Here is a 144,179-nt window from a genome sequence, read left to right as displayed (position 1 = left end):
CTATAACATGTACGGGAAACCTAGAGAATGGACACACTGTGAATACGAAATGATTCTAAAACTCAACTAATAGTCCCTGTCCTGGTGCTCCGGTTTGACTTTCCAACTGCTTTACTATCAATCTCCCAAATTGGAGAGACAGCCCCTTTTACATCCTGGTTCGCAGAAGTTGCCAATTTGGCAGAAGATGAAAGGGAAAAGGGAGAACAAGTGAGAGAGTAGCTGTTAGGCATTTGGACGGGCACATGTCTCTTTAACTTCCCGTCAGGAAGAAGAATTAACCAAAATCTCAGCAACCCGCCAGGAACCAGTATAGGTCCTGAACCAAAATTTTTGACTTGCGGTCAGCTCACAAAAAACAAGTTGAAAAATGGAGCTCAGGGGCACAACAATTCACAAACTGGCAGAGTAATAAAGGACAACTATCGACAAAAAATCTGTTGAGGGAAGGCAACGAGGCAGACTTGAAAGCAAGCCAGAATAGCAGGAAACAGATTTCAAGACATACATTGGAATCACCTTTAAAGCACAGGAAGAGGGGCACAACTTCGACAATGATGCACTTGGCCAAAAAGTGCATATGCGTTTTCTCCTGAATATATTCAGGAGAAAAAGCATAGGCACATTTGGCCAAGCAACCAAGCGGGCACTGCAAATCTGCACTACAAAGAAGCATCATTTCCCACAGGTGAACAGAGACATCCACAAAATGTGTAAAAACCAGAATGGCAAGACAGGCCCTGGAGAACAGGGAGCCTAGTTATGCTGATGGGCGGGATGTAAACAACCAACTGCCTCTCTGGAGGAGTGCATTGTGTTCCCTAATACAAGTAAAAAGCAGAGCTACAGAGCCAAGGGCAATTCCTTTCTAGGAAATATACCTTGGGAAAACTGAAAATCAATAAGACAGAGCCACCCCAATATTTAGGGCTGCACTGCTTACAAGAACCTCAACTTGGGTACACCTTAAATATGACAGGAAAGACAAAATTAGTTGAAGAAATTGTGGTAGTTACATACAGTGGAATATCGCTCAGCCATGATATCAATGTCATAAGGCCAGTCGCAGCAAAATAAGTGGATTCAGGTAAGATGATTCTACGTGAAATAAGTCACACTGAAAAAGGAACTTATCATAAGATATCACTTATGAAGGTCCTGTAAACATGGCTACATATCAACTGAGTTAGGAAAGAGAACAGAGTCTCACATTTAGAAAACACTCTTATGCCTGCTTAAGGGGGAAGGAGAGGTGGGGTGATGCATAAAACCAGAGTTTGACATTATTACAGGTACCGTTCCAAAAACCAAATACGGAATAGAAAAGACCTACACTTTCCTCAGTGAAAGGGACTGAAATCCCCATATTTCCCACAGAGGAATATATCTGACTAGTAAGAATCTTAAAACCTATGTATTGATATGTCTACATAAGGCAATAAAGTGTGTCTAGACTGTCATAAACATGGCAGTGGGAATCAGCTGAAAACCGCCATAAAAATGAATTTCAAAAATAAAACAAAAAAACAGGAAATTCTTTACATTTCCTTCAGGGACTCCCATAAAACCTGGAATGACCATATCTACAACGACAGGTCGATGTGTCATAAGGCTTGACACTTGGGATTGAGATGTTTGGTGTGCTTGGGTGTGCAAATGCAGACCCTTTAAACCAATAATGCGTGGCACACATTCCATGGGTCCCAACTCTCCAGGTTGAAGGGAATATTACTACAGATATAACATGTACGGGAAACCTAGAGAATGTACACACTGTGAATACAAAAGGTTTCTAAAACTCAATTAACAGTCCCTCTCCTGGTGCTCCAGTTCTACTTTCCAACTGCTTTGCTATTAATCTTACAAATTGGAGAGACAGACCCTTTAACCTCCTGGTTCGCACAGGTTGCCAATTTGGCAGAGGATGAAAGGGAAGAGGGAGAACCTATGACAGAGCAGCTGTTCAGCATTTGGACGGGCACATGTCACTCTAATTTCCCGGTCGGAAGAAGAATTAATCAAAGTCTCAGCCACCCGCCGGGAACCAGTATAGGTGCTGAACCAAAATTGTGGATTTCCGGTCAGCTCAAAAAAAACGAGTTGAAAAATGGAGCACAGCAACACAGCAATTCACAAACTGGCAGATTAATAAAGGACAACTGTCGTCCAAAAATCTGTTGAGGGAAGGCAACGAGGCGGACTTGAAAGCGAGGCAGAATAGCAGGAAACAGATTTCAAGATGTACATTGCAATAGCCTATAAAGCACAGGAAGAGGGCCACAACTTCGACAATGATGCATTTGGCAAAAAGTGCATATGCGTATTCTCCTGAATATATTCAGGAGAAAACGCATATGCCCATTTGGCCAAGCAACCAAGCAGGCAATGCAAATCTGCACTACAAAAAGCATCATTTCCCAGAGGTGAACAGGGACATCCACAAAATGTGTAAAAACCAGAAAGGCAAGACAGGCCTTGGAGAACAGGGAGCCTAGTTATGCTGATGGGCGGGATGTAAATTGCCAACTGCCTCTCTGGCGGAGTGCATTGTGTTCCCTAAAAGAAGTAAACAACAGAGCTACAGAGCCAAGGGCACTTCATTTCTAGGAAATATACCTTGGGAAAACTGAAAATCAATAAGACAGGACCACCCCAAAATTTAGGGCTGCACTGCTTACAAGAATCTCAACTTGGGTACACCTAAAATATCCAAGGAAAGACAAAAATCGTTGAAGAAATTCTGGTAATTACGTACGATGGAATATCCCTCAGCCATGAAATCAATGTCATAAGGCCAGTAGCAGCAAAATGAGTGGATTCAGGTACGATGATTTTAAGTGAAATAAGTCATAGTGAAAAAGAAACTTATCATAAGATATCACTTATGACGATCCTGTATACATGGCTACACGTCAACTGAGTTAGGAAAGAGAACAGAGTCTAACATTTAAAAAACATTCTTATGCCTGCTTAGGGGGAAGGAGAGGTTGGGTGATGCATAAAACCAGAGTTTGATATTAGTACAGCTACCGTTCCAAAAACCAAATATGGAATAGACAAGACCTACACCTTCCTCAGTCAAAGGGACTCAAAACCCCATATTTCCCGTAGAGGAATATATCTGACTAGTAAGAGTCTTAAAACCTATGTATTGATATGTCTCCATAAAGGAATCAAGTGGGTCTAGACTGGCATAAACATGGCAGTGAGTATCAGCTCAAACCCACTATAAAAAGGAATTTCAAAAACAAAACAAAAAAACACGGAAATTCTTTACAATTACTAAAGGGGCTCTGATGAAACCTGGAATGGCCCTGTGTACAAGGACAGCTGGATGTGGCATAAGCCTGGACACTTGGGACTGAGCGGTTTGGTGAGATTCAGTGAGCAAATGCAGACCAATTAAAGCAATAATGAGTGCCACATATTCCAAGGGTCCCAACTCTCCAGGTTCAAGGGAATATTACTACAGCTATAACATGTACGGGAAACATATAGAATGGACACACTGTGAATACGAAAGGTTTCTAAAACTCAACTAATACTAACTCTCCTGGTGCTCCGGTTTGAATTTCCAACTGCTTTACTATCAATCTCCCAACTTGCAGAGACAGCCCCTTTAACCTCCTGGTTCGCAGAAGTTGCCAATTTGGCAGAGGATGAAAGTGAAGAGGGAGAACCAATGAGAGAGTAGCTGTTAGGCATTTGGACTGGCATTTGTCACTCTAAATTCAGTTAAGGAAGAAAAATTAACCAAAGTCTCAGCCACCCGCCAGGAACCAGTATATGTCCTGAACCAGTATTGTGGATTTGAGGTCTGCTCACAAAAAACGAGCTGAATAATGGAGCTCCGGGGCACAGCATTTCAAAAACTGGCAGAGTAATAAAGGACAACTCTCGTCCAAAAATCTGTTGAGGGAAGACAATGAGGCGGGCTTGAAAATAAGGCAGAATAGCAGGAAACAGATTTCAAGAGGTACATTGGAATCGCCTTTAAAGCACAGGAAGAGGGGCACAACTTCGACAATGATGCACTTGTCCAAGAAGTGCATATGTGTTTTCTCCTGAATATATTCAGGAGAAAACGCATAGGCCCATTTGGCCAAGCAACAAAGCGGGCAATGCAAATCTGCACTTCTAAGAAGTTTCATTTCCCACAGGTGAACAGGGACATCCACAAAATGTGTAAAAACAGAAAGGCAAGACAGGCCCTGTAGAACAGGGAGCCTAGTTATGATGATTGGCGGGATGTAAATTGCCAACTGGCTCTCTGGAGGAGTGCACTGTGTTCCCTAAAACAAGGAAACACCAGAGCTACAGAGCCAAGGGCACTTCCAGTCTAGGGAATATACCTTGGGAAAACTGAAAATCAATAAGACAGAGCCACCCCAAAATATAGGGCTGCACTGCTTACAAGAACCTCAACTTGGTTACATTTTGATGACAAGTGCATTTCGCATTGTGATAACATGGGTCATGGAGCAATGTGCTGACAAGCACATCGAGCACTCTTATGACAAGGGTTAGGGAGCATTGTGCTGAGGAAGGCATAGAATATGGTGATGACCAGTGTCAGAGAGCATTGTGATGAAAAGTTCATGGAGCATTGCGGTGACAAAGTCACAGAGACTTGTGATGACGTGGGTATGGACCATTGTGATGACAAAGATCACAAATCATTGTTATGACGAGTCACGGAGCATCGTGATGACAGGTTCATGGAGCATTGTGATGACAGGGTCATGGAGCATTGTGATGACAAGGGCATGGAGCATTGTGATGAAAGTGTTATAGAGCATTGCTCTGACACGATTTATGGACTATTGTGATGAGAGTGGGCATGGCGCATTGTGATGACAAGGGCATGGAGCATTGTGATGACAAGGTCATAGATTATTGTGAAGAGAGGTGTCAGGGAGAATTGTGATGGCATATGTCAAGGCCCATTGTGGTGACAATGGCATGGGGAATTGTGATGCCAGGTGTCATGGAGTATTGTGATGACAAAGGTAATTGAGCATTGTGTTGACAACGGCTTGGAGCACTGTGATATCAAGGGTCATGGAGCATTGTGATGACAAGGGCATGGAGCATTGTGAGGACAATGGAAATTGAGCATTTTGATGACAATATCGTGAAGAATTTTGATGACAGTGGCATGGAGCTTGCTATGAAAGGGGTCATATGGCATTGAGATGACAATTTCATGGAAAATTTTGATGACAAGTGCATGTAACATTGTGATGAGAAGTGTCATGGAGCACTTTGATGACAATGACGTGGAGAATTCTGATGACAAGGGACATGGAGCATTGTTATTACCAGGGAATGGAGCATTGTGATTACCGGGGAATGGAGCATTGTGATAGCAAGACCGTGGAGCACTGTGATGAGAAGGCCATGAATAACTGTGATGACGAGTCTCATGGAGGATTGTAATGACAAGGGGCATGGAGCATTCTGATGACAGTTGTCATGGAGAATTGTGATGACAGGGGTCATGGAACATTGTGATGACAGGGGTCATGGAGCATTGTGATGACAAGGGTCACGGAGCATTCTGATGATAAGCTTGTGGAGTATTGTGATGACAATGGCATGGAGCATTGTGATGAAAAGGGCATGGAGCATTGTGATGAAAAAGGCATGGAGCGTTGTCATGAGAGGGTTCAAGGAGCATACTGATGACAAGTGTCAGGGAGCATTGTGATGACCAGTGAATTGAGCATTGTGATGACAATGGTCATGGAGCATTGTGAAGAGAAGACCATGGAAAATTGTGATGACGAGAGTCATGGACCTTTGTGATGACAAAGGTCATGGAGCATTTTGATGACAATGGCGTTGTGCATTGTGATGAGAAGGGCAGGGAACATTGTGATGACAGGGTCATGGAACAATTTGATGAAAAGGGTCATGGATCATTTTGATGACAGGGGATATGGAACATTGTGATGTCATGGGTCATGGAGCTTTGTGATGAATAGGGTGATGAAGCATTTTGATGTCAGGGGTTATGGAACATGGTGATATCAGGCGTCATGGATCATTGTGATGAAAAGGGCATGGAGCATTGTTCTGAAAATTTCATGGATTATTGTGATGAGAGTGGGCATGGGGCATTGTGATGACAAGGGCAGGGAACACTGTGATACATGGGTCATGGAGGATTGTAATGACAAGGGCATGGAGCATTGTGATGAGAAGGGCATCGAGCATTGTGATGACAAATGTCATGGAGCTTTGTGATGACAAGAGCATGGAACAATGAGATCAGAGGGTTCATGGAGCATCGTGATGACAATGGCATGGAGCATTGTGATGCCAAGGTTCATGGAGATATGTGACGACAAATGTCATGGAGCATTTTGATGACAAGGGCGTGGTGCATTGTGTTGTGAAGGGAAGGGAGCACTGTGATGACAGAGTCGAGGAGCAATTTGATGAAAAGGGTCATGGAAGATTTTGATGATATGGGTTATGGAACATTGTGATGTCAGGGGTCATGGAACATTGTGATGACAGGGGTGAGGAAGTATTGTGATGACTAGTGATGGAACATAGTGATATTAGTTGTGAGAGAACATTTTGTTGAGAAGTGCATGGAGCATTGTGATGACAAGGGTTTATGGAGCATTGTGATGGCAAGGTTGTGGAGCACTGTGATGACAAGCGCATGGCACATTGTGATAACATGGGTCATGGAGCAATGTGCTGACAAGCACATGGAGCATTGTGATGAAAAGGGGGATGGAGCACTGTGCAGAGAAAGGCATAGAGCATTTTGATGACAAGGTTCAGAGAGCATTGTTATGAAAAGTTCATGGAGCATTGTGGTGACAAAGTCACAGAGACTTGTGATGATGAAAGCATGGACCATTGTGATGACAAAGTTCATAAAGCACTGTGATGACTGGAGTCACGGAGCATTGTGATGACACGGGAATGGAGCATTGTGATGACATGAGCATAGAGCATTGCTCTGACAAGTTTTATGGATTATTGTGATGACAGTGGGCATGGCACATTGTGATTACAAGGGCATGGAGCATTGTGATGACAAGGTCATACAGTATTGTGAAGACAGGTGTCAGGGAGTATTGGGATGATATATGTCATGGTCCATTGTGATGAGAATGGCATGGGGCATTGGAATGCCAAGTGTCATGGAGGATTGTGATGACAAAGGTAATGGAGCATTGTGATGACAAGGGCTTGGAGCTTCGTGATGACAAGGTCATGAAGCATTGTGATGACAACATCATGGAGCATTGTGATGACAAGGGATTTTGAGAATTTTGATGACAAGGTCGTGAAGCATTGTGATGACAAGCGTATGGAGCTTGCTATGAGAGGGGTCATGGAGCATTGCGATGAAAAGTGCATGGAGAATTGTATTGACAAGAGCATGTAACATTTTGATGAGAAGTGTCATGGAGCATTGTGATGAAAAGGACATGTAGAATTGTTATGTCCAGGTCATGGAGCATTGGGATGCCAAGACCGTGGAGCATTGTCATGAGAAGACCACGGATAATTGTGATGAGGATCGTCATGGAGCACTGTAATGACAAGGGGCATGGAGCATTGTGATGACAGGTGTCATGGATCATTGTGATGACAAGTGTCATGGACCATTCTTATGACAAGCTTGTGGAGTAATGTGATGAAAATGGCATGGAGCATTTTGATGAAAAGGGCATGGAACATTGTGATGAAAAAGGCATGGAGCCTTTTCATGACAGTGTTCAAGGAGCATTCTGATGACAAGTCTCAGGGAGCATTGTGATGACAAGTGTATTGAGCATTGTGATGACAAATTTCATTGAGCATTGTGATGACAGGCATCATGATGCGTTATGATGACAAGTGTTATGAACACTGTGATCACAAGGCTTTGGAGCATTGTGATGAGAGAAGTCATGTATCATTTTCATTTCAAGGAGCATGGATCATTGTGATGACAAGGGCATGAAGCAATGTGAACCCAAGGTTCATGGAGGATTTTGATGCAATGGGAATGGAGTATTGTGATGACAATCGCATGGAGCATTGTGATGACAAGGTCATGTAGCATTTTGCTGACAAATGCATGGAGCATTTCGATGACAAGTGTCATGGAGCATTGTGATGACAAGCGTCATGGAGCATTGTGATTACAGGGGTCATGGAGCATTGGGATGGCAAGGGCATGGATCATTGTGATGAAAAGTGTCATGGAGCATTTCCATGACAAGATTCCCAGATCATTGTGTTTTCTGGGGTCATGGAGCGTTGTGATGACAGTGGTCATGGAGCATTGTGATGACAGGGTTCATGGAGCATTGTGATGAGAATTTCATGGAGCACTGAGCTGACAATATTCCTTGAGTATTGTGATGGCAGGGGTCATGGATCATTGTGATGACAAGGGAATGGAGCATTCGGATGACAGTGTCCTGGAGCATTGTGATGAGAAGACCATGGAGCATTGTGATGACAAGTCTCATGGAGCATTCTTATGAAAAGGGGCATGGAGCACTGTGATTACAGGGGTCTTGGAGAATTGTTATGACAAGTGTCATGGAGCCTTGTGATGACAACACCGTGGAACATTGTGATGGCAGGGGTCATGGAGCATTGTTATGACAGGGGTAATGGAGCATTGTGATGACAAGGGCATGGAATATTTGTTTGAAAAGTTTCATGGATTATTATGATGAGAGTGGGCATGGAGCATTGTGATGACAAGGGCACAGAACGATGGTGATTCATGGGTCATGGAGGATTGTAATGACAAGGGCATGGATCACTGTGATGAGAAAGGCATCGAGCATTGTGATGACAAGCATCATGGAGCTTTGTGATGACAAGAGCAAGGAACAATGTGATGATAGGTTTCATGGAGCATTGTGATGACAATGGCATGGAGCATTGTGATGCCAAGGGTTATGGAGTTTGTGATGACAAAGGTCATGGAGCATTTTGATGACAAGAGCGTTGTGCATTGTGATGAGAAGGGCAGGGAGCATTGTGATGACAGGGTCATGGAGCAATTTGATGAAAATCGTCAGGGAACATTTTCATAACAGGGTTATGGAACATTGAGATGTCAGTGGTCATGGAGCATTATGATGATAAGGGCATGTAGCATTTTGATGATAGGGGTCATGGAACATTGTGATGAAAGGGGTGAGGGAGTATTGAGATGAGTAGTAATGGAATATTGTTATATCAGTGGTGAGAGAGCATTTAGATGAGAAGTGCAAGGAGCATTGTGATGACAAGGTTTATGGAGCGTTGTGAAGATAAGGTTGTGGAGCATGGTGCTGACAAGCGCATGGATCATTGTGATGACAAGGGTCATGGAGCATTATGCTGACAACGGCATGGAACATTGTGATGAAACGTGTTACAGAGAACTGTGATGATGAGGGAATGGACCATTGTGATGACAAAGGTCATAAAGCATTGTGATGACTGGATTCACGGAGAATTATGATGTGTGGGGTCATGAAGAATTGTGATGACAAGGGCATGGAGCATTGTGATAAGAAGGGCATGGAGCATTGGTCTGACAAGTTTCATGGATTATTGTGATGACATTCGGCATGGCGGATTGTGGTGACAAGGGTATGGAGTATTGTGATGAAAAGGTCATGGAGTATTGTGAAGACAGGTGTCAGGGAGCATTGTGATGACATATGTCATGTTCCATTGCGATGACAATGGCGTGGGGCATTGTGATGCCAAGTGTCATGGAGGAATGTGATGACAAAGATAATGGGACATTGTGATGTTTAGGGCTTGGAACATTATGATCACAAGGGCCATTTAGAATCTTGATGAGAAGGTCGTGAAGCATTGTGATGACAAAGTCCTGGATCATTGTGTTGAGAAGACCATGGAGCCTTGTGATGACAAGTCTCATGGACCATACTGATGAAAAGAGGCATGGAGCATTGTGTTTACAGGGGTCTTGGAACATTCTGATGACAAGGGCATGGAGCATTGTGAATACAGGGGACTTGGAGCATTGTGATGACAAGGGCATGGAACATTGTGATGAGAAGGCCATGGAGCATTCTGATGACATGCGTCAAGGAGCTTTGTGATGACAACTGCATGGAGCATTGTAATTACAGGGGTCTTGGAGTATTGTGATGACAAGAGCCATGGAGCCTTGTGATTAAAACGCCGTGGATCATTGTGATAGCAGGGGTCATGGAGCATTCTTATGACAGGTGTAATGGAGCACTGTGATGACTAGGGCATGGAGCATTGGTCTGAAAAGTTTCATGGATTATTGTGATGAGACTGGGCATGGAGCATTCTGATGACAAGGGCAAGGAACACTGTGATACATGGGTCATGGAGGATTATAATGACAAGGACATGGAGCATTGTGATGAGAAGGGCATCGAGCATTGTGATGGCAAGCGTCATGGAGCCTTGTAATGACAAGGTCATGGAAAAATGTGATGAGAGCGTTCATGGAGCCTTGTGATCACAATGACATGGAGCATTGTGATGCCAATTGTCATGGAGATGTGTGACGACAAATGTGATGGAGCATTTTGATGACAAGTTCGTGGTGCATTGTGTTGTGAAGGGAAGGGAGCATTGTGATGACAGGGTCATGGAGCAATTTGATGAAACATGTCATGGAAGTTTTTGATGACAGGGGTTATGGAACATTGAGATGTCAGGGGTCATCGAACATTGTGATGATATGTGCATGTAGCAATGTGATGACAGGGGTCACGGAACATTGTGATGACAGGGGTCACGGAACATTGTGATGACAGGGGTGAGGGAGTATTGTGATGACTTGTGATGGAACACAGTGATATCAGTTGTGAGAGAGCATTTTGTTGAGAAGTGCCTGGAGCATATTGATGACAAGTTTTATGGAGCATTGTGATGACAATATTGTGGAGCACAGTGATGACACCCGCATGGCACATTTTGATAACATGGGTCATGGAGCAATGTGCTGAGAAGCACATGGAGCATTGTGATGACAAGGGTCATGGAGCATTGTGCTGAGAAAGGCATAGAGCATTGTGATGACAATGGTCAGAGAGCATTGTGATGAAAAGTTCATGGAGCATTGAGGTGACAAAGGTCACAGAAAATTGTGATGATGAGGGCATGGACCATTGTGATGACAAAGTTCATGAAGCACTGTGATGACTGGAGTCACGGAGCATTGTGATGACAGGGGTCATGGAGAATTGTGATGACAAGGGTCATGCAACATAATGGTGACAAGCTTGTGGAGTATTGTGATGACAATGGCATGGATCATTGTGATGAACAGGGCATGGAGCATTGTGATGAAAAATGCATGGTGCCTTTTCATGACAGGGTTCAAGGAGCATTCTGACAACAAGTGTCAGGGAGCACTGTGATGACAAGTGTATTGAACATTGTGATGACAAAGCTCATGGAGCATTGTGGTGACACGGGGATGGAGTATTGTGATGACAGGCATCATGGAGCGTTGTGATGACAAGTGTTGTGGAACAATGTGATCACAAGGTTTTGGAGCATTGTGATGACAGAGGTCATGGATTATTTTGATTTCAAGGAGCATGGAGCATTGTGATGAAAGGGGTCATGGAGCATTGTGATGACGGGTCATGGAGCATTGTGAAGACAAGTGCATGGAGCATTGTGAAGACAGGGGCATGGGACATTGGTCTTACAAGTTTCATGGATTACTGCAATGACAGTGGGAATGGTGCATTGTGATGACAAGGGCATGGAGCATGGTGATGACAAGGTAATGCATTATTGTGAAGACAGGTGTCTGGGAGCATTGTGAAGACATAAGTCGTGGCCCATTGTGATGACAATGCCATGGAGTATTGTGATGCCAATTGTCACAGAGGTTTGTGATGACAAAGGTAATGGAGCATTGTGATGACAAGGGTCACGGAGCACTATGCTGACAGGGGCATGGAGCATTGCGATGAAACCTGTCATGGAGCATTGTGCTGACAAAGGCATGGAGCATTGTGATGAAAATGTAATGTAGTATTTTGCTGACAAATGCATGGAGCATTTTGATGACAAGTGTCATGGAGCACTGTGATGACATGCGTCATGGAGCATTGTGATTACTGGGGGTCATGAAGCATTGGGATGGCAAGGGCATGGATCATTCTGATGAAAAGTGTCATGGAGCGTTTTGATTACAAGGGTCCCGGATCATTGTGTTGTCTGGTGTCATGGAGCGTTGTGATGACTGTGGTCATGGAACATTGTGATGACAGGGGTCATGGAGCATTGTGATCAGAATTTCATGGAGCATTGGGCTGAAAATATTCATTGAGTATTATGATGGCAGGGGTCATGGAGCATTGTGGTGACAGTGGAAAGGAGAATTGTGATGACAAGGTCCTGGAGCATTGTGAGGAGAAGACCATGTAGCCTTGTGATGACAAGTATCATGGAACATTCTGATGAAAAGGGGCATGGAGCATTGTGATTACATGGGTCTTGGAGCATTGTGATGAATAGGGCATGGATGATTGTGATGGAAAAGCATGGAGCCTTGTCATGAGAGGGTTCAAGGAGCATACTGACCATAAGTGTCAGGGAGCACTGTAATGACAAGTGTATTGAGCATTGTGATGACGATGGTCATGGAGCATTGTGATGAAAATGGCATGGAGTATTGTGATGACAGGCATCATGGATCATTGTGATGTCAAGGGTTATGGAACATTGTGATTACAAGGTTTTGGAGCATTGTGATGACAGGTCATGGATCATTTTGATTTCAAGGAGCATGGAGCATTGTGATGACAAGGGCATGAGGCAATGTGATCCAAAGTTTCATGGAGGATTTTGATGACAAGCGCATGGGGCATTGTGATGACAATGTCATGTAGCATTTTGCTGACAAAGGCATGGAGCATCGTGATGACAAGTTTCATGGAGCACTGTGAAGACAAGCATCACGGAGCATTGTGATTACAGCGGGCATGGAGAATTGGGATGGGAAGGGCACGGATCATTGTGATGACAAGGGTCAGTGAGCATTTTGATGATAAAAGTCCCGGATTATTGTGTTGTAAGGGGTCATGGAGCATTGTGATGAAAGTGGTCATGGAGCATTGTGATGACAAGGGTCATGGAGATTTGTGATGAGAAGTTCATGGAGCATTGGGCTGAAAATGTTCATGGAGTATTGTGATGACACGGGTCATGGAGCATTGTGATGACAAGGGAATGGAGCATCGTGATGACAAGATCCTGGAGCACTGTGATGAGAAGACTATGGAGCTTTGTGATGACAAGTCTCATGGAGCATTCTGATGAAATGGGGCATGGAGCATTGTGATTAAAAGAGCCTTGGAGCATTGTGATGACAAGGGCATGGAGCATTGTGATGAGAAGGCCATGGAGCATTCTGATGACATGCGTCATGAAGCACTGTGATGACCAGGGCATGGAGCATTGTGATTACAGGGGTCTTGGAGCATTGTGATGAAAACGGCATGGATCATTGTGATGAAAAAGCATGTAGCCTTGTCATGACAGGGTTCAAGGAGTATACTGATGACAAGTGTCAGGGAGCATTGTGATGACCAGTGTATTGAGCATTGTGATGACAAAGGTCATGGAGTATTGTGATGAGAAGACCGTGGATAATTGTGATGACGAGAATCATGGGGCATTGTGAAGACAAGTGTTATGAACATTGTGATCACAACGGTTTGGAGCATTGTGATGACAGATGTCATGGAGCATTTTGATTTCATTGCGATCACAATAGCATGAAGCATTATGATGATGGGCATGGTGCATTGTGATGACAGGGTTCATGGAAAATTGAGATGAAAAGGGGCATGGAGAACTGTGATTACAGGGGTCTTGGAGCATTGTGATGACAAGGGCATGGAGCATTGTGATGAGAAGGCCATGGAGCATTCTGATGACACGCATCATGGAGCTTTGTGATGACAAGGGCATGGAACATTGTGATTACAGGGTCTTGGAGCATTGTGATGACAAGTGTCATGGAGCATTGTGATGACAAGGCTGGGAAACACTGTGATGGCAGGGGTCATGGAGCATTGTTGTGACAGGGGTAATGGAGCATTGTGATTACAAGCGTATGGAGCATTGGTCTGAAAAGTTTCATGTATTATTGTGATGAGAGTGGGCATGGCGCATTGTGATGACAAGGTCACACAACACTGTGTTACATGGGTCATGGAGGATTGTAATGTCAAGGGCATGGAGCATTGTGATGAGAAGGGCATCGAGCATTTTGATGACAAGCATCGTGGAGCTTTGTGATGACAAGGACATGGAAGCAATGTGATGAGAGGCTTCAGGAAGCACTGTGATGACAATGGCATGGAGCATTGTGATGCCAAGGATCATGAAGCTTAGTGATGACAAAGGTCATGGAGCATTTTGTTGACAAGTGCGTGGTGCATTATGTTGAGAAGGGCAGGGTGCATTGTGATGACAGGGTCATGGAGCAATTTGATGAAAAGTGTCATCGAACATTTTGATAAGAGGGGTTATGGAACATTGTGATGTCAGGGGTCATGGAGCATTGTGATGAAAAGCGTCATGGAGCATTTAGATGACAGGGATTATGGAACGTTGTGATATCAGGGGTCATCGAACAATGTGGTGATAAAGGCATGTAGCATTGTGATTACAGGGGTCATGGAACATTGTGATGACAGGGCTGAGGGAGTATTGTGATGACTAGTGATGGAACACTGTGATATCAGTGGTGACAGAGCATTTTGATGAGAAGAGTATGGAGCATTGTGATGACAAAGTTTATGGAGCGTTGTGATGACAAGGTTGTGGAGCATTGTAATGACAAGCGCGTGGTGCATTGTTATGACATGTGTTATGAAGCACTGTGCTGACTAGCGCATGGAGCATTGTGATGAAATGGGTCATGGAGCATTGTGCTGAGAAAGGCATGGAGCATTGTGATGACAAGGGTCACGGAGCATTGTGATCAAAAGTTCATGGAGCATTGTGGTGACAAAGGTCACAGAGACTTGTGATGACGAGGGCATGGAGCGTTCTGATGACAAAGGTCATGAATCATTGTTATGACTGGAGTCACGGAGCATTGTGATGACAGGGGTCATGGAGCATTGTGATGACAGGTGTCATGGATCATTGTGTTGACAAAGGTCATGGACCATTCTGATGACAAGCTTGTGGAGTAATGTAATGACAATGGCATGGATCATTGTGATGAAAAGGGCATGGAACATTGTGATGAAAAAGGCATGGAGCCTTTTCATGACAGTGTTCAAGGAGCATTCTGACGACAAGTGTCAGGGAACATTGTGATGACAAGTGTATTGAGCATTGTGATGACAAAGGTCATGGAGCATTGTGATGACAGGCATCATGCAGCATTGTGATGACAATTGTTATGGAACATTGTGATGACAGAAGTCATGTATCATTTTCATTTCAAGGAGCATGGAGCATTGTGATGACAAGGGCATGAACCAATGTGAACCCAAGGTTAATGGAGGATTTTGATGACAATGGGAACGGAGTATTGTGATGACAAGCGCATGGAGCATTGTGATGACAAGGTTATGTAGCATTTTGCTGACAAATGCATGGAGCATTTTGATGACAATGGTCATGGAGCATTGTTTTTACAGGGGTCATGGAGCATTGGGATGGCAAAGACATGGATCATTGTGATGACAAGGGTCATGGAGCATTTTGATGACAAGAGTCCCGCATCTTTGTGTTGTCTGGTGTCATGGAGCGTTGTGATGACAGTGATCATGGAACATTGTGATGCCAGGGGTCATGGAGCATTGTGATGAGAAGTTCATGGAGTATTGGGTTGAAAATATTCATTGAGTATTGTGGTGGCAGGGGTCTTGGAGCATTGTGATGACAAGGGAATATAGCATTGTGATGACAATTCTCATGGAACATTCTGATGAAAAAGGGCATGGAGCATTTTGATTACAGGATTCTTGGAGCATTGGGATGACAAGGGCATGGAGCATGGTGATGACAATTCCAGGAGCATTCTGATGACATGTGTCATGGAGCTTTGTGATGAAAAATGCACGGAGCATTGTGATTACAGGAGTCTTGGTGCATTGTGATGAAAAGTCCATGGATCATTGTGAGGAAAAGGCATGGAGTCTTGTCATGACAGGCTTCAAGGAGAATACTGATGACAAGTGTCAGGGAGCACTGTGATGACGAAGGTCATGGAGCATTGTGATGAGAAGACCATGGATAATTGTGATGACCAGCGTCATGGGGCATTGTGATGACAAGTGTTATGGAACATTGTGATCACAAGGGATTGGACCATTGTGATGACAGAGGTCATGGAGCATTTTGATTTCATTGTGATGACAATAGCATGAAGCTTTATGATGATGGGCATGGTGCATTATGATGACAGTGTTCACGGAGAATTGAGATGAAAAGGGACATGGAGCCTTGGGATTACAGGGGTCTTGGAGCATTGTTATGACAAGGGTCATGGAGCCTTGTCATGACAACACCGTGGTACATTGTGATGGCACGGCTCATGGAGCATTGTTATGACAGGGGTAATGGAGCATTGTGATGACAAGGACATGGAGCATTGGTTTGAAAAGTTTCATGGATTATTGTGACGAGAGTGGTCATGGAGCATTGTGATGACAAGGGCACAGAACACGGTGATACACGGGTTATGGAGGATTGAAATGACAAGGGCATGGATCATTGTGATGAGAATGGCACCGAGCATTGTGATGACAAGGGCCCAGAACACGGTGATACATGGGTTATGGAGTATTGTAATGACAAGGGGATGGATCATTGTGATGAGAAAGGCATCGAGCATTGTGATGACAAGCGTCATGGAGCTTTGTGATGACAAGGGCAAGGAGCAATGTGATGATAGGGTTCATGGAACAATTTGATGACAATGGCATGGAGCATTGTGATGCCAAGGGTCATGGAGATTTGTGAGGACAAAAGTCAATGAGCATTTTTATGACAAGAGCATTGTGCATTGTGATGAGAAGGGCAGGGAGCATTGTGATGACAGGTTCATGGAGCAATTTGATGAAAAGGGTCAGGGAACATTTTGATGACAGGGGTTATGGAACAGTGTGACGTCAATGGTCATGGAGCATTGTGATGATAAGCACATGTAGTATTTTGATGACACGGGTCATGGAACATTGTGATGAAAGGGGTGAGGGAGAATTATGATCACTAGTGATGGAACATTGTGATATCAGTGGTGAGAGAGCATTTAGATGAGAAGTGCATGGAGAATTGTGATGACAAGGTTTATGGAGCATTTTGATGATAAGGTTGTGGAGCATTTAGATGACAAGTGCATGGCATATTGTGATGACTTGTGTCTTGGAGCATTGTGCTGACAAGCGCATGGAGCCTTGTGATGACAATGACCATGGAGCATTGTGCTGACAAAGGCATGGAGCATTGTGATGACACGTGTTACAGAGCATTGTGATGATGAGGGAATTAACCATTGAGATGACAAAGATCATAAATCATTGTGATGAGTGGATTCATGGAGCATTATGATGTGAGGGGTCATGGAGCATAGTGATTACAAGGGCATGGAGCACTGGAATGACAGGGGCATGGAGCATTGGTCTGACAAGTTTCATGGATTATTGCTATGACAGTGGGCGTGTCGCATTGTGATGACAAGGGAATGGAGCATTGTTATGACAAGGTCATGTAATATTGTGAAGACAGATGTCAGGGAACATTGTGATGACATATGTCATGGTGCATTGTGAAGACAATGGCATGAAGCATTGTGATGCCAAGTGTCATGGAGGGTTGTGATGACAAATGTAATGGAGCATTGTGATGAGAAGACCATAAAGCCTTGTGATGACAAGTCTCATGGAGCATTCTGATAAAAAGGGGCATGGAGCATTGTGATTACAGGGGTCTTGGAGCATTGTGATGACAAGGGCATGGAGCATTGTTATGAGAAGGCCATGGAGCATTCCGATGACATTCATCATGGAGTTTTGTGAAGACAAGGGCATGGAGCATTGTGAATACGGGTGACTTGGAGCTTTGTGATGAAAAGGGCATGGATCATTGTGATGAAAAAGGCATGGAGCCTTGTCATGACAGGGTTCAAGGAGCATACTGACGACAAGGGTCAGGGACCATTATGATGGCATGAGTATTGAGAATTGTGATGACAAAAGTCATGGAGCATTGTGATGAGAAGACCATGGATAATTGTGATGACGAGCATCATGGGGCATTGTGATGACAAGTGTTATGGAATATCGTGATCACAAGTGTTTGGAGCACTGTGATGACACAGGTCATGGAGCATTTTGGTTTCACTGTGTTGAAAATAGCATGAAGCATTATGATGATGGGCATGGTGCATTGTGATGACAAGGGTCATGGATCCTTGTGATGACAAGGTCATGGAGTATTGTGAAGACAGGTGTCAGGGAGCATTGTGATGACATATGTCATTGTCCATTGTGATGACAATGGCATGGAGCATTGTGATGACAAAGTCATGCAGTATTTGAAGACAGGTGTCTCGGAGCATTTTGAAGACATAAGTCATGGCCCATTGTGATGACAATGCCATGGAGCGTTGTGATGCTAAGTGTCATGGAGGATTGTGATGACAACGGTAATGGAGCATTTTGATGACAAGGGCTTGGAACATTGTGATGACAAGGGTCATGGAGAATTGTGATGACAAGGGCATGGAGCATTGTGATGAAAATGGCATGGAGCATTGTGGTGATAATGGTCACAGAGCCTTGTGTGACGAGGACATGGACCATTGTGAGGACAAATGTCATGAAGCATTTTGATGACTGGAGACACGGAGCATTGTGATGACAGGGGTCATGGAGCATTGAGCTGACAAAGGCATGGAGCTTTGTGATGACAAGGGTCACATAGCATTGTGATGAAAATTTCATGGAGCATTGTGGTGACAAGGATCACAGAGCCTTGTGTGACGAGGGCATGGACCATTGTGATGACAAAGGTCATGAAGCGTTGTGATGACTGGAGTCATGGAGCATCGTGATGACAGGGCTCATGGAGCATTGTGATGGCAAGGGCATGGATCATTGTGATTACAAGTGTCATGCAGCGTTGTGATGACAGGGGTCATGGAGCATTGCGATGACAGGGGTCATGGAGCATTGTGATCAGAAGTTCATGGAGCATTGGACTGACAGTATTCATTGAGTATTGTGATGGCATGGGTCATGGAGCATTGTGATGACAATGGAATGGAGCACTGTGATGACAAGGTCCTGGAGCATTGTGAGGAGAAGACCATGGAGCCTTGTGATGACAAGTATCATGGAGCATTCTGATGAAAAGGGGCATGGCGCATTGTGATTACATGGGTCTTGGAGCATTGTGAAGAATAGGGCATGGATGATTGTGATGAAAGATCATGGAGCCTTGTCATGAGAGGGTTCAAGGAGCATACTAACGACAAGTGTCAGGGAGCCTTGTGATGACAAGTGTATTGAGCATTGTGATGACAAAGGTCATGGAGCATTGTGATGAGAGGACCATGGATAATTGTGATGATGAGCGTCATGGGGAGTTGTGATGACAAGTGTTATGGAACATTGTGAACACAATGGTTTGGAGCATTGTGATGACAGAGGTTATGGTGCATTTTGATTTCATTGTGATGACAATAGCATGAAGCATTATGATGATGGGCATGGTTCATTTTGATGACAGAGTTCATGGAGCATTGTGATGAAAAGTGCATGGAGCATTGTGATGAGAAGGCCATGGAGCTGTCTGATGACATGCGTCATAGTGCTTTGTGATAACAAGAGCATGGAGCAGTGTGATTACAGGGGTCTTGGAGCATTCTGATGACAAGGGTCATGGAGCCTTGTGATGACAAGGCCGTGGAACATTGTCATGACAGGGGTATGGGAGTATTGTAATGACTAGTGACGGAACATTTTGATATCTGTGGTGAAAGAGCATTTTAATGAGAAGTGCAGGGAGCTTTGTGATGACAAGGTTTATGGAGCATTGGGATGACAAAGATGTGGAACACTGTGATGACAAGCGTATGGCATATTGTGATGACATGGGTCATGGAGCATTGTGCTGACAAGCGCATGGAGCATTGTGATGACAAGGGACATGGAGCACTCTGCTTACAAAGGCATGGAACATTGTGATGACAAGGGTCACAGAGCATTGTGATGATAAGTTCATGGAGCATTATGGTGACAAAGTTCACAGAGCCCTGTGATTACGAGGGCATGGACCATTGTGATGACAAAGGTCAAGAAGGAGTGTGATGACTGGAGTCACGGAGCATTGTGATGACAAGGGCATGGAGAATTGTGATGACAGGGGCATGGAGCATTGGTCTGAGAAGTCTCATGGATTATTGTGAGGAAAGTGTGCATGTCGCATTGTGATGACAAGGGCATGGAGCATTTTTATGACCAGGTCATGGATTATTGTGAAGACAGGTATAAGGGAGTATTGTGATGACATATGTCCTGGTGCATTGTGATGACAAATGTAATGGAGCATTGTGATGACAAGGACTTGGAGCATTTTGGTGACAATTGCCAATGAGAATTCTGATGACAAGGTCGTGAAGCATAGTTATGACAAGCGCATGGAGCTTGCTATGACATGGGTCATGGAGCATTGCGATGACAAGTGCATGGAGCATGGTGATTAGAGGGGTCTTGGAGCATTGTGATGACAAGGGCAAGGAGCATGGTGATGACCATGCCATGGAGCATTCTGAAGACATGCGTCCTCGAGATTTGTGATGACAAGCACATGGAGCATTGTGATTACAGGGGTCTTGGAGCATTGTGATGAAAAGTGCATGGATCATTGTGAGGAAAAGGCAAAGAGCCTTGTCATGACAGGTTTCAAGTAGCATACTGAAGACAAGTGTCAGGGAGCATTGTGATGACAAGTGTATTGAGCATTGTGTTGACAAAGGTCATGGAGCATTTTGATGAGGAGACCATGGATAACTGTGATGACGAGCGTCATGGCGCATTGTGATGACAAGTGTTATGGAACATTGTGATCAGAAGGATTTGGAACATTGTGATGACAGATGTCTTGGAGCATTTTGATTTCTTTGTGATGACAATAGCATGAAGAATTATGATGAAGGGCATGCTGCATTTTGATGACAGTGTTCATGGGGAATTGAGATGAAAAGGGGCATGGAGCATTGTGATTACAGGTGTCTTGGAGAATTGTGATGACAATGTTCATGGAGCCTTGTGATGACAACGCCGTGGAACATTGTGATGGCAGGGGTAATGGAGCATTGTTATGACAGGGGTAATGGAGCATTGTGATGACAAGGGCATGGAGCATTGGTTTGAAAATTTTCATGTATTATTGTGATGAGTGTGGTCATGGAGCTTTGTGATGACAAGGGCAGGGAACACAGTGATACATGGGTCATGGAGGATTGTAATGACAAGGCATGGATCATTGTGATGAGAAAGGCATCGAGCATTGTGATGACAAGCGTCATGGAGATTTGGGAGGACAAGTGCATGGAGTAATGTGTGAGATGTTTCACGGAGCATTGTGATGACAATGGAATGGAGCATTGTGATGCCAAGGGTCATGGAGCTTTGTGATGACAAATGTAATGGAGCATTTTGATGACAAGGGCGTGGTGCATTGTGATGAGTAGGGCAGGGAGCATTCTGATGACAGGTTCATGGAACAATTTGATGGAAAGGGTCAGGGAATATTTTGATGACAGGGGTTATGGAACATTGTGATGTCAGTGGTCATGGAGCATTGTGATGATAAGGGCATGTAGCATTTTGATGACAGGAGTCATGGAACATTGTGATGACAGTGTTGAGGGAGTATTGTGATAACTGGTGATGGAACATTGTGATATCAGTGGTGAGAGAGCATTTAGATGAGAAGTGCATGGAACATTGTGATGACAAGGTTGTGGAGCATTGTGATGACAAGTGCATGGCACATTTTGATGACATGTGTCTTGGAACATTGTGCTGACAAGCGAATGGAGCATTGAGATGACAAGGGCATGGAGCATTGTGATGAGAAGGGCATGGATCATTCTGATGGCATGCGTCATGGAGCTTTGTGATGACAAGGGCATGGAGAATTGTGATTACAGGGGTCATGAAATATTTTGATGACAGGGGTGAGGGAGTATTGTGATGTCTAGTGATGGAACATTGTGATATCAGGTGTGAGACGGCATTTTGAGGAGAAGTGCATGGAGCATTGTGATGACAAGGTTTATGGAGCATTTTGATGACAAGGATGTGGAGCATTGTGATGACAAGTGCATGGTGCATTGTGATGACATGTGTTAAGGAGCATTGTGCTGACACGCACATCGAGCATTGTGATGACAAGTGTCACAGAGCATTGTAATAAAAATTTCATGGAGCATTGTGGTGACAAAGGTCACAGAGCTTTGTATGACGAGGTCATGGCACATTGTGATGACAAATGTCATGAAGCATCATGATGACTGGAGTCACGGGGCTCTGTGATAACAGGGGTCTTGGAGCATTGTGATGAAAAGGGAATGGATCATTGTGATGAAAAAGGCATGGAGCCTTGTCATGACAGTGTTCAAGGAGCATACTGATGACAAGTGTCAGGCAGCATTGTGATGCCAAGTGTATTGAGCATTGTGGTGACAAAGGTCATGGAGCATTGTGATGAGAAGACCTAGCATAATTGTGATGACGAGCGTCATGAGGCATGTGATGACAAGTGTTATGGAACATTGTGATCAGAAGGGTTTGGAGCATTGTGATGACAGAGGTCAAAGAGCATTTTAACTTCATTGTGATGACAATAGCATGAATCATTATGGTGATAGGCATGGTGCATTGTGATGACAGTGTTTATGGAGCATTGAGATGAAAAGGGGCATGGAAAATTTTGATTACAGAGGTCTTGGTGCATTCTGATGACAAGGGTCATGGAGCCATGTGATGACAAGGCCGTGGAACATTGTGATGGCAGGGGTCATGGAGCATTGTTATTACAGGTGTAATGGAGCATTGTGATGACAAGGGCATGGAGCAATGTGATGAGAGATTTCATTGAGCATTGTGATGACAATGGCATGGAGCATTGTGATGCAAAGTGTCATGGAGCTTTGCGATGACAAAGATCCTGGGGCATTTTGACGACAAGGGCATGGTGCATTGAGATGAGAAGGACAGGGAGCATTGTGATGACAGGGTCATGGAGCAATTTGATGAAAAGGGTGATGGAATATTTTGATGACAGTGTTTTTGGAACATTGTGATGTCAGGGGTCAAGAAGCATTGTGATGAAATGGGTCATGGAGCATTTTGTGACAGGGGCTATGGTACACTGTGATGACAGGGGTGAGGGAGTATTGTGATGACTAGTGATGTAACATTGTGATATATGTGGTGAGAGAGCATTTTGATGAGAAGTGCATGGAGCATTGTGATGACAAGTGTTATGGAGCATAGCAATGATAAGGATGTGGAGTATTGTGATGACAAGCGCATGGCGCATTGTGATGACATGGGTCAAGGAGCATTGTGCTGACAAAGGCATGGAGAATTTTGATGACAAGGGACACAGAGCATTGTGATGAAATATTCATGGAGCATTGTGGTGAAAAAGATCACAGAGCCTTGTGTGACGAGTGCATGGCCCATAGTGATGAGATAGGTCATGAAGCATTGTGATGACTGGAGTCACGGAGCATTGTGATGAAAGTGGTCATGGAGCATTGTGATGACAAGGGCATGGAGCAATGTGATGACAGGGGCATGGAACATTGGTCTGACAAGTTTCATGGATTATTGTGATGACGGTGGGCATGGAGCATTTTGATGACAAGGGAATGGAGCATTTTGGTGAAAAAGAAATGGAGCATTTTGATGACAAGGGACACAGAGCATTGTGATGAAACCTTCATGGAGCATTATGGTGTAAAAGATCACAGAGCCTTGTTTGAAGAGGACATGGACCACTGTGATGACAAAGGTCATGAAACATTGTGATGACTGGAGTCACGGAGCTTTGTGATTACAGGGGTCATGGAGCATTGCTCTGACAAGTTTATGGATTATTGTGATGACAGTGGGCATGGCGCATTGTGATGATAAGGGCATGGAACATTGTGATGACAAGGTCATGCAGTATTGTGAAGACAGGTGTCAGGGAGCATTGTGATGACATATGTCATTGTCCATTGTGATGACAATGGCATGGAGCATTGTGATACCAAGTGTCATGGAGGAGTGTGATGACAAAGGTAATGGAGCATTTTGATGACAAGGGCTTGGAACATTGTGAGGAAAAGTGTCATCGAGCATTGTGATGACAAGGGCATGGAGCATTGTGATGACAAGAGCCACTGAGAATTTTGATGACAACGTCGTGAAGCATTGTGATGACAAGTGCATGGAGCTTGCTATGACAGGGGTCATAGAGCATTGCGATGACAAGTGCATGGAGAATTGTGATGACAAGATCATGTAACATTGTGATGAGAAGTGTCACGAAGCATTGTGATGACAAGGACTTGGAGAATTGTAATGACTTAGGACATGGAGCAATGTGATGAACAGGGCATGGAGAATTGTGATAGCAAGACCGTGGAGCATTGTGATGAGAAGACCATGGATAATTATGATGAAGAGCTTCATGGATCACTGTAATGACAAGGGGCATGGAGCATTGTGATGACAGGTGTCATGGAGCATTGTGATTAGAGGGGTCATGGAGCATTGTGATGACAAGGGTAATGGAGCATTGTGATGAGACCGTCATGGAGCATTGGCCTGAAAATGTTCATGGAGTAGTGTCATTACAGTGGTCAAGGAGCATTGTGATGACAAGAAAATGGAGCATTGTGATGACAAGGTCCTGGAGCAGTGTGATGATAAGACCATGGAGCCTTGTGATGACAAGTCTAATGGAGCATTCTGATGAATAGGGGCATGGAGCATTGTGATTACAGGGGTCTTGGAGCATTGTGATGACAAGGCCATGGAGCATAGTGATGAGAAGGCCATGCAGCATTCTGATGACATGTGTCATGGATCTTTGTGATGACAGGGGCATGGAGCATTGTGATTACAGGGGTCTTGGCGCATTGTGATGACAAGGGTCAAGGAGCGTTGGATGCCAAGGCGGTGGAACATTGTGATGTCAGGGGTCATGGAGCATTGTTATGACAGGGGTAATGGAGCATTGTGATGACACGGGCATGGAACATTGGTCTGAAAATTTCATAGATTATTGTGATGAGATTCGGCATGGATCATTGTGATGACTAGGGCACGTAACACTGTGATACATGTGTCATGGAGGATTGTAATGACAAGGGCATGGAGCATTGTGATGAGAAGAGTATCAAGCATTGTGATGACAAGTGTTATGGAGCATTGTGGTGACAAGGGCATGGAGCAATATGATGAGAGGTTTCATGTAGCATTGTGATGAAATGTCATGGAGCATTGTGAAGCCAATGGTCATGGAGCTTTGTGATGACAAAGGTCATGGAGCATTTTGATGACAAGTTCGTGGTGCATTGCGATGAGAAGGTCAGGGAGCATTGTGATGACAGGGTCATGGAGCAAATTGTTCAAAAGTGTCATGGAACATTTTGATGATAGGGGTTATGGAACATTGCGATGTCAGGGATCATGGAGCATTTTGATGAAAATGGTCATGGAGCATTCTGATGAAAAGGTGCATGGAGCATTTAGATTACAGGGGTTTTGAAGGAATGTGATTACAAGGGCATGGAGCATTGTGATGAGAAGGCAATGGAGCATTCTAATGACATGCGTATTGGAGCTTTGTGATGACAAGGACATGGAGCATTGTGATTACAGGGGTCTTGGAGCATTGTGATGAAAAGGGAATGGATCATTGTGATGAAAAATGCATGGAGCCTTGTCATGACTGGGTTCAAGGAGCATACTGATGACAACTGTCAGGGAGCATTGTGATGATAAGTGTATTGAGCATTGTGATGACAAAGATCATGGAGCCTTGTGATGAGAAGACCATGGATAATTGTGAATGACCAGCATCACGGGGCATTGTGATGTCAAGTGTTATGGAACATTGTGATCAGAAGGGTTTGGTGCATTGTGATGACAGAAGTCATTGAGCATTTTGATTTCATTGTGATGACAATAGCATGAAATATTATGGTGATGGGCACGGTGCATTGTGATGACACGGTTCATGGAGCATTGAGATGAAAAGGGGCATGGAGCACTGTGATTACAGCGGTGTTCGAGCATTGTGATGACAAAGGAATGGAGCACTGTGATGAGAAGGCCATGGAGCATTCTGATGACATGCATCATGGAGCTTTGTGATGACAAGGGCATGGAGAATTGTGACTACAGGGGTCATGGAATATTGTGATGACAGGGATGAGGGAGTATTGTGATGACTAGTGATTGAACATTGTAATATCAGTGGTGGGAAGGCATTTTGAGGAGAAGTGCACGGAGCGTTGTGATGACAAGGTTTATGGAGCATTTTGATGGCAAGGATGTGGAGCATTGTGATGACAAGTGCATGGTGCATTGTGATGACATGGGTTATGGAACATTGTGCTGACACGCGCATCGAGCATTGTGATGACAAGGGTAATGGAGCATTGTGCTGACAAAGGCATGGAGCTTTGTGATGACAAGGGTCACAGAGCATTGTGATAAAATTTCATGGAGCATTGTGGTGACAAATGTCATAGAGCTTTGTGTGATGAAGTCATGGACCATTGTGATGACAAATGTCATGGACCATTGTGATGACATATGTCATGAAGCATTGTGATGACTGGAGTCACGGAGCATTGTGATAACAGGGGTCTTGGAGCATTGTGATGAAAAGGGAATGGATCATTGTGATGAAAAATGCATGGAGCCTTGTCATGACAGTGTTCAAGGAGCATACTGATGACAAGTGTCAGCGAGCATTGTGATGCCAAGTGTATTGAGCACTGTGGTGACAAAGGTCATGGAGCATTGTGATGAGAAGACCTTGCATAATTGTGATGACGAGTGTCATGGGGCAAGTAATGACAAGTGTTATGGAACATTGTGATCAGAAGGGTTTGGAGCATTGTGATGACAGAGGACATGGAGCATTTTGATTTCATTGTGATGACAATAGCATGAATCATTATGATGATGGGCATGGTGCATTGTGATGAGAGTGTTCATGGAGCATTGAGATGAAAAGTGGCATGGAGAATTGTGATTACAGAGGTCTTGGAGCATTGTGATGACAAGGGTCATGGAGCCTTGTGATGACAAGGCCGTGGAACATTGTGATGGCAGGGGTCATGGAGCATTGTTATGACAGGTGTAATGGAGCATTGTGATGACAAGGGCATGGAGCAATGTGATTAGAGATTTCATTGAGCATTGTGATGACAATGGCATGGAGCATTGTGATGCCAAGGGTCATGGAGCTTTGTGATGACAAATGTCATGGGGCATTTTGATCACAAGGGCGTGGTGCATTGTGATGAGAAGGGCAGGGAGCATTGTGATGACAGGATCATGGAGCAATTTGAATAAAAGTGTCATGGAATATTTTGATGACAGGGGTTATGGAACATTGTGATGTCATGGGTCATCAAGCATTGTGATGAAATGAGTCATGGAGCATTTTGTGACAGGGGTTATGGAACATTGTGATGTCAGGGTTCATGGAGCATTGTGATGATAAGGGCATGGAACACTGTGATGACAGTGGTCATGGAACATTGTGATGACAGGGGTCAGTGAGTATTGTGATGACTAGTGATGGAACATTGTGATATATGTGGTGAGAGAGCATTTTGATGAGAAGTGCATGGAGCAATGTGATGACAAGTTTTATGGAGCATAGCGATGCAAAGGATGTGGAGCATTGTGATGAAAAGAGCATGGCACATTGTTATGACTTGTGTCATGGAGCATTGTGCTGACAAGCGCATGGAGCATTTTGATGACAAGTGTCATGGAGCATTGTGCTGACAAAGGTATGGAGCATTGTGCTGACAAGGGACACAGAGAATTGTGATTAAAATTTCATGGAGCATTGTTGTGACAAAGATCACAGAGCCTTGTGTTACGAGGGCATGGACCATTGTGATGAAAAATATCATGAATCATTTTGAGGACTTGAATCACGGAGCATTGTGATGACAGGGGCCATGGAGCATTGTTATGACAGTGGCAATGGAACATTGTGATGACAAGTGCATGCAACATTGGTCTGAAAATTTCATGGATTATTGTGATGAGATTCGGTATGGAGCATTGTGATGACTAGGGCATGGAACACTTGATAAATGTGTTATGGAGGATTGTAATGACAAGTGCATGGAGCATTGTGATGAAAAGAGTATCGAGCATTGTGTTGACAAGCGTCATGGAGCATTGTGCTGACAAAGGCATGGAGCATGGTGAAGACATGGGTAAAAGAGCATTGTGATGAAAATTTCATGGAGCATTGTGGTGACAAATTTCAGAGAGCCTTTTGATGAAGTGGGCATGGACCAATGTGATAACAAGGTACTGGGGCATTGTGATGAGAGGACCATGGAGCCTTGTGGTGACAATTCTCATGTAGCATTCTGATGAAAATGGGCATTGAGCATTGTGATTAAAGGTGTATTGGATCCTTGTGATGACAAGGCCGTAGAATATTGTGATGGCTGGGTTCATGGAGCATGGTTATGACATGGACAATGGAGCATTGTGATGACAAGGGCATCGAGCATTGGTCTGAAAAGTTTCATGGATTATTGTGATGAGAGTGGGCATAGAGCATTGTGATGACAAGGGCACGGAACACTGTGATACATGGATCATGGAGGACTGTAATGACAATGGCGTGGAGCAATGTGATGAGAGGCTTTATGGATCACTGTGATGACAAGGGTCATGGAGCATTTTGATGACAAGATTCCCATATCATCGTGTTGTCAGGGGTCATGGAGCTCTGTGATGACAGTGGTCATGGAGCATTGTGATGACAGGGTCATGGAGCATTGTGATAAGAAGGTCATGGAGCACTGGGCTGAAAATATTCATGGAGTATTGTGATGACAGGGGTAATGGGGCATTGTGATGAGAAGGGAATGGAGCATTGTGATGACAAGGTCCTGGGGCATTGTAATGAGAAAACCATGGAGCCTTCTGATGACAAGTCTCATGGAGCATTCTGATGAAAAGGTGCATGGAGCATTGTGATTACAGGGGTCATGAAGCATTGTGATGAAAATGGCATGGAGCATTGTGATGCCAAGAGTCCTGGAGCTTTGTGATGACAAAGTTCATGGAGCATTTTGATGACAAGGTCGTGGTGCATTGTGATGAGAAGGGCAGGGAACATTTTAATGACAAGGTCATGGAGCAATTTGATGAAAAGTATCATGGAATATTTTGATGACAGTGGTTATGGAACACTGTTATTTCAGCGGTCATGGAGCATTGTGATGAAAAGGGTCATGGAGCATTTTGATGACAGGGGTTATGGAACATTGTGATGTCAGGGTTCATGGAGCATTGTGATGATAAGGTCATGCAGCATTGTCATGACAGGGATCATGGAACATTGTGATGACAGGGGGGAGAGAGTATTTTGATGAGAAGTGCATGGAGCATTGTGATGACAAGGTTTTTGGAGCACTGTAATGACAAGGTTGTGGGGCATTGTGATGACAATCTCATGGCGCAATGTGATGACATGTGTTATGGAGCATTGTGCTCACAAGCGCATGGAGCATTGTGATGACAAGGGTCATGGAGCATTGTGCTGACAAAGGCATGGAGCATGGTGATGACAAGGATCAGAGAGCATTGTGATGAAAAGTTCATGGAGCATTGTGGTGAGAAAGGTCACAGAGACTTGTGTGAAGAGGACATGGACCATTGTGATGACAAATGTCATGAAGCCTTGTGATGACTGGAGTAACAGCATTGAGATGACAGGGGTCTTGGAGCACTGTGATGACAAGGACATGGAGCATTGTGATGAGAAGGCCATGGAGTATTCTGATGACATGTGTCATGGAGCTTTGTGACGACAATGACATGGAGCATTGTGATTACAGGGGTCTTGGAGCATTGTGATGAAAATGGTATGGATCATTGTGATGAAATTGGAATGGAGCCTTGTTATGACAGGGTTCAAGGAGCATACTGATGACAAGTGTCAGGGAGCATTGTGATGACAAGTGTATTGAGAATTGTGATGACAAAGGTCATGGAGCACTGTGATGAGAAGACCATGGATCATTGTGATGATGAACGTCATGGTGCATTGTGATGATAATGGTTATGGAACATTGTGATCACAAGGGTTTGGAGCATTTTGATGACAGAGGTCATGGAGCATATTGATTTCACTGTGATGACAATAGCATGAAGCATTATGATGATGGAAATGGTGCATTGTGATGACAGGGTCATGGAGCAATTTGATGAAAAGAGTCCTGGAATATTTTGATGACAGTGGTTATGGAACACTGTGATGTCAGGGGTCTTGGAGCATTGTGATGAAAAGGGTGATGGAGCATTCTGATGACAGTGGATATGGAACATTTTGATGTCAGGGTTCATGGAGCATTGTGATGATATGGCATGTGGCATTGTGATGACAGAGGTCATGGAAAATTGTGATGACAGTGGTGAGGGAGTATTGTGATGACTACTGATGGAACATTGTGATATCAGTGGTGAGAAAGCATTTTGATGAGAAGTGAATGGAGCATTGTGATGACAAAGTTTATGGAGCATTGTGATGACAAGGTTTATGGAGCATTGAGATGACAAGGCTGTGGAGCATTGTGATGACAATTGAATGGCGCATTTTGATGACATGGGTCATGGAGCATTGTGCTGAGAAGCGCATGGAGCATTGTGATGACAAAGGCATGAAACATTGTGACGACAACGGTCACAGAGCATTGTGATGAAAGTTCATGGAGCATTGTGGTGACAATGGTAACAGAGTCTTGTGATGACGAGGTCAAGGACCATTGTGATGACAAAGGTCATGAAGCATTGTGATGACTGGAGTCACGGAACATTGTGATGACAAGGGTATGGAGCATTCTGATGACAGGGGCATGGTGCATTGGTCTGAGAAGTTTCATGGTTTATTGTGATGACAGTGGGCAAGGCGCATTCTGATGAGAAGAGCATGGAGCATTATGATGAGAAGGTCATGGAGTACTGTGAAGACAGGGGTCTGGGGTCATTGTGATGACATATGTCATGGTCCATTTTGATGACAATGGCATGGAGTAATGTGATGCCAAGTGTCATGGAGGAATGTGATGACAAAGTTAATAGAGCATTGTGATGACAGGGGTTTGGAGCATTGTAATGAAAAGGGTCATGGAGCATTTTGATGACAAGGGCATGGAGGATTGTGATGACAAGAGCCATTGAGAATTTTCATGACAAGTTCCTGAAGCATTGTGATGAAAAGCACATGGAGCTAGCTATGACAGGGGTCATGGAGCATTGTGATGACAAGTGCATGGAGAACTGTGATGACAAGAGAATGTAACATTGTGATGAGAAGTGTCATGGAGCATTGTGATGGCAAGACCGTGGAGCATTGTGATGAGAAGGCCATGGATAATTTTAATAACGAGAGTCATGGAGCACTGTAATGACCAGGGGCATGGACCATTGTGATGACAGGTGTCATGGAGCATTATGATGACAAGGGTCATGGAGCATTATGATGACAAGCTTGTGGAGTATTGTGATGACAATGGCATGGAACATTGTGATGAAAAAGGCATGGAGCATTGTGATGAAAATGGCATGGAGCCTTTCCATGACAGGTTTCTAGGAGCATTCTGACGAAAAGTGTCAGGGAGCATTGTGATGACAAGTGTATTGAGCATTGTGATGACAAAGTTCATGGAGCATTGTGATGACAAGGGCATGGAGTATTGTCATGACAGGCATCATGGAGCGTTGTGATGACCACTGTTATGGAACATTGTGATCACAAGAGTTTGGAGCATTGTGATGACACAGGTCATGGAACATTTTGATTTCAAGAATCACGGAGCATTGTGATGACAAGGGCATGAAACAATGTGATCCCAAGGTTCACGGAGGATTGTGATGACACTGGTAATGGAGGATTGTGATGACAATTCCATGGAACATTCTGATGACAAGGTCATGTAGCATTTTGCTAACAAAGGCATGGAGAATTGTGATGACAAGTGTCATGGAGCTCTGTGACGACAAGTGTCAAGGAGCATTGTGATTACAGGGGTCATGGAGCATTGGGATGACAAGCACATGGAACATTCTGATGACAAGTGGCATGGATCATTTCGATGACTGTGGTCATGTAGCATTGTGATGACATGGGTCATGGAGCTTTGTGATGAGAAGGTCATGGAGCATTGGGCTGAAAATATTCATGGAGTACTGTGATGTCAGGGGTCATGGAGCAATGTGATGAGAAGGGAATGCAGCAATGTGATGAGAAGGTCCTGGAGCATTGTGATGAGAGGGCCATGGAGCCTTGTGATGACAAGGGTCATGGAGCATACTGATGAAAAGGTGCAAGGAGCATTGAGATTACAGGGGTTTTGAATCATTGTGATAACAAGGGCATGGAGTATTGTGATGAGAAAGCAATGGAGCATTCTGATGACATGCTTCATGGAGCTTTGTGATGACAAGGACATGGAGCATTGTGATTACAGGGGTGTTGGAGCAATGTGATGAAAAGGGAATGGATCATTGTGATGAAAAATGCATGGAGCCTTGTCATGACAGGGTTCAAGGAGTATACTGATGACAACTGTCAGGGAGCATTGTGATGATAAGTGTATTGAGCATTGTGATGACAAAGATCATGGAGCATTGTGATGAGAAGTCCATGGATAATTGTGATGACCAGCATCATGGGGCATTGTGATGACAAGTGTTATGGAACATTGTGACCAGAAGGGTTTGGTGCATTGTGATGACAGAGGTCATTGAGGGTTTTGATTTCATTGTGATGACAATAGCATGAAATATTATGGTGATGGACATGGTGCATGATGATGAAAGGGTTCATGGAGCATTGAGATGAAAAGGGGTATGGAGCATTGTGATTACAGGGCTGTTGTAGCATTGTGATGACTAAGGCATGGAGCATTGTGATGAGAAGGCCATGGAGCATTCAGATGACATGCGTCATGGAGCTTTGTGATGACAAGGGCATGGAGCATTGTGATTACAGGGGTCTTGGAGCATTGTGTTGACAAGGGTCATGGAGGATTGTGATGACAAGGCCGTGGAGGCTTGTGATGACAAGGCCGTGGAACCTTGTGATGGCAGGGGTCATGGATCATTCTTATGACAGAGGTAATGGAGCTTTGTGATGACAAATGTCATGCGGCATTTTGATGACATGGGCGTGGTGCATTGTGATGAGAGAGGTCATGGAGCATTTTGATGACAAGGTCTGTGTGCATTGTGATGAGAAGGGCAGGGAGCATTGTGATGAAAGGGTCTTGGAGCAAATTGATGAAAAGTGTCAGGGAACATTTTGATAACAGGGGTTATGGAACATTGTGTTGACAAGGGAATGGAGTATTGTGATGTGGAGGCAATGGAGCATTCTGATGACATGTGTCATGGAGCTTTGTGATGAAAAGGACATGGAGCATTGTGATTACAGGGGTCATAGAGCATTGCGATGACAAGTGCATGGAGAATTGTGATAAAAATATCATGTAACATTGTGATAAGAAGTATCATGGAGCATTGTGATGAAAAGGACTTGGAGAATTGTGATGACATGGGACATGGAGCATTGTGATGGCAAGACCGTGGAGCATTGTGATGAGAAGATCACGGATAATTGTGATGACGAGCGTCATGGTGCACTTTAATGACAAGGGGCATGGAGCATTGTTATTACAGTGGTCTTGGAGCATTGTGATGACAACGAATGGAGCATTGTGATGAGAAGGCCTCGGAGCATTCTGATGACATGCGTCATGAATCTTTGTTACGATAAGGGCATGGAAAACTGTGATTACAGGTGTTTTGGAGAACTGTGATGACAAGGGTCATGGAGACTTGTATGACAAGGCCGTGGAACATTGTGATGGCAGGGGTCATTGTTAAGACAGGGGTAATGGAGCATTGTGATGACAAGGGCAGGGAATATCCGTCGGAAAATTTCATGGATTATTGTGATGAGATTCGGCATGGAGCATTGTGATGACTAGGGCACGGAACACTGTGACACATGTGTCATGGGGGATTGTAATGACAAGGGCATGGAGCATTGTGATGAGAAGAGTATCGAGCATTATGATGACAAGCGTCATGGAGCATTGTGCTGACAAGGGCATGGAACAATGTGATGAGAGGTTTCATGTAGCATTGTGATGAAATGGCATGGAGCATTGTGATGACTAAGGTCATGTAGCATTTTGATGACAAGGTCGTGGTGCATTGTGATGAGAAGGGCAGGGAGCATTGTGATGACAGGGTCATGGAGCAAATTGATGAAAAGTGTCATGGAACATTTTGATTACAGGGGTTATGGAACATTGTGATGTCAGGTTTCATGTAGCATTTTGATGAAAAGTGTCATGGAGCATTCTGATGAAAAGGTGTACGGAGCATTGTGATTACAGGGGTTTTGAAGCATTGTGATGACAAGGGCAAGGAGCATTGTGATGAGAAGGCAATGGAGCATTCTGATGACATGCGTCATGGAGCTTTGTGATGACAAGGACATGGAGCATTGTGGTGACAAAGGTCACAGAGCCTTGTGTGACGAGAGAATGGACCATTGTGAGGACAAAGGTCATGAAGCATTGTGATGACTGAAGTCACGGAGAATTTTGATAACAGGGGTCATTGAGCATTGTGATGACAAGGGCATGGTGCATTGTGATGACTGGGGCATGGAACATTGGTCTGACAAGTTTCCTGGATTATTGTTATGACAGTGGGCATGGTGCATTGTGATGACAAGGGCATGGAACATTGTGATGACAAGGTCATGGAGTATTGTGAAGACAGGTGTCAGGGAGCATTTTGATGACATATATCATTGTCCATTGTGATGACAATGGCATGGAGCATTGTGATACCAAGTGTCATGGAGGATTGTGATGACAAAGGTAATGGAGCATTTTGATGACAAGGGCTTGGGACATTGTGATGAGAAGCGTCATGGAGCATTGTGATGACAAGGGCATGGAGCATTGTGATGACAAGGGCCATTAAGCATTTTGATGACAACGTCGTGAAGCATTGTGATGACAAGCGCATGGAGCTTGCTATGACAGGTGTCATAGAGCATTGTGATGACAAGAGCATGGAGAAATGTGATGACAAATAATGTAATATTGTGATAAGAAGTGTCAAGGAGCATTGTGATGAGAAAGACGTGGAGAATTGTGATGATATGGGACATGGAGCATTGTGATGACCAATGCATGGAGCATTGTGATGGCAAGAACGTGGAGCATTGTGATGAGAATATCACGGATAATTGTGATGACGAGCGTCATGGAGCACTGTAATGACAAGGGGCATGGAGTTTTGTGATTACAGGGGTCTTGGAGGATTGTGATGACAAGGGCATGGAGCCTTGTGATTACAGGGGTCTTGGAGGATTGTGATAACAAGGGCATGGAGCATTGTGATTACAGGGGTCTTGGAGCACTGTGATGACAAGGGTCATGGAGCCTTGGATGACAAGGCCGTGGAACATTGTGATGGCAGGGGTCATGGAGCATTTTTATGACAGAGGTAATGGAGCATTGTGATGACAAGGGCATGGAACATTAGTCTGAAAATTTCATGGATTATTGTGATGAGATTCGGCATGGAGCATTGTGATGACTAGGGCACGGAACACTGTGATACATGTGTCATGGGGGATTGTAATGAAAAGGGCATGGATCATTGTGATGAGAAGAGTATCGAGCATTGTGATGACAAGCATCATGGAGCATTGTGCTGACAAGTGCATGGAGCATTGTGATGACAAGGACCATTGAGAATTTTGATGACAATGTCGTGAAGCATTGTGATGACAAGCGCATGGAGCTTATTATGACAGTGGTCATAGAGCATTGCGATGACAAGTGTATGGAGAATTGTGATGACAAGATCATGTAACATTGTGATAAGAAGTGTCATGGAGCATTGTGATGACAAGGACGTGGAGAATTGTGATGACATGGGACATGGAGCACTGTGTTGACCAGGGCATGGAACATTGTGATGGCAAGACCGTGGAATATTGTGATGAGAAGATCACGGATAATTGTGATGACGAGCGTCATGGAGCTCTGTAATGACAAGGGGCAAGGAGCATTGTGATTACAGAGATTTTGGAGCATTGTGATGACAAGGGAATGGAGCATTTTGATGAGAAGCCCATGGAGCATTCTAATGACATGCAACATGAATCATTTTGACGACAAGGGCATGGATCATTGTAATTACAGATGTCTTGGAGCACTATGATGACAAGGGTCATGGAGCCTTGGATGACAAGCCCGTGGAACATTGTGATGGCAGGGGTCATGGAGCATTGTTATGACAGGGGTAATGGAGCATTGTGATGACAAGGGCATGGAACATTAGTCTGAAAATTTCATGGATTATTGTGATGAGATAAGGCATGGAGCATTGTGATGACTAGGGCACGGAACACTGTGATACATGTGTCATGGAGGACTGTAATGACAAGGGCATGGAGCATTGTGATGAGAAGAGTATCGAGCATTGTGATGACAAGCGTCATGGAGCATTATGCTGACAAGGGCATGGAGCAATGTGATGAGAGGTTTCATGTAGCATTGTGATAAAATGGCATGGAGTATTGTGATGCGAAGGTTCATGGAGCTTTGTGATGTCAAAGGTCATGGAGCATTTTGATGACAAGGTCGTGGTGCATTGTGATGAGAAAGGCAGGGAGCATTGTGATGACAGGGTTATGGAGCGAACTGATGAAAAGTGTCATGGAACATTATGATAACAGGGGTTATGGAACATTGTGATGTCTGGGGTCATGGAGCATTTTGATGAAAAGGGTCATGGAGCATTCTGATGAAAAGGTGCATGGAGCATTGTGATTACAGGGGTTTTGAAGCACTGTGATGACAAGGGCATGGAGTATTGTGATGAAAAGGCAATGGAGCATTCTGATGACATGCGTCATGGAGCTTTGTGATGACAAGTACATGGAGCATTGTGACTGCAGGGGTCTTGTAGCATTGTGATGAAAAGGGAAAGGATCATTGTGATGAAAAATGAATGGAGCATTGTCATGACAGGGGTCAAGGAGCATACTGATGACAACTGTCAGGATGCATTGTGATGATAAGTGTATTGAGCATTGTGATGACAAACATATTGGAGCATTGTGATGAGAAGTACATGGATAATTGTGATGACCAGCCTCATGTGGCATTGTGATGACAAGTGTTATGGAACATTGTAATCAGAAGGGTTTGGTGCATTGCGATTACAGAGATCATTGAGCAGTTTGATTTCATTGTGATGACAATAGCATGAAATATTATGGTGATGGACACGGTGCATTGTGATGAAAAGGTTCATGGAGCATTGAGATAAAAAGGGGCATGGAGCATTGTGATTACAGGGCTGTTGGAGCAGTGTGATGACAAGGGCATGGAACATTAGTCTGAAAATTTCTTGGATTATTGTGATGAGATTCGGCATGGAGCATTGTGATGACTAGGGCATGGAACACTGTGATACATGTGTCATGGGGGATTGTAATGACAAGGGCATGGAGCATTGTGATGAGAAGAGTATCGAGCATTGTGATGACAAGCGTCATGGAGCATTGTGCTGACAAGGGCATGGAGCAATGTGATGAGAGGTTTCATGTAGCATTGTGATGAAATGTCATGGAGCATTGTGATGCCAAGGGTCATGGAGCTTTGTGATGACAAACGTCATGGAGCATTTTGATGACAAGGTCGTGGTGCATTGTGATGAGAAGGGCAGGGAGCATTGTGATGACAGGGTCATGGAGCAAATTGATGAAAAGTGTCATGGAACATTTTGATGACAGGGGTTATGGAACATTGTGATGTCAGGGGTCATGGAGCATTTTGATGAAAAGTGTCATGGAGCATTCTGATGAAAAGTTGCATGGAGCATTGTGATTACAGGGGTTTTGAAGCATTGTGATGACAAGGGCAAGGAGCATTGTGATGAGAAGGCAATGGAGCATTCCGATGACATGCGTCATGGAGCTTTGTGATGACAAACACATGGAGCATTGTGATTACAGGGGTCTTGGAGCATTGTGATGAAAAGGGCATGGATCATTGTGATGACCACCGTCATAGGGCATTGTGATGAGAAGTGTTATGGAACATTTTGATCAGAAGGGTTTGGTGTATTGTGATGACAGAGGTCATTGAGCATTTTGATTTCATTGTGATGACAATAGCATGAAATATTAAGGTGATGGGCACGGTGCATTGTGATGACAGGGTTCATGGAGCATTGAGATGAAAAGGGGCATGGAGAATTGTGATTACAGAGGTCTTGGTGCATTGTGATGACAAGGGTCATGGAGCCTTGTGATGACAAGGCCGTGGAACATTGTGATGGCAGGGGTCATGGAGCATTGTTATGACAGGTGTAATGGAGCATTGTGATGACAAGGGCATGGAGCAATGTGATGAGATATTTTATTGAGAATTGTGATGACAGTGGCATGGAGCATTGTGATGCCAATGGTCATGGAGCTTTGTGATGACAAATGTCATGGGGCATTTTGATGACAAGGTCATGGTGCATTGTGATGAGAAGGGCAGGGAGCATTTTGGTGACAGGGTCATGGAGCAAATTGATGAAAAGTGTCGTGGAAAATTTTGATTACAGGAGTTATGGAACATTTTGATGTCAGGGGTCATGGAGCATTTTGATGAAAAGGGTCATTGAGCATTCTGATGAAAAGGTGCATGGAGCATTGTGATTACATTGATTTTAAAGCATTGTGATGACAAGGGCAAGGAGCATTGAGATGAGAAGGCAATTGAGCATTCTGATGACATGCGTCATGGAGCTTTGTGATGACCAGGACATGGAGCATTGTGGTGACAAAGGTCACATAGCTTTGTGTGACGAGGGCATGGACCATTGTGATGATAAAGGTAATGAAGCATTTTGATGACTGGAGTCACGGAGCATTGTGATGACAGGGGTCATGGAGCATTGTGCTGAAAAGTGCATGAAGCATTTTGATGACAAGTGTCATGGAGCATTGTGCTGACAAATGCATGGAGCATTGTGATGACAAGGGACACAGAGCATTGTGATGAAAATTTCATGGAGCATTGTGTTGACAAATGTCACAGAGACTTGTGTGAGGAGGGCATGGACAATTGTGATGACAAAGGTCATGAAGCATTGTGATGACTGGAGTAACGGACCATTGTGATGACAGGGGTGATGGAGCATTGTGATTACAAGGGCATGGAACATTGTGATGACAGTGGCATGGAATATTTGTCTGACAAGTTTCCTGGATTATTGTGATGACAGTGGGCATGGCGCATTGTGATGACAAGGGCTAGGAACATTGTGATGACAAGGTCATGGAATATTGTGAAGAAAGGTGTCAGGGAGCATTGTGATGACATATGTCATTGTCCATTGTGATGACAATGGCATGGAGCATTGTGATACCAAGTGTCATGGAGGATTGTGATGACAAAGGTAATGGAACATTTTGATGACAGGGGTTATGGAACATTGTGATGTCAGGGGTCATGGAGCATTTTGATGAAAAGTGTCATGGAGCATTCTGATGAAAAGGTGCATGGAGCATTGTGATTACAGGGGTTTTGAAGCATTGTGATGACAAGGGCAAGGAGCATTGTCATGAGAACCCAATGGAGCATTCTGATGACGTCCGTCATTGATGTTTGTGATGACAAAGACATCGAGCATTGTGATTACAGGGGTCTTGGAGCATTGTGATGAAAAGGGCATGGATCATTGGGATGATCAGCGTCATGAGGCATTGTGATGACAAGTGTTATGGAACATTGTGATCAGAAGGGTTTGGTGCATTGTGATGACAGAGGTCATTGAGCATCTTGATTTCATTGTGATGACAATAGTATGAAATACTATGGTGATGGGCACGGTTCATTGTGATGACAGGGTTCATGGAGCATTGAGATGATAAGGGGCATGGAGCATTGTGATTACAGGGGTGTTGGAGCATTGTGATGACAAGGTCATGGAGCATTGTGATGAGAAGTCCATGGAGTATTCTGATGACATGCGTCATGGAGCTTTGTTATGACAAGGGCATGGAGCATTGTGATTACAGGTGTCTTGGAGCATTTTGGTGACAAGGTTCATCGAGGCTTGTGCTGACAAGGCCGTGGAACCTTGAGATTGCAGGGTTCATGGAGCATTGTTATCACAGGGGTAATGGAGCATTGTGATGACAAGGGCATGGGGCATTTGTCTGAAAATTTTCATGGATTATTGTGATGAGAGTGGGCATGGAGCATTGTGATGACAAGGGCACGGAACACTGTGATACATAGATCATGCAGGATTGTAATGACAAAGGCATGGAGCATTGTGATGAGAAGGGCATCGAGCATTTTGATTACAAGTGTCATGGATATTTGGGATGAAAATTGCATGGAACAATATGATGAGAGGGTTCATGCAGCATTGTGATGACAATGGAATGGAGCATTGTGATAATAAGTGTCATGGACCTTTGTGATGACAAATGTCATGGAGCATTTTGATGACAAGGGCGTGGTGCATTGTGATGAGAAGGGCAGGGAGCATTGTGATGACAGGGTCATAGAGCCATTTGATGAAAAGTGTCATGGAATATTTTGATGACATGTGTTATAGAATATTGTGATACCAGGGGTCATGGAGCTTTGTGATGAAAAGGGTCATGGAGCATTTTTATTACAGGGGTTATGGGACATTGTTATGTCAGGTGTAATGGAGCATTGTGATGATAAGGGCATGTAGCATTGTGATGACAGGGGTCATGGAACATTGTGGTGACAGGGGTGAGGGTGTATTGTGATGACTAGTGATGGAACATTGTGATATCAGTGGTGAGAGAGCATTTTGAGGAGAAATGTATGGAGCATTGTGATGACAAGGTTTATGGAGCATTTTGATGACAAGGATGTGGAGCATTGTGATGAAAAGTGCATGGTGCTTAGTGATGACATGGGTTATGGAGCATTGTGCTGACATGCGCATCGAGCATTGTGATGACAAGGGTCAAGGAGCATTGTGCTGACAAAGGCATGGAGCTTTCTGATGACAAGGGTCACAGAGCATTGTGATAAAAATTTCATGCAGCATTGTGGTGACATGGGTTATGGAGCATTGTGCTGACACGCGCATCGAGCATTGTGATGACAATGGTCATGGAGCACTGTGCTGACAAAGACATGGAGCTTTGTGATGACTAGGATCGCAGAGCATTGTGATTAAAAGTTCATGGCGCATTTGGGTGACAAAGGTCACAGAGCTTTGTGTGACGAGGTCATGGACCATTGTGATGACAAATGTCATGAAGCATTGTGATGACAGAAGTCAGTGAGCACTGTGATATAAGTGATCTTGGAGCATTGTGATGAAAAGGGAATGGATCATTGTGATAAAATAGGCATGGATCCTTGTCATGACAGTGTTCAAGGAGCATACTGATTACAAATGTCAGGGAGCATTGTGATGACAAGTGTATTGAGCATTTTGGTAACAAAGGTCATGGAGCATTGTGATGAGAAGACCTTGCATAACTGTGATGACGAGCGTCATGGGGTATTGTGATGACAAGTGTTATGGAACATTGTGATCAGAAGGGTTTGGAGCATTGTGATGACAGAGGTCATGGAGCATTTTAATTCCATTGTGATGACAATAGCATGAATCATTATGGTGATGGGCATGGTGCATTGTGATGACAGGTTTCATGGAGCATTGAAATGAAAAGGGGCATGGAGAATTGTGATTACAGAGGTCTTGGTGCATTGTGATGACAAGGGCCATGGAGCCTTTTGGTGACAAGGCCGTGGAACATTGTGATGGCAGGGTTCATGGAGCATTGTTAGGACAGGTGTAATGTAGCATTGTGATGACAAGGGCATGGAGCAATGTGATGAGAGATTTCATTGAGCATTGTGATGACAATGGCATGGAGAATTGTGATGTCAAGTGTCATAGAGCTTTGTGATGACAAAGGCCATGGGGCATTTTGATGACAAGGGCATGGTGCATTGAGATGAGAAGGACAGGGAGCATTGTGATGACAGGGTCATGGAGCAATTTAATGAAAAGTGTCATGGAATATTTTGATGACAGGGTTTATGGAACATTGTGATGTCAGGGGTCATGAAGCATTGTGATGAAATGCGTTATGGAGCATTTTGTGACAGGGGATATGGAACATTGTGATGTCAGGGGTCATGGAGCATTGTCATGAAAAGGGCATGTAGCACTGTGATGATAGGGGTCATGAAATATTGTGATGATAGGGGTGAGGGAGTATTGTGATGCCTAGTGATGTAACATTGTGATATATGTGGTGAGAGAGCATTTTGATGAGAAGTGCATGGAGCATTGTGATGAAAAGTATTATGGAGCTTACCAATGATAAGGATGTGGAGTATAGTGATGACAAGCGCATGGCGCATTGTGATGACATGGGTCATGAAGCATTGTGCTGACAAGCGCATGGAGCATTTTGATGACAAGTGTCATGGAGCATTGTGCTGAGAAAGGCATGGAGCATTTTGATGACAAGGGAAACAGAATATTGTGATGAAATATTCAAGGAGCATTGTGGTGAAAAAGATCACAGAGCCTTGTGTGACGAGGGCATGGACCATTGTGATGAGATAGGTCATGAAGCATTGTGATGACTGGAGTCACGGAGCATTGTGATGAAAGCGGTCATGGAGCATTGTGATGACAAGGGCATGGAGCAATGTGATGACAGGGGCATGGAACATTTGTCTGCCAAGTTTCATGGATTATTGTGATGACAATGGGCATGGAGCATTGTGATGACAACGGCATGGAGCATTGTGGTGACAAATGCATGGAGCATTTTGATGACAAGGGACAAAGAGCATTGTGTTGAAATATTCATGGAGCATTGTGGTGAAAAAGATCAAAGAGCCTTGTGTGAAGAGGGGATGGACCACTGTGATGACAAAGGTCATGAAGCATTGTGATGACTGGAGTCACAGAGCATTGTGATGACAGGGGTCATGGAGCATTGCTCTGACTAGATTTATGGATTATTGTGATGAGAGTGGGCATGGCGCATTGTAATGACAAGGTCATGGAACATTGTGATGACAATGTCATGGAGTATTGTGAAGACAGGTGTCAGGGAGCATTGTGATGACATATGTCATTGTCCATTGTGATGACAATGGCATGGAGCATTGTGATACCAAGTGTCATGGAGGATTGTGATGACAAAGGTAATGGAGCCTTTTGATGACAAGGGATAGGATCATTGTGATGAAAAGGGCATGGAGCATTGTGATGACAATGGCAATTGAGAATTTTGATGACAACGTCGTGAAGTATTGTGATGGCAAGCGCATGGAGCTTTCTATGACAGGGGTCATAGAGCATTGCGATGACAAGTGCATGGAGAATTGTGATGACAAGATCATGTAACATTGTGATGAGAAGTGTCACGAAGCATTGTGATGACAAGGACGTGGAGAATTGTAATGAAATGGGACATGGAGCATTGTGATGAACAGGGCATGGAGAATTGTGATACCAAGACCGTGGAGCATTGTGATGAAAAGACCATGGATAATTATGATGAAGAGCGTCATGGGGCCTCCCTGGTGGCGCAGTGGTTGAGAGTCCGCCTGCCGATGCAGGGGATACGGGTTCGTGCCCCAGTCTGGGAGGATCCCATATGCCGCGGAGCGGCTGGGCCCGTGAGCCATGGCTGCTGAGCCTGCGCATCCGGAGCCTGTGCTCCGCAACGGGAGAGGCCACAACAGTGAGAGGCCCGCGTACCACAAAAAAAAAAAAAAAAAAAAAAAAAAAGAGCGTCATGGATCTCTGTAATGACAAGGGGCATGGGGCATTGTGATGACAGGTGTCATGGAGCATTGTGATGAGAGGGGTCATGGAGCATTGTGATGACAAGGGAATGGAGCATTGTGATGACAATATCCTGGAGCAGTGTGATAAGAAGTCCATGGAGCCTTGTGATGACAAGTCTCATGGAGCATTCTGATGAATAGGGTCATGGAGCATTGTGATTACAGGGGTCTTGCAGCATTGTGATGAGAAGGTCCTGGAGCATTCTGATGACATGTGTCATGGAGAATTGTAATGACAAGAGCATGGAGCATTGTGATGAGAAGAGTATCGAGCATTGTGATGACAAGCGTCATGGAGCATTGTAGTGACAAGGGCATGGAGCAATGTGATGAGAGGTTTCATGTAGCATTGTGATTAAATGGCATGGAGCATTGTGATGCCAAGGGTCATGGAGCTTTGTGATGACAAACGTCCTGGGGCATTTTGATGACAAGGTCGTGGTGCAGTGTGATGAGAAGGGCATGGCTCATTGTGATGAGAGGGTCATGGAGCAAATTGATGAAAAGTGTCATGGAACATTTTGATGACAGGGGTTATGGAACATTGTGATGTCAGGGGTAACGGAGCATTTTGATGAAAAGGGTCATGGAGCATTCTGACGAAAAGGTGCATGGACCATTGAGATTACAGGGGTTTTGAAGCAATGTGATTACAAGGGCATGGAGCATTGTGATGAGAAGGCATTGGAGCATTCTGATGACAGGCTTCATGGAGCTTTGTGATGACAAGGACATGGAGCATTGTGATTACAGGGGTCTTGGAGCATTGTGATGAAAAGGGAATGGATCATTGTGATGAAAAATGCATGGAGCCTTGTCATGACAGTGTTCAAGGAGCATACTGATGACAACTGTCAGGGAGCATTGTGATGATAAGTGTATTGAGCATTGTGATGACAAAGATCATGGAGCATTTTGATGAGAAGACCATGGATAATTGTGATGACCAGCATCATGGGGCATTGTGATGACAAGTGTTATGGAATATTGTGATCAGAACGGTTTGGTGCATTGTGATGACAGAGGTCATTGAGCATTTTGATTTCATTGTGATGACAATAGCATGAAATATTATGGTGATGGGCACGGTGCATTGTGATGACAGAGTTCATGGAGCATTGAGATGAAAAGGGGCACGGTGCATTGTGATGACAGGGTTCATGGAGCATTGAGATGAAAAGGGGCATGGAGCATTGTGATTACAGGGGTGTTGGAGCATTGTGATGACAAGGGCATGGAGCATTGTGATGAGAAGGCCATGGAGCATTCTGATGACATGCGTCATGGAGCTTTGTGATGACAAGGGCATGGAGAATTGTGATTACAGGGGCCATGGAATATTGTGATGACAGGGGTGAGGGAGTATTTTGATGACTAGTGATGGAACATTGTGATATCAGTGGTGAGAAAGCATTTTGAGGAGAAGTGCATGGAGCATTGTGATGACAAGGATGTGGAGCATTGTGATGACAAGTGCATGGTGCATTGTGATGACATGGGTTATGGAGCATTGTGCTGACACGTGCATCGAGCTTTGTGATGACAAGGGTCATGGAGCATTGTGCTGACAAAGGCATGGAGCTTTGTGATGACCAGGGTCACAGAGCATTGTGATGAATATTTCATGGAGCATTGTGGTGACAAAGGTCACAGAGCTTTGTGTGACGAGGTCATGGACCATTGTGATGACAAAGGTCATAAAGCATTGTGATGACAGGGTTGATGGAGCAATGCTCTGACAGATTTTATGGATTATTGTGATGAGAGTGGGCCTGGCACATTGTGATGACAAGGGCATGAAACATTGTGATGACAAGGTCATGGCGTATTGTGAAGACAGGTGTCAGGGAGCATTGTGATGACATATGTCATTGTCCATTGTGATGACAATGGCATGCAGCATTGTGATACCAAGTGTCATGGAGGATTGTGATGACAAAGTTAATGGAGCATTTTGATGACAAGGGCTTGGAACATTGTGATAACAAGGGTCATGGAGCATTGTGGTGACAATTGCATGGAGCATTCTGATGACAAGGGCCATTGAGAATTTTGATGACAACGTCGTGAAGCATTGTGATGACAAGCGCATGGAGCTTGCTATGACAGGGGTCATAGAGCATTGCGATGACAAGTGCATGGAGAATTGTGATGACAAGATCATGTAACATTGTGATGAGATGTGTCACGAAGCATTGTGATGACAAGGACGTGGAGAATTGTAATGACATGGGACATGGAGCATTGTGATGAACAGGGCATGGAGAATTGTGATAGCAAGACCGTGGCGCATTGTGATGAAAAGACCATGGATAATTATGATGAAGAGCGTCATGGATCACTGTAATGACAAGGGGCAAGGAGCATTGTGATGACAGGTGTCATGGAGCATTGTGATGAGAGTGGTCATGGAGCATTGTGATGAGAAGGGTCATGGAGCACTGTGATGTGAAGGTCATGGAGCATTGGCCTGAAAATGTTCATGGAGTATTGTGATGACAGTGGTCAAGGAGCATTGTGATGACAAGGGAATGGAGCATTGTGATGAGAAGGCCATGGAGCATTCTGATGACATGTGTCATGGATCTTTGTGATGACAAGGGCATGGAGCATTGTGATTACAGGGGTCTTGGAGCATTGTGATGACAAGGGCATGGAGCATTGTGATGAGAAGGCCATGGAGCATTCTGATGACATGTGTCATGGATCTTTGTGATGACAAGGGCATGGAACATTGTGATTACAGGGGTCTTGGAGCATTGTGATGACAAGGGTCATGGAGCCTTGGATGCCAAGGCGGTGGAACATTGTGATGACAGGGGTCATGGAGCATTGTTATGACAGGGGTAATGGAGCATTGTGATGACAAGGGCATGGAACATTGTTCTGAAAACTTCATGGATTATTGTGATGAGATTCGGCATGGAACACTGTGATGAGTAGGGCACGGAACACTGTGATACATGTGTCATGGAGGATTGTAATGACAAGGGCATGGAGCATTGTGATGAGTAGAGTATCGGGCATTGTTGACAAGCGTCATGGAGCATTGTGGTGACAAGGGCATGGAGCAATGTGATGAGAGGTATCATGTGGCATTGTGATGAAATTGCATGGAGCATTGTGATGCCAAGGGTCATGGAGCTTTGTGATGACAAACGTCATGGAGCATTTTGATGACAAGGTCGTGGTGCAGTGTGATGAGAAGGGCAGGGAGCATTGTGATGACAGGGTCATGGAGCAAATTGATGAAAAGTGTCATGGAACAATTTTATGACAGGGGTTATGGAACATTGTGATGTCAGGGGTAATTGAGAATTTTGATGAAAAGGGTCATGGAGCATTCTGACGAAAAGGTGCATGGAGCATTGAGATTACAGGGGTTTTGAAGCAATGTGATTACAAGGGCATGGTGCATTGTGATGAGAAGGCATTGGAGCATTCTGATGACATGCTTCATGGAGTTTGTGATGACAAGGACATGGAGCATTGTGATTACAGAGGTCTTGGAGCATTGTGATGAAAAGGGAATGGATCATTGTGATGAAAAATGCATGGAGCCTTGTCATGACAGTGTTCAAGGAGCATACTGATGACAACTGTCAGGGAGCATTGTGATGATAAGTGTATTTAGCATTGTGATGACAAAGGTCAGGGAGCATTTTGATGATAAGTGTATTGAGCATTGTGATGACAAAGGTCATGGAGCATTGTGATGAGAATACCATGGATAATTGTGATGACCAGCATCATGGGGCATTGTGATGACAAGTGTTATGGAACATTGTGATCAGAAGGGTTTGGTGCATTGTGATGACAGAGGTCATTGAGCATTTTGATTTCATTGTGATGACAATAGCATGAAATATTATGGTGATGGGCACGGTGCATTGTGATGAGAGGGTTCATGGAGCATTGAGATGAAAAGGGGCATGGAGCATTGTGATTACAACGGTGTTGGAGCATTGTGATGACAAGGGCATGGAGCATTGTGATGAGAAGTCCATGGAGCATTCTGATGACATGCGTCATGGAGTTTTGTGATGACAAGGGCATGGAGAATTGTGATTACAGGGGTCATGGAATATTGTGATGACAGGGGAGAGGGAGTATTTTGATGACTAGTGATGGAACATTGTGATATCAGTGGTGAGAAAGCAATTTGAGGAGAAGTGCATGGAGCATTGTGATGACAAGGTTTATGGAGCATTTTGATGACAAGGATGTGGAGCATTGTGATGACAAGTGCATGGTGCATTGTGATGACATGGGTTAAGGAGCATTGTGCTGACACGTGCATCGAGCATTGTGATGACAAGGGTCATGGAGCATTGTGCTGACAAAGGCATGGAGCTTTGTGATGACAAGGGTCACAGAGCATTGTGATAAAAATTTCATGGAGCATTGTGGTGACAAAGGTCACAGAGCTTTGTGTGACGAGGTCATGGACTATTGTGATGACAAAGGTCATGAAGCATTGTGATGACTGGAGTCAGGGAGCATTGTGATGACAGTTGTCATGAAGCATTGCTCTGACAAGATTTAAGGAATATTGTGATGAGAGTGGGCATGGCGCATTGTGATGACAAAGGCATTGAACATTGTGATGACAAGGTCATGGCGTATTGTGAAGACAAGTGTCAGGGAGCATTGTGATGACATATATCATTGTCCATTGTGATGACATTGGCATGGAGCCTTGTGATACCAAGTGTCATGGAGGATTGTGATGACAAAGGTAATGGAGCATTTTGATGACAAGGGCTTGGAACATTGTGATGACAAGGGTCATGGAGCATTGTGATGACAAGGGCATGGAGAATTGTGATGACAAGGGCCATTGAGAATTTTGATGACAACGTCGTGAAGCATAGTGATGACAAGCGCATGGAGCTTGCTATGACAGTGGTCATAGAGCATTGAGATGACAAGTGCATGGAGAATTGTGATGACAAGATCATATAACATTGTGATGAGAAGTGTCATGAAGAATTGTGATGACAAGGACGTGGAGAATTGTAATGACTTGTGACATGGAGCACTGTGATGAACAGGGCATGGAGAATTGTGATGGCAAGACCGTGGAGCATTGTGATGAAAAGACAATGGATAATTATGATGAAGAGCGTCATGGATCACTGTAATGACAAGGGGAATGTAGCATTGTGATGACAGGTGTCACGGAGCACTGTGATGAGAAGGCCATGGGGCATTCTGATGACATGTGTCATGGATCTTTGTGATGACAGGGGCATTGAGCATTGTGATGACAGGGGCATGGAGCATTTTGATGACAGGGGCCATTTAGAATTTTGATGACAACGTCGTGAAGCATTGTCATGACAAGCGCATGGAGCTTGCTATGACAGGGGTCATAGAGAATTGTGATGACAAGTGCATGGAGAATTGTGATGACAATATCTTGTAACATTGTGATGAGAAGTGTCACGAAGCATTGTGATGACAAGGACGTGGAGAATTGTAATGACATGGGACATGGAGCACTGTGATGAACAGGGCATGGAGAATTGTGATAGCAAGACCGTGGAGCATTGTGATGAAAAGACTATGGATAATTATGATGAAGCGCGTCATGGATCACTGTAATGACAAGGGGCATGGAGCACTGTGATGACAGGTGTCATGGAGCATTGTGATGAGAGGCGTCATGGAGCATTGTGATGACAAGGGTCATGGAGCTCTGTGATGAGAAGGTAATGGAGCATTGGCCTGAATATATTCATGGAGTATTGTGATGACAGTGGTCACGGAGCATTGTGATGACAAGGGAATGGAGCATTGTGATGACAACGTCCTGGAGCAGTGTGATGAGAAGACCATGGAGCCTTGTGATGACAAGTCTCATGGAGCATTCTGAAGAATAGGGGCATGGAGCATTGTGATTACAGGGGTCTTGGAGCATTGTGATGACAAGGGCATGGAGCATTGTGTTGAACAGTCCATGGAGCATTCTGATGAAATGTGTCATGGATCTTTGTGATGACAAGGGCATGGAGCATTGTGATTACAGGGGTCTTGCAGCATTGTGATGACAAGGGTCATGGAGCCTTGGATGACAAGGCGGTGGAACATTGTGATGGCAGGAGTCATGGAGCATTGTTATGACAGGGGTAATGGAGCATTGTGATGACAAGGGCATGGAACATTGGTCTGAAAATTTCATGGATTATTGTGATGAGATTCGGCATGGAACACTGTGATGAGTAGGGCACGGAACACTGTGATACATGTGTCATGGAGGATTGTAATGACAAGGGCATGGAGCATTGTGATGAGAAGTGTGTCGAGCATTGTGATGACAAGCGTCATGGAGCATTGTGGTGACAAGGGCATGGAGCAATGTGATGAGAGGTTTCATGTAGCATTTTGATGAAATGGCATGGAGCATTGTGATGCCAAGGGTCATGGAACTTTGTGATGACAAACGTCATGGAGCATTTTGATGACAAGGTCGTGGTGCATTGTGATGAGAAGGGAAGGGAGAATTGTGATGACAGGGTCATGGAGCAAATTGATGAAAATTGTCATGGAACATTTTGATGACAGGGGTAATGGAACATTGTGATGTCAGGGGTAATGGAGCATTTTGATGAAAAGGGTCATGGTGCATTCTGACGAAAAGGTGCATGGAGCATTGAGATTACAGGGGTTTTGAAGCAATGTGATTACAAGGGCATGGAGCAATTTGATGAGAAGGCTATGGAGCATTCTGATGACATGCGTAATGGAGCTTTGTGATGACAAGGACATGGAGGATTGTGATTACAGGGGTCTTGGAGCATTGTGATGAAAAGGGAATGGATCATTGTGATGAAAAATGCATGGAGCCTTTTCATGACAGGGTTCAAGGAGCATACTGATGACAAGTGTCAGGGAGCATTGTGATGATTAGTGTATTGAGCATTGTGATGACAAAGATCATGGAGCATTGTGATGAGAAGACCATGGATAATTGTGATGACCAGCGTCATGGGGCATTGTGATGACAAGTGTTATGGAACATTGTGATCAGAAGGGTTTGGTGCATTGTGATGACTGAGGTCATTGAGCATTTTGATTTCATTGTGATGACAATAGCATGAAATATTATGGTGATGGGCACGGTGCATTGTGATGACAGGGTTCATGGAGCATTGAGATGAAAAGGGGCATGGAGCATTGTGATTACAGGGGTGTTGGAGCATTGTGATGACAAGGGCATGGAGCATTGTGATGAGAAGGCCATGGAGCACTCTGATGACATGCTTCATGGAGATTTGTGATGACAAGGGCATGGAGAATTGTGATTACAGGGGTCATGGAATACTGTGATGACAGGGGTGAGGGAGTATTGTGATGACTAGTGATGGAAAATTGTGATATCAGTGGTGAGAAAACATTTTGAGGAGAAGTTCATGGAGCATTGTGATGACAAGGTCTATGGAGCATTTTGATGACAAGGATGTGGAGCATTGTGATGACAAGTGCATGGTGCATTGTGATGACATGGGTTATGGAGCATTGTGCTGACACGTGCATCGAGCATTGTGATGACAAGGGTCATGGAGCATTGTGCTGACAAAGGCATGGAGCTTTGTGATGGCAAGGGACACAGAGCATTGTGATAAAAATTTCATGGAGCATTGGGGTGACCAAGGTCACAGAGCTTTGTGTGACGAGTTCATGGACTATTGTGATGACAAATGTCATGAAGCACTGTGATGACTGGAGTCATGGAGCATTGCTCTGACAAGATTCATGGATTATTGTGATGAGAGTGGGCATGGCTCTTGTGATGACAAGGGCATGGAACATTGTGATGACAAGGTCATGGAGTATTGTTAAGACAGGTGTCAGGGAGCATTGTGATGACATATGTCATTGTCCATTGTGATGACAATGGAATGGAGCATTGTGATACCAAGTGTCACGGAGGATTGTGATGACAAAGGTAATGGAACATTTTGATGACAAGGGCTTGGAACATTTTGATGACAAGGGTCATGGAGCATTGTGATGACAGTGGCATGGAGCATTCTGATGACAAGTGCCATTGAGAATTTTGATGACAACGTCATGAAGCATTGTGATGACAAGCGCATGGAGCTTGCTATGACAGGGGTCATAGAGAATTGTGATGACAAGTGCATGGAGAATTGTGATGACAATATCTTGTAACATTGTGATGAGAAGTGTCACGAAGCATTGTGATGACAAGGACGTGGAGAATTGTAATGACATGGGACATGGAGCACTGTGATGAACAGGGCATGGAGAATTGTGATAGCAAGACCGTGGAGCATTGTGATGAAAAGACCATGGATAATTATGATGAAGCGCGTCATGGATCACTGTAATGACAAGGGGCATGGAGCACTGTGATGACAGGTGTCATGGAGCATTGTGATGAGAGGCGTCATGGAGCATTGTGATGACAAGGGTCATGGAGCTCTGTGATGAGAAGGTAATGGAGCATTGGCCTGAATATATTCATGGAGTATTGTGATGACAGTGGTCACGGAGCATTGTGATGGCAAGGGAATGGAGCATTGTGATGACAACGTCCTGGAGCAGTGTGATGAGAAGACCATGGAGCCTTGTGATGACAAGTCTCATGCAGCATTCTGAAGAATAGGGGCATGGAGCATTGTGATTACAGGGGTCTTGGAGCATTGTGATGACAAGGGCATGGAGCATTGTGTTGAACAGTCCATGGAGCATTCTGATGAAATGTGTCATGGATCTTTGTGATGACAAGGGCATGGAGCATTGTGATTACAGGGGTCTTGGAGCACTGTGATGACAAGGGTCATGGAGCCTTGGATTCCAAGGCGGTGGAACATTGTGATGGCAGGGGTCATGCAGCATTGTTATGACAGGGGTAATTGAGCATTGTGATGACAAGGGCATGGAACATTGGTCTGAAAATTTCATGGATTATTGTGATGAGATTCGGCATGGAACACTGTGATGACTAGGGCACGGAACACTGTGATACATGTGTTATGGAGGATTGTAATGACAAGGGCATGGAGCATTGTGATGAGAAGAGTATCGAGCATTGTTGACAAGCGTCATGGAGCATTGTGGTGACAAGGGCATGGAGCAATGTGATGAGAGGTTTCATGTAGCATTGTGATGAAATTGCATGGAGCATTGTGATGCCAAGGGTCATGGAGCTTTGTGATGACAAACGTCATGGAGCATTTTGATGACAAGGTCTTGGTGCATTGTGATGAGAAGGGCAGGGAACATTGGGATGACAGGGTCATGGAGCAAACTGATGAAAAGTGTCATGGAACAATTTGATGACAGGGGTTATGGAACATTGTGATGTCAGGGGTCATGGAGCATTTTGAAGAAAAGCGTCATGGAGCATTCTGATTAAAAGGTGCATGGAGCTTTGAGATTACAGGGGTTTTGTAGCAATGTGATTACAAGGGCATGGAGCATTGTGATGAGAAGGCAATGGAGCATTCTGATGACATGCGTCATGGAGCTTTGTGATGACAAGGACATGGAACATTGTGATTACAGGGGTCTTGGAGCATTGTGATGAAAAGGGAATGGATCATTGTGATGAAAAATGTGTGGTGCCTTGTCATGACAGGGTTCAAGGAGCATACTGATGACAACTGTCAGGGAGCATTGTGATGATAAGTGTATTGAGCATTGTGATGACAAAGATCATGGAGCATTGTGATGAGAAGACCATGGATAATTGTGATGACCAGCATCATGGGGCATTGTGATGACAAGTGTTATGGAACATTGTGATCAGAAGGGTTTGGTGCATTGTGATGACAGATGTCATTGAGCATTTTGATTTCATTGTGATGACAATAGCATGAAATATTATGGTGATGGGCACGGTGCATTGTGATGACAGGGTTCATGGAGCATTGAGATGAAAAGGGGCATGGAGCATTGTGATTACAAGGGTGTTGGAGCATTGTGATGACAAGGGCATGGAGCATTGTGATGAGAAGGCCATGGAGCATTCTGATGACATGAGTCATGGAGCTTTGTGATGACAAGGGCATGGAGAATTGTGATTACAGGGGTCATGGAATATTGTGATGACAGGGGAGAGGGAGTATTGTGATGACTAGTGATGGAACATTGTGTTATCAGTGGTTATAAAGCAATTTGAGGAGAAGTGCATGGAGCATTTTGATGACAAGGTTTATGGAACATTTTGATGACAAGGATGTGGAGCATTGTGATGACAATTGCGTGGAGCATTGTGATGACAATTGCATGGTGCACTGTGATGACATGGGTTATGGAGCATTGTGCTGACACGTGCATCAAGCATTGTGATGACAAGGGTCATGGAGCATTTTGCTGACAAAGGCTTGGAGCTTTGTGATGACAAGGGTCACAGAGCATTGTGATAAAAATTTCATGGAGCATTGTGGTGACAAAGGTCACAGAGCTATGTGTGACGCGGTCATGGACTATTGTGATGACAAAAGTCATGATGCATTGTGATGACTGGAGTCACGGAGCATTGTGATGAAAGGGGTCATGGAGCATTGCTCTGACAAGATTTATGGATTATTGTGATGAGAGTCGGCATGGCGCATTGTGATGACATGGGCTTGGAAGATTGTGATGACAAGGTCATGGCGTATTGTGAAGACAGGTGTCAGGGAGCATTGTGATGACATATGTCATTGTTCATTGTGATGACAATGGCATGGAGCATTGTGATACCAAGTGTCATGGAGGATTTTGATGACAAAGGTATTGGAGCATTTTGATGACAAGGTCTTGGAACATTGTGATGACAAGGGTCATGGAGCATTGCGATGACTATGGCATGGAGCATTCTGATGACAAGGGCCATTGAAACTTTTGATGACATCGTCGTGAAGCATTGTGATGACAAGCGCATGGAGCTTGATATGACAGGGGTCATAGAGCATTGCGATGACAAGTGCATGGAGAATTGTGATGACAAGATCATGTAACATTGTGATGAGAAGTGTCACGAAGCATTGTGATGACAAGGACGTGGAGAATTGTAATGACATGGGACATGGAGCATTGTGATGAACAGGGCATGGAGAATTCTGATAGCAAGACCGTGGAGCATTGTGATGAAAAGACCATGGATAATTATGATGAAGAGTGTCATGGATCACTGTAATGACAAGGGGCATGGAACATTGTGATGACAGGTGTCATGGAGCATTGTGATGAGAGGGGTCATGGAGCATTGTGATGACAAGGGTCATTGAGCACTGTGATGAGAAGGTGATGGAGCATTGGCCTGAAAATGTTCATGGAGTATTGTGATGACAGTGGTCAAGGAGCATTGTGCTGACAAGGGCATGGAGAATTGTGATGAGAAGGCCATGGAGCATTCTGATGACATGTGTCATGGATCTTTGTGATGACAAGGGCATGGAGCATTGTGGTGACAAGGGCATGGAGCAATGTGATGAGAGGTTTCATGTAGCATTGTGATGAAATGGCATGGAGCATTGTGATGCCAAGGGTCATGGAGGTTTGTGATGACAAACGTCATGGAGCATTTTGATGAAAAGGTCGTGGTGCATTGTGATGAGACGGGAAGGGAGCATTGTGATGACTGGGTCATGGAGCAAATTGATGAAAAGTGTCATTGAACATTTTGATGACATGGGTTATGGAACATTGTGATGTCAGGGGTAATGGAGCATTTTGATGAAAAGGGTCATGGAGCATTCTAATGAAAAGGTGCATGGAACATTGAGATTACAGGGGTTTTGAAGCAATGTGATTACAAGGGCATGGAGCAATTTGATGAGAAGGCAATGGGGCATTCTGATGACATGTGTCATGGAGCTTTGTGATGACAAGGACATGGAGCATTGTGATTACAGTGGTCTTGGGCATTGTGAGAAAATGGAATGGATCATTGTGTTGAAAAATGCATGGAGCCTTGTCATGACAGGGTACAAGGAGCATACTGATGACAACTGTCAGGGAGCACTGTGATGATAAGTGTATTGAGCATTGTGATGACAAAGATCATTGAGCATTGTGATCAAAAGACCATGGATAATAGTGATGACCAGCGTCATGGGGCATTGTGATGACAAGTGTCATGGAACATTGTGATCAGAAGGGTTTGGTGCATTGTGATGACTGAGGTCATTGAGCATTTTGATTTCATTGTGATGACAATAGCATGAAATATTATGGTGATGGGCACGGTGCATTGTGATGACAGGGTTCATGGAGCATTGAGATGAAAAGGGGCATGGAGCATTGTGATTACAGGGGTGTTGGAACATTGTGATGACAAGGGCATGGAGCATTATGATGAGAAGGCCATGGAGCATTCTGATGACATGCTTCATCGAGATTTGTGATGACAAGGGCATGGAGAATTGTGATTACAGGGGTCATGGAATATTGTGATGACAGGGGTGAGGGAGTATTGTGATGACTAGTGATGGAACATTGTGATATGAGTCGTGAGAAAGCATTTTGAGGAGAAGTGCATGGAGCATTGTGATGACAAGGTTTATGGAGCATTTTGATGACAAGGATGTGGAGCATTGTGATGACAAGTGCATGGTGCATTGTGATGACATGGGTTATGGAGCATTGTGCTGACATGTGCATCGAGCATTGTGATGACAAGGGTCATGGAGCATTGTGCTGACAAAGGCGTGGAGCTTTGTGATGACAAGGGTCACAGAGCATTGTGATAAAAATTTCATGGAGCATTGTGGTAACAAAGGTCACAGAGCTTTGTGTGACGAGGTCATGGACCATTGTGATGACAAATGTCATGAAGCATTGTGATGACAGAAGTCACGGAGCATTGTGATGAAAGGGGTCATGGAGCATTACTCTGACAAGATTTATGGATTATTGTGATGAGAGTGGGCATGGCACATTGTGATGACAAGGGCATGGAGCACTGTGATGACAAGGTAATGGCGTATTGTGAAGACAGGTGTCAGGGAGCATTGTGATGACATATGTCATTGTCCATTGTGATGACAATGGCATGGAGCATTGTGATACCAAGTGTCATGGAGGATTGTGATGACAAAAGTAATGGAGCATTTTGATGAAAATGCGTGGAACATTGTAATGACAAGGGTCATGGAGCATTGTGATGACAATGGCATGGAGCATTCTGATGACAAGGGCCATTGAGAATTTTGATGACAACGTCGTGAAGCATTGTGAGGACAAGCGCATGGAGCTTTCTATGAGAGGGGTCAAAGAGCATTGCGATGACAAGTGAATGGAGAATTGTGATGACAAGAGCATGTAACATTGTGATGAGAAGTGTAAAGAAGCATTGTGATGACAAGGACTTGGAGAATTGTAATGACATGGGACATGGAGCATTGTGATGAACAGGGCATGGAGAATTGTGATTGCAAGACCGTGGAGCATTGTGATGAAAAGACCATGGATAATTATGATGAAGAGCGTCATGGATCTCTGTAATGACAAGGGGCATGGAGCATTGTGATGACAGGGTCATGGAGCAAATTGATGAAAAATGTCATGGAACAATTTGATGACAGTGGTTATGGAACTTTGTGATGTCAGGGGTAATGGAGCATTTTGATGAAAAGGTTCATGGAGCATTCTGACGAAATGGTGCTTGGAGCATTGAGATTACAGTGGTTTTGAAGCAATGTGATTACAACGGCATGGAGCATTGTGATGAGAAGGCAATGGAGCATTCTGATGACATGCTTAATGGAGCTCTGTGATGACAAGGACATGGAGCATTGCGATTACAGGGGTCTTGGAGCATTGTGATGAAAAGGGAATGGATCATTGTGATGAAAAATGCATGGAGCCTTGTCATGACAGTGTTCAAGGAGCATACTGATGACAACTGTCAGGGAGCATTGTGATGATAAGTGTATTGAGCATTGTGATGACAAAGATCATGGAGCATTGTGATTAAAAGACCATGGATAATTGTGATGACCAGCGTCATGGGGCATTGTGATGACAAGTGTCATGGAACATTGTGATCAGAAGGGTTTGGTGCATTGTGATGACAGAGGTCATTGAGCATTTTGATTTCATTGTGATGACAATAGCATGAAATATTATGGTGATGGGCAAGGTGCATTGTGATGACAGGGTTCATGGAGCATTGAGATGAAAAGGGGCATGGAGCATTGTGATTACAGGGGTGTTGGAGCAATGTGATGACAAGGGCATGGAGCATTGTGATGAGAAGGCCATGGAGCATTCTGATGACATGCTTCATGGAGCTTTGTGATGACAAGGGCATGGAGAATTGTGATTACAGGGGTCATGGAATATTTTGATGACAGGGGTGAGGGTGTATTGTGATGACTAGTGATGGAACATTGTGATATCAGTGGTGAGAAAGCATTTTGAGGATAAGTGCATGGAGCATTGTGATGACAAGGTTTATGGAGCATTTTGATGAAAAGGATGTGGAGAATTGTGATGACAAGTGCATGGTGCATTGTGATGACATGGGTTATGGAGCATTGAGATGAAAAGGGGCATGGAGAATTGTGATTACAGAGGTCTTCGTGCATTGTGATGACAAGCGTCATGGAGCCTTGTGATGACAATGCCGTTGAACATTGTGATGGCAGGGGTCATGGAGCATTGTTATGACAGGTGTAAAGGAGCACTGTGATGACAAGGGCATGGAACAATGTGATGAGAGATTTCATTGAGCATTGTGATGAAAATGGCATGGAGCATTGTGATGCCAAGTGTCATGGAGCTTTGTGATGACAAATGTCATGGTGCATTTTGACGACAAGGGCATGGTTCATTGAGATGAGAAGGACAGGGAGCATTGTGATGACAGGATCATGGAGCAATTTGATGAAAAGGGTCGTGGAATATTTTGATGACAGTGGTTATGGAACATTGTGATGTCAGGGGTCATGAAGCATTGTGATGAAATGCGTCATGGAGCATTTTGTGACAGGGTTTATGGTACATTGTGATGTCAGTGGTCATGGAGCATTGTGATGATAAGGGCATGTAGCAATGTGATGACAGGGGTGATGGAGCATTGTGATGATAAGGGCATGTAACACTGTGATGACCGGGGTCATGGAACACTGTGACGACAGGGGTGAGGGTGTATTGTGATGACAAGTGATGTAACATTGTGATATATTTGGTGAGAGAGCATTTTAATGAGAAGTGCATGGAGCATTCTGATGACAAGTGTTACGGAGCATAGCAATGTTAAGGATGTGGAGTATTTTGATGACAAGCGCATGGTGCATTGTGATGACATGGGTCATGGTGCATTGTGGTGACAAGCACCTGGAGCACTTTGGTGACATGTGTCATGGAGCATTGTGCTGACAAAGGCATGGAGCAGTTTGATGACAAGGGACACAGAGCATTGTGATGAAATATTCATGGAGCATTGTGGTGAAAAAGATCACAGAGCCTTGTGTGACTAGAGCATGGACCATTGTGATGAGATAGTTCATGAAGCATTGTGATGACTGGAGTCACGGAACATTGTGATGAAAGGGGTCATGAAGCATTGTGATGAGAAGGGCATGGAGCAATGTGATGACAGGGGCATGGAACATTGGTCTGACAAGTTTCATGGATTATTGTGATGAAAATGGGCATGGAGCATTGTGATGACAAGGGCAAGGAGCATTGTGGTGACAAAGACATGGAGCATTTTGATGACAAGGGACAAAGAGCATTGTGATGAAATATTCATGGAGCATTGTGGTGAAAAAGATCAAATACCCTTGTGTGAAGAGGGGATGGACCACTGTGATGACAAAGGTCATGAAGCATTTTGATGACTGGAGTCACAGAGCATTGTGATGACAGGGGTCAAGGAGCATTGCTCTGACAAGATTTATGGATTATTTTGATGAGAGTGGGCATGGCGCATTGTGATGACAAGGGCTTGGAACATTGTGATGACAAGGCCATGGAGTATTGTGAAGACAGTTGTCAGGGAGCATTGTGATGACATATGTCATTGTCCATTGTGATGGCAATGGCATGGAGCATTGTGATACCAAGTGTCATGGAGGATTGTGATGACAAAGGTAATGGAGCATTTTGATGACAAGGGCTTGGAACATTGTGATGACAAGGGTCATTGAGCATTGTGATGACAAGGTCATGGAGCATTGTGATGACAAGGGCCATTGAGAATTTTGATGACAACGTCGTGAAGCATTGTGATGACAAGCACATGGAGCTTGCTATGACAGGAGTCATAGAGCATTGCAATGACAAGTGCATGGAGAATTGTGATGACAAGATCATGTAACATTGTGATGAGTAGTGTAACGAAGCATTGTGATGACAAGGACGTGGAGAATTGTAATGACATGGGACATGGAGCATTGTGATGAACAGGGCATGGAGAATTGTGATACCAAGACCGTGGAGCATTGTGATGAAAAGACCATGGATAATTATGATGAAGAGCATCATGGATCTCTGTAATGACAAGGGGCATGGGGCATTGTGATGACAGGTGTCATGGAGCATTGTGATGAGAGGGGTCATGGAGCATTGTGATGACAAGGGTCATTGAGCACTGTGATGAGAAGGTCATGGAGAATTGGCTTGAAAATATTCATGGAGTATAGTGATGACAGTGGTCAAGGAGCATTTTGATGACAAGGGAAAGGAGCATTGTGATGACAAGGTCCTGGAGAATTGTGATGAGAAGGCCATGGAGACTTGTGATGACAAGTCTCATGGAGCATTCTGATGAATAGGGGCATGGAGCATTGTGATTACAGGGGTCTTGGAGCATTGTGATGACAAGGTCATGGAGCATTGTGATGAGAAGGCCATGGAGCATTCTGATTACATGTGTCATGGATCTTTGTGATGACAAGGGCATGGGGCATTGTGATTACAGGGGTCTTGGAGCAAAGTGATGACAAGAGTCATGGAGCCTTTGATGCCAAGGCGGTGGAACATTGTGATGGCAGGGGTCATGGAGCATTGTTATGACAGGTGTAATGGAGCATTGTGATGACAAGGGCATGGAACATTAGTCTGAAAATTTCATGGATTAATGTGATGAGATTCGGCAGGGAACATTGTGATGACTAGGGCACGGAACACTGTGATACAAGTGTCATGGAGGATTGTAATGACAATGGTCACAGAGCATTGTGATAAAAATTTCCTCTAGCATTGTGGTGACAAAGGTCACAGAGCTTTGTGTGACGAGGTCACTGACCACTGTGATGACAAGTGTCATGAAGCATTGTGATGACTGGAGACATGGAGCATTGTGATAACAGGGGTCTTCGAGCATTGTGATGAAAAGGGAATGGATCACTGTGATGAAGCAGGAATGGAGCCTTGTCATGACAGTGTTAAAGGAGCATACTGATGACAAGTGTCAGCGAGCATTGTGATGCCAAGTGTATTGAGCATTGTAGTGACAAAGGTCATGGAGCATTGTGATGAGAAGACCTTGCATAGTGGTGATGACAAGCGTCATGGGGCATGTGATGACAAGTGTTATGGAACATTGTGATCAGAAGGGTTTGGAGCATTGTGATGACAGAGGACATGGAGCATTTTGATTTCATTTTGATGACAATAGCATGAATCATTATGATGATGGGCATGGTGCATTGTGATGACAGTGTTCATGGAGCATTGAGATGAAAAGTGGCATGGAGAATTTTGATTACAGAGGTCTTGGAGCATTGTGATGACAAGGGTCATGGAGTCTTGTGATGACAAGGCCGTGGAACATTGTGATGGCAGGGGTCATGGAGCATGGTTATGACAGGTGTAATGGAGCATTGGGATGACAATGGCATGGAGCATTGTGATGCCAAGAGTCATGGAGCTTTGTGATGACAAATGTCATGGGGCATTTTGATGACAAGGGCGTGGTGCATTGTGATGAGAAGGGCAGGGAGCATTGTGATGAGAGGGTCATGGATCAATTTGAATAAAATTGTCATGGAATATTATGATGAAAGGGGTTATGGAACATTGTGATGTCAGGGATCATGAAGCATTGTGATGAAATGGGTCATGGAGCATTTTGTGACAGGGGTTATGGAACACTGTGATGTCAGGGGTCATGGAGCATTGCGATGATAAGGGCATGTAGCACTGTGATGACAGTGCTCATGGAACATTGTGATGACAGGGGTGAGGGTGTATTGTGATGACTAGTGATGGAACATTGTGATATATGTGTTGAGAGAGCATTTTGATGAGAAGTGCGTGGAGCATTGTAATTGCAAGTTTTAAGGAGCATAGCGATGAAAAGGATGTGGAGAATTGTGATGAAAAGAGCATGGCACATTGTGATGACATGTGTCATGGAGCGTTGTGCTGACAATCGCATGGAGCATTTTGATGACAAGTGTCATGGAGCATTGAGCTGACAAAGGCATGAAGCATTGTGATGACAAGGGACACAGAGCATTGTGATTAAAATTTCATGGAGCATTGTGGTGACAAAGTTCACAGAGCCTTGTGTGACGAGGGCATGGACCAATGTGATGAGAAAGGTCATGAATCATTGTGATGACTGGAGTCACGGAGCACTGTGATGACATCGGTCATGGAGAATTTTGATGACAAGGGCATGGAGCAATATGATGACAGGGGCATGGAACATTGGTCTGACAATTTTCATGGATTATTGTGATGACAGTGGGCATGGAGCTTTGAGATGACAAGGGTATGGAGCATTGTGGTGACAAAGGTCACAGAGCCTTGTGTGACGAGGGCATGGACCATTTGGAAGACAAAGGTCATGAAGCATTGTGATGACTGGAGTCACGGAGCATTGTGATGACAGGGGTCAGGGAGCATTGTGATGACAAGGGTAGGGAACATTGTGATGACAGGGGCATTTTACATTGGTCTCACATGTTTCATGGATTATTGTGATGACAGTGGGCATGGCACATTGTGATGACAAGGGCATGGATCTTTGTGATGACAAGGTCATGGAGTATTGTGAAGACAGGTGTCAGGGAGCATTGTGATGACATATATCATTGTCCATTGTGATGACAATGGCATGGAGCATTGTGATACCAAGTGTCATGGAGGATTGTGATGACAAAGGTAATGGAGTATTTTGATGACAAGGGCTTGGAACATTGTGATAACAAGGGTCATGGAGCATTGTGATGACAAGGGCATGGAGCATTCTGATGAAAATGTGCATGGAGCATTGAGATTACAGGGGTTTTGAAGCAATGTGATTACAAGGGCATGGAGCATTGTGATGAGAAGGCAATGGAGCATTCTGATGACATGCGTCATGGAGCTTTGTGATGACAAGGACATGGAGCATTGTGATTACAGGGGTCTTGGAGCATTGTGATGAAAAGGGAATGGATCATTGTAATGAAAAATGCATGGAGCCTTGTCATGACAGGGTTCAAGGAGCATACTGATGACAACTGTCAGGGAGCATTGTGATGATAAGTGTTTTGAGCATTGTGATGACAAAGATCATGGAGCATTGTGATGAGAAGACCATGGATAATTGTGATGACCAGCCTCATGGGGCATTGTGATGACAAGTGTTATGGAACATTGTGATCAGAAGGGTTTGGTGCATTGTGATGACAGAGGTCATTGAGCATTTTGATTTCTTTGTGATGACAATAGCATGAAATATTATGGTGATGGGCACGGTGCATTGTGATGACAGGTTTCATGGCGCATTGAGATGAAAAGTGAAATGTAGCATTGTGATTACAGTGGTGTTGGAGCATTGTGATGACAAGGGCATGGAGCATTGTGATGAGAAGTCCATGGAGCATTCTGATGACATGCGTCATGGAGCTTTGTGATGACAAGGGCATGGAGACTTGTGATTACAGGGGTCATGGAATATTGTGATGACAGGGTTGAGGGAGTATTGTGATGACTAGTGATGGAACATTTTGATATCAGTGGTGAGAAGGCATTTTGAGTAGAAGTGCATGGAGCATTATGATGACAAGGTTTATGGAGCGTTTTGATGACAAGGATGTGGAGCATTGTGATGACAAGTGCATGGTGCTTTGTGATGACAAGGGTCACAGAGCATTGTGATAAAAGTTTCATGGAGCATTGTGGTGACAAAAGTCACAGATCTTTGTGTGACGAGGTCATGGACCATTGTGATGACAAGTGTCATGAAGCATTGTGATGACTGGAGTCACGGAGCATTGTGATAACAGGGGTCATGGAGCATTGTGATGAAAAGGGAATGGATCATTGTGATGAAAAAGGCATGGAGCCTTGTCATGACAGTGTTCAAGGAGCATACTGATGACAAGTGTCAGCGAGCATTGTGATGCCAAGTGTATTGAGCATTGTGGTGACAAAGGTCATGGACCATTGTGATGAGAAGACCTTGCATAATTGTGATGACGAGCGTCATGGGGCATGTGATGACAAGTGTTATGGAACATTGTGATCAGAAGGGTTTGGAGCATTGTGATGACAGAGGACATGGAGCATTTTGATTTCATTGTGATGACAATAGCATGAATCATTATGATGATTGGCATGGTGCATTGTGATGACAGTGTTCATGGAGCATTGAGATGAAAAGTGGCATGGAGAATTGTGATTACAGAGGTCTTGGAGCATTGTGATGACAAGGGTCATGGAGCCTTGTGATGACAAGGCCGTGCAACATTGTGATGGCAGGGGTCATGGAGCATTGTTATGACAGGTGTAATGGAGCATTGTGATGACAAGGGCATGGAGCAATGTGATGAGAGATTTCATTGAGCATTGTGATGACAATGGCATAGAGCATTGTGATGCCAAGGGTCATGGAGCTTTGTGATGACAAATGTCATGGGGCATTTTGATGAAAGGGCGTAGTGCATTGTGATGAGAAGGGCAGGGAGCATTGTGATGACAGGGTCATGGATCAATTTGAATAAACGTGTCATGGAATATTTTGATGACAGGGGTTATGGAACATTGTGATGTCAGGGGTCATGAAGCATTGTGATGAAATGGGTCATGGAGCATTTTGTGACAGGGGTTATGGAACATTGTGATGTCAGGGGTCATGGAGCATTGTGATGATAAGGGCATGTAGCACTGTGATGACAGTGGCCATGGAATATTGTGATGACAGGGGTGAGGGAGTACTGTGATGACTAGTGATGGAACTATGTGATATATGTGCTGAGAGAGCATTTTGATGAGAAGTGCATGGAGCATTGTAATGACAAGTTTTATGGAGCCTAGCGATGAAAAGTATGTGGAGCATTGTGATGAAAATAGCATGGCACATTGTGATGACATGTGTCATGGAGCATTGTGCTGACAAGCGCAGGGAGCATTTTGATGACAAGTGTCATGGAGCATTGTGCTGACAAAGGCATGGAGCACTGTGATGACAAGGGACACAGAGCATTGTGATTAAAATTTCATGGAGCATTGTAGTGACAAAGATCACAGAGCCTTGTGTGACGAGGGCATGGACCATTGTGATGAGAAAGGTCATGAATCATTGTGATGAATGGAGTCACGGAGCACTGTGATGACATGGGTCATGGAGCATTTTGATGACAAGGGCATGGAGCAATATGATGACAGGGGCATGGAACATTGGTCTGAAAAGTTTCATGGATTACTGTGATGAGAGTGGGCAAGGAGCATTGAGATGACAAGGGCATGGGGCATTGTGGTGACAAAGGTCACAGAGCCTTGTGTGACGAGGGCATGGACCATTGTGAGGAAAAACGTCATGAAGCATTGTGATGATTGGAGTCACGGAGCATTGTGATGACAGGGCTCATGGAGCATTGTGATCACAGGGATATGGATCATTGTGAGGAGAGGGGCATGGATCATTGGTCTGACATGTTCATGGATTATTGTGATGACAGTGGGCATGGCATATTGTGATGAAAACGGCATGGATCTTTGTAATGACAAGGTCATGGAATATTGTGAAGACAGGTGTCAGGGAGCATTGTGATGACATATATCATTGTCCATTGTGATGACAATGGCATGGAGCATTGTGATACCAAGTGTCATGGAGGATTGTGATGACAACGGTAATGGAGCATTTTGATGACAAGGGCTTGGAACATTGCGATGACAAGGGTCATGGAGCATTGTGATGACAAGGGCATGGAGCATTCTGATGAAAAGGTGCATGGAGCACTGAGATTACAGGGGTTTTGAAGCAATGTGATTACAAGGGCATGGAGCATTGTGATGAGAAGGCAATGGAGCATTCTGATGACATGCGTCATGGAGATTTGTGATGACAAGGACATGGAGCATTGTGATTACAGGGGTCTTGGAGCATTGTGATGAAATGGGAATGGATCATTGTGATGAAAAATGCATGGAGCCTTGTCATGACAGGGTTCAAGGAGCATACTGATGACAACTGTCAGGGAGCATTGTGATGATAAGTGTATTGAGCATTGTGATGACAAAGATCATGGAGCATTGTGATGAGAAGACCATGGATAATTGTGATGACCAGCGTCATGGGGCAATGTGATGACAAGTGTTATGGAACATTGTGATCAGAAGGGTTTGGTGCATTGTGATGACAGAGGTCATTGAGCATTTTCATTTCATTGTGATGACAATAGCATGAAATATGATGGTGATGGGCACGGTGCATTGTGATGACAGGGTTCATGGAGCATTGAGATGAAAAGGGGCATGGAGCATTGTGATTACAGTGGTGTTGGAGCATTGTGATGACAAGGGCATGGAGCATTGTGTTGAGAAGTCCATGGAGCATTCTGATGACATGCGTCATGGAGATTTGTGATGACAAGGGCATGGAGAATTGTGATTACAGGGGTCATGGAATATTGTGATGACAGGGGTGAGGGAGTATTGTGATGACTAGTGACGGAACATTGTGATATCAGTGGTGAGAAGGCATTTTGAGGAGAAGAACATGGAGCATTATGATGACAAGGTTTATGGAACATTTTGATGACAAGTAGGTGGAGCATTGTGATGAGAAGTGCATGGTGCATTGTGATGACATGGGTTATGGAGCACTGTGCTGACACGCGCATCGAGCATTGTGATGACAAGGGTCATGTAGCATAGTGCTGACAAAGGCATGGAGCTTTGTGATGACAAGGGTCACAGAGCATTGTGATAAAAGTTTCATGGAGCATTGTGGTGACAAAGGTCACAGAGCTTTGTGTGACGAGGTCATGGACCATTGTGATGACAAGTGTCATGAAGCATTGTGATGACTGGAGTCACGGAGCATTGTTATAACAGGGGTCATGGAGCATGGTGATGAAAAGGGAATGGATCATTGTGATGAAAAAGGCATGGAGCCTTGTCATGACAGCGTTCAAGGAGCATACTGATGACAAGTGTCAGCGAGCATTGTGATGCCAAATGTATTGAGCATTGTGGTGACAAAGGTCATGGAGCATTGTGATGAGAAGACCTTGCATAATTGTGATGACGAGCGTCATGGGGCATGTGATGACAAGTGATATGGAACATTGTGATCAGAAGGGTTTGGAGCATTGTGATGACAGAGGACATGGAGCATTTTGATTTCATTGTGATGACAATAGCATGAATCATTATGATGATGGGCATGGTGCATTGTGATGACAGTGTTCATGGAGCATTGAGATGAAAAGTGGCATGGAGAATTGTGATTACAGAGGTCTTGGAGCATTGTGATGACAACGGTAAAGGAGCCTTGTGATGACAAGGCCGTGCAACATTGTGATGGCAGGGGTCATGGAGCATTGTTATGACAGGTGTAATGGATCATTGTGATGACAAGGGCATGGAGCAATGTGATGAGAGATTTCATTGAGCATTGTGATGAAAATGGCATGGAGCATTGTGAGGCCAAGGGTCATGGAGCTTTGTGATGACAAATGTCATGGGGCATTTTGATGACAAGGGCGTGGTGCATTGTGATGAGAAGGGCAGGGAGCATTGTGATGACAGGGTGATGGAGCAATTTGAATAAAAGTGTCATGGAATACTTTGATGACAGGGGTTATGGAACATTGTGATGTCAGGGGTCATGAAGCATTGTGATGAAATGGGTCATGGAGCATTTTGTGACAGGGGTTATGGAACATTGTGATGTCAGTGGTCATGGAGCATTGTGATGATAAGTGCATGTAGCCCTGTGATGACAGTGGTCATAGAACATTGTGATGACAGGGGTGAGGGAGTATTGTGATGACTTGTGATGGAACATTGTGATATATGTGTTGAGAGAGCATTTTGATGAGAAGTGCATGGAGCATTGTAATGACAAGTTTTATGGAGCATAGCGATGAAAAGGATGTGGAGCATTGTGATGAAAAGAGCATGGCACATTGTGATGAGAAGTGTCATGGAGCATTGTGCTGACAAAGGCATGGAGCACTGTGATGACAAGGGACACAGAGCATTGTGATTAAAATTTCATGGAGCATTGTGGTGACAAAGATCACAGAGCCTTGTGTGACGAGGGCATGGACCATTGTGAGGACAAAAGTCATGAAACATTGTGATGACTGGAGTCACAGAGCATTGTGATGAGAGGGGTCCTGGAGCATTGTGATGACAAGTGCATGGAACATTGTGATGACAAGGTCATGGACTATTTTGAAGACAAGTGTCAGGGAGCATTGTGATGACATATGTCATTGTCCTTTGTGATGACAATGGCATGGAGCATTGTGATACCAAGTGTCATGGAGGATTGTGATGACAAATGTAATGGAGCATTGTGATGACAAGGGCAGGGAGCATTTTGATGAAAAGGTGCATGGAGCATTGAGATTACAGGGGTTTTGAAGCAATGAGATTACAAGGGCATGGAGCATTGTGATGAGAAGGCAATGGAGCATTCTGATAACATGTTTCATGGAGCTTTGTGATGACAAGCACATGGAGCATTGTGATTGCATGGGTCTTGGAGCATTGTGATGAAAAGGGAATGGATCATTGTGATGAAAAATGCATGGAGCCTTGTCATGCCAGGGTTCAAGGGGCATACTGCTGACAACTGTCAGGGAGCATTGTGATGATAAGTGTATTGAACATTGTGATGACAAAGATCATGGAGCATTGTGATGAGAAGACCATGGATAATTGTGATGACCAGCGTCATGGGGCATTGTGATGACAAGTGTTATGGAACATTGGGATCAGAAGGGTTTGGTGCATTGTGATGACAGAGGTCATTGAGCATTTTGATTTCATTGTGATGACAATAGCATGAAATACTATGGTGATGGGCACGGTGCATTGTGATGACAGGGTTCATGGAGCATTGAGATGAAAAGGGGCATGGAGCATTGTGATTACAGTGGTGTTGGAGCCTTGTGATGACAAGGGCATGGAGAATTGTGATTACAGGGGTCACGGAATATTGTGATGACAGTGGTGAGGGAGTATTGTGATGACTAGTGATGGAACATTGTGATATCAGTGGTGAGAAGGCATTTTGAGGAGAAGTGCATGGAGCATTGTGATGACAAGGTTTATGGAGCATTTTGATGACAAGGATGTGGAGCATTGTGATGACAAGTGCATGGTGCATTGTGATGACATGGGTTATGGAGCATTGTGATGACACGCGCATCAAGCATTGTGATGACAAGGGTAATGGAGCATTGTGCTGACATAGGCATGGAGCTTTGTGATAACAAGGGTCACAGAGCTTTGTGTGACGAGGTCATGGACCATTGTGATGACAAGTGTCATGAAGCATAATGATGACTGGAGTCACGGAGCATTGTGATAACAGGGGTCTTGGAGCATTGTGATGAAAATGGAATGGATCATTGTGATGAAAATGGCATGGAGCCTTGTCATGGCAGTGTTCAAGGAGCACACTGATGACAAGTGTCAGCGAGCATTGTGATGAAAAGTGTATTGAGCATTGTGGTGACAAAGGTCATGGAGCATTTTGATGAGAAGGCCTTGCATAATTGTGATGATGAGCGTCATGGGGCATGTGATGACAAGTGATATGGAACATTGTGATATGAAGGGTTTGGAGCCTTGTGATGACAGAGGACATGGAGCATTTTGATTTCATTGTGATGACAATAGCATGAATCATTATGATGATGGGCATGGTGCATTGTGATGACAATGTTCATGGAGCATTGAGATGAAAAGTTGCATGGAGAATTGTGATTACAGAGGTCTTGGAGCATTGTGATGACAAGGGTCATGGAGCCTTGAGATGACAAGGCCATGGAACGTTGTGATGTCAGGGGTCATGGAGCATTTTGATAATAAGTGCATGTAGCACTGTGATGACAGTGTTCATGGAACATTGTGATGACAGGGGTGAGGGAGTATTGTGATGACTAGTGATGGAACATTGTGATATATGTGTTGAGAGAACATTTTGATGAGAAGTGCATGGAGCATTTTGATGACAAGTTTTATGGAGCATAGCGATGAAAAGGATGTGGAGCATTGTGATGAAAAGAGCATGGCAAATTGTGATGACATGTGTCATGGAGCATTGTGCTGACAAAGGCATGGAGCTTTGTGATGACAAGAGACACAGAGCATTGTGATGAAAATTTCATGGAGCATTGTAGTGACAAAGATCACAGAGCCTTGTGTGATGAGGGCATGGACCATTGTGATGAGAAAGGTCATGAATCATTGTGATGACTTGAGTCAAGTTGCACTGTGATGACATGGGTCATGGAGCATTGTGATGACAAGGACATGGAGTATTGTGATGACAGGGCCATGGAACATTGGTCTGACAAGTTTCATGGATTATTGTGATGACAGTGGGCATGGAGCATTGTGATCACAAGGGCAGGGAGCATTGTGGTGACAAAGGTCACAGAGCCTTGTATGACGAGGGCATGGAGCATTGTTTGGACAACAGTTGAAGCATTGTGATGACTTGAGTCACGGAGCATTGTGATGACAGGTGTCATGCAGCATTGTGATGACAAGGACATGGAGTGTTGTGATGACAGGGCCATGGAACATTGGTCTGATATGTTTCATGGATTATTGTGATGACAGTGTGCATGGCGCATTGTGATGACAATGGCATGGATCATTATGATGATAAGGTCATGGAGTATTGTGAAGACAGGTGTCAGGGAGCATTGTGATGACATATGTCATTGTCCATTATGATGACAATGGCATGGAGCATTGTGATACCAAATTTCATGGAGGATTGTGATGACAAAGGTAATGGAGCATTTTGATGACAAGGGCTTGGAACATTGCGATGACAAGGGTCATGGAGCATTGTGATGACAAGGGCATGGAACATTCTGATGAAAATGTGCATGGAGCATTGAGATTACAGGGGTTTTGAAGCAATGTGATTACAAGGGCATGGAGCATTGTGATGAGAAGACAATGGAGCATTCTGATGACATGCGTCATGGAGCTTTGTGATGACAAGTACATGGAGCATTGTGATTACAGCGGACTTGGAGCATTGTGATGAAAAGGGAATGGATCATTGTGATGAAAAATGCATGGAGCCTTGTCATGACAGGCTTCAAGGAGCACAATGATGACAACTGTCAGGGAGCATTGTGATGATAAGTGTATTGAGCATTGTGATGACAAAGATCATGGAGCATTGTGATGAGAAGACCATGGATAATTGTGATGACCAGCGTCATGGTGCATTGTGATGACAAGTGTTATGGAACATTGTGATCAGAAGTGTTTGGTGCATTGTGATGACTGAGGTCATTGAGCATTTTCATTTCATTGTGATGACAATAGCATGAAATATTATGGTAATGCGCACGGTGCATTGTGATGACAGGGTTCATGGAGCATTGAGATGAAAAGTGGCATGGAGCATTGTGATTACAGGGTGTTGGAGCATTGTGATGACAAGGTCATGGAGCATTGTGATGAGAAGGCCATGGAGCGTTCTGATGACATGCGTCATGGAGCATTTTGATGACAAGGGCATGGAGAATTGTGATTACAGGGGTCATGGAAGGGTGTGATGACAGGGGTGAGGGAGTATTGTGATGACTAGTGATGGAACATTGTGATATCATTGGTGAGAAGGCATTTTGAGGAGAAGTGCATGGAGCATTGTGATGACAAGATTTACGGAGCATTTTGATGACAAGGATGTGGAGCATTGTAATGACAAGTGTGTGGTGCATTGTGATGACATGGGTTATGGAGCATTGTGCTGACACGCGCATCGAGCATTGTGATGACAAGGGTCATGGAGCACTGTGCTGACAAAGGCATGGAGCTTTGTGATGATAAGGGTCACAGAGCATGGTGATAAAAATTTCATGGAGCATTGGGGTGACAAAGATCACAGATCTTTGTGTGACGAGGTCATGGACCATTGTGATGACAAATATCGTGAAGCATTGTGATGACTGGAGTCATGGAGCATTGTGATAACAGTGGTCTTGGAGCATTGTGATGAAAAGGGAATGGATCATTGTGATGAAAAATGCATGGAGCATTGTCATGACAGTGTTCAAGGAGCATACTGATGACAAGTGTCAGCTAGCATTGTGATGCCAAGTGTATTGAGCATTGTGGTGACAAAGGTCATGGAGCATTGTGATGAGAAGACCTTGCATAATTGTGATGACGAGCGTCATGGGGCATGTGATGACAAGTGCTATGGAACATTGTGATATGAAGGGTTTGGAGCATTGTGATGACAGAGGACATGGAGCATTTTGATTTCATTGTGATGACAATAGCAATAATCTTTATGATGATGGGCATGGTGCATTGTGATGACAGTGTTCATGGAGCATTGAGATGAAAAGTGGCATGGAGAATTGTGCTTACAGATGTCTTGGAGCATTGTGATGACAAAGGTCACAGAGCCTTGTGATTACAAGGCCGTGGAACATTGTGATGGCAGGGTTCATGGAGCATTGTTATGACAGGGGTAATGCAGCATTGTGATGACAAGTGCATGAAGCAATGTGATGCCAATGGTCATGGAGCTTTGTGATGACAAATGTCATGGGGCATTTTGATGACAAGGGCGTGGTGCATTGTGATGACATGGTTTATGGAGCATTGTGCTGACACGTGCATCGAGCATTGTGATGACAAGGGTCATGGAGCATTGTGCTGACAAAGGCATGGAGCTTTGTGATGACAAGGGTCACAGAGCTTTGTGTGACGAGGTCATGGACCATTGTGATGACAAGTGTCATGAATCATAGTGATGACTGGAGTCACGGAGCATTGTGATAACAGGGGTCTTGGAGCATTGTGATGAAAATGGAATGGATCATTGTGATGAAAATGGCATGGAGCCTTGTCATGACAGTTTTCAAGGAGCATACTGATGACAAGTGTCAGAGAGCATTGTGATGAAATGTGTATTGAGCATTGTGGTGACAAAGGTCATGGAGCATTTTGATGAGAAGACCTTGCATAATTGTGATGATGAGCGTCATGGGGCATGTGATGACAAGTGTTATGGAACATTGTGATCAGAAGGGTTTGGAGCCTTGTGATGACAGAGGACATGGAGCATTTTTATTTCATTGTGATGACAATAGCATGAATCATTATGATGATGGGCATGATGCATTGTGATGACAGTGTTCATGGAGCATTGAGATGAAAAGTGGCATGGAGAGTTGTGATTACAGAGGTCTTGGAGCATTGTGATGACAAGGGTCATGGAGCCTTGAGATGACAAGGCCATGGAACGTTGTGATGTCAGGGGTCATGGAGCATTTTGATGATAAGTGCATGTAGCACTGTGATGACAGTGGTCATGGAACATTGTGATGACAGTGGTGAGCGAGTATTGTGATGACTAGTGATGGAGCATAGTGATATATGTGTTGAGAGAGCATTTTGATGAGAAGTGCATGGAGCATTTTGATGACAAGTTTTATGGAGCATAGCGATGAAAAGGATGTGGAGCATTGTGATGAAAAGAGCATGGCACATTGTGATGACATGTGTCATGGAGCATTGTGCTGACAAAGGCATGGAGCTTTGTGATGACAAGGGACACAGAGCATTGTGATGAAAATTTCATGGAGCATTGTGGTGACAAAGATCATAGAGCCTTGTGTGACGAGGGCATGGACCATTGTGATGAGAAAGGTCATGAATCATTGTGATGACTTGAGTCAAGTTGCACTGTGATGACATGGGTCATGGAGCATTGTGTTGACAAGGACTTGGAGTATTGTGATGACAGGGCCATGGAACATTGGTCTGACAAGTTTCATGGATTATTGTGATGACAGTGGGCATGGAGCATTGTGATCACAAGGGCATGGAGCATTGTGGTGACAAAGGTCACAGAGCCTTATGTGAAGAGGGCATGGACCATTGTTTGGACAACAGTTGAAGCACTGTGATGACTGGAGTCACTGAGCATTGTGATGACAGGCGTCATGGAGCATTGTGATGACAAGGACATGGAGTATTGTGATGACAGGGTCATGGAACATTGGTCTGATATGTTTCATGGATTATTGTGATGAGAGTGGGCATGGTGCATTGTGATGACAATGGATTGGAACATTATGATGACAAGGTCATGGAGTATTGTGAAGACAGGTGTCAGGGAGCACTGTGATGATATATGTCATTGTCCATTATGATGACAATGGCATGGAGCATTGTGATACCAAGTTTCATGGAGGATTGTGATGACAAAGGTAATGGAGCATTTTGATGACGAGGGCTTGGAACATTGCGATGACAAGGGTCATGGAGCATTGTGATGACAAGGGCATGGAACATACTGATGAAAATGTGCATGGAGCATTGAGATTACAGGGGTTTTGAAGCAATGTGATTACAAGGGCATGGAGCATTGTGATGAGAAGGCAATGGAGCATTCTGATGACATGCGTCATGGAGATTTGTGATGACAATGACATGGAGCATTGTGATTACAGCGGTCTTGGAGCATTGTGATGAAAATGGAATGGAACATTGTGATGAAAAATGCATGGAGCCTTGTCATGACAGGCTTCAAGGAGCACACTGATGACAACTGTCAGGGAGCATTGTGATGATAAGTGTATTGAGCATTGTGATGACAAAGATCATGGAGCAATGTGATGAGAAGACCATGGATAATTGTGATGACCAGCGTCATGGGGCATTGTGATGACAAGTGTTATGGAACATTGTGATCAGAAGGGTTTGGTGCATTGTGATGACTGAGGTCATTGAGCATTTTGATTTCATTGTGATGACAATAGCATGAAATATTATGGTGATGGGCACGGTGCATTGTGATGACAGGGTTCATGGAGCATTGAGATGAAAATGGGCATGGCACAATGTGATTACAGGGTGTTGGAACATTGTGATGACAAGGTCATGGAGCATTGTGATGAGAAGGCAATGGAAAATTCTGATGACATGTTTCATGGAGCTTTGTGATGACAAGCACATGGAGCATTGTGATCACAGGGGTCATGGAATATTGTGATGACAGGGGTGAGGGAGTATTGTGATGACTAGTGAAGGAACATTGTGATTACAGGGGTCATGGAATATTGTGATGACAGGGGTGAGGGAGTATCGTGAAAACTAGTGATGGAACATTGTGATATCAGTGGTGAGAAGGCATTTTGAGGAGAAGTGAATGGAGCATTGTGATGACAAAGTTTATGGAGCATTTTGATGACAAGGATGTGGAGCATTGTGATGACAACTGTATGGTGCATTGTGATGACATGGGTTATGGAGCATTGTGCTGACATGCGCATCGAGCATTGTGATGACAAGGGTCATGGAGCATTGTGCTGACAAAGGCATGGAGCTTTGTGATGACAAGTGTCACAGAGCATTGTGATAAAAATTTCATGGAGCATTGTGGTGACAAATGTCACAGAGATTTGTGGTACGAGGTCATGGACCATTGTGATGACAAATGTCATGAAGCATTGTGATGACTGGATTCAAGGAGCATTGTGATAACAGGGCTCTTGGAGCATTGTGATGAAAAGGGAATGGATCATTGTGATGAAAATGGCATGGAGCCTTGTCATGACAGCGTTCAAGGAGCATACTGATGACAAGTGTCAGCGAGCATTGTGATGCCAAGTGTATTGAGCATTGTGGTGACAAAAGTCATGGAGCATTGTGATGAGAAGACCTTGCATAATTGTGATGACGAGCGTCATGGGGCATGTGATGACAAGTGTTATGGAACATTGTGTTCAGAAGGGTTTGGAGCATTGTGATGACAGAAGACATGGAGCATTTTGATTTCATTGAGATGACAATATCATGAATCATTATGATGATTGGCATGGTGCATTGTGATGACAGTGTTCATGGAGCATTGAGATGGAGAGTGTCATGGAGAATTGTGATTACAGAGGTCTTGGAGCATTGTGATAACAAGGGTCATGGAGCCTTGTGATGACAAGTCCGTGGAACATTGTGAAGGCAGGGGTCATGGAGCTTTGTTATGACAGGTGTAATGGAGCATTGTGATGACAAGGACATGGAGCAATGTGATGAGAGATTTCATTGAACATTGTGATGACAATGGCATGGAGCACTGTGATGCCAAGGGTCATGGAGCTTTGTGATGACAAATGTCAAGGGGCATTTTGATGACATGGGCGTGGTGCATTGTGATAAGGGCAGGGAGCATTCTGATGACAGGGTCATGGAGCAATTTGAATAAAAATGTCATGGAATATTTTGAAGACAGGTGTTATGGAATATTGTGATGTCAGTGGTCATGAAGCATGGTGATGAAATGGTTCATGGAGCATTGTGTGACAGGGTTTATGGAACATTGTGATGTCAGGGGTCATGGGTCATTGTGATGATAAGGGCATGTAGCACTGTGATCACAGTGGTCATGGAACATTGTGGTGACAGGAGTGAGTGATTATTGTGATGACTAGTGATGGAACATTGTGATATATGTGGTGAGAGAACATTTTCATGAGAAGTGCATGAAGCATTGTGATGACAAGTTTTATGGAACATAGCGATGAAAAGGATGTGGAGCTCTGTGATGAAAAGAGCATGGCACATTGTGATGACATGTGTCATGAAGCATTGTGCTGACAAGCGCATGGAGCATTTTGATGACAAGTGTCATGGAGCATTATGCAGACAATGGCATGGAGCATTATGATGACAAGGGACAAAGAGCCTTGTGATGAAAATTTCATGGAGCATTGTGGTGAAAAAGATCACAGAGCCTTGTGTTACGAGGGCATGGACCATATTGAGGACAAAGGTCATGAAGCATTGTGATGACTGGAGTCACGGAGCATTGTGATGACAGGGGTCATGGAGCATTGTGAAGACAATGGCATTGAGCATTGTTATGACAGGGGCATGGAACATTGGTCTGACATGTTTCATGGATTATTGTGATGACAGTGGGCATGGCACATTGTGATGACAATGGCATGGAACATTGTGATGACAAGGTCAAGGAATATTGTGAAGACAGGTGTCAGGGAGCATTGTGATGACATATGTCATTGTCCATTGTGATGACTATGGCATGGAGCATTGTGATACCAAGTGTCATGGAGGATTGTGATGACAAAAGTAATGGAGCATTTTGATGACAAGGGCTTGGAACATTGCGATGACAAGGGTCATGGAGCATTGTGATGACAAGGGCATGGAGCATTCTGATGAAAATGTGCATGGAGCATTGAGATTACAGGGGTTTTGAAGCAATGTGATTACAAGGTTTTGGAGCATTGTGATGAGAAGGCAATGGAGCATTCTGATGACATGCGTCATGGAGCTTTGTGATGACAAGGACATGGAGCATTGTGATTACAGGGGTCTTGGAGCATTGTGATGAAAAGGGAAAGGATCATGGTGATGAAAAATGCATGGGGCCTTGTCATGGCAGGTTTCAAGGAGCATAATGATGACAACTGTCAGGGATCATTGTGATGATAACTGTATTGAGCATTGAGATGACAAAGATCATGGAGCATTGTGATGAGAAGACCATGGGTAATTGTGATGACCAGCGTCATGGGGCATTGTGATGACAAGTGTTATGGAACATTGTGATCAGAAGGGTTTGGAGCATTGTGATGACAGGGGTCATTGAGCATTTTGATTTCATTGTGATGACAATAGCATGAAATATTATGGTGATGGGCACGGTGCATTGTGATGACAGGGTTCATGGAGCATTGAGATGAAAAGGGGCATGGAGCACTGTGATTACAGGGGTGTTGGAGCATTGTGATGACAAGGGCATGTAGCATTGTGATGAGAAGGCCATGGAGCATTCTGATGACATGCGTCATGGAGCTTTGTGATGACAAGGTCTTGCAAAATTGTGATTACAGGGGTCATGGAATATTGTGATGACAGGGGTGAGGGAGTATTGTGATGACTAGTGATGGAACATTGTGATATCAGTGGTGAGAAGGCATTTTGAGGAGAAGTGCATGGAGCATTGTGATGACAAGGTTTATGTAGAATTTTGATGACAAGTATGTGGAGCAATGTGATGAGAAGTGCATGGTGCATTGTGATGACATGGGTTATGGAGCATTGTGCTGACACGCGCATCAAACATTTTGCTGACAAAGGCATGGAGCTTTGTGATGACAAGGGTCACAGAGCATTGTGATTAAAATTTCATGGAGCATTGTGGTGACAAAGGTCACAGAGCTTTGTGTGACAAGGTCATGCACCACTGTGATGACAAATGTCATGAAGCATTGTGATGACTGGAGTCACGGAGCATTGTGATAACAGGGGTCTTGGAGCATTGTGATGGCAAGGGAATGGATCATTGTGATGAAAAAGGCATTGAGCCTTGTCATGACAGTGTTCAAGTTGTATACTGATGACAAGTGTCAGCGAGCATTGTGATGCCAAGTGTATTGAGCATTGTGGTGAGAAAGTTCATGGATTATTGTGATGAGAAGACCTTGCATAATTGTGATGACGAGCGTCATGGGGCATGTGATGACAAGTGTTATGGAACATTGTGATCAGAAGGTTGTGGAGCATTGTGATGACAGAGGACATGGAGCATTTTGATTTCATTGTGATGACAATAGCATGGATCTTTATTATGATGGGCATTGTGCATTGTGATGACAGTGTTCATGGAGCATTGAGATGAAAAGTGGCATGGAGAATTGTGATTACAGAGGTCTTGGAGCATTGTGATGACAAAGGTCATGGAGCCTTGTGATGACGAGGCTGTGGAACATTGTGATGGCAGTGGTCATGGAGCATTGTTATGACAGGTGTAATGGAGCATTGTGATCACAAGGGCATGGAGCAATGAGATGAGAGATTTCATTGAACATTGTGATGACAATGGCATGGAGAATTGTGATGCCAAGGGTCATGGAGATTTGTGATGACAAATGTCATGGGGCATTTTGATGAAAAGGGCGTGGTGCATTGTGATGAGAAGGGCAGGGAGCATTGTGATGACAGGGTCATGGAGCAATTTGAATAAAATGGTCATGGAATATTTTGATGACAGGTGTTATGGAACTTTGTGATGTCATGGGTCATGAATCATTGAATGAAATGGGTCATGGAGCATTTTGTGACGGTGCTCATGGAACATTGTGATGACAGGGGTGAGCGAGTAATGTGATGACTAGTGATAGAACATTGTGATATATGTGGTGAGAGAGCATTTTGATGAGAAGTGCATGGAGCATTGTGATGACAAGTTTTATGGCCATAGCGATGAAAAGAATGTGGAGCATTGTGATGAAAAGAGCATGGCACATTGTGAGGACATGTGTCATGGAGCATTGTGCTGACAAGCGCATGGAGCATTTTGATGACAAGTGACATGGAGCTTTGTGCTGACAAATGCATGGAGCATTGTGATGACAAGGGAAACAGAGCATTGTGATGAAAATTTCATGGAGCATTGTGGTGACAAAGATCACAGAGCCTTGTGTGACGAGGGCATGGAGTATTGTGATGAGAAATGTTATGAATCATTGTGATGACTGGAGTCACGGAGCATTGTGATGACAGGGGTCATGGAGCATTGTGATGACAAGGGAATGGAGCAATGTGATGACAGGGGCATGGAACATTGGTCTGACAAGTTTCATGGATTTTTGTGATGACAGTGGGCATGGAGCACTGAGATGACAAGGGCATGGAGCATTGTGGTGACAAAGGTCACAGAGCCTTGTGTGACGAGGGCATGGACGACTGTGAGGACAAAGATCATGAAGCATTGTGATGAATGGAGTCACGGAGCATTGTGATGACAGGGGTCATGGAGCATTGTGATGACAAGGGCATGGAGCATTGTGATGACAGGGTCATGGAACATTGGTCTGACATGTTTCATGGATTATTGTGATGACAGTGGGCATGGCGCATTGTGATGACAAGGGCATGGAACATTGTGATGACAATGACATGGAGTATTATGAAGACAGGTGTCAGGGAGCATTGTGATGACATATGTCATTGTCCATTGTGATGACAATGGCATGGAGCATTGTGATACCAAGTGTCATGGAGGAATGTGATGACAAAGGTAATGGAGCATTTTGATAACAAGGGCTTGGAACATTGCGATGACAAGGGTCATGGAGCATTGTGATGAAAAGGGCATGGAGCATTCTGATGAAAAGGTGCATGGAGCCTTGAGATTACAGGGGTTTTGAAGCAATGTGATGACAAGGTCATGGAGCATTGTGATGAGAAGGCAAAGGAGCATTCTGATGACATGCGTCATGGAGATTTTTGATGACAAGGACATGGAGCATTGTGATTACAGGGGTCTTGGAGAATTGTGATGACAAGGGCATAGATCATTTTGATGAAAAATGCATGGAGGCTTGTCATGACTCTGTTCAAGGAGCATACTGATGACAACTGTCAGGGAGCATTGCGATGATAAGTGTATTGAGCATTGTGATGACAAAGATCATGGAGCATTGTGATGAGAAGACCATGGATAATTGTGATGACCAGCGTCATGGGGCATTGTGATGACAAGTGTTATGGAACATTGGGATCAGAAGGGTTTGGTGCATTGTGATGACAGAGGTCATTGAGCATTTTGATTTCATTGTGATGACAATAGCATGAAATATTATGGTGATGGGCACGGTGCATTCTGATGACAGGGTTCATGGAGCATTGAGATGAAAAGGGGCATGGAGCATTGTGATTACAGAGGTGTTGGAGCATTGTGATGACAAGGGCATGGAGCATTGTGATGAGAAGGCCATGGAGCATTCGGATGACATGCGTCATGGAGCTTTGTGATGACAAGGGCACGGAGAATTGTGATTACAGGGGTCATGGAATATTGTGATGACAGGGGTGAGGGAGTATTGTGATGACTAGTGATGGAACATTGTGATATCAGTGGTGAGAAAGCATTTTGAGGAGCAGTGCATGGAGCATTGTGATGACAAGGTTTATGGAGCATTTTGATGACAAGGATGTGGAGCATTGTGATGACAAGTGCATGGTGCATTGTGATGACATGGGTTATGGAGCATTTTGCTGACACACGCATCGAGCATTGTGATGACAAGGGACATGGAGCATTGTGCTGACAAAGGCATGGAGCTTTGTGATCACTAGGGTCACAGAGCATTGTGATAAAAATTTCATGGAGCATTGTGGTGACAAACGTCACAGAGCTTTGTGTGACGAGGTCATGGACCACTGTGATGACAAATGTCATGAAGCATTGTGATGACTGGAGTCACGGAGCATTGTGATAACAGGTGTCGTGGTGCATTGTGATGAAAAGGGAATGGATCATTGTGATGAAAAAGGCATGGAGTCTTGTCATGACAATGTTCAAGGAGCATACTGATGACAAGTGTCAGCGAGCATTGTGATGCCAAGTGTATTGAGCATTGTGGTGACAAAGGTCATGGAGCATTGTGATGAGAAGAGCTTGCATAATTGTGATGACGAGTGTCATGAGGCATGGGATGACAAGTGTTATGGAACATTGTGATCAGAAGGGTTTGGAGCATTGTGATGACAGAGGACATGGAGCATTTTGATTTCATTGTGATGACAATAGCATGAATCATTAAGATGATGGGCATGGTGCATTGTGATGAAAGTGTTCATGGAGCATTGAGATGAAAAGTGGCATGGAGAATTGTGATTACATAGGTCTTGGAGCATTGTGATCACAAGGGACATGGAGCCTTGTGATGACAAGGCCGCGGAACACTGTGATGGCAGGGGTCATGGAGCATTGTTATGACAGGTGTAATGGAACATTGTGATGACAAGGGCATGGAGCAATGTGATGAGAGATTTCATTGAGCATTGTGATGACAATGGCATGGAGCATTGTGATGCCAACAGTCATGGAGGTTTGTGATGACAAATGTCATGGGGCATTTTGATGACAAGGGAGTGGTGCATTGTGATGAGAAGTGCAGGGAGCATTGTGATGACAGGGTTATGGTTCAGTTTGAATAAAAGGGTCATGGAATATTTTGATGACAGGGGTTATGGAACATTGTGATGTCACCGGTCATGAAGCATTGTGATGAAATGGGTCATGGAGCATTTTGTGACAGGGGTTATGGAACTTTGTGATATCAGGGGTCATGGAACATTGTGATGATAAGGGCATGTATCACTGTGATGACAGTGGTCATGGAACATTGTGATGACAGGGGTGAGCGTGTATTGTGATGACTAGTGATGGAACATTGTGATATATGTGGTGAGAGAGCATTTTGTTGAGAAGTGCATGGAGCATTGTGATGACAAGTTTTATGGAGCATAGCGATGAAAAGGATGTGGAGCATTGTGATGAAATGAGCATGGCACACTGTGATGACATGTGTCATGGAGCATTGTGCTGACAAGCGCATGGAGCATTTTGATGAAAAGTGTCATGGAGCATTGTGCTGACATAGGCATGGAGCATTGTGATGACAAGGGACACAGAGCATTGTGATGAAAATTTCATGGAGCATTGTGGCGACAAAGATCACAGAGCCTTGTGTGACGGGGGAATGGACCATTGTGATGAGAAAGGTCATGAATCATTGTGATGAGTGGAGTCAAGGAACACTGTGATGACAGGGGTCATAGAGCATTGTGATGACAAGGGCATGGAGCAATGTGATGACAGGGGCATGGAACATTGGTCTGACAATTTTCATGGATTATTGTGATGACAGTGGGCATGGAGCATTGAGATGACAAGGGCATGGAGCATTGTGGGGAAAAAGGTAACAGAGCCTTTTGTGACGAGGGCATGGACTATTGTGTGAACAAATGTCATGAAGCATTGTGATGACTGGAGTCACGGAGCTTTGTGATGACATGGGTCATGGAGCATTGTGATGACAAGGGCATGGAACATTTTCATGACAGGAGCATGGAAGATTGGTTTGACATGTTTCATGTATTATTGTGATGACATTGGGCATGGTGCATTGTGATGACAAGGGCATGTAACATTGTGATGACAAGGTCATGGAGTATTGTGAAGACAGGTGTCAGGGAGCATAGTGATGACATATGTCATTGTCCATTGTGATGACAATGGCATGGAGCATTGTGATACCAATTGTCATGGAGGAATGTGACGACAAAGTAATGGAGCATTTTGATGACAAGGGCTTGGGACATTGCGATGACAAGTGTCATGGAGCAAATTGAATAAAATGGTCATGGAATATTTTGATGACAGGGGTTATGGAACTTTGTGATGACAAGGGCATGGAACATTCTGATGAAAAGGTGCATGGAGTATTGAGTTTACAGGGGTTTTGAAGCAATATGATGACAAGGGCATAGAGCATTGTGATGAGAAGGCAATGGAGCATTCTGATGACATGCTTCATGGAGCTTTGTGATGACAAGGACATGGAGCATTGTGATTACAGGGGTCTTGGAGCATTGTGATCAAAAGGGAATGGATCATTGTGATGAAAAATGCATGGAGCCTTGTCATGACAGGGTTCAAGGAGCATACTGATGACAACTGTCAGGGAGCATTGTGATGATAAGTGTATTGAGCATTGTGATGACAAAGATCATGGAGCATTGTGATGAGAAGACCAAGGATAATTGTGATGACCAGCGTCGTGGGGCATTGTGATGACAAGTGTTATGGAACATTGTATTCCGAAGGGTTTGGTGCGTTGTGATGACAGAGGTCATTGAGCATTTTGATTTCATTGTCATGACAATAGCATGAAATATTATGGTGATGGGCACGGTGCATTGTGATGACACGGTTCATGGAGCATTGAGATGAAAAGTGCCATGGAGAATTGTGATTACAGAGGTCTTGGAGGATTGTGATGACAAGGGTCATGGAGCCTTGTGATGACAAGTCCATGGAACTTTGTGATGTCAGGGGTCATGGAGCATTGTTATGACAGGTGTAATGGAGCATTGTGATGACAAGGGCATGGAGCAATGTGATGAGAGATTTCATTGAGCATTGTAATGACAATGGCATGGAGCATTGTGATGCCAAGGGTCATGGAGCTTTGTGATGACAAATGTCATGGGGCATTTTGATTACAAGTGCGTGGTGCATTGTGATGAGAAGGGCAGGGAGCATTGTGATGACAGGGTCATGGAGCAATTTGAATAAAAGTGTAATGGAATATTTTGAAGACAGGGGTTATGGAACATTGTGATGTCAGGGGTCATGAAGCATTGTGATGAAATGGGTCATGGAGCATTTGGTGACAGGGGTTATGGAACATTGTGATGTCAGGGGTCATGGAGCATTGTGATGATAAGGGCATGTAGCACTGTGATGACAGCGGTCATGGGACATTGTGATGACAGGGGTGAGCGAGTATTGTGATGACTAATGATGGAACATTGTGATATATGTGGTGAGAGAGCATTTTGATGAGAAGTGCATGGAGCATTGTGATGACAAGTTTTATGGAGCATAGCAATGAAAAGGATGTGGAGCATTGTGATGAAAAGATCATGGCACATTGTGATGACATGTGTCATGGAGCATTGTGCTGACAAGTGCATGGAGCATTTGGATGACAAGTGTCATGGAGCATTGTGCTGACAAAGGCATTGAGCATTGTGATGCCAAGGGACACACAACATTGTGATGAAAATTACATGGAGCATTGTGGTGACAAAGATCACAGAGCCTTGTGTGACGAGGGCATAGACCATTGTGATGAGAAAGGTCATGAATCATTGTGATGACTGGAGTCACGGAGCATTGTGATGACAGGGGCATGGAACATTGGTCTGACATGTTTCATGTATTATTGTGATGACAGTGGGCATGGCGCATTGTGATGACAAGGGCATGGAACACAGTGATGACAAGGTCATGGAGTATTGTGAAGACAGGTGTCAGGGAGCTTTGTGATGACATATGTCATTGTCCATTGTGATGACAATGGCATGGAGCATTGTGATACCAAGTGTCATGGAGGATTGTGATGACAAAGGTAATGGAGCATTTTGATGGCAAGGGCTTGGAACATTGCGATGACAAGGGTCATGGAGCATTCTGACATAAGATATCACTTATGAAGGAAATGTAAATGACAGCGATGACATGTACGGGAAAACTAGACAATGGACACACTGTGAATACGAAAGGTTTCTAAAACTCAACTAATAGTCCGTCTCCTGGTGCTCCGGTTTGAATTTCCAACTGCTTTACTATCAATCTCCCAAATTGCAGAGACAGCCCCTTTATCCTCCTGGTTCGAAAAGGTTGCTAATTTGGCAGAGGATGAAATGGAAGAGAGAGAACAAATGAGAGAGTAGCTGTTAGGCATTTGGACGGGCACATGTCACTCTAATTTCCCGGCAGGAAGAAGAATTAACCAAAGTCTCAGCCACCCAACGGGAATCAGTATAGGTCGTGAACCAACATTTGGGACTTGCGGTCAGCTCACAAAAAACGAGTTGAAAAATGGAGCTCAAGGGCACAGCAATTCACAAACTGGCAGAGTAATAAAGGACAAATATCGTCGAAAAATCTCTTGAGGGAATGCAACGAGGCGACCTTGAAAGCGAGCCAGAATAGCAGGAAACAGATTTCAAGAGGTACATTGGAATTGCATTTAAAGCACAGGAAGAGGGGCACAACTTCGACAATGATTTGCTGGCTAAAAAGGGCGTATGCGTTTTCTCCTGAATATATTCAGGAGAAAACGCATACGCCCTTTTTGGCCAAGCAAGCAAGCGGGCAATGTAAATCTGCACTACATAGAAGTGTCACTTCTCACCGGTCAAAAGGGACATCCGCAAAATGTGTAAAAGCAAAAAGGCAAGACAGACCCTGGAGAACAGGGAGCCTAGTTATGCTGATGGGCAGGATGTAAATTGACAACTGCCTGTCTGGAGGAGTGCATTGTGTTCCCTAAAACAAGTAATCAACAGAGCTACAGAGCCAAGGGCACTTCCAGTCTAGGGAATATACCTTGGGAAAACTGAAAATCAATAAGAGAGAGCCACACAAAAATTCAGGGCTGCACTGCTAACAAGAACCTCAACTTGGGTACACCTTAAATATTCCAGGAAAGACAAAAATGGTTCAAGAAATTGTGTTACTTATGTAAGATGGAATATCCCTCAGCCATGAAATAAATGTCATAAAGCCAGTAGCAGCAAAATGAGTGGATTCAGGTACGATGATTCTAAGTGAAATAAGTCACAGAGAAAAAGAAACATAACATAAGATATCACTTATGAAGGTCCAGTAAACGTGGCTACACAAGAACTGAGTTAGGAAAGAGAACAGAGTCTCACATTTAGAAAACACACTTGTGCCTGCCTAAGGGGGAAGGAGAGGTGGGGTAAGGCATAAAACCAGAGTTTGATATTAGTACTGGTACTGGTCCAAAAACCAAATATGGAATAGACAACATATACACCTTCCTCAGTGAAAGGGACTCAAAACCAATATTTCCCGCTGAGGAATATAACTGACTAGTAAGAAACTTAAAACCTATGTATTGATATGTCCCCGTAAGGGAATCAAGTGTGTCTAGACTGGCATAAGCATGGCAGTGAGAATCAGCTCAAACCCACTATAAAAAGGAATTTCGAAAACAAAACAAAAAAACAGGGTAATTATTTACAATTCCTTCAGGGGCTCTGATGAAACCTGGAATGACCCTATCTACAATGACAGCTGGATGTGGCATAAGCCTGGACACTTGGGACTGAGAGGATTGGTGAGATTCGGTGACCAAATGCTGACCATTTAAAGCAATAATGTGTGGCACACATTCCAAGGGTCCCAACTCTCCAGGTTGAATGGAATATAACTACAGGTATAACATGTACGGGAAACCTAAAGAATGGACACAATGTGAAAACGAAATGTTTCTAAAACTCAACTAATAGTCCCTCTCCTGGTGCTCCGGTTTGACTTTCCAACTGCTTTACTATCAATCTCCCAAATTGCAGAGGAAGCTCCTTTATCATCCTGGTTCGCACAGGTTGCTAATTTGGCAGAGGATGAAAGGGAAGAGGGAGAACCAATGAGAGAGTAGCTGTTAGGCATTTGGACGGGCACAAGTCACACTAATTTCCCGGCGGGAAGAAGAATTAACCAAAGGCTAAGGCCCACGCCGGGAACCAGTATAGGTCCTGAACCAACGTTTGGGACTTGCGGTCAGCTCACAAAAAACGAGTTGAAAAATGGATCTCAGGTGCATATCAATTCACAAACTGGCAGAGTAATAAAGGACAGCTATCGTCCAAAAATCTATTCAGGGAAGGCACCGTGGCGACCTTGAAAGCGAGCCAGAAGAGCAGGAAACAGATTTCAACAGGTACATTGGAATTGCATTTAAAGCACAGGAAGAGGGGAACAACTTCGACAATGATGCACTTGGCAAAAAAGGGCGTATGCGTTTTATCCTGAATATATTCAGGAGAAAACCAATACGCCCTTTTTGGACAAGCAAGCAAGCAGGCAATGCAAATCTGCAATACAAAGAAGTGTCACTTCCCACCGGTCAAAAGGGACATCCGCAAAATATGTAAAACCTAAAAGGCAAGACAGGCCCTGGAGAAGAGGGAGCCTAGTTAAGCTGATGGGCAGGATGTAAATTGCCAACTGCCTCTCTGGAGGAGTGCATTGTGTTCCCTAAAACAAGTAATCAACAGAGATCCAGAGCCAAGGGCACTTCCAGTCTAGGGAATATACCTTGGGAACACTGAAAATCAATAATACACAGCCACCCCAAAATTTAGGGCTGCACTGCTTACAAGAACCTCAACTTGGGGACACCTGAAATATCCCAGGAAAGACAAAAATGGTTCAAGAAATTCTGTTACTTACGTAAGATGGAATATCCCTCAGCCATGAAGTCAATGTCATAAGGCCAGTAGCAGCAAAATGAGTGGATTCAGGTACGATGATTCTAAGTGAATTGAGTCACAGAGAAAAAGAAACTTATCATAAGATATCACTTATGAATGTCCTGTAAACATGGATACACATGAACTGAGTTAGGAAAGAGAACAGAGTCTCACAGTTAGAAAACACTCTTATGCCTGCTTAAGGGGGAAGGAGTTGTCGGGTGATGCATAAAACCAGAGTTCCATATTAGTACAGGTACCGGTCCAAAAACCAAATATGGAATAGACAAGACCTACACCATCCACAGTGAAAGGGACTCAAAACCCAATATTTCCCGTCGAGGAATATATCTGACTAGTGAGAATCTTAATACCTATGTATTGATATGTCTCTGTAAGGGAATCAAGTGTGTCTAGACTGTCATAAACATGGCAGTGAGAATAAGCTCAAACCCACTATAAAATGGAATTTCAAAAACAAAACAAAAAACAGGGAAATTCTTTACAATTCCTACAGGGGATCTGATGAAACCTGGAATGACCCTATCTACAACGACAGCTGGATGTTGCATAAGGCTGGTCACTTGGGACTGAGAGGATTGGAGAGATTCGGTGAGCAAATGTAGACCATTTAAAGCAATAATGTGTGGCACACATTCTGACCATTTAAAGCAATAATGCGTGGCATAAATTCCAAGGTCCCAACTCTCTAGGTTGAAGGGAATATTACTACAGCGATGACATGTACGGGAAAACTAGACAATGGACACACTGTGAATACGAAAGGTTTCTAAAACTCAACTAATAGTCCGTCTCCTGGTTCTCCGGTTTGAATTTCCAACTGCTTTACTATCAATCTCCCAAATTGCAGAGACAGCCCCTTTATCCTCCTGTTTCGCAAAGGTTGCTAATTTGGCAGAGGATGAAAGGGAAGAGAGAGAACCAATGAGAGAGTAGCTGTTAGGCATTTGGACGGGCACATGTCACTCTAATTTCCCGGCAGGAAGAAGAATTAACCAAAGTCTCAGCCACCAACAGGGAATCAGTATAGGTCCTGAACCAACATTTGGGACTTGCGGTCAGCTCACAAAAAACGAGTTGAAAAATGGATCTCAGGTGCATAGCAATTCAGAAACTGGCAGAGAAATAAAGGACAAATATCGTACAAAAATCTGTTGAGGGAAGGCATTGAGGCAACCTTTAAAGCGAGCCAGAATAGTAGGATACAGATTTCAAGAGGTACATTGGAATTGCATTTAAAGCACAGGAAGAGGGGCACAACTTCGACAATGATGCGCTTGGCAAAAAAGGGCGTATGCGTTTTCTCCTGAATATATTCAGGAGAAAACGCATACTCCCTTTCTGGCCAAGCAAGCAAGCGAGCAATGCAAATCTGCACTACATAGAAGTGTCACTTCCCACCGGTCAAAAGGGACATCCGCAAAATGTGTAAAACCAAAAGGGAAAGACAGGCCCTGGAGAACAGGGAGCCTAGTTATGCTGATGGGCAGGATGTAAATTGACAACTGCCATTCTAGAGGAGTGCATTGTGTTCCCTAAAACAAGTAATCAACAGAGCTACAGAGCCAAGGGCACTTCCAGTCTAGGGAATATACCTTGGGAAAACGGAAAATCAATAAGACAGAGCCACCCCAAAATTTAGGGCTGCACTGCTAACAAGAACCTCAACTTGCGTACACCTTAAATATTCCAGGAAAGACAAAAATGGTTCAAGAAATTGTGTTACTTATGTAAGATGGAATATCCCACAGCCATGAAATAAATGTCATAAGGCCAGTAGCAGCAAAATGAGTGGATTCAGGTACGATGATTCTAAGTGAAATAAGTCACAGAGAAAAAGAAACTTAACATAAGATATCACTTATGAAGTTCCAGTAAACATGGCTACACAAGAAATGAGTTAGGAAAGAGAACAGAGTCTCACATTTAGAAAACATTCTTGTGCCTGCCTAAGGGGGAAGGAGAGGTGGGGTGATGCATAAAACCAGAGTGTGATATTAGTACAGGTACCGTTCCAAAAACCAGCTACGGAATAGACAAGACCTACACCTTCCACAGTGAAAGGGACTCAAAACCCAATATTTCCAGTCGAGGAATATATCTGACTAGTGAGAATCTTAAAACCTATGTATTGATATGTCTCTGTAAGGGAAACAAGTGTGTCTAGACTGGCATAAACATGGCACGGAGAATCAGCTCAAACCCACTATAAAAATGAATTTCAAAAACAAAACAAAAAAAACAGGGAAATTCTTTGCAATTCCTACAGGGGCTCTGATGAAACCTGGAATGACCCTATCTACAACGACAGATGGATGTGGCATTTGGCTGGACACTTGGTACTGAGAGGATTGATGAGATTCGGTGAGCAAATGCAGACCATTTAAAGGAATAATGCGTGGCACACATTCCAAGGGTCCCAACTCTCCAGGTTGAAGGGAATATTACTACATCTATAACATGTACGGGAAACCTAGAGAATGGACACACTGTGAATACGAAAGGTTTCTAAAACTCAACTAATTGTCCCTCTCCTGGTGCTCCGGTTGGACTTTCCAACTGCTTTACTATCAATGTCCCAAATTGGAGAGACAGCCCCTTTAACCTCCTGGTTCGCACAGGTTGCCAATTTGGCAGAGGATGTAAGGTAAGAGGGAGGACCAATGAGAGAGTAGCTGTTAGGCATTTGGACGGGCATATGTCACTCTAATTTCCCGGCAGGAAGGAGAATTAACCAAAGTCTCAGCCACCCTCCGGGAACCAATATAGGTCCTGAACCAAAATTTTGGACTTGCAGTCAGCTCACAAAAAACGAGTTGAAAAATGGAGCTCAGGGGCACAGCTATTCACAAACTGGCAGCGTAATAAAGGTCAACTATCGTTCAAAAATCTGTTGAGGGAAGGCAACGAGACGGACTTCAATGCGAGCCAGAATAGCAGGAAATAGACTTCTAGAGGTACATTGGAATCACCTTTAAAGCACAGGAAGAGGGGCACAACTTCGCCAATGATGCACTTGGCCAAAAAAGGCGTATGCGTTTTCACAGATTATATTCAGGAGAAGACGCATACACCCTTTTTGGCCAAGCAAGCAAGCGGGCAATGCAAATCTGCACTACAAAGAGGTATCACTTCCCACCGGTCAAAAGGGACATCCACAAAATGTGTAAAAACCAGAAAGGCAAGACAGGCACTGGAGAACAGGGAACCTAGTTATGCTGATGGGCAGGATGTAAATTGCCAACTGCCTCTCTGGAGGAGTGCATTGTGTTCCCTAAAACAAGTTAACAAAGAGCTACAGAGCCAAGGAAACTTCCAGTCTAGGGAATATACTTTGGGAAAACTAAAAATCAATAAGACAGAGCCACCCCAAAATATTCGGCTGCATTGTTTACAAGAACCTCAACTTGGGTACACCTTAAATATCCCAGGAAAGACAAAAATGGTTCAAGAAATTGTGTTACTAACGTAAGATGGAATATCCCTCAGCCATGAAATCAATGTCATAAGGCCAGTAGCAGCAAAATGAGTGGATTCAGGTACGATGATTCTAAGTGAAATAAGTCACAGAGAAAAAGAAACTTATAAGATATCACTTATGAACGTCCTGTAAACATGGCTGGATACACATGGACTGAGTTAGGAAAGAGAACAGAGTCTCACATTTAGAAAACATTCCTGTGCCTGCTTAAGGGTGAAGGAAAGTTGGGGTGATGCATAAAACCAGAGTTTCATATTAGTACAGGTACCGTTCCAAAAACCAACTATGGAATAGACAAGACCTACACTTTCTTCAGTGAAAGGGACTCAAAACCCCATATTTCCCACAGAGGAATATATCTGACTAGTAAGTATCTTAAAAGCAATCTATTGATATGTCTCTGTAAGGGAATCAATTGTGTCTAGACTGGCATAAACATGGCACTGAGAATCAGCTCAAACCCACTATAAAAAGGAATTTCAAAAACAAAACAAAAAACAGGGAAATTCTTTACAATTCCTACAGGGGCTCTGATGAAACCTGGAATGACCCTATCTATAATGACAGCTGGATGTGGCATAAGGCTGGACACTTGGGACTGAGAGGATTGATGAGATTCGGTGAGCCAATGCAGACCATTTAAAGCAATAATGCATGGCACACATTCCAAAGGTCCCAACTCTCCAGTTTGAAGGGAATATTACTACAGCTATAACATGTACGGGAATCCTAGGGAATGGACACACTGTGAATAAGAAAGGTTTCTAAAACTCAACTAATACTCCCTCTCCTGGTTCTCCGGTTTGATTTTCCAACTGCTTTACTATCAATCTCCCAACTTGGAGAGACAGCCCCTTTAACCTCCTGGTTCGCACAGGTTGCCAATTTGGCAGAGGATATAAGGGAAGAGGGAGAACCAATGAGAGAGTAGCTGTTAGGCATTTGGATGGACACATGTCACTCTAATTTCCTAGCAGGAAGGAGAATTAACCAAATTGTCAGCCACCCTCTGGGAACCAATATAGTTCCTGAACCAAAATTTTGGGCTTGCAGTCAGATCACAAAAAACGAGTTGAAAAATGGTACTCAGGGGCACAGCAATTCACAAACTGGCAGAGTAATAAAGGACAACTATCGTCCAAAAATCTGTTGAGGGAAGGCAACGAGGCGGACTTGAAAGCGAGCCAGAATAGCAGGAAACAGATTTCAAGAGGTTCACTGCAATCACATTTAAAGCACAGGAAGAGGGGAACAACTTCGACAATGATGCACTTGGCCAAAAAGGGCGTATGTGTTTTCTCCTGAATATAATGAGGAGAAAACGCGTACGCCCTTTTTGGCCAAGCAAGCAAGCGGGCAATGCAAATCTGCACTACAAAGGAGTGTCACTTCCCAACGGTCAAAAGGGACATCCGCAACATGTGTAAAAAACCAGAAAGGCAAGACAGGCCATGGAGAACAGGGAGCCTACTTATGCTGAAGGGCAGGATGTAAATTGCCAACTGCCTCTCTGGAGGAGTGCATTGTGTTCCCTAAAACAAGTAAAAAACAGAGCTACAGAGCCAATGGCACTTCCAGTCTATGGAAGATACCTTGGGAAAACTGAAAATCAATAAGTCACAGCAAACACAAAATTGAGTACTGCACTGCTTACAAGAACCTCCACTTGGGTACACCTTAAATATCCCAGGAAAGACAAAAGTGGTTCAAGAAATTGTGTTCTTACGTACAATGGAATAACCCTCAGCCATGAAATCAATGTCATAAGGCCAGTAGCAGCAAAATGAGTGGATTCAGGTACGATGATTCTAAGTGAAATAAGTCACAGAGAAAAAGAAACTTATCATAAGATATTACTTATGAAGGCCCTGTAAACATGGATACACATGAACTGAGTTAGGAAAGAGAACAGAGTCTCACAGTAAGAAAACACTCTTATGCCTGCTTAAGGGGGAAGGAGAGGTGGGGTGCTGCATAAAACCAGAGTTCCATATTAGTACATGTACCGGTCCAAAAACCAAATACGGAATAGACAACATCTACACCTTCCTCAGTGAAAGGGACTCAAAACCCAATATTTCCCGCTGAGTAATATATCTGATTAGTAAGAATCTTAAAACCTATGTATTGATATGTCTCTGTAAGGGAATCAAGTGCGTCTAGACTGGCAGAAACATGGCAGTGAGAATCAGCTCAAACCCACTATAAAAAGGAATTTCAAAAACAAAACAAAAAACAGGGAAATTCTTTACAATTCCTACAGGGGCTCTGATGAAACCTGGAATGACCCTATCTACATCGACAGCTGGATGTGGCATAAGGCTGGAAACTTGGGACTGAGAGTATTGGAGAGATTCGGTGAGAAAATGTAGACCATTTAAAGCAATAATGCGTGGCACACTTTCCAAGGTCCCAACTATCCAGGTTGAAGGGAATATTACTACAGCTATAAGATGTACGGGATAACTAGACAATGGACACACTGTGAATACGAAAGGTTTCTAAAACTCAACTAATAGTCCGTCTCCTGGTGCTCCGGTTTGAATTTCCAACTGCTTTACTATCAATCTCCCAAATTGCAGAGACAGCCCCTTTATCCTCCCGGTTCGCACAGGTTGCTAATTTGGCAAAGGATGAAAGGGAAGAGAGAGAACCAATGAGAGAGTAGCTGTTAGGCATTTGGACGGGCACATGTCACTCTAATTTCCCGGCAGGAAGAAGAATTAACCAAAGTCTCAGCCACCCGCCGGGAATCAGTATAGGTCCTGATCCAACATTTGGGACTTGTGGTCAGCTCACAAAAAACGAGTTGAAAAATGGATCTCAGGTGCATAGCAATTCACAAACTGGCAGAGTAATAAAGGACATATATCGTCAAAAATCTGTTGAGGGAAGGCAACGAGGCGACCTGGAAATCGAGCCAGAATAGCAGGAAACAGATTTCAAGAGGTACATTGGAATTGCATTTAAAGCACAGGAAGAGGGGCACAACTTCGACAATGATGTGCTGGCCAAAAAGGGCATATGTGTTCTCTCCTGAATATATTCAGGAGAAAACGCATACACCCTTTTTGGCGAAGCAAGCAAGCGGGCAATGTAAATCTGCACTACATAGAAGTGTCACTTCCCACCGGTCAAAAGGGACATCCACAAAATGTGTAAAAGCAAAAAGGCAAGACAGGCCCTGGAGAACAGGGAGCCTAGTTATGCTGACGGGCAGGATGTAAATTGACAACTGCCTCTCTGGAGGAGTGCATTGTGTTCCCTAAAACAAGTAATCAACAGAGCTACAGAGCCAAGGGCACTTCCAGTCTAGGGAATATACCTTGGGAAAACTGAAAATCAATAAGAGAGAGCCACACAAAAATTTAGGGCTGCACTGCTAACAAGAACCTCAACTTGGGTACAACTTAAATATTCCAGGAAAGACAAAAATGGTTCAAGAAATTGTGTTACTTATGTAAGATGGAATATCCCTCAGCCATGAAATAAATGTCATAAAGCCAGTAGCAGCAAAATGAGTGGATTCAGGTACGATGATTCTAAGTGAAATAAGTCACAGAGAAAAAGAAACTTAACATAAGATATCACTTATGAAGGTCCAGTAAACGTGGCTACACAAGAACTGAGTTAGGAAAGAGAACAGAGTCTCACATTTAGAAAACACCCTTGTGCCTGCCTAAGGGGGAAGGAGAGGTGGGGTAAGGCATAAAACCAGAGTCTGATATTAGTACAGGTACCGGTCCAAAAACCAAATACGGAATAGACAACATATACACCTTCCTCAGTGAAAGGGACTCAAAACCAATATTTCCCACTGAGGAATATAACGGACTAGTAAGAAACTTAAAACCTATGTATTGATATGTCCCCATAAGGGAATCAAGTGTGTCTAGACTGGCATAAGCATGGCAGTGAGAATCAGCTCAAACCCACTATAAAACGGAATTTTGAAAACAAAACAAAAAATCAGGGTAATTATTTACAATTCCTTCAGGGGCTCTGATGAAACCTGGAATGACCCTATCTACAACGACAGCTGGATGTGACATAAGCCTGGACACTTGGGACTGAGAGGATTGGTGAGATTCGGTGACCAAATGCAGACCATTTAAAGCAATAATGTGTGGCACACATTCCAAGGGTCCCAACTCTCCAGGTTGAAAGGAATATTACTACAGGTATAACATGTATGGGAAACCTAAAGAATGGACACAATGTGAATATGAAATGTTTCTAAAACTCAACTAATAGTCCCTCTCCTGGTGCTCCGGTTTGAATTTCCAACTGCTTTACTATCAATCTCCCAAATTGCAGAGGAAGCCACTTTATCATCCTGGTTCGCACAGGTTGCTAATTTGGCAGAGAATGAAAGGGAAGAGGGAGAACCAATGAGAGAGTAGCTGTTAGGCATTTGGACGGGCACAAGTCACACTAATTTCCCGGCAGGAAGAAGAATTAACCAAAGGCTAAGGCACACGCCGGGAACCAGTATAGGTCCTGAACCAACGTTTGGGACTTGCGGTCAGCTCACAAAAAACGAGTTGAAAAATGGATCTCAGGTGCATAGCAATTCACAAACTGGCAGAGTAATAAAGGACAACTATCGTCCAAAAATCTATTCAGGGAAGGCACCGTGGCGACCTTGAAAGCGAGCCAGAATAGCAGGAAACAGATTTCAACAGGTACATTGGAATTGCATTTAAAGCACAGGAAGAGGGGAACAACTTCGACAATGATGCACTTGGCAAAAAAGGGCGTATGCGTTTTCTCCTGAATATATTCAGGAGAAAACGCATTCGCCATTTTTGGCCAAGCAAGCAAGCGAGCAATGCAAATCTGCACTACAAAGGAGTGTCACTTCCCAACGGTCAAAAGGGACATCCGCAACATGTGTAAAAAACCAGAAAGGCAAGACAGGCCATGGAGAACAGGTAGCCTACTTATGCTGAAGGGCAGGATGTAAATTGCCAACTGCCTCTCTGGAGGAGTGCATTGTGTTCCCTAAAACAAGTAAAAAACAGAGCTACAGAGCCAAGGGCACTTCCAGTCTATGGAAGATACCTAGGGAAAACTGAAAATCAATAAGTCACAGCAAACACAAAATTGAGTACTGCACTGCTTACAAGAACCTCCACTTGGGTACATCTTAAATATCCCAGGAAAGACAAAAATGGTTCAAGAAATTGTGTTACTTACGTACAATGGAATAACCCTCAGCCATGAAATCAATGTCATAAGGCCAGTAGCAGCAAAATGAGTGGATTCAGGTACGATGATTCTAAGTGAAATAAGTCACAGAGAAGAAGAAAATTATCATAATATATCACTTATGAAGGTCCTGTAAACATGGCTACACATGAACTGAGTTAGGAAAGAGAACAGAGTCTCACATATAGAAAGCACTCTTATGCCTGCTTAAGGGGGAAGGAGAGGTGGGGTGATGCATAAAACCAGAATGTGATATTAGTACAGGTGCCGTTCCAAATACCAACTACGGAAAAGACAAGACCTACACTTTCCTCAGTGAAAGGGACTCAAAACACCATATTTCCTGCAGAGGAATATATCTGACTAGTAAGAACCTTAAAACCTATGTATTGATAGGTCTCCGTAAGGGAATCAAGTGTGTCTAGACTGGCATAAACATGGCAGTGAGAATCAGCTCAAAGCCACTATAAAAAGGAATTTGAAAAACCAAAAAAAAAAGGGGGAATTTCTTTACAATTCCTTCAGGGGCTCTGATGAAACCTGGAATGACCCTATATACAAAGACACCTGGATGTGGCATAAGGCTGGACACTTGGGACTGAGAGTATTGGTGAGATTTGGTGAGCAAATGCAGACCATTTAAAGCAATAATGCATGGCACACATTCCAAGGGTCCCAGCTCTCCAGGTTGAAGGGAATATTACTACAGCCGTAACGTGTATGTGAAACCTAGAAAATGGACACATTGTGAATACAAAATGTTTCTAAAACTCAACTTATAGTCCCTCTCCTGGTGCTCTGCTTTCACTTTCCAACTGCTTTACTATTAATGTCCCAACTTGGAGAGATAGCCCCTTTAACCTCCTGGTTCGCACAGGTTGCCAACTTGGCAGAGGATGAAAGGGAAGAGGGAGAATCAATGAGAGTAGCTGTTAGGCATTTGGATGGGCACATATCACTGTAATTTCCGGTCAATGAGAAGAATTAACCAAACTCTCAGCCACCCGCTGGGAAACAGTATAGATACTGAACCAAAATTTTAGACTTGCGGTCAGCTCACAAAAAACGAGTTGAAAACTGGAGCTCAGAGGCAGAGCATTTCAGAAAATGGCCGAGTAATAAAGGAAAACTATCGTCCAAAAATCTGTTGAGGGAAGGCAACGAGGCCAACTTGAAAGCGAGCCAGAAGAGCAGGAAACAGACTTCAAGAGGTACATTGGAATCACCTTTAAAGTGCAGGAAGAGTGGCACAACTTAGACAATGATGCACCTGGCAAAAAAGGGCGTATGCGTTTTCTCCTGAATATATTCAGGAGAAAACGCATACACCCTTTTTGGCCAAGCGAGCAAGCGGGCAATGCAAATCTGCCCTACAAAAAGTATCACTTCCCACTGGTCAAAAGGGACATCGCAAAATGTGTAAAAACTAGAAACGCAAGACAGGCCCTGGAGAACAATGATCCTAGTTATGCTGATGGGCAGGATGTAAATTGCCAACTGCCTCTCTGGAGGAGTCAATTGTGTTCCCTGAAACAAGTAAACAACAGAGCTACAGATTCAAGGGCACTTCCAGTCTAGGGAATATACCTTGGGAAAACTGAAAATCAATAAGACATAGCCACCCAAAAATTTAGGCCTGCACTGATTACAATAACCTCAACTTGGTTACATATTGATGACAAGCGCATGGCGCATTGTGATAACATGGGTCATGGAGCAATGCGCTGACAAGCACATGGAGCACTCTTATGACAAGGGTAAGGGAGCATTGTGCTGAGGAAGGCATAGAATATGGTGATGACCAGTGTCAGAGAGCATTGTGATGAAAAGTTCATGGAGCATTGTGGTGACAAAGTCACAGAGACTTGTGATGACGAGGGTATGGACCATTGTGATGACAAACGTCATGAATCATTGTTATGACGAGTCACGGAGCATTGTGATGACAGGGTCATGGAGCATTGTGATGACAAGGGCATGGAGCATTGTGATGACAGGGTCATAGAGCATTTCTCTGACAAGATTTATGGACTAATGTGATGAGAGTGGGCATGGCGCATTGCGATGACAAGGGCATGGAGCATTGTGATGACAAGGTCATACAGTATTGTGAAGAGAGGTGTCAGGGAGCATTGTGATGACATATGTCATGGCCCATTGTGATGACAATATCATGGGGCATTGTGATGCCAGGTGTCATAGAGTATTGTGATGACAAAGGTAATGGAGCATTGTGTTGACAACGGCTTGGAGCACTGTGATAACAAGGGTCATGGAGCATTGTGATGACAAGGGCATGGAGCATTGTGATGACAACGGACATTGAGAATTTTGATGACAATATCGTGAAGAATCTTGATGACAAAGGCATGGAGCTTGCTATGACAGGGGTCATATGGCATTGAGATGACAATTTCATGGAAAATTTTGAAGACAAGTGCATGTAACATTGTGATGAGAAATGTCATGGAGCATTGTGATGACAAGGACGTGGAGAATTCTGATGACAAGAGACATGGAGCATTGTTATTACCAGGGAATGGAGCATTGTGATTACCAGGGAATGGAGCATTGTGATAGCAAGACCGTGGAGCACTGTGATGAGAAGGCCATGAATAACTGTGATGACGAGCCTCATGGAGCACTGTAATGACAAGGGGCATGGAGCATTCTGATGACAGTTGTCATGGAGCATTGTGATGACAGGGGTCATGGAATATTCTGATGACAGGGGTCATGGAGCATTGTGATGACAAGGGTCACGGAGCATTCTGATGATAAGCTTGTGGACTATAGTGATGACAATGGCATGGAGCATTGTGATGAAAAGGGCATGGATCATTGTGATGAAAAAGGTATGGAGCGTTGTCATGAGAGGGTTCAAGGTGCATACTAATGACAAGTGTCAGGGAGCACTGTGATGACCAGTGTATTGAGCATTGTGATGACAAAGTTCATGCAGCATTGTGATGAGAAGACCATGGAAAATTTTGATGACGAGAGTCATGGACATTTGTGATGACAAAGGTCATGGAGCATTTTGATGACAATGGCGTTGTTCATTGTGATGAGAAGGGCAGGGAACATTGTGATGACAGGGTCATGGATCATTTTGATGACAGTGTATATGGAACATTGTGATGTCAGGGGTCATGGAGCTTTGTGATGAATAGGGTCATGGAGCATTTTGATGCCAGGGGTTATGGAACATTGTGATATCAGGCGTCATGGAGCATGGTGATGACAAGGGCATGGAGCATTGGTCTGAAAATTTCATACATTATTGTGATGAGAGTGGGCATGGGGCATTGTGATGACAAGGACACAGAACACTGTGATACATGGGTCATGGAGGATTGTAATGACAAGGGCATGGAGCATTGTGATGAGAAGGGCATCGAGCATTGTGATGGCAAGCGTCATGGACATTTGTGATGACAAGGGCATGGAACAATGTGATCAGAGGGTTCATGGAGCATCGTGATGACAATGGCATGGAGCATTGTGATGCCAAGGGTCATGGAGATATGTGACGACAAATGTCATGGAGCATTTTGATGACAAGGGTGTGGTACATTGTGTTTTGAAGGGAAGGGAGCATTGTGATGACAGAGTCGAGCAGCAATTTGATGAAAAGGGTCATGGAAGATTTTGATGATATGGGTAATGGAACATTGTGATGTCAGGGGTCATGGAGCATTTTGCTGAAAAGGGTCATGGAGCATTTTGATGACAGGGGTTATGGAACATAGTGATGTCAGGGGTCATGGAACATTGTGATGACAGGTGTGAGGAAGTATTGTCATGACTAGTGATGGAAAATAGTGATATCAGTTGTGAGAGAGCATTTTGTTGAGAAGTGCATGGAGCATTGTGATGGCAAGGGTTTATGGAGCATTGTGATGACAAGGTTGTGGAGCACTGTGATGACAAGCGCATGGCACATTGTGATAACATGGGTCATGGAGCAATGTGCTGACAAGCACATGGAGCATTGTGATGAAAAGGGGGATGGAGCACTGTGCTGAGAAAGGCATAGAGCATTTTGATGACAAGGGTCAGAGAGCATTGTTATGAAAATTTCATGGAGCATTGTGGTGACAAAGTCACAGAGACTTGTGATGATGAAAGCATGGACCATTGTGATGACAAAGTTCATAAAGCACTGTGATGACTGGAGTCACGGAGCATTGTGATGACACGGGAATGGAGCATTGTGATGACATGGGCATAGAGCATTGCTCTGACAAGTTTTATGGATTATTGTGATGACAGTGGGCATGACACATTGTGATTACAAGGGCATGGAGCATTGTGATGACAAGGTCATACACTATTGTGAAGACGGTTGTCAGGGAGTATTGGGATGACATATGTCACGGTCCGTTTTGATGATAATGGCATGGGGCATTGGAATGCCAAGTGTCATGCAGGATTGTGATGACAAAGGTAATGGAGCATTGTGATGACAAGGGCTTGGAGCTTCATGATGACAAGGTCATGAAGCATTGTGATGACAACATCATGGAGCATTGTGATGACAGGGGCCTTTGAGAATTTTGATGACAAGGTCGTGAAGCATTGTGAAGACAAGCGCATGGAGCTTTGTATGACAGGGGTTTTGGAGCATTGCGATGACAAGTGCATGGAGAATTATATTGACAAGAGCATGTAACATTTTGATGAGAAGTGTCATGGAGCATTTTGATGAAAAGGACATGTAGAATTGTGATGACCAGGGCAAGGAGCATTGGGATGACAAGACCGTGGAGCATTGTCATGAGAAGACCACGGATAATTGTGATGAGGATCATCATGGAGCACTGTAATGACAAGGGGCATGGAGCATTGTGATGACAGGTGTCATGGATCATTGTGATGACAAGTGTCATGGACCATTCTGATGACAAGCTTGTGGAGTAATGTGATGACAATGGCATGGAGCATTTTGATGAAAAGGGCATGGAGCATTGTGATGAAAAAGGCATGGAGACTTTTTATGACAGTGTTCAAGGAGCATTCTGATGACAAGTCTCAGGGAGCATTGTGATGACTAGTGTATTGAGCATTGTGATGACAAATTTCATGGAGCATTGTGATGACAGGCATCATGGAGCGTTATGATGACAAGTGTTATGAACATTGTGATCACAAGGCTTTGGAGCATTGTGATGACAGAAGTCATGTATCATTTTCATTTCAAGGAGCATGGAGCATTGTGATGACAAGGGCATGAAGCAATGTGAACCCAAGGTTCATGGAGGATTTTGATGACAATGCGAATGGAGTATTGTGATGACAAGTGCATGGAGCATTGTGATGACAAGGTCATGTAGCATTTTGCTGACAAATGTATGGAGCATTTTGATGACAAGTGTCATGGAGCATTGTGATGACAAGCGTCATGGAGCATTGTGATTACAGGGGTCATGGAGCATTGGGATGGCAAGGGCATGGATCATTGTGATGACAAGGGTCATGGCGCATTTCGATGACAAGATTCCCAGATCATTGTGTTGTCTGGTGTCATGGAGCGTTGTGATGACAGTGGTCATGGAGCATTGTGAATGCAGGGGTCATGGAGCATTGTGATGAGAATTTCATGGAGCACTGAGCTGACAATATTCCTTGAGTATTGTGATGGCAGGTCTCATGGAGCATTGTGATGACAAGGGAATGGAGCATTGGGATGAAAATGTCCTGGAGCATTGTGATGAGAAGACCATGGAGCATTGTGATGACAAGTCTCATGGAGCATTCTGATGAAAAGGGGCATGGAGCATTGTGATTACAGGGGTCTTGGAGCATTGTTATGACAAGGGTCATGGAGCCTTGTGATGAAAACACCGTGGAACATTGAGATGGCAGGGGTCATGGAGCACTGTTATCACAGGGGTAATGGAGCATTGTGATGACAAGGGCATGGAGTATTGGTTTGAAAAGTTTCATGGATTATTGTGATGAGAGTGAGCATGGAGCATTGTGATGACAAGGGCACAGAACGACGGTGATACATGGGTCATTGAGGATTGTAATGACAAGGGCATGGGTCATTGTAATGAGAAAGGCATCGAGCATTGTGATGACAAGCATCATGGAGCTTTGTGATGACAAGAGCAAGGAACAATGTGATGATAGGTTTCATGGAGCATTGTGATGACAATGGCATGGAGCATTGTGATGCCAAGGGTCATGGAGTTTTTGATGACAAAGGTCATGGAGCATTTTGATGACAAGAGCGTTGTGCATTGTGATGAGAAGGGCAGGGAGCATTGTGATGACAGGGACATGGAGCAATTTGATGAAAATCGTCAGGGAACATTTTCATGACAGGGTTATGGAACATTGTGTTGTCAGTGGTCATGGAGCAATATGATGATAAGGTCATGTAGCATTTTGATGATAGGGGTCATGGAACATTGTGACGAAAGGGGTGAGGGAGTATTGTGATGAGTAGTAATGGAACATTGTGATATCAGTGGTGAGAGAGCATTTAGATGAGAAGTGCAAGGAGCATTGTGATGACAAGGTTTATGGAGCGTTGTGATGATAAGGTTGTGGAGCATTGTGCTGACAAGCGCATGGATCATTGTGATGACAAGGGTCATGGAGCATTATGCTGACAAAGGCATGGAGCATTGTGATGAAACGTGTTACAGAGAACTGTGATGATGTGGGAATGGACCATTGTGATGACAAAGGTCATAAAGCATTGTGATGACTGGATTCACGGAGAATTATGATGTGCGGGGTCATGGAGAATTGTGATGACAAAGGCATGGAGCATTGTGATGACAAGGGCATGGAGCATTGATCTGACAAGTTTCATGGATTATTGTGATGACATTCGGCATGGCGGATTGTGGTGACAAGGGCATGGAGCATTGTGATGAAAAGGTCATGGAGTATTGTGAAGACAGGTGTCAGGGAGCATTGTGATGACATATGTCATGTTCCATTGTGATGACAATGGCGTGGGGCATTGTGATGCCAAGTGTCATGGAGGAATGTGATGACAAAGATAATGGGGCATTGTGATGATTAGGGCTTGGAACATTATGATCACAAGGGCCATTTAGAATCTTGATGAGAAGGTCGTGAAGCATTGTGATGACAAAGTCCTGGAGCATTGTGTTGAGAAGACCATGGAGCCTTGTGATGACAAGTCTCATGGACCATACTGATGAAAAGAGGCATGGAGCATTGTGTTTACAGGGATCTTGGAACATTGTGATGACAAGGGCATGGAGCATTGTGATGAGAAGGCCAAGGAACATTCTGATGACATGTGTCATGGATCTTCCTGATGACAAGGGCATGGAGCATTGTGAATACAGGGGTCTTGGAGCATTGTGATGACAAGGTCATGGAGCACTGTGATGAGAAGGCCATGGAGCATTCTGATGACATGCGTCAAGGAGCTTTGTGATGACAATTGCATGGAGCATTGTGATTACAGGGGTCTTGGAGCATTGTGATGACAAGAGTCATGGAGCCTTGTGATTAAAAGGCCGTGGATCATTGTGATAGCAGGGGTCATGGAGCATTGTTATGACAGGTGTAATGGAGCACTGTGATGACTAGGGCATGGAGCATTGGTCTGAAAAGTTTCATGGATTATTGTGATGAGAGTGGGCATGGAGCATTTTGATGACAAGGGCACAGAACACTGTGATACATGGGTCATGGGGGATTATAATGACAAGGACATGGAGCATTGTGATGAGAAGGGCATCGAGCATTGTGATGGCAAGCGTCATGGAGCTTTGTGATGACAAGGGCATGGAACAATGTGATGAGAGGGTTCATGGAGCATTGTGATGACAATGACATGGAGCATTGTGATGCCAATTGTCATGGAGATGTGTGACGACAAATGTCATGGAGCATTTTGATGACAAGTTCGTGGTGCATTTTGTTGTGAAGGGCAGGGAGCATTGTGATGACAGGGTCATGGAGCAATTTGATGAAAATGGTCATGGAAGATTTTGATGACGGGGATTATGGAACATTGTGATGTCAGGGGTCATGGAGCATTTTGATGAAAAGGGTCATGGAGCATTTTGATGACAGGGTTTATGGAACATTGTGATGTCAGGGGTCATCAAACATTGTGATGATAAGTGCATGTAGCAATGTGATGACAGGGGTCATGGAACATTGTGATGACGGGTGAGGGAGTATTGTGATGACTTTTGATGGAACATAGTGATATCAGTTGTGAGAGAGCATTTTGTTGAGAAGTGCCTGGAGCATATTGATGACAAGGTTTATGGAGCATTGTGATGACAATGTTGTGGAGCACAGTGATGACAAGCGTATGGCATATTTTGATAACATGGGTCATGGAGCAATGTGCTGAGAAGCACATGGAGCATTGTGATGACAAGGGTCATGGAGCATTGTGCTGAGAAAGGCATAGAGCATTGTGATGACAATGGTCAGAGAGCATTGTGATGAAAAGTTCATGGAGCATTGTGGTGACAAAGGTCGCAGAGAATTGTGATGATGAGGGCATGGACCATTGTGATGACAAAGTTCATGAAGCACTGTGATGACTGGAGTCACGGAGCATTGTGATGACAGGTTTCATGGAGCATTGTGATGAAAAGGCCGTGTAACATCATTATGACAGTGGTCATGGAGCATTGTTATGACAGGGGTAATGGAATATTGTGATGGCAATGGTATGGAACACTGTGATGAGAAAGCCATGGAGCATTCTGATGACATGCGTCATTGAGCTGTGTGATGACAAAGGCATGGAGCATTGTGATTACAGGGGTCTTGGATCATTGTAATGACAAGGGTTATGAAGCCTTGTGATGACAAGGCCGTGGAACATTTTGATGGCAGGTGTTATGGAGCATTGTCATGCCAGGGGTAATGGAGCATTGTGATTACAAGTTTATGGAGCATTGGTCTGAAACTTTTCATGGATTATTGTGATGAGAGTGGGCATGGAGCATTATGATGACAAGGGAAAGGAACACTGTGATACATGGGTCATGGAGAGTTGTATAGACAAGGGCATGGAACATTGTGATGAGAAGGGAATCGTGCATTTTGATGACAATCATCATGGAGTTTTGTGATGATAAGGACATGGAAGCAATGTGATGAGAGGCTTCAGGAAGCATTGTGATGACAATGGCATGGATCATTCTGATGCCAAGGGTCATGGAGCTTGGTGATGACAAAGATCATGGAGCATTGTGATAACAAGGGTCACGGAGCACTGTGCTGAGAAACACATAGTGCATTGTGATGACAAAGGTCACAGAGCATTGTGATGAAAAGTTCATGGAGCATTGTGGTGACAAATGTCACAGAGACTTGTGATGACGAGGGCATGGACCATTGTGATGAGAAAGTTCATGAAGCATTGTGATGACAGGAGTCACGGAGCATCGTGATGACGTGTCATGGAGCATTGTGATGACAAGAGCATGCAGCATTGTGATGACAGGGACATGGAACATTGGTCTTACAATTTTCATGGATTATTGCGATGACAGTGGGAATGGCACATTGTGATGAAAAGGCCATGGAGCATTGTGATGAGAAGCTCATGCATTATTGTGAAGACAGGTGTCTGGGAGCATTGTGAAGACATATGTCATGGCCCATTGTGATGACAATGCCATGGAGCATTGTGATGCCAAATGTCATGGAGGATTGTGATGACAAAGGTAATGGAGCCTTTTGATGACAAGCGCATGGAGCATTGTGATGACAAGGGTCATGGAGCACTGTGCTGACAAGGGCATGGAGCATTGTGATGACAAGGTCATGGAGCATTGTGCTGAGAAAGGCATGGAGCATTGTGATGACAACGGTCACAGACCATTATGATGATAAGTTCATGGAGCATTTTGGTGACAAATGTCACAGAGCCTTGTGATGACGAGTGCATGGACCATTGTGATGACAAAGGTCATGAAGCATTGGGATGACTGGAGTCACGGAGCATTGTGATGACAGGGGTCATGGAGCATTGTGATGACAAGGGTCATGCAACATAATGATGAGAAGCTTGTGGAGTATTATGATGACAATGGCATGGATCATTGTGATGAACAGGGCATGGTGCCTTTTCATGACAGGGTTCAAGGAGCATTCTGACGACAACTGTCAGGGAGCATTGTGATGACAAGTGAATTGAACATTGTGATGACAAAGCTCATGGAGCATTGTGATGACACGGGCATGGAGTATTGTGATGACAGGCATCATGGAGCGTTGTGATGACAAGTGTTGTGGAACAATGTGATTACAACGTTTTGGAGCATTGTGATGACAGAGGTCATGGATCATTTTGATTTCAAGGAGCATGGATCATTGTGATGAAAGGGGTCATGGAGCATTGTGATGACGGGTCATGGAACATTGTGAAGACAAGTGCATGGAGCATTATGAAGACAGGGGCATGGAACATTGGTCTTACAAGTTTCATGGATTACTGCAATGACAGTGGAAATGGTGCATTGTGATGACAAGGGCATGGAGCATGGTGATGACAAGGTAATGCAGTATTGTTAAGACAGGTTTCTGGGAGCATTGTGAAGACATAAGTCGTGGCCCATTGTGATGACAATGCCATGGAATATTGTGATGCCAAGTGTCATGGAGGTTTGTGATGACAAAGGTAATGGAGCATTGTGATGACAAGGGCTTGGAGCATTGTGATGACAAGGGTCACGGAGCACTATGCTGACAGGGGCATGGAGCATTGCGATGAAACGTGTCATGGAGCATTGTGCTGACAAAGCATGGAGCATTATGATGACAAGGTAATGTAGAATTTTGCTGACAAATGCATGGAGCATTTTGATGACAAGTGTCATGGAGCACTGTGATGACATGCGTCATGGAGCATTGTGATTACAGTGGTCATGAAGCATTGGGATGGCAAGGGCATGGATCATTCTGATGACAAGTGTCATGGAGCATTTTGATTACAAGGGTCCCGGATCATTGTGTTGTCTGGTGTCATGGAGCATTGTGATGACTGTGGTCATGGAACACTGTGATGACAGTGGTAATGGAGCATTGTGATCAGAATTTCATGGAGCGTTTGGCTGAAAATATTCATTGAGTATTATGATGGCAGGGGTCATGGAGCATTGTGGTGACAATGTAAAGGAGCATTGTGATGGCAAGGTCCTGGAGCATTGTGAGGAGAAGAACATGTAGCCTTGTGATGACAAGTACCATGGAGCATTCTGATGAAAAGTGGCATGGAGCATTGTGATTACATGGGTCTTGGAGCATTGTGATGAATAGGGCATGGATGATTGTGATGAAAAAGCATGGAGCCTTGTCATGAGAGTGTTCAAGGAGCATACTGACGACAAGTGTCAGTGAGCATTTTGATGACAAGTGTATTGAGCATTGTGATGAGAAAGGTCATGGAGCATTGTGATGAGAAGACCATGGATAATAGTGATGACGAGCGTCATGGGGAGTTGTGATGACAAGTGTTATGGAACATTGTGAACACAAGGTTTTGGAGCATTGTGATGACTGTGTTTATGGAGCATTTTGATTTCATTGTTATGACAATAGCAGGAAGCATTATGATGATGGGCAGGGTTCATTGTTATGACAGAGTTCGTGGAGCATTGTGATTACAGGTGTCTTGGAGCATTGTGATGAAAAGGGCATGGATCATTGTGATGCTAAGGCCATGGAGCTGTCTGATGACAAGCGTCATGGAGCTATGTGATAACAAGAGCATGCAGCATTGTGATTACAGGGGTCTTGGAGCATTGTGATAACAAGGGTCATGGAGCCTTGTGATGACAAGGACGTGGAACATTGTCATGACAGGCGTGAGGGAGTATTGTAATGACTAGTGATGGAACGTTTTGATATCAGCGGTGAAAGAGCATTTTGAAGAGAAGTGCATGGAGCTTTGTGATGACAAGGTTTATAGAGTATTGAGATGACAAAGTTGTGGAACATTGTGATGACAAGTGCATGGCATATTGTGATGACATGGGTCATGGAGCATTGTTCTGACAAGCCCATGGAGCATTGTGATGACAAGGGTCATGGAGCACTCTGCTGAAAAAGGCATGGAGCATTGTGATGACAAGTGTCAAAGAGCATTGTGATGAAAAGTTCATGGAGCATTATGGTGACAAAGTTCACAGAGCCCTGTGATGATGAGGTTATGGACCATTGTGAGGACAAAGGTCATGTAGCATTGTGATGACTGGAGTCACGGACCATTGTGATGACAAGGGCATGGAGCATTGTGATGACAGGAGCATGGAGCATTGGTCTGACAACTTTCATTGATAATTGTGATGATAGTGGGCATGGCGCACTGTGATGACAGCGGCATGGAGCATTAATATGACCAGGTCATGGAATATGGTGAAGACAGGTGTCAGGGAGCATTGTGATGACATATGTCATGGTGCATTGTTTTGACAATGGCATGGAGAATTGTGAAGACAAGTGTCATGGAGGATTGTGATGACAAATGTAGTGGAGCATTCTGATGACAAGGGCTTGGAGCATTGTGAGAGAAGACCATGGATAATTGTGATGACCAGCGTCATGGGGCATTGTGATGACAAGTGTTATGGAACATTGTGATCACAAGGATTTGGTGCATTGTAATGACAGACGACATTGAGCATTTTGATTTCATTGTGATGACAAAAGCATGAAATATTATGGTGATGGACACGGTGCATTGTGAGGACAGGGTTCATGGAGCATTGAGATGAAAAGGGGCATGGAGCATTGTGATTCCAGGGGTGTTGGAGCATTGTGATGACAAGGGCATGGAGCACTGTGAGGAGAAGGCCATGGAGCATTCTGATGACATGAGTCATGGAGCTTTGTGATGACAAGGGCATCGAGATTTGTGATTACAGGGGTATTGGAGCATTGTGATGACAAGGGTCATGGAGGCTTGTGATGACAAGACCGTGGAATCTTGTGATGTCAGGGGACATGGAGCATTGTTATGACAGGGGTAATGGAGCATTTTGATGACAAGGACATGGGGCAATGGTCTGAAAAGGTTCATGGATTATTGTGAAGAGAGTTGGCATGGAACAGTGTGATGACAAGGGCAAGGAACACTGTGATACATAGACCATGCAGGATTGTAATGACAATGGCATGGAGCATTGTGATGAGAAAGGCATCGAGCATTGTGATGACAAGCGTCATGGAGATTTGGGATGACAAGTGCATGGAGCAATGTGATGAGAGGGTCCATGGAGCATTGTGATGATAATGGAATGGAGCATGGTGATGCCAAGTGTCATGGAGCTTTGTGATGAAAAATCTCATGTAGCATTTTGATGAAAAGGGCCTGGTGCAATGTGATGAGAAGGGCAGGGAGCATTGTGATGACAGGGTCATGGAGCAATTTGATGAAAAGGGTCATGGAACATTTTGATGACAGGGGTTATAGAACATTCTGATGTCAGGGATCATGGAGCTTTGTGATGAAAATTGTCATGGAGCATTTTGATTACAGGGGTTATGGAACTTTGTGATGTCAGGTGTCATGGAGCATTGTGATGATAATGGCATGTAGCATTGTGATGACAGGGGTAATGGAACATTGTGATGACAGGGTTGAAGGAGTATTGTGATGACTAGTGGTGGAACATTGAGATATCAGTGGTGAGAGAGCATTTTGATAAGTGCATGGTGCATTGTGATGACAAGGTTTATGGAGCATTTTGATGACAAGGATGTTGAGCATTGTGATGACAAGTGCATGGCGAATTGTGATGACATTGGTTGTGGAGCATTGTGCTGACACACGCATCGAGCATTGTGATGACAAGAGTCATGGAACATTGGGCTGACAAAGGCATGGAGCTTTGTGATGACAAGGGTCACAGAGCATTGTGATAAAAAGTTCATGGAGCATTGTGGTGACAAAGGTCACAGAGCTTTGTGTGACAAGGTCACGGACCATTGTGATGACAAATGTCATGAAGCATTGTGATGACTGGAGTCACGGAGCATTGTGATAACAGGGGACTTGGAGCATTGTGATGACAAGTGTCATGGAACATTGTGATCAGAAGGGATTGCAGCTTTGTGATGACAGAGGTCATGGAGCATTTTGATTTCATAGTGATGACAATAGCATGAATCATTATCATGATGGGCATGGTGCATTGTGATGACAGGGTTGATGGAGAATTGTGATTACAGAAGTCTTGGAGCATTGTGATGACAAGGGTCATGGAGCCTTGTGATGACAAGGCCGTGGGACATTGTGATGGCAGGGGTCATGGAGCATTGTTATGGCAGGTGTAATTGAGCATTGTGATGACAAGGGCATGGAGCAATGTGATGAGAGATTTCATTGAGCATTGTGATGACAATGGCATGGAACATTGTGATGCCAGGGGTCATGGAGCTTTGTGATGAAAAATGTCATTGGTCATTTTATTGACAAGGGCGTGGTGCATTGTGATGAGAAGGGCAGGGAGCATTGTGATGAGAGTGTCATGGAGCAATTTGATGAAAATTGTCATGGAATATTTTGATGACAGGCGTTATGGAACATTGTGATGTCAGGGGTCATGAAGCATTGTGATGAAATGGGTCATGGAGCGTTTTGTGACAGAGGTCATGGAGCATTGTGATGACAAGGGCACGGAGCAATGTGATGACAGGGGCATGGAACATTTGTCTGACAAGTTTCATGGATTATTGTGATGACAGTGGGCATGGAGCATTGTGATGACAAAGGTCACAGAGCCTTGTGTGAAGAGGGCATGGACCACTGTGTTGACAAAGGTCATGAAGCACTGTGATGACTGGAGTCACGGAGCATTGTGATGGCATGGGTCATGGAGCATTTTGCTGACAAGCGCATGGAGCATTTTGATGACAAATGTCATGGAGCATTGTGCTGACAAAGGCATGGAGCATGGTGATGACAAGGGACACAGAGCATTGTGATGAAATATTCATGGAGCATTGTGGTGACAATGGTCACAGAACCTTGTGTGACGGGGGCATGGACAATTTGTCTGACAAGTTTCATGGATTATTGTGATGACAGTGGGCATGGAGCATTGTGATGACAAAAGTCATGAAGCATTGTGATGTCTGGAGGCAAGGAGCATTTTGATGACATGGGTAATGGAGCATTGTGGTGACATGGGCATGGAGCATTGTGATGACAGTGGCATGGAACATTTGTCTGACAAGTTTCATGGATTATTCTGATGACAGTGGGCATGGCACATTGTGATGACAAGGGCATGGAACACTGTGATGACAAGGTCATAGATTATTGTGAAGACAGGTGTCAGGGAGCATTGTGATGACATATGTCATTGTCCATTGTGATGACAATGGCATGGAGCATTGTGATACCAAGTGTCATGGAAGATTGTGATGACAAAGGTAATGGAGCATTTTGATGACAAGGGCTTGGAACATTGTGATTACAAGGGTCATGGAGCATTGTGATGAGAGGGGTCAGGGAGCATTGTGATGACAAGAGTCATGGAGCATTGTGATGAGAAGGTCATGGAGCATTGGGCTGAAAATATTCATGGAGTATTGTGATGACAGGGGTCAAGGAGCATTGTGATGACAAGTGTATTGAGCATTGTGATGACAAAGATCATGGTGCCTTGTGATGAGAAGACCATGGATAATTGTGATGACCAGCGTCATGGGGCATTGTGATGACAAGTGTTATGGAACATTGTGATCAGAAGGGTTTGCTGCATTGTGATGACAGAGATCATTGAGCATTTGATTTCATTGTGATGACAATAGCATGAAGCATTATGATGATGGGCATGGTGCATTGTGATGACAGGGTTCATGGAGAATTGAGATGAAAAGTGGCAAGGAGCATTGTTATTAAAGTGGTCTTGGAGCATTATGATGACAAAGGCATGGAGCATTGTGATGTGAAGGCAATGGAGGATTCTGATGACATGCGTCATGTAGTTTTGTGATGAGAAGGGCATGGAGCATTGTGAAGACAGTGGCATGGAAAATTGGTGTAACAAGTTTTATGGATTATGGTGATGACAGTGGGCATGGCGAATTGTGATGACAAGGGCATGGAGCATTGTGACGCCAAGGGTCATGGAGCATTGTGATGAAAACCGGCATTGAGAATTTTGATGACAAGGTATGAAGCATTTTGTTGACAAAGCCATGGATCTTGCTATGACAGGTGTCATGGGACATTTCGATGACAGGTGCATGGAGAATTGTGATGACAAGAGCATGTAAAATTGTGATGAGAAGTGTCATGGAGCATTGTGATGACAAGAACGTGGAGAATTGTGATGACAAGGGACATGGAACATTGTTATGACCAGGGAATGGAGCATTGTGATCGAAAGACCATGGAGCACTGTGATGAGAAGAAAAATGGATAACTGTGATGACGAGCATCATGGAGCACTGTAATGACAAGGGGCATGGAGCATTCTGATGACATGCGTCATGGAGCATTGTGATGAAAGAGGTCATGGAACATTGTGATGTCAGGAGTAATGGAGCATTCTGATGATAAGCTTGTGGAGTATTGTGATGACAATGGCATGGAGCATTGTGATGAAAAGGGCATGGATCATTGTGATGAAAAATGCATGGAGCCTTTTCATGACAGATTTAAAGGAGCATTCTGACAACAAGTGTGAGGGAGCATTGTGATGACAAGTGTATAGAGCATTGTGATGAAATGGTCATGGAGCATTGTGATGACAAGGGCATGTAGTATTGTGATGACAGTCATCATGGAGCATTGTGATGTCAAGTGTTATGGAACATTGTGATCACAAGTGTTTGGAGCATTGTGAAGACAGGTCATGGAACACTCTGATACATGTGTCATGAAGGATTGTAATGACAAGGGCATGGAGCATTGTGATGAGAAGGGCATCAAGCATTTTGATGACAAGCGTCTTGGAGCTTTGTGATGACCAGGACATGGAACAATGTGATGAGAGTCTTCATGAAGCATTGTGATGACAATGGCATGGAACATTGTGAGGCAAAGGGTCATGGAGCTTTGTGATGACAAAGGTCATGGAGCACTTTGATGACAAGTGTGTCGTGCATTGTGATTAGAAGGGCAGCGTGCATTGTGATGACAGGGTCATGGAGCAACTTGATGAAAAGTGTCATCGAACATTTTGACGACAGGGGTTATGGAACATTGTGATGTCAGTGTTCATGGAGCATTTTGATGAAATGGGTCATGGAGAATTTTGATGACAGGTGTTATGGAACAATGTGATGTCCGGGGTCATTGAACATTGTGATGATAAGGGCATGTACCATTGTGATGACAGGGGTCAGGGAACATTGTGATGACAGAGGTGAGGGACTATTGTTATGACTAGTGATGGAACATTGTGATATCAGTGGTGAGAGAGCATTTTGATGAGAAGTGTATGGAGCATTGTGATGACAATGTTTATGGAGCGTTGTGATGAAAAGGTTGTGGAGCATTGTGATGACAAGTTCATGACACATTGTTATGACATGTGTTATGGAGCATTGTGCTGATTAGCACATGGAGCATTGTGATGACAATGGTCATGGAGCAATTTCCTGAGGAAGGCATGGAGCATTTTGATGACAAGGGTCACGGAGCACTGTGATCAAAAGTTCATGGAGCATTGTGGTGACAAAGGTCACAGGGACTTGTGATGAAGAGGGCATGGACCATTGTGATGACAAAGGTCATGAATCATTGTTATGACTGGAGTCAAGATGGACTGTGATGACAGGGGTCATGGAGCATTGTGATGAATAGGCCATGGAGCATAGTGATGACAGGGCCATAGAGCATAGCTCTGACAAGTTTTATGGATTATTGTGATTACAGTGGGCATGGCACTTTGTGATGACAAGGGCATGGAACATTGTGATGACAAGGTGATACAGTATTGTGAAGACAGGTGTCAGGGAGTACTGTGATGACATATGCGGTGGTCCATTGTGATGACAATGGCATGGAGCATTGTGTTGCCAAGTGTCATAGAGTATTGTGATGACACGGGCTTGGAGCATTGTGATGACAAGGGTCATGGAGCATTGTGATGAAAAGGGCATGGAGCATTGTGATTACAGGGGTCTTGGAGCATTGTGATGAAAAGGGCATTGATCATTGTGATGGAAAAGGCATGGAGCCTTGTTATGACAGGGTTCAAGGAGCATACTGACGACAAGTGTCAGGGAGCATTGTGATGACAAGTAAATTGAGCATTGTGATGACAAAGGTCATGGAGCATTGTGATGAGAAAACCATGGATAATTGTGATGACGAGCGTCATGGGGCGTTGTGATGACAAGTGTTATGGAACATTGTGATCATAAGAGTTTGGAGCATTGTGATGACAGAGTTCATGGAGCATTTTGATTTCATTATGTTGACCATAGCATGAAGCATTATGATGATGAGCATGGTGCATTGTGATTACAGGGTTCATGGAGAATTGAGATGAAAAGGGGCATGGAGAATTGTGATTAAATTGGTCTTGGAGCATTGTGATGACAAGGGCATGGAGCATTGTGATGAGAAGGCAATGTAGCATTCTGATGACATGCGTCATGGAGCTTTGTGATGACAAGGGCATGGAGCATTGTGATGACAGTGGCATGGAAAATTGGTCTAACAAGTTTCATGGATTATTGTGATGACAGTGGGCATGGATTATTTTGATGACAAGGGCATGGAGCATTCTGATGATAAGCTTGTGGAGTATTGTGATGACAATGGCATGGAGCATTGTGATGAAAATGGCATGGATCATTGTCATGAAAAATGCATGGAGCCTTTTCATGACAGGTTTCAAGGCGCATTCTGACAACAAGTGTCAGTGAGCACTGTGATGACAAGTGTATTGAGCATTGTGATGACGATGGTCATGGAGCATTGTGATGACAATGGCATGGAGTATTGTGATGACAGGCATCATGGATCATTGTGATGTCAAGGGTTATGGAACATTGTGATCACAAGGTTTTGGAGAATTGTGATGACAGGTCTTGGATCATTTTGATTTCAAGGAGCATGGAGCATTGTGATGACAAGGGCATGAAGCAATGTGATCCAAAGTTTCATGGAGGATTTTGATGACAAGCGCATGGGGCATTGTGATGACAATGTCATGTAGCATTTTGCTGACAAAGGCATGGAGCATCGTGATGACAAGTTTCATGGAGCACTGTGAAGACAAGCATCACGGAGCATTTTTATTACAGCGGTCAGTGAGAATTGGGATGACAAGGGCACGGATCATTGTGATGACAAGGGTCAGGGAGCATTTTGCTGATAAAAGTCCCGGATTATTGTGTTGTAAGGGGTCATGGAGCATTGTTCTGACAGTGGTCATGGAGCATTGTGATGACGGGGGTCATGGAGCATTGTGATGAGAAGTTCATGGAGCATTGGGCTGAAAATGTTCATGGAGTATTGTGATGACTGGGGTCATGGAGCATTGTGATGACAAGGGAATGGAGCATCGTGATGACAAGATCCTGGAGCATTGTGATGAGAAGACTATGGAGCTTTGTGATGACAAGTCTCATGGAGCATTCTGATTAAATGGGGCATGGAGCTTTGTGATTAAAGGAGCCTTGGAGCATTGTGATGACAAGGGCATGGAACATTGTGATGAGAAGGCCATGGAGCATTCTGATGACATGCGTCATGAAGCACTGTGATGACCAGGGCATGGAGCATTGTGATTACAGGGGTCTCGGAACATTGTGATGAAAACGGCATGGATCATTGTGATGAAAAAGGCATGTAGCCTTGTCATGACAGGGTTCAAGGAGTATACTGATGACAAGAGTCAGGGAGCATTGTGATAACCAGTGTATTGAGCATTGTGATGAAAAAGGTCATGGAGCATTGTGATTAGAAGACCGTGGATAACTGTGATGACGAGAGTCAAGGGGCGTTGTGAAGACAAGTGTTATGAACATTGTGATCACAAGGGTTTGGAGCATTGTGATGACAGAGGTCATGGAGCATTTGGTTGACAAGTGAGTGGTGCATTGTAATGATAAGGTATGGGTGCATAGTGATGACAGTGTCATGGAGCAATTTGATGAAAATGGTCATCGAACATTTTAATGACACGGGTTATGGGACATTGTGATGTCAGGGGTCATGGAGCATTGTGATGAAAAGGGTCATGGAGTATTGTGATGACAGGGATTATGGAACGTTGTGATGTCAGGGGTCATCGAACATTGTGGTGATAAGGGCATGTAGCATTGTGATCACAGGGGTCATGGAACATTGTGATGACAGTGGTGAGGGAGTATTGTGATGACTAGTGATGGATCAGTGTGATATCAGTGGTGAGAGAGCATTTTGGTGAGAAGTGTATGGAGCATTGTGATGACAAGGTTTATGGAGCGTTGTGATGACAAGGTTGTGGAGCATTGTGATGACAAGCGTGTGGTGCATTGTTATGACATGTGTTATGGAGCATTGTGCTGACTAGCGCATGAAGCATTGTGATGAAAAGGGTCATGGAGCATCATGCTGAGAAACGCATGGAGCATTGTGATGACAAGGGTCATGGAGCATTGTGATCAAATGTTCATGGAGCATTGTGGTGACAAAGGTCACAGAGACTTGTGATGACGAGGGCATGGAGCATTTTGATGACAATGGTCATGAATCATTTTTATGACTGGAGTCACGGAGCATTGTGACGACTGGGGTCATGGAGCATTGTGATGACAAGGGCATGGAGGATTGTGATGACAGAGGCTTAGAGCATTGCTCTGACAAGTTTTATGGATTATTGGATGACAGTTGGCATGGCTCATTTTGATGACAATGGCATGGAGCATTGTGATGACAAGGTCATACATTATTGTGAAGGCAGGTGTAAGGGAGCATTGTGATGACATATGTCACGATCCATTGTGATGACAATGCCATTGGACATTGTGATGCCAAGTGTCATGGAAGATTGGGATGACAAAGGTAATGGAGCATTGTGATGACAAGGGCTTTGAGCATCGTGATGACAAGGTCAAGGAGCACTCTGATGACAAGATCATGGAGAGTTGTGATGACAAGGGCCATTGAGAATTTTGATGAGAAGGTCGTGAAGCACTGTGATGAGAAGCGCATGGAGCTTGCTATGACAGGGGTCATGGAGAATTGCAATGAAAAGTGCATGGAGAACTGTATTGACAACAGCATGTAACATTTTGATGAGAAGTCTCTTGGAGCATTGTGATGTCAAGGACATGTAGAATTGTGATGACCAGGGCATGGAGCATTGTGATGGCAGGACCGTGGAGCATTGTGATGAGAAGACCATGGATAATTATGATGATGAGCGTCATGGAGCACTGTAATGACAAGGGGCATGGAGCATTGTGATGACAGGTGTCATGGATCATTGTGAGGACAAGTGTCATAGACCATTCTGACGACAAGCTTGTGGAGTAATGTGCTGAAAAAGGCATGGAGCCTTTTCATGACAGTGCTCCAGCAGCATTCTGACAAGTGTCAGGGAGCATTGTGATGACATGTGTATTGAGAATTGTGATGACAAAGGTCATGGAGCATTGTGATGATAGGCATCATGGAGCATTGTGATGACAAGTATTATGGAACATTGTGATCACGAGGATTTGGAGCATTGTGATGACAGAAGTCATGTATCATTTTCATTTCAAGGAGCATAGAGCATTGTGATGACAAGGGCATGAAGGAATGTGAACCCAAGGTTCATGGAGGATTTTGATGACAATGGGAACGGAGTATTGTGATGACAAGCGCATGGAGCATTGTGATGACAAGGTCAAACAGCATTTTGCTGACAAATGCATGGAGCATTGTGTTGACAAGCGTCATGGAGCATTGTGTTTACAGGGGCCATGGAGCTTTGGGATGGCAAAGACATGGATCATTGTGATGACAAGGGGCATGGAGAATTTTGATGACAAGAGTCCCAGATCATTGTGTTGTCTGGTGTCATGGAGCGTTGTGATGACATTGGTTATGGAGCATTGTGATTACAGGGGATTTGGAGCATTGTTCTGAAAAGTCCATGGATCATTGTGAGGAAAAGGCATGGAGCCTTGTCATGACAGGGTTCAAGGAGCATACTTATGACAAGTATCAGGGAGCATTGTGATGACAAATGTCATGGAGCATTGTGATGAGAAGACCATGGATAATTGTGATGAGGAGTGTCATGGGGCATTGTGATGACAAGTGTTATGGAACATTGTGATCACAAGGGTTTGGAGCATTGTGATGACAGAGGTCATGGAGCATTTTGATTTCATTGTGATGACAATAGCATGAAGCTTTATGATGATGGTCATGTTGCATTGTGATGACAGTGTTCATGGAGAATTGAGATGAAAAGGGGCATGGAGCCTTGTGATTACAGGGGCCATGGAGCTTTGTTATGACAAGGGTCATGGAGCCTTGTCATGACAACGCCCTGGTACACTGTGATGGCAGGGGTCATGGAGCATTGTTATGACAGGTGTAATGGAGCATTTTGATGACAAGTGCATGGAGCATTAGTTTGAAAAGTTTCATGGATTATTGTGACGAGAGTGGTCATGGAGCCTTGTGATGACAAGGTCACAGAACACGGTGATTCATGGGTCATGGAGGATTGTAATGACAAGGGCATGGACAATTGTGATGAGAAAGGCATTGAGCATTGTGATGAGAAGCGTCATGGAACTTTGTGATTACAAGGGCAAGGAGCAATGTGATGATAGGGTTCATGGAGCATTGTGATGACAATGCCATGGAGCATTGTGATGCCAAGGGTCATGGAGCTTTGTGATGACAAAGGTGATGTAGCATTTTGATGACAAGGGTGTTGTGCATTGTGATGAGAAGGGCAGGGAGCATTGTGATGACAGGGTCATGGAGCAATTTGATGAAAAGTGTCGGGGAACATTTTGATGTCAGGGGTTATGGAACATTGTGATGTCAGTGGTCATGGAGCATTGTGATGATAAGGGCATGTAGCATTTTGATGACATGGGTCATGGAACATTGTGATGAAAGGGGTGAGGGAGTATTGTGATGACTAGTGATGGAACATTGTGATATCAGTGGTGAGAGAGCATTTAGATGAGAAGTGCATGGAGCATTGTGATGACAAGTTTTATGGAGCATTGTGATGACAAGGTTGTGGAGCATTGTGATGAAAAGTGCATGGCATATTGTGATGAAATGTGTCTTGGAGCATTGTGCTGACAAGCGCATGGAGCATTGTGATGACAAGGTCATGGAGCATTGGGCTGACAAAGGCATGGAGCATTGTGATGACAAATGTTACACAGCACTGTGATGACGAGGGAATGGACCATTGTGATGACAAAGGTCGTAAAGCATTGTGATGACTGGATTCACGGGGCATTATGATGTGAGGGGTCATGGAGCATTGTGATTACAAGGTCATGGAGCATTGTGATGACAGGGGCATGGAGAATTGGTCTGACAAGTTTCATGGATTATTGCTATGAGGGTGGGCATGGCACATTGTGATGACAAGGGTATGGAACATTGTTATGACAAGATCATGAAGTATTGTGAAGACAAGTGTCAGGGAGCATTGTGATGATATATGTCATGGTGCATTGTGATGACAATGGCGTGACGAATTATGATGATGGGCATGATGCATTGTGATGATAGGGTCATGGAGCAATTTGATGAAAAGTGTCATGGAACATTTTGATGAGAGGTGTTTTGGCACATTGTGATATCATGTGTCATGGCGCATTGTGATGATAAGTGCATGTAGCATTGTGATGACGGGGTCCTGGAACATTGTGATGATAGGGGTGAGCGAGTATTGTGATGACTAGTGATGGAACATTGTGATATAAGTGGTGAGAGAGCATTTTGATGAGAAGTGCATGGAGCATTGTGATGACAATGTTTATGGAGCATTGTGATAACAAGGTTGTGGACTATTGTGATGAAAAGCATGTGGCACATTGTGATGACAAGGGTCCTGGAGTATTGTGCTGACAAAGGCAAGGAGCATTGAGATGACAAGGGTCACGGAGCATTGTGATGACGCGGGCATGGACTATTGTGATGACTAAGGTCATGAAGCATTGTGATGACTGGAGTCACGGAGTATTGTGATGACAAGGGCATGGAGCATTGTGATGACAGGGGCATGGAGCATTGGTATGACAAGTTTCATGGATTATTGTGATGACAGTGGGGATGGCGGATTGTGATGACAAGGGCATGGAGCATTGTGATGACAAGGTCACGGAGTATTGTGAAGAAAGTTATCATGGAGCATGTGATGTCATATGTCATGGTCCATTGTGATGACAATGGCATGGGGCATTGTGATGCCAAGTGTCATGGAGGATTGTGATGAGAAAGATAATGGGGCATTATGATGATTAGGGCTTGGAACATTATGATGACAAGGGCATTGAGAATTTTGTTGAGAAGTTCCTGAGACATTGTGATGACAAGGTCCTGGAGCATTGTGATGAGAAAACCATGGAGCCTTGTGAGGAAAGGTCTCATGGAGCATACTGATGAAAAGGGGCATGGAGCATTGTGATTACAGGGGTCTTGGAACATTGTGATGAAAAGGGCATGGAGCATTGTGATGAGAAGGCCAAGGAGCATTCTGCTGCATGCGTCATGGAGCTTTGTGGTGACAAGGATATGGAGCATTTTGAATACAGTGTTTTTGGAGCATTGTGATGACAAGGGCATGGAGCATTGTGATGAGAAGGCCGTGGAGCATTCTGATGACATGGGTCATGGAGCTTTGTGATGACAAGGGCATGGAGCATTGTGATTACAGGGGTCTGGGAGCATTGTGATGACAAGGGTCATGGAGCCTTTTGATGACAAGGCCGTGCAATATTGTGATGGCAGGGTTCATGGAGCATTGTTATGACAAGTCTAATGGAGCATTGTGATGACAAGGGCATGGAGAATTGGTCTGAAAATTTCCATGGATTATTGCGATGAGAGTGGGACTGGAGCATTGTGATGACAAGGGCAAGGAACACTGTGATACATGCGTCATGGAGGATTGTAATGACAAGGGCCTGGAGCACTGTGATGAGAAGGGCATCGAGCATTGTGATGACAAGCGCCATGGAGCTTTGTGATGACAAGGGCATGGAGCTTTGTGATTAAAAAGGCATGGAGCCTTTTCATGACAGGGTTCAAGGAGCATTCTGATGACAAGTGTCAGGGAGCATTGTGATGACAAGTGTATTGAGCATTGTGAGGACAAATGTCAGGGAGCATTGTGATGACAAAGGCATGGATTATTGTGATGACAGGCATAATGGAGCGTTGTGATGACAAGTGTTATGGAACATTGTGATCACAAGGGCTTGGAGCATTGTGATGACAGAAGTCATAGATCATTTTGATTTCGAGTAGAATGGACCATTTTGATGACAAGGGCATGAAGCAATGTGATCCCAAGGTCCATGGAGGATTGTGATGACAAAGGTAATGGAGTATTTTGATGACAAGCACATGGAGCATTGTGATGACAAGGTCATATAGCATTTTGCTAACAAAGGCATGGAGCATTGTGATGACAAAGGTCATGAAGAATTGTGATGACTCGAGTCACGGAGCATTGTGATGACAGGGGTCATGGAGCATTGTGATGACAAGGGAAAGGAGCATTGTGATGAAAGAGGCATAGAGCATTGCTATGACATGTTTTATGGATTATTGTGATGACAGTGGGCATGGCACATTGCGATGAGAAGGGCATGGAGCATTGTGATGACAAGGTCATACAGTATTGTGAAGACAGGTGTCAGGGAGCATTGTGATGACATATGTCATGGTCCATTGTGATGACAATGTCATGGGGCATTGTGATGCCAAGTGTCATGGAGGATTGTGATGACAAAGGAAATGGAGCATAGTGATGACAAGGGTCATGGAGAATTGTGATGACAAGATCATGGAGCACTGAGTTGACAAGGGCCATTGAGAATTTTGATGAGAAGATCGTGAAGCTTTGTGATGACAAGCACATGGAGCTTGCTATGAAGGGGTCAGGGAGCATTTCGATGACAATTGCATGGAGAATTGTATTGACAAGAGCATGTAACATTTTGATTAGAAGTGTCATGGAGCATTGTGATGACAAGGATATGTAGAATTGTGATGACCAGGGCATGGAGCATAGTGATAGCAAGACCGTGGAGCATTGTGATGAGAAGACCATGGATAATTGTGATGACGAGCGTCATGGAGCACTGTAATGACAAGGGGCATGGAACATTGTGATGACTGGTGTCATGGATCATTGTGATGACAAGGGTCATGGAGCATTCTGATGACAAGCTTGTGGAGTAATGTGATGACAATGGCATGGAGCATTGTGATGAAAAAGGCATGGAGCCTTTTCATGACAGTGTTCAAGGAGCATTCTGATGACAAGTGTCAGGGAGCATTGTGATGACAAGTGTATTGCACATTGTGATGACAAAGGTCATGGAGCATTGTGATGACAGGCATCATGGAGCATTGTGATGACAAGTGTTATGGAACATTTTGATCACAAGGATTTGGAGCATTGTGATGACAGAAGTCATATATCATTTTCATTTCAAGGAGCATGGAGCATTGTGATGACAAGGGCATGAAGCAATGTGAACCCAAGGTTCATGGAGGATTTTGATGAAAATGGGAATGGAGTATTGTGATGACAAGCGCATGGAGCATGTGATGACAAAGTCATGTAGCATTTTGCTGACAAATGCATGTAGCATTTTGATGACAAGTGTCACGGAGCACTGTGATGACAAGCGTCATGGAGCATTGTGATTACAGGGGTCATGAGCATTGGGATGGCAAGGGCATAGATCACTGTGATGACAAGTGTCATGCAGCATTTTGATGACAAGATTCCCGATCATTGTGTTGTCATGGGTCATGGAGCATTGTTATGACAGGGCTAATGGAGTATTGTGATGGCAAGGCTATGGAGCATTGTGATGAGAAGGCCATGGAGCATTTTGGTGACATGTGTCATGGAGTTTTGTGATGACAAAGGCATGGATAATTGTGATTACAGGGGTCTTGGTTCATTTTGATGACACGGGTTATGGAGCCTTGTGATGACAAGGCCGTGGATCATTTTGATGGCTTGGGTAATGGAGCATTGTCATGAAGGAGTAAAGGAGCATTGTGATTACAAGGGCATGGAGCTTTGGTCTGAAAAGTTTTATGGATTATTGTGATGAGATAGGGCATGGAGCATTGTGATGACAAGGGCATGGAACACTGTGATACATGGGTCATGGAGTATTGTAATGACAAGGGCATGGAGCATTGTGTTGAGAAGTGCATGGAGCATTTTGATGACAAGCATCGTGGAGCTTTGTGATGACCAGGACATGGAGCAATGTGATGAGAGGCTTCATGAAGCATTGTGATGACAATAGCATGGAGCATTGTGATGCCATCGGTCATGGAGCTTTGTAATGACAAAGGTCATGGAGCATTTTGATGACAAGGGCCTGGTGCATTGTGATGAGAAGGGCACGGTGCATTGTGATGACAGGGTCATGGAGAAATTTGATGAAAAGGGTCATCGAACATTTTGATTACAGGGGTTATGGAACATTGTGATGTCAGGGGTCATGGAGCATTGTGATGCAAAGGGCCATGGAGCATTTTGATGACAGGGGTTATGGAACATTGTGATGTTAGGGGTAATGGAACATTGTGATGATAAGGGCATATAGCATTGTGATGACAGGGGTCATGGATCATTGTGATGACAGGGGTGAGGGAGTATTTTAATGACTAGTGATGGAACATTGTGATATCATTGGTGAGAGAGCATTTTGATGATTAGTGTATGGATCATTGTGATGACAAGTTTTATGGAGCATTGTGATGACAAGATTGTGGAGGATTTTGATGACAAGCGCATGGCACATTGTGATGACATATGTCATGGAGCATTGTGCTGACTAGAACATCCAGCATTGTTATGACATGTGTTATGGAGCATAGTGCTGACTAGCGCAAGGAGCATTGTGATGACATGGGTCATGGTGCATTTTGCTGAGAAAGGCATGGAACATTGTGATGACAAGGGTCACCGAGCATTGTGATGAAAAGTTCATGGAGCATTGTGGTGACAAAGGTCACAGAGACTTGTGATGATGAGGGCATGGACCATTGTGATGACAAAGGTCATGAAGAATTGTGATGACTGGAGTCACGGAGCATTGTGATGACAGGGGTCATGGAGCATTGTGATGACAAGGGAAAGGAGCATTGTGATGAAAGAGTCATAGAGCATTGCTATGACAAGTTTTATGTATTATTGTGATGACAGTGGGGATGGCACATTGTGATGACAAGGGCATGGAACATTGTGATGACAAGGTCATACAGTATTGTGAAGACAGGTGTCAGGGAGCATTGTGATGACATATGTCATGGTCCATTGTGATGACAATGTCATGAGGCATTGTGATGCCAAGTGTCATGGAGGATTGTGATGACAAAGGAAATGGAGCATAGTGATGACAAGGGTCATGGAGCATTGTGATGACAAGGTCATGGAGCACTGAGTTGACAAGGGCCATTGAGAATTTTGATGAGAAGATCGTGAAGCTTTGTGATGACAAGCACATGGAGCTTGCTATGAAGGGGTCAGGGAGCATTTCGATGACAATTGCATGGAATATTGTATTGACAAGAGCATGTAACATTTTGATTAGAAGTGTCATGGAGCATTGTGATGACAAGGATATGTAGAATTGTGATGACCAGGGCATGGAGCATAGTGATGGCAAGACCGTGGAGCATTGTGATGAGAAGACCATGGATAATTGTGATGACGAGCGTCATGGAGCACTGTAATGACAAGGGGCATGGAACATTGTGATGACTGGTGTCATGGATCATTGTGATGACAAGGGTCATGGAGCATTCTGATGACAAGCTTGTGGAGTAATGTGATGACAATGGCATGGAGCATTGTGAGGAAAAGGGCATGGAGCATTGTGATGAAAAAGGCATGGAGCCTTTTCATGACAGTGTTCAAGGAGCATTCTGACGACAAGTGTCAGGGAGCATTGTGATGACAAGTGTATTGAGCATTGTGATGACAAAGGTCATGGAGCATTGTGATGACAGGCATCATGGAGCATTGTGATGACAAGTGTTATGGAACATTGTGATCACAAGGATTTGGAGCATTGTGATGACAGATGTCATGTATCATTTTCATTTCAAGGAGCATGGAGCATTGTGATGACAAGCGCATGAAGCAATGTGAACCCAAGGTTCATGGAGGATTTTGATGACAATGGGAATGGAGTATTGTGATGACAAGCGCATGGAGCATGTGATGCCAAGGTCATGTAGCATTTTGCTGACAAATGCATGTAGCATTTTGATGACAAGTGTCACGGAGCACTGTGATGACAAGCGTCATGGAGCATTGTGATTACAGGGGTCATGAGCATTGGGATGGCAAGGGCATGGATCATTGTGATGACAAGTGTCATGGAGCATTTTGATGACAATTGTCCCGGATCATTGTGTTGTCTGGTGTCATGGAGCTTTGTGATGACTGTGGTCATGGAGCATTGTGATGACAGGGGTCATGGAGCATTGTGAACAGAAGTTCATGGAGCATTGGGCTGACAATATTCATTGAGTATTGTGATGGCAGGTGTAATGGAGCATTGTGATGACAATGGAATGGAGCATTGTGATGACAAGGTCCTGGAGCATAGTGAGGAGAAGACCATGGAGCCTTGTGATGACAAGTCTCATGGAGCATTCTGATGAAAAGGAGCATGGAGCATTGTGATTACAGTGGTCTTGGAGCATTGTGATGAATAGGGCATGGGTGATTGTATGAAAAATCATGGAGCCTTGTAATGAGAGGGTTCAAGGAGCATACTGACTACAAGTGTCAGGGAGCATTGTGATGATAAGTGTATGGAGCATTGTGATGAGAAAGGTCATGGAGCATTGTGATGAGAAGACCATGGATAATTGTGATGACGAGCATCATGGGGATTTGTGATGACAAGTGTTATGGAACATTGTGATCACAAGGGTTTGGAGCATTGTGATGACAGAGCTTATGGAGCATTTTAATTCCATTGTGATGACAATAGCATGAAGCATTATGATGATGGGCATGGTTCATTGTGATGACAGAGTTCATGGAGCATTGAGATGAAAAGGGGCATGGAGCATTGTGATTACAGTTGTCTTGGAGCATTGTGAAGAAAAGGACATAGAGCTTTGTGATGATAAGGCCATGGAGCTGTCTGATGACATGCATCATGGAGCCTTGTGATGACAAGGCAGTGGAATATTGTCATGACAGGGGTGAAGGAGTATTGTGATGACTAGAGATGGAACATTTTGATATCAGTGGTGAAAGAGCATTTTGATGAGAAGTGTATGGAGCTTTGTGATGACAAGGTTTATGGAGCATTGTGATGACAATGTTGTGGAATATTGTGATGACAAGTGCATGGCATATTGTGATGACATGGGTCATGGAGCATTGTGCTGACAAGCGCATGGAGCATTGTGATGAAAAGGGTCATGGAGCACTCTGCTGACAAAGGCATGTAGCGTTATGTTGACAAGGGTCACAGAGCATTGTGATGAAAACTTCATGGAGCATTATGGTGACAAAGTTCACAGAGTCCTGTGATGACGAGGACATGGACCATTGTGATGACAAAGGTCATGAAGCATTGTGATGACTGGAGTCACCGAGCATTGTGATGAAAAGGGCATGGAGCATTGTGATGACAGGGGGATGGATCATTGGTCTGACAAGTTTCATGGATTATTGTGATGATAGTGGGCATGGCGCATTGTGATGACAAGGGCATGGAACATTGAAATGACAAGGTCATGGAGTATTGTGAAGACAGGTTTCAGGGAGCATTGTGATGACATATGTCATGGTGCATTGTGATGACAATGGCATGGAGCATTGTGAAGCCAAGTGTCATGGAGGATTTTGATGACAAAGGTAATGGAGCATTGTGATGAGAAGCGCTTGGAGCATTGTGATGACAATGGTCATGGAGCATTGTGATGACAACGGCATGGAGCATTGTTATGACAAGGGCCATTGAGAATTTTGATGACAAGGTCGTGTAGCACTTTGATGAAAAGCACATGGAGCTTGCTATGTCAGGTGTCATGGAGCATTGCGATGCCAGGTGCATGGAGAATTGTGATGACAAGAGCATGTAACATTGTGATGAGAAGTGTCATGGAGCATTGTGATGGCAAGTCGGTGGAGCATTGTGATGAGAAGACCATGGATAATTGTGATGACGATCGTCATGGAGCACTGTAATGACAAGGGGCATGGAGCATTGTGATGACAAGGTTCATGGAACATTCTGATGACAAGCTTGTGGAGTATTGTGATGACAATGGAATGGAGCATTGTGATGAAAAGGGCATGGAGCATTGTGATGAAAAAGGCATGGAGCCTTTTCATGACAGGGTTCAAGGAGCATTCTGACGACAAGTGTCAGGGAGCATTGTGATGACAAGTGTATTGAGCATTGTGATGACAAAATTCATGGAGCATTGTGATGACACGGGCAAGGACAATTGTCATGACAGGCATCATGGAGCTTTGTGATGACAAGTGTATTGAGCATTGTGCTGACAAAGGCATGGAGCATTGTGATGACAAGTGTTACAGAGCATTGTCATGACGAGGGAATGGACCATTGTGATGACAAAGGTCGTAAAGCATTGTGATGACTGGATTCACGGAGCATTATGATGTGAGGGGTCATGGAGCATTGTGATTACAAGGGCATGGAGCATTGTGATGACAGGGCCATGGAGAATTGGTCTGACAAGTATCATGGATTATTGCTATGAGGGTGGGCATGGCACAATGTGATGACAAGGGAATGGAACATTGTTATGACAAGGTCAGGTAGTATTGTTAAGAGAGGTGTCAGGGAGCATTGTGATGACATATGTCATGGTGCATTGTGATGACAATGGCGTGGAGAATTGGGATGCCAAGTGTCATGGAGTACTGTGATGACAAATGTAATGGAGCATTGTGATGCCAAGTGATATGGCGGATTGTGATGACGAATGTAATGGAGGGTCGTGATGACAACTGCTTCGGGAATTGTGATGAAAAGGGTCATGGAGCATTGTGATGACAAGGACATTGAGCATTGTGATGACTAGGGCCATTGAGAATTTTGATGACAACGTCGTGAAGCATTGTGATGACAAGCGCACGGAGCTTACTTTAACAGGGGACATGGAGCATTGCGATGAAAAGTGCATGGAGAATTGTGATGACAAGAGCATGAAACATTGTGATGAGAAGTGTCATAGAGTATTGTGATGACAAGGACGTGGAAAATTGTGATGACAAGGGACAAGTTGCATAGTGATGACCAGGGCAGGGAGCATTGTGATGACATATGTCATGGTCCATTGAGATGACAATGGCATGGAGCATTGTGATGACAGGTGTCATGGGGCATTGTGATGACACGGGTCATGGAGCATTGTGATGACATGTGTCATGGAGCATTCTGATGACAAGCTTGTGGAGTATTGTGATTACAATGGCATGGAGCATAGTGATGAAAAAAGCAGGGAGCATTGTGATGAAAAATGCATGGACCCTTTTCATGACAGGGTTCAAGGAGCATTCTGAAGACAAGTGTCTGGGAGCATTGTGATGACAAGGGCATGGAGAATGGTGATGAGAAGGCCATGGAGCATTCTGATGATATGGGTCATGGAGCTTTGTGATGACAAGGGTATGCAGCATTGTGATTACAGTGGTCTTGGAGCATTGCGATGAAAATCGCATGGATTATTGTGATGAAAAATGCATGGAGCCTTGTCATGACAGGATTCAAGGAGGATACTGACGACAAGTGTCAGGGAGCTTTGAGATGACAAGTGTATTGAGCATTGTGATGACAAATGTCATGGAGCATTGTGATGAGAAGACCATGGATAATTGTGATGAGGAGCGTCATGGGGAATTGTGATGACAAGTGTTATGGAACATTGTGATCACAAGGGTTTGGAGGATTGTGATGACAGAGGTCATGGAACATTTTGATTTCATTGTTATGACAATAGCATGAAGCATTATGATGATGGGCATGGTGCATTGTGATGACAGTGTTCATGGAGCATTGAGATGAAAAGTGGCATGGAGAATTGTTATTACAGGGGTCTTAGAGCACTTTGATGACAAGGGCATGGAGCATTGTGATGAGAAGGCCATGGAGCATTCTGATGACATAAGTCATGGAGCTTCGTGATGACAAGGGCATGGAGCATTGTGATTACAGGGGTCTTGGAGAATTGTGATGACAGGGGTCATGGAGCCTTGTGATCACGAGGCCGTGGATCATTGTGATGGCAGGGGTCATGGAGCATTGTTATGACACGGGTAATGGAGCCTTTCGATGACAAGGGCATGGAGCATTGGTGTGAAAAGGTTCATGGATTATTGTGACGAGAAGGGCATTGAGCATTGTGATGACAAGCGTCAGGGAGCTTTGTGATGACAAGTGCATGGAGCAATGTGATGAGAGGTTTCATGGAGCATTGTGATGACAATGGCATGGAGCATTGTGATGTCAAGGGTCATGGAGCACTGGGATGACAAGCGTCACAGACTATTCTGATTACACGTGTCATGGGGCATTGGGATGACAAGCGCATGGATCATTGTGATGACAAGTGTCATGGAGCATTTTGATGACAAGAGTCCCGGATCATTGTGTTGTCAGGGGTCATGGATCGCTGTGATGACAGTGGTCATGGAGCATTGTGATGTCAGGGGTAATCGAGCATTGTGATAGCAAGGGCATGTAGCATTCTGATGACATGCATCACGGAGCATTGTGATTACAAAGGCATGGAACATTTTGATGACAGGTGTCATGGAACATTGTGATGACAGGGGTGAGGGAGTATTGTGAGGACTAGTGATGGAACATTGTGATATCAGTGGTAAGAGAGCATTTTGATGAGAAGTGCATGGAGCATTGTGATGACAAGTTTTAAGGAGCATTGTGATGACAAGTTTGTGGAGCATTGTGATGACAAGCGCATGGCTCATTGTGATGACATGTGTCATGGAGCATTGTGCTGACAAAGGCATGGAGCATTATGATGACAAGGGTCACGGAGCATTGTGATGAAAAGTTCATGGAGCATTGTGGTGACAAAGGTCACAGAGACGTGTGATGACGAGGGCATGGACCATTGTGATGACAAAGGTCATGAAGCATTGTGATGACTGGAGTCATGGAGCATTGTGATGACAGGGTTCATGGTGCATTGTGATGACAATGGCATGGAGCATTGTGATGATAGGTGCATGGAGAACAGGTCTGACAACTTTCAAGGATTATTGTGATGAGTGACGGCATGGCACATTGTGAAGACAAGGGCATGGAGCATTGTGATGACAAGGGCATGGAGCATTGTGATGACAAGGTCATGGAGTATTGTGAAGACAAGTGTCAGGGAGCATTGTAATGACATATGTCATGGTCCATTTTGATGACAAAGGCATGGAGCATTGTGATGCCATGTGTCATGGAGGATTGTGATGACAAGAGCATGTAACATGGTGATGAGAAGTGTCATGGAGCATTGTGATGACAAGGGACAGGGAGCATTGTGATGTCCAGGGCATGGAGCATTGTGATGGCAAGACCGTGGAGCATTGTGATCGCAAGACCATGGAGCATTTTGTTGATGAGTGTCATCGAGCACTGTAGTGATACGTGGCATGGATAATGGTGATGATAGGTGTCATGGATCATTGTGATGACAAGGGTCATGGAGCATTCTGATGACAAGCTTGTGGAGTATTGTGAGGACAATGGCATGGAGCATTGTGATGAAAAAGGCATGGAGCATTGTGATGAAAAAGACATGGAACCTTTTCATGACAGGGATCAAGGAGCATTCTGACGTCAAGTGTCAGGGAACATTGTGATGACAAGTGTATTGAGCATTGTGATAACAATGGTCGTGGAGCATTGTGATGACAGGCATCATGGAGCATTGTGTTGAGAAGGCCATGGAGCATTCTGATGACATGCGTCATGGACCTTTGTGATGACAAGGACATGCAGCATTGTGATTTCAGGGGTGTTGGAGCATGGTGATGAAAAGGGCATGGATCATTGTGACGGAAAATGCATGGAGCCTTGTCATGAACGGGTCCAAGGAGCATAGTGACGACAAGTATCAGGGAGCATTGTGATGGCAAGTGTATTGAGCATTGTGATGACAAAGGTCATGGAGCATCGTGATGAGAAAACTATGGATAATTGTGATGACAAGCGTCACGGGGCGTTGTGATGACAAGTGTTATGGAACATTGTGATCACAAGGGTGTGGAGCATTTTGATGACAGGGTTCATAAAGCATTGAGATGAAAAGGGGCATGGAGCATTGTGATTAAAGTGGTCTATGAGCATTGTGATGACAAGGGCATGGACCATTGTGATGAGAATGCAATGGAGCATTCTGATGACATGCGTCATGCAGCTTTGTGATGACAAGGGCATATAGCATTGTGATGACAGTGGCATGGAACATTGGACTGACAAGTTTGATGGATTATTGTGATGACAGTAGGCATGGTGCATTGTGATGACAAGGGCATGGTATACTCTGAAGACAGGTGACAGGGAGCATTGTGATGGCATATGTCATGGTCCATTGAGATGACAATGGCATGGAGCATTGTGATGACAGGTGTCATGGAGCACTGTGATGACACGGGTCATGGAGCATTGTGATGACATGTGTCATGGAGCATTCTGATGAGAAGCTTGTGGAGTATTGTGATGACAATGGCATGGAGCATAGAGATGAAAAAAGCAGGGAGCATTGTGATGAAAAAGGCATGGACCCTTTTCATGACAGTGTTCAAGGAGCATTCTGAAGTCAGGTGTCTGGTAGCATTGTGATGACAAGGGCATGGAGCATGGTGATGAGAAGGACATGGAGCATTCTGATGATATGTGTCATGGAGCTTTGTGATCACAAGGGCATGGAGCATTGTGATTACAGTGGTCTTGGAGCATTGTGATGAAAATCGCATGGATCATTGTGATGAAAAATGCATGGAGCCTTGACATGACAGGGTTCAAGGAGGATACTGACGACAAGTGTCAGGAAGCATTGAGATGACAAGTGTATTGAGCATTGTGATGACAAATATCATGGAGCATTGTGATGAGAAGACCATGGATAATTGTGATGAGGAGCGTCATGGGGAATTGTGATGACAAGTGTTATGGAACATTGTGATCACAAGGGTTTGGAGGATTGTGATGACAGAGGTCATGGAACATTTTGATTTCATTTTTATGCCAATAGTATGAATCATTATGATGATGGGCATGGTGCATTGTGATGACAGTGTTCATGGAGCATTGAGATGAAAAGTGGCATGGAGAATTGTGATTACAGGGTTCTTGGAGCACTGTGATGACAAGGGCATGGAGCATTGTGATGAGAAGGCCATGGAGCATTCTGATGACATAAGTCATAGAGCTTCGTGATGACAAGGGCATGGAGCATTGTTATTACAGGGGTCTTGGAGAATTGTGAAGACAAGGGTCATGGAGCCTTGTGATGACGAGGCCGTGGATCATTGTGATGGCAGGGGTCATGGAGCATTGTTATGACATGGGTAATGGAGCCGTTCGATCACAAGGGCATGGAGCATTGGTGTGAAAAGGTTCATGGTTTATTGTGATGAGAAGAGCATTGAGCATTGTGATGACAAGTGTCAGGGAGCTTTGTGATGACAAGTTCATGGAGCAATGTGATGAGAGGGTTCATGGAGCATTGTGATGACAATGGCATGGAGCATTGTGATGTCAAGGGTCATGGAGCCCTGGGATGACAAACGTCACAGACTATTCTGATTACAGGGTTCATGGAGCATTGGGATGACAGCGCATGGATCATTGTGATGACAAGTGTCGTGGAGCATTTTGATGACAAGAGTCCCGGATCATTGTGTTGTCAGGGGTCATGGATCGCTGTGATGACAGTGGTCATGGAGCATTATGATGACAGGGGTAATGGAGCATTGTGATGGCAAGGGCATGTAGCATTCTGATGACATGCATCACGGAGCATTGTGATGACAAGGGCATGGAACATTTTGATGACAGGGGTCATGGAACATTGTGATGACAGGGGTGAGGGAGTATTGTGATGACAAGTGATGGAACATTGTGATATCAGTGGTGAGAGACCATTTTGATGAGAAGTGCATGGAGCATTGTGATGACAAGTTTTAAGGAGCAATGTGAAGACAAGGGCATGGAACTTTTTGATGACAGGGGTCATGGAACATTTTGATGACAAGGGTGAGGGAGTATTGTGATGACTAGTGATGCAATATTGTGATATCAGTGGTGAGAGAGCATTTTGATGAGAAGTGCATGGAGCATTGTGATGACAAGTTTTAAGGAGCATTGTGATGACAAGTTTGTGGAGCATTGTGATGACAAGCGCATGGCTCATTGTGATGACATGGGTCATGGAGCATTGTGCTGACAAAGGCATGGAGCTTTATGATGACAAGGGTCACGGAGCATTGTGAAGAAAAGTTCATGGAGCATTGTGGTGACAAAGGTCACAGAGACGTGTGATGACGAGGTCATGGACCATTGTGATGACAAAGGTCATGAAGCATTGTGATGACTGGAGTCATGGAGCATTGTGATGACAGGGTTCATGGTGCATTGTGATGACAATGGCATGGAGCATTGTGATGATAGGTGCATGGAGAACTGGTTTGACAAATTTCAAGGATTATTGTGATGAGTGACGGCATGGCGCATTGTGAAGACAAGGGCATGGAGCATTGTTATGACAAGGGCATGGAGGATTGTGATGACAAGGTCATGGAGAATTGTGAAGACAGGTGTCAGGGAGCATTGTAATGACATATGTCATGGTCCATTTTGATGACAATGGCATGGAGCATTGTGATGCCATGTGTCATGGAGGATTGTGATGACAAGAGCATGTAACATGGTGATGAGATGTGTCATGGAGCATTGTGATGACAAGGGACAGGGAGCATTGTGATGTCCAGGGCATGATGCATTATGATGGCAAGACCGTGGAGCATTGTGATCGCAAGACCAAGGAGCATTTTGTTGACGAGTGTCATCGAGCACTGTAGTGATATTGGGCATGGAGAATTGTGATTATAGGTGTCATGGATCATTGTGATGACAAGGGTCATGGAGCATTCTGATGACAAGCTTGTGGAGTAATGTGATGACAAGTGCATGGAGCATTGTGATGAAAAAGGCATGGAGCATTGTGATGAAAAAGACATGGAACCTTTTCATGACAGGGATCAAGGAGCATTCTGACGTCAAGTGTCAGGGAACATTGTGATGACAAGTGTATTGAGCATTGTGATAACAATGGTCATGGAGCATTGTGATGACAGGCATCATGGAGCATTGTGATGAGAAGGCCATGGAGCATTCTGATGACATGAGTCATGGAGCTTTGTGATGACAAGTGCATGCAGCATTGTGATTTCAGGGGTCTTGGAGCATTGTGATGAAAAGGGCATGGATCATTGTGATGAAAAAGGCATGGAGCCTTGTCATGACAACGTTCAAGGAGCATACTGATGACAAGTGTCAGGGAGCATTGTGATGACAAGTGTATTGAGCATTGTGATGGCAAAGGTCATGGAGCATTGTGATGAGAAGACCATGGATAATTGTGATGACGGGAGTCATGGGGCATTGTGATGACAAGTTTTATGAACATTGTGATCACAACGGTTTGGAGCATTGTGATGACAGAGGTCATGGAGCATTTTGATTTCATTGTGATGACAATAGCTTGAAGCATTATGATGATGTGCATGGTGCATTGTGATGACAGGGTTCACGGAGCATTGAGAAGAAAAGGGGCATGGAGCATTGTGATTACAGGTGTCTTGGAGCATTGTGATGACAAGTGCATGGAGCCTTGTGATGGGAAAGCCATGGAGCATTCTGATGACATGCGTCATGGAGCTTTCTGATGACAAGTGTATGAAGCATTGTGATTACAGGTGTCTTGGAGCATTGTGATGACAAGGGCTTGGAGCATTGTGATGAAAATGGTCATGGAGCATTGAAATGACAAGGGCATGGAGCATTGTGATGACAAGGGCCATTGAGAATTTAGATGACAAGGTTGTGAAGCACTGTGATGAAAAGCACATGGAGCTTGCTATGACAGGTGTCATGGAGCATTGCGATGACAAGTGCATGGAGAATTGTGATGACAAGAGCATGTAACATTGTGATGATAAGTGCATGTAGCATTTTGATGACAGGTGTCATGCAACATTGTGATGACAGGGGTGATGGAGTATTGGGATGACTAGTGATGGAACATTGTGATATCAGTGGTGAGAGAGCATTTTGATGAGAAGTGCATGGAGCACTGTGATGACAAAGTTTATGCAGCATTGTGATGACAAGGATGTGGAGCATTGGGATGACAAGCACATGATGCATTGTGATGACATGGGTCATGGAGCATTGTGCTGAGAAACACATAGAGCATTGTGATGACAAGGGTCACAGAGCATTGTGATGAAAAGTTCATGGAGCATTGTGGTGACAAAAGTCACAGAGACTTGTGATGACGAGAGCATGGACCATTGTGATGAGTAAGGTCATGAAGCATTGTGATGACAGGAGTCACGGAGCATTGTGATGACAAGGGTCATGGAGCACTGTGCTGACAAGGGCATGGAGCATTGTGATGCCAAGTGTCATGGAGGACTGTGATGACAAGGGCCATTAAGAATTTTGATGCCAACGTCGTGAAGCATTGTGATGACAAGCGCACTGAGCTTGCTATGACAGGGGACATGGAGCCTTTTCATGACAGTGTTCATGGAGCATTCTGAAGACAAGTGTCAGGGAGCAGTGTGATGACAAGTGCATGGAGCATGGTGTTGAGAAGGCCATGGAGCATTCTGATGACATAAGTCATTGAGCTTCGTGATGACAAGGGCATGGAGCATTGTGATTACAGGGGTCTTGGAGAATTGTGATGACAAGGGTCATGGAGCCTTGTGATGGCGAGGCCGTGGAACATTGTGATGGCAGGGGTCATGGAGCATTGTTATGACACGGGTAATGGAGCCTTTTGATGACAAGGGCATGGAGCATTTCTGTGAAAATTTTCATGGATTATTGTGATGAGAGTGGGCATGGAGCATTGTGATGTCAAGAGCAAGGAACACGGTGATACATGGATCATGGAGGATTGTAATGACATGGGCATGGAGCACTGTGATGAGAAGGGCATCGAGCATTGTGATGACAAGCGTCATGGAGCTTTGTGATGACAAGGGCATGGAGCAATGTGATGAGAGGGTTCTTGGAGCACTGTGATGACAATGGCATGGAACATTGTGATGTCAATGGTCATGGAGCACTGGGATGACAAGCGTCATGGAGCATTCTGATTACAGGTGTCATGGAGCATTGGGATGACAAGCGCATGGATCATTTTGATGACAAGTGTCATGGAGCATTTTGATGACAAGAGTCCCAGAACATTGTGTTGTCTGCGGTCATGGAGCGCTGTGATGACAGTGGTCATGGAGCATTGTGATGACAGGTGTAATGGAGCATTGTGATGGCAAGGGCATGAAGCATTGTGATGAGAAGGCCATGGAACATTCTGATGACATGCATCATGGAGCTTTGTGATGACAAGGGCATGGAGCATTGTGATTACAGGGGTCATGGAACATTGTGATGACAGGGGTGAGGGAGTATTCTGATGACTAGTGATGGAACATTGTGATATCAGTGGTGAGAGAGCATTTGGATGAGAAGTGCATGGTGCATTGTGATAACAAGGTTTATGGAGCATTGTGATGACAAGGTTGAGGAGCATTGAAATGAGAAGCGCTTGGCACATTGCGATGTCATGGGTCATGGAGCATTGTGCTGAGAAGCGCATGGAGCATTGTGATGACAAGGGACATGGAGCATTGTGATGTCCAGGTCATGGAGCATTGTGATGGTAAGACCATGGAGCATTTTGATGGCGAGTGTCATCGAGAACTGTAATGACACGGGGCATGGAGAATTGTGATGACAAGTGTCATGGATCATTGTGATGACAAGGGTCAAGGAGCATTCTGATGACAAGCTTGTGGAGTATTGTGATGACAATGGCATGGAGCATTGTGATGAAAAAGGCATGGAGCATTGTGATGAAAAAGGCAAAGAACCTTTTCATGACAGGGATCAAGGAGCATTCTGACATCAAGTGTCAGGGAGCATTGTGATGACAAGTGTATTGTGCATTGTGATGACAAAGTTCATGGAGCATTGTTCTGAGAGGACCATGGATAACTGTGATGAGGTGCGTCATGGGGCATTATGATGACAAGTGTTATGGAACATTGTGATCACAAGTGTTTCGAGCATTGTGATGACACAGGTCATGGATCATTTTGATTTCATTGTGATGACAATAGCATGAAGCATTATGATGATGGGCATGGTTCGTTGGGATGACAGGGTTCATGGAGCATTGAGATGAAAAGTGGTATGGAGCACTGCGATTACTCGGGTCATGGAGCCTTGTGATGACAAAGCCCTGGAACATTGTGATGACAGGGGTGAGGGAGTATTGTGATGACTAGTGATGGAAAATTGTGATATCAGTGGTGAGAGAGCATTTTGATGCGAAATGCTTGGAGCTTTGTGATGACAATGTTTATGGAGCATTGAGATGACAAGTTTGGGGAGCACTGTTATGACAAGGGCATGGAGCATTGTGAAAGAGAAGGCCATGAAGCATTCTGATGACATGCGTCATAGAGATTTGTGATGACAATGGCATGGAGCATTTGTCTGAAAATTTTCATGGATTATTGTGATGAGAGTGGGCATGGAGCATTGTGATGACAAGGACACGGAACACTGTGATACATGGGGCATGGAGGATTGTAATGACAAGTCATGGAGCATTGTGATGAGAAGGGCATCAAGCATTGTGATGACAAGCGTCAGGGAGCTTTGTGATGACAAGGGCATGGAGCAATGTGCTGAGAGGCTTCATGAACCATTGTGATGACAATGGCGTGGAGCATTGTGATGCCAAGGGTCACGGAGCATTGTGATGAAAAGTTCATGGAGCATTGTGGTGACAAAGGTCACAGAGACTTGTGATGATGAGGGCACGGACCATTGTGATGACAAAGCCGTGAAGCACTGTGATGACTGGAGTCACAGAGCATTGTGATGACAGGTGTCATGGAGCATTGTGATGACAAGTGCATGGAGCATTGTGAAGACAGGGGTATGGAGCATCGGTCTGAAAAATTTCATGAATTATTGTGATGACAGTGGGCATTGCGTATTGTGATGACAAGGGCATGGAGAACTGTGAAGAAAAGGTCATGGAGTATTGTGAAGTCAGGTGTCAGGGAGCATTGTGATGACAATGGCATGGAGCATTGTGATGACAAGTGTCATGGAGGATTTTGATGACAAAGGTAATGGAGCATTGTGATGACAAGGGCTAACAGCATTGTGATGACAATGGTCATGGAGCATTGTGATGACAAGCGCTTTTGAGAATTTTGATGGCAAGTTCGTGAAGCACTGTGATGAAAAGCACATGGAGCTTGCTATGACAGGGGTCATGGAGCATTGTGATGACAAGTGCATGGAGAAAGTGATTACAAGAGCATGTAACATTGTGATTTGAAGTGTCATGGAGCATTGTGATGGCAAGACGTTGGAGCATTGTGATGAGAAGACCATGGATAATTGTGATGACGAGCGTCATGGAGAACTGTAATGACAAGGGGTATGGAGCATTGTGATGACAGGTGTCATGGATCATTGTGATGACAGGGGTCATGGAACATTGTGATGAAAAGGGTCATGGAGCATTCTGATGACAATCTTGTGGAGTATTGTGATGACAATGGCATGGAGCATTGTGATGAAAAGGGCATGGAGCATTGTGATGAAAAAGGCATAGAGCCTTTTCATGACAGTGTTCGAGAAGCATTCTGACGACAAGTATCAGTGAACATTGTGATGACAAGTGTATTGAGCATTGTGATGACAAAGGTCATGGAGCATTGTGATGACAAGTGCATGGAGTATTGTGATGACAGGCATCATGGAGCGTTGTGATGACAAGTGTGAGGGAGTATTGTGATGACAAGTGATGGAACATTGTGATATCATTGGTGAGAGATCATTTTCATGAGAAGTGCATGGAGAATTGTGATGACAAGTTTTATGGAGCATTGTGATGACCAGGATGTGGAGCATTGTGATGACAAGCACATGACGCCTTGTGATGACATGTGTCATGGAGCATTGTGCTGACAAGCTCATGGAGCATTGTGATGACAAGAGTCATGGAGCATTGTGCTGACAAAGTCATGGAGCATTGTGATGCCAAGGGTCACAGAGCATAGTGATGAAAAGTTCATGGACCATTGTGATGAGAAAGGTCATGAAGCATTGTGATGACTGGAGTCATGGAGCATCGTGATGACAGGGGTCATGGAGCATTGTGATGACAAGGGCATGGAGCATTGTGATGACAGGGTCATGGAGCATTGGTCTGACAAGTTTCATGGATTATTGTGATGACATTGGGCATGGCGCCTTGTGATGACAAGGGAATGGAGCTTTGTGATGACAAGGTATAGATTATTGTGAAGACAGGTGTCAGGGAGCATTGTGATGACATGTATCATGGTGCATTGTGATGACAATGGCTTGCAGCATTGTGATGACAAGTGTCATGGAGGAATGTGATGACAAAGGTAATGGAGCATTGTGAAGACAACGGCTTGGAGCATCGTGATGACAACGGTCATGGAGCATTGTGATGAAAAGGGCATGGAACATTGTGATGACAAGGGCAAGAAGCATTGTGATGACAACGGCCATTGAGAATTTTGATGACAACGTCGTGAAGCATTGTGATGTCAAGCACATGGAGCTTGCTATGACAAGGGTCATGGAGCATTGCGATGACAAGTGCATTGATAATTGTGATGACAAGAGCATGTAACATTGTAATGAGAAGTATCATGGAGCATTGTGATCACAGGGACGAGGTGAATTGTGATGACAAGGGACGTGGAGCATTGTGATGACCAGGGCATTGAGCATTGTGATGGCAAGACGGTGGAGCATTGTCATGAGAAGACCATGGATAATTGTGATGACGAGTGTCAGAGAGAACTGTAATGACAAGGGGCCTGGAGCATTGTGATGACAGGTGTCATGGAGCTTTGTGATAACAAGGGTCATGGAGCATTGTGATGAGAAGATCATGGAGCATTGAGCTGAAAATGTTCATGGAGTATTCTGATGGAAGGGGTCATAGAGCATTGTGATTACAAGGTCCTGGAGCACTCTGATGAGAAGACCATGGAGCCTTGTGATGAGAAGTCTTATGGAGCATTCTGATGAAAACGGGCATGGAGCATTGTGATTACAGGGGTCTTGGAGCATTGTGATGAAAAGGGCATGGATCATTGTCATGAAAAAGGCATGGAGCCTTGTCATGACAGGGTTCAAGGAGCAAACTGACAACAAGTGTCAGGTAGCATTGTGATGAAAAGTGTATTGAGCATTGTGATGACAAAGGTCATGGAACATTGTGATGAGAAGTGCATGGATAATTGTGATGATGAGCCTCATGGGGCGTTGTGATGACAATTGTTATGGAGCATTGTGATCACAAGGGTTTGGAGCATTGTGATGACAGAGGTCATGGAGCATTTTGATTTCATTGTGATGACAATAGCATGAAGCATTATGATGATGGGCATGGTTCGTTGTGATGACAAGGTTCATGGAGCATTGAGATGAAAAGGGGTATGGAGCATTGTGATTACTCGAGTCATGGAGCCTTGTGATGACAAGGCCGTGTAACATTGTGATGACAGGGGTGAGGGAGTATTGTGATGACTAGTGATGGAAAATTGAGATATCAGTGGTGAGAGAGCATTTTGATTCGAAGTGCATGGTGCTTTGTGATGACAATATTTATGGATCATTGTGATAACAAGTTTGGGGAGCATTGTGATGACAAGTGCATGGCACACTGTGATGACGTGGGTCATGGAGCATTGTTCTGACAAGCGCATGGAGCATTGTGATGACAAGGGTCATGGAGCATTGTGCTGACAAAGGCATAGAGCGTTGTTATGACAAGGCTCAGAGAGAATTGGGATGAAAAGATCATGGAGAATTGTGGTGACAAAGTTCACAGAGCCTTGTGATGACGAGGGCATGGACCATTGTGATGAAAAATGTCATGAAGTATTGTGATGACTGGAGTCAGAGAGCATTGTGATGACAAGGGAATGGAGCATTGTGATGACAGCGGCATTGAACATTGGTCTGGCAAATTTCATGGATTATTGTGATGACAGTCGGCATGGCGCATTGTGATGACAAGGGCATGGAGCTTAGTGATGACAAGGTCATGGAGTATTGTGAAGACACGTGTCAGTGTTCATTGTGATGGCATATGTCATATTCCATTGTGATGACAATGGCATGGAGAATTGTGATGCCAATTGTCATGGAGGATTGTGACGACAAAGGTAATGGAGCATTGTGATGACAAGGGCTTTGAGCATTGTGATGACAATAGTCATGGAGCATTGTGATGAAAAGGGCATGGAGCATTGTGATGACAAGGGCTTTTGAGAATTTTGATGACAAGTTCGTGAAGCACTGTGATGAAAACCACATGAGGCTTGCTATGACAAGGGTCATGGAGCATTGCGATGACAAGTGCATGGAGAATGTGATTACAAGAACATGTATCATTGTGATTTCAAGTGTCATGGAGCATTGTGATTGCAAGACGGTGGCACATTGTGATTAGAAGACCATGGATAATTGTGATGACGAGCGTCATGGAGAACTGTAATGACAAGGGGCATGGAGCATTGTGATGACAGGTGTCATGGAGCATTGTGATGACAGGGGTCATGGAGCATTGTGATGACAAGGGTCATGGAGCATTCTGATGACAAGCTTGTGGAGTATTGTGATGACAATGGCATGGAGCATTGTGATGAAAAGGGCATGGAGCATTGTGATGAAAAATGCATAGAGCCTTTCCATGACAGGGTTCGAGAAGCATTCTGACGACAAGTGTCAGGGAGCATTGTGATGACAAGTGTATTGAGCATTGTGATGACAAAGGTCATGGAGCATTGTGATGACAGGCATCATGGAGAGTTGTGATAACAAGTGTTATGGAACAATGTGATCACAAAGGTTTGGAGCACTGTGATGACAGAGGTCATGGATCATTTTGATATCAAGGAACAAGGAGCATTGTGATGACAGGGGTCATGGAGCATTGTAATGAGAAGATCATGGAGCATTGAGCTGAAAATGTTCATGGAGTATTCTGATGAAATGGGTCATGGAGCATTGTGATGACAAGGTCCTGGAGCACTCTGATGAGAAGACCATGGAGCCTTGTGATGAGAAGTGTCATGGAGCATTCTGATGAAATGGGGCATGGAAAATTGTGATTACAGGGGTCTTGGAGCATTGTGATTACAAGAGCATGGAGCATTGTGAGAGATGTCCAAGGAGCATTCAGATGACATGTGTCATGGAGCTTTGTGATGACCATTGCAAGGAGCATTGTGATTACAGGGGTCTTGGAGCATTGTGATGAAAAAGGCATGGATCATTGTAATGAAAAAGGCACGGAGCCTTGTCATGACAGTGTTCATGGAGCATACTGATGGCAAGAGTCAGGGAGCATTGTGATGACAAGTGTATTGAGCATTGTGATGACAAAGGTCATGGAACATTGTGATGAGAAGACCATGGATAATTGTGAAGACGAGCGTCATGGGGCATTGTGATGACAAGTGTTATGGAACA

The sequence above is a fragment of the Hyperoodon ampullatus genome (genome assembly GCF_949752795.1).
Source record: "Hyperoodon ampullatus genome assembly, contig: SUPER_X_unloc_1, whole genome shotgun sequence".
Classification (NCBI taxonomy): Eukaryota; Metazoa; Chordata; class Mammalia; order Artiodactyla; family Ziphiidae; genus Hyperoodon; species Hyperoodon ampullatus.
This window is presented reverse-complemented; position numbering follows the sequence as displayed.